This window comes from Nuphar pumila, chromosome 3 (genome assembly GCF_984573655.1).
Source record: "Nuphar pumila chromosome 3, dmNupPumi1.hap1.1, whole genome shotgun sequence".
NCBI lineage: Eukaryota > Viridiplantae > Streptophyta > Magnoliopsida > Nymphaeales > Nymphaeaceae > Nuphar > Nuphar pumila.
Window position 1 is genome coordinate 24,248,370 of NC_143251.1, and position 144,179 is coordinate 24,392,548.

A 144,179-nucleotide genomic window follows, 5' to 3' on the forward strand; every position below is an offset into this window, starting at 1 on the left:
ATTACATTGAGTCTAGTTTATGGTACATACGTCTGACCCTGGTAGAATAAAGCCGCACCTGAGAGTTGGAGATAGTCCAACCCTCCTTGGTTCGGTGCAGGTCTGACCACTTGATAGATCATATCAAGAGGTTAATACATTATTCTCTGCAATCTTACAAATAAGCTTGCTCAGAAACACACTAGCTGAGCAGGGTAATTAATTTAAGCATTAGGAAAACAAACAAGGATACCATTATAAAATTAATTTTGGCTATGATTGTAATAGAATGAATCAAAACGAAAAGAATTTTTTTTACCTTCAAGTATTAGTTTTCCTTGCTAGTAGCACACAACAGTGTGGTGATCAAACAATAAACTTAACCAGAGGACATGACTCAATTAATCTATCATGACTATCCTTCAATTCGTATTACTGAAGAACTTGATGGTCTTCTATGCAAAAAATAAATAAATTACGTGAAATATACAAAAATTTTCATGTACCAAGGAAATAGAAAAATTGATTTTTCAAATAACATTGGTATCTAATGATAATGACACTAAAAACCCACAACAAAAAGAAATTGGCAACCCATTGTTGGGGTCATCCGGGATCGCCTCCCCTTATATGCCGAGGACCCTGTACTGTGACAGAAAAACAAAGACACACGGCAAACACAAAGGTTGTTATGTAAACAACAAAAGCACAGGGGAGGTGTTGCGTACCTGAGGCAGCCATTGACGGGCTGTTGTTGTCGAGAATCAGAGGTCGCTGGAGCAGAGGAAGACGAATCAAATTTTGATGATAGATCAGGCTAAGGGGATTTGTCTGCTCAGCCGGGCTGCAACCACCACAAACGCAGGCTTCTGAATGCAACCGGTGAGTCGATCTCTTCCCACTTTAGTTTGCACACACACACTTTTCTGATAGCAGATGCATCATCAAAGGGTTGCTCTTGATACCCTTATATAGTGCATAGGGTGGGAACGATTTGCGTAATTGTTCCCCCTTGATCCTATGCTGGTTTATCGGAAGAGATCATCCTAGATGTGGTGATGAATCCACATCGTGGATAACCACCACGTAAATCATGGTGGTTAATCCAACATTCTCTCACTTGATCCGACGATAAACCCTTTAACCAGAAAACCTTATGGGAATAACTTGATGAATAGAATGACCTTTTTATTCTATTCTATAGGTCCTTAGTTGAATCTCTAATCCTTATGAGATTAACAACAAAAAATAATGAGAATCAAGAACTGAAAGTGATCACTTTATTTATATGCATATGTCAAAAAGAGTTTAACAAGCCCATCCTCATTACATGTTCGGAATATAATCCCGGTGCTAGCCCTTTAGTAAGAGGATCAACGATCATCTCTTTGGTACCAATATTAACAATATGCACTAAATGAGTCTTCGTCCTTTCTTTAACAACAAAATACTTCAATTCCATATGCTTACATGACGTAGTACTTTTGTTGTTGTTTGAAAAGGACACCGTAATTTTATTATCACAGTAGACCTTCAGTGGTTTTCCAATAGAATCAACCACCTTTAACTATGATATGAAGTTCTTTAACCATATAGCCTGCGAGGTAGTCTCGTATAATGCTATGAATTCTGCCTCCATGGTGTGGGCAGCAGTGGTCGTCTGCTTACCACTCCTCCAAGAGATCGCACCCCCAGCAAGTAAGAAGACGTACCCAGTAGTAAATTTTCTACTATCAAGGCATCCTCCTAAGTCCGCATCTGAGTAGTCAATGACCTCGAGGTGATCAACCTTATGATACATCAACATATAGTCTTTTGTCTCTTGCAAGTACCACAAGACTTTCTTGGCAGCCTTTCAATGGGTTAAACCTGAGTTAGACTAAAATCTGTCAATCACCCCTACTGCAAAAGAAATATCTGGTCGAGAACATGTTTGTGTGTACTGCAAACTGCCAACAACTGATGCATATGGATAAGCACTCATCTGTGCTTTGTCAATATCATCCTGTGGACAATTCTTTAGGCTCAGCTTGTCACCTTTTGATATGGGTGTTGAACTAGAAGAACAATTCTCCATCCCATATCGCTTTAACACCTTATCTATATAGGATCTCTGAGAGAGGCCTAGAAAACCTTTTGCTCTATCTCGATGGATCTCAATGCCAAGAACATAAGCAGCCTCACCCATATATTTCATATCAAAATGTGTTGCAAGAAACTGTTTTGTCTCTGAAAACAACTTTATATCATTGGTTGCAAGTAAAATGTCATCAATATACAACATCAATATAATGAACTTACTCTCACTTTCCTTAAGGTATATACATTAATCAATAATGTTTTCTGTAAACCCGAAAGTCACAATGACTTAAGAAAATTTAATATACCACTGTTGGGAGGCCTATTTAAGTTCATATATTGATTTGTTGAGTTTGCATACCAGACGATCATTTTCAGAGAAACCAAGAGGTTGATCCATATATACCTCTTCATTCAGATCCTCATTGAGAAACACTGCTTTCATATCCATCTGGTGTAACTCTAAGTCATAATGAGCTACAAGGGCCAAAATTATCTTCATTGACTCTTTAATTGAGACAAAAGAAAATGTTTCATTGTAGTCAATGCCCTCCATCTGGGTGAATCCTTTAGCAACCAATCTTTCTTTATGTCTCTCTATGTTACCTTTGGAGTCCTTTTTGGTCTTAAAGACCTATTTACACCCTACGAGCTTTACTTCCTTAGGTAATTGTAAACACCTTAAATTTTTCAAAATTTTATAAATATTCCTTTTTTGCCCCTGACCCCCATTTTCTGAATAATTGAGTCAGTTTTGATCAAAATTTTAGTTATTTATTGGATTCACTGGAATCAGAATCAATTTTCTATATCTGACTCAATTTCGGATCCGAATCTAATATCAAAATCCAAATATGAGTCTCGTTATCCAATTTTTAAACCAAATTTACAAAAATACCAAAAATAATTTTTGAAAGGCTTAAACCATTCATTCGGTATCCATTTTGGATCCACTGCTCTATATTTCTTGATTCGAGGTCCAAAACTCGAATATTCTCTCAAAACCCTGCATCTAAACCCGTTTTCGAAAAAAAATTCTAAAGAATAACCTGAATTCTCAGAAAACCCCTCTTTTGTAAATATTTTTAATTCTTTGCAAAATTAGTTTAAAATCCTTTAGTTTTCAGAGTTTTTATTTCAAAAACACAAAAAATATATATAGAAAAACATAAAGAAAAGATCAAAAATAACAAATAGAAAATAGAAAAAGAAATTCATAAAAAGATAGTTTGGAAACCTCTTTTTTTTAAAAAAAAATCTCTTTAGTTAAAACAACACTTTTAGAAAATCTTTTTGAAAAACCACCATTTTGCAAATTCTTTTAAAAAATGGGGATCCAATCTGTAAGACTCCCCAACGATCTCTTGTTATAAAAGAGACCGCGGGGAGTCGATGAAGATCATCCATTGCTCACCTCTCCACTGCGCCTCTCTCAATTGTGTTTCACCCACGCATCAACTTCCATTCTCCTCTCGAACACCTCCCTCTCCTGAAGGAATTCTTCAGAATCGCGTTTCACCCCTCCTAATCGCTTCTTCACCTCCCCATTTTCACGATCATTCTCTTCCTCCCCTTTTCTCTCCTTCTTCTCAATCTTATCTCTCTCCATTTATGATCTTTTTCCCCAACCAGCTGAAAGAGGCGGATCGTCCCTGCAACAAAAAGACATATCTGTTGAAAGTTTGTCTGGCAGAGATGAATTCATTCCAATTCCTTTTGCTACATGGTTTGTCAAGAAGGCAAAAGGAGGTGGACGTGCATTTGAGTTAGCACATCCATTGGCTCAGAATGAGGTACCTGCCCTCCTCACTGTTTATATCCATCACATTCCCTATCCACTGTAGCCATACTACAACATCATACCCTTTATCTTCACACTGCTAATATCATTTCAACCTTGCAAATCACACCTCCTTCACCTTGCACCACCTATTCCACTGCATCGTTTTTCTGTTTCACTGTATTTCTGCATCTCTTGTACTTAGTTACAAAAAGTATACGTTAGATCATTTCATCATTTACTGTTGTAAATTTCTGTAGCATCCTTTATTGCCACACATTCACAGCAACACTCTTCACTCATTATCAATATCTTCACTCCCATGGCACATTTCATTCATTTGTCATCATAGTATATCACTCCCTGCACACCCTCTCAGCACTTGTAGCCACCTACTACATATTAACTTCCACCACTCACCACATCTCTCAACACACACAACCACCTGTATTGACCCTGCTGCATACCTCCTTCTCCTGCACCTTCCTACACTCACACCTACTAGCCCCATTCATCATCTTCTCCATCACTCTGTCACTGCCCCTATTTCTTAAACACATAGCTGCACCCATCATACATTTTCTGCTAACGCACTGTTCACTCTGCTGCATCACTTGTTGAATATAAGTTGATTTGCCCATCTGAATATGAGCATCCACTCCTCATGGGAGACACCTCCCGCATATCATCTCATGGTCGGTGACTTGTCTTTACATCACCTATACAATACCTTCTGTATATGATGATCAATATGTACCTGTGATTGAAAATTTTAACATAAGATTGGCTGGCATTTCCAATGGATCTGTGATATTAAGGCTACCTTTTCTGCTAGCCTAAAAGATCTCTTCATCAGTGAAATCGTAGCAACAACGTCAGGGGGTCATCAATGGACATTTTGTTGAGGACATACATGCATACTCAACATAAATATACATGTGATGCTTAAAGCTCATTATTGAGAATTCATCATTAGGCCCTGCACAAAATATGTATTTATAACATATTGCTTATATATTTCTACATTTTGCCACATGGCTCATAGATGTGTATCTTTAATGTATCATATATATTATTAATTTGGTATAAATACCATCCTTAGATGCATCTATATGCTTCCTTTCATCAGCATATCCATTTTAGTTTTAGTTCCAATTTAACATTTTTTTTATGTTGGATAGTTTGCTTTATAGCTAACTCAATTCTTTTTGCAGGAAATACATGTAAAATGTTGATCTCCTTCTTAGATTAGGAATATTAACTTCGAATTTCAATTTCAAAGTTGTAATAGCGAGATATTAATGAAAATTTTTACATTTCTAGCTTAGAATAGAATGTATGAGCATAAATTCATCATAAATCACTTGTTTCACATCATTTTTACTTTTATTTTCAAAAATACACCATAGTGAAACACGAATGACACGTGCATCATTCTAATAAGAGGCAACTAATCCTAAGCAAATGATTCACATTGATGGCCATAGTCAAAATATGGACAATGCTTAGGATTTTTATCTTTTATGTAATAACATTGGATCCACACTAGATCTCTTTAAAAAATAATCATATTTTCTGATTTTTTCTTTCTTTATTAGAATTTAACTTGAAATTAACTCAAAATATATATCAATGGCCATAGTCAGGATATATTGAGAGTTAATTTCATTTCAAACTCTATAAAGGCACCAAAACGTGTTTTATTCTTCATCTAAAATTAAATATAGATTATCGTATAATACATTTTATGACCATAGTAAAGAATGTATTATATCTTCAATATTATTTCAATTCATTTAAAGAATGAAATGTGTTTTTCAAATCCAACCTTCAAATTATTTAATTCATTTTATCATTTAGGATAGAATTACATCATATTTTTCAAATTATTTCAAATTTCCTTCAAAAATCCAAGTGATTTCGAGATGATTCTTCAAATATCTTCTTCATTTCTCAAAATCAATCTTCAATTCCTAAATCCTAATTCATCTTTCTATTTCATCTTATTTCAAAACTTCAACATTCCAATTTCAAGGTTCTATTCAAACTCTGAAATTTCAAAGTCGATCTCTAAATTCAAAATTCAAATTCCAAATCAAATTTCAAAGTTCAATTCAACTTTAAAATTCCAAATTCATTTCCCAGCTCAAGATTCAATTCTAAATTCAAATTTCATTTTTGATTTCCATCTGGAGTTCTTAAATCCATTCCTATTTTCGAATTCTATTTGGATTTCTTAAAATCCAAAATCCATCTTCAAAACCTATCTGAATTTCTGAAATCCAACTCTGTTTTCAAGTTCTATTTGGATTTTTCAAATCCAATTCCATCTTAAATTCCAGATTTCAAATCCAATTTCATCTAGGATTCCATATTTCAAATCCAATTTCATCTTGAATTCTAGATTTTTCAAATTCAATCCCAGATTCAATTCTATTTCTAAACTCCATTTGGATTTCTCAAATCCAATTCCATCTTAGATTCTAGATTTTTAAATCCAATTCCATTTTCCAAATTGATTTTCAAATCCCAATTCAGATCCATTTTCAGATTCCATCTGGATCTCTCAAATTCAATTCTATTTTAAAATTCATTTGGATTTCTCAAATCCAAATTCCATTTTCAAATCTCACCATGATCTTCAATTCCTATTCAAATTTTGTCTCAATTTCAAAATTATAGATTCAAACTTAAAATCAAAGCTCATTTTGACTTTGAAAATTTCATTCATTCTTACTTCAAAACTTTATCTCAATTCGAAACCTCCGCCTGTCTTCATTTCTTCAAATCCAAGGTCTATCTTTGATTATTCCAAGACTCAGAAATTCAAGTCTCTTCTTCCGAATTTATTTCAAGTTCTAAGTTAGATTCAAAAACTTCAAACCTTTCAAAAATCGTTTCTTCATCATATTCTCAAATTTATTTCAGAATCACTTAGAAAGTCCCAAAACTTCTGAACTATCATTCTTAAAAGCATACATCTCTGCATTGCACAAACATGATTCTTTATGCATTTTTAGACTTAGAATAATTTCTTAGACAATATTTAGGCAAAGCAAAAGGCATAAGTTCGATCCTTGGTTCGATTATCTCTGGTAAAGGTGTCAGGAATAGTCGAACCTCGTACCGATGAGAGAATCCCGTCTTTCCATTTTTCTGTAATTTTTCAAAAATGGAGGCGAGTAATTTCAAAATATTTTCAAAATTAAGGTCAAGTGAGACATTTGCAAAAGAGTTCCTCCCTTTTCTTTCTTTTCTCTTTTCTCTTCTTTTTCTATCTTTTATTCTTCTTTAAAAAAAGGAATAGAGGCTAAAAAGAAAAAGAGAAGGAAAAGCAGAACACAAGAGGAAAAAATTTGCAATGATCACAGTAACTCGACAAGATTCTATACTTGATTTTTAGCCATAGAATTTAACTCTTCTTTCATGACTTCTATCTAGTGTATAGATTGTTTGTTTTCCACAACTTCCATAAAAGTCAATGGATCATCATCCATATCTAAGAAATCAGCAGGCTCCTGAAGGTACACCACATAATCAGGATGTATGACAGATCTCCTAATTCTTGTAGATTTCTAAACAAATCATTCTTCAGGTTCATATTGAACCTGATAATCCTGTTCGTCCTGTTCCGCATTGTCCACAATAAGTTCACTTTGGATTTGTGCATCAACAACCGAATGATCAACCACATCATCATTAAGAATAATAATGTAGTATCTTTCGGTGTTTTCCTTAACAGGTGATGAAATTGGATCTTGTACTTCCTCAAAACCAAGGTTTTGAAGTACACTTAATCCTACTGAACCATCTTGTAAGAATTTTGTCTTATCCGTTTCAACAATCAGTGGTGAGTGAGATGAGCAATAAAACTTGTACCATTTTGATCTTTCCGGATAACCAATGAAATATTCACTGGTTGTTCTTGGATCAAAGGCTTTAATGTGGGGGTTATACAACTTATCCTCTGCAGGACATCCCCATATGTGCATATAAGACAAAGATGGTTTCCTACCTGTCCACAACTCGTAAAAAGTTTTAGGCATAAATTTTATAGGTACCTTATTTAAAATATGCACAGTTGTCCTTAAGGCTTCATCCTACAACTTAATGGAAAGTGTTGAATAATTCAACATAGCTCTGACCATTTCTTTAAGCATTTGATTTCTCCTTTCAGCTACACCATTCTGACAGGCACTATCAGAGATGATATATTGATGCATAATGCCTTTCTCTTTGAGAAATCATGCTAATAGACCTTCTTTTTGCCCCATCTCAGTAAACCTACCATAATATTTGCCACCTTTATCAGACCTAACTATTTTAATAACTTTATTGGTTTATTTCTCTACTTCTTTCTCAATTTTTTTGAACATCTAAAAAACATCAAATTTTTCAAAGATCAAATAGAGATACATATACCGAGAATAGTCATCAATAAAGGTGATAAAATATTTTTCGCCTGTGTAACAGGGGAAAAAAGGTCCACATACATCTGTGTGAACAATTCCTAATATCTCACTACTGCGTTTGACACTCTCTTTATATGTGTTTGTATGCTTTAACCTTTATGCAATAAACACATGGGTCATTATCAATAAAATCTAGAGATTTCAAGATTCTTTCATTTACGAGTCTTTTTATTCTCTTTTCAGAGATATGACCCAACCTTCGATGCCAAATCATGTAAGATTTATCATTTATCAAGCTATGTTTATTTTCAACCAATGCGTATTTAGAAGTCAGAGACTTCTGAGTTTGGATCTTCACGTTCAATCTATACAAACTATCATTAACTGATGCAAAACTAATTTTATTTGAATTTATATAAATAAATAATTTAGAATTTTCAAACTTAAAACAATATCCAAATTTATCCAATTTCAAAGTTAAAATTAAGTTTCTACTATATCATAAAATATAAAAGACATCATGAAGATCCAAAACTATGCATGTATCTAGAGTAATCCTGCAGGTTCCAACACCCTTCACATGTGAACACATCTTGTTTCTCAAATAGATGCTCTTCTCATGCATTGTTGGTTTCCTTCTGCTCAGGAACAACTGTAGACATATGAAAATATGAACAGTAGTACCAGAATCAATCCACCAACTATTTTCAGGAATTTGTAATAAATTATATTCATGAGAAACAAATGACAAATTACCTCTCTTTTTCAACCACTTTTGTGTTTTATGCAATCTATCTTCTTGTGTCCATTCTTCTTGCAAAAGAAGCACTTTATGAGATCATAGTTGGATTGCTTGCTTTGGGATGTCTTATCTTCTGTTGGCTTCTTCTTAGCATTTCTCTTAAATGCATTCTTTCTTGGTTCTACCTTGGATACATGAGAAGCCATATGTGCACTCTGCACCTTCTCCCTTTTCAACATCTCTTTTTCTTCAACATACTTGAACATAAGTTCATTGAACATCCATTCATCATTATGTGTGTTGTAAGAGATTTTGAAAATTCCGTACTCCAAGGGTAAGGACGTTAGAACTAAATGCACTAGGAAAGAATCAGAGATGGTGAGCTTCATGTCATTTACCTGAGACGCTATGTTTCTCATTTCCAAAATATGCTGGCGAATGTTCTCCCCTCTAGTATATTTCATAAATGTGAGTTTAGATATCAGGGTACTGGTTCTGGCCTTGTTTGAACTTACAAACTGTGCTTCAATATCACTTAAAAACTCTCAAACTGTCCTGCATTGTGGTATGACACTATAAATATTCTTAGCCACATTTAATTGCAAAAGCAATAGGCTAAGTCTATTCGAGCGCTCTCACTTCTCAAAAGCAGTCTTTTGATCAATAGTGTTTTGATCAGTTAGAGCAGCATGTTCTTCTATCTTTAGGGCCAGATCCAGATCTATATACCCTAATATAAAAAGTACAGTCTCTTTCCAATCACTAAAATTTGATCCATCAAGAAAAGGTATACAACTAGAGCCATCTAAAATCACAGGACTAGAAACTGCACGACAAAAGACATATATCAAGAAGCATTTGTACGAGACTAAAACTTTAATGAAAAAAGCAAAAGAATAAAGACCCTTAATATGCTTATTTTCAGGCGAGTGAAGAGAGTCATCAGAGTCCTACTTTGGTAAGAGCTCCGACACGCGAAACCACTTTGCCTACCAACCATATTTGGTAAAACTAAGATTCTTGTCAAGTTAGACCATCGACACAATGTATCTTTGGAAACACATGTGTGATGTATCTCGACACATTTACCTTATTCCACTCTACTTAAATTCTACACACGATAAAACTACCTTTGGGTCAATTATCGTTTCACAAATCTAAGTACAATGTTAATATCAGCTTAATCTGTATGATAGTGTTGAAATTCTTTGATGACACACGTGTATTCAATCACTTTGGTGACGTGAATACACTAAGTCATATAACTATCCTTAATGCCATTATTAAACAATCATTTACGTATGCATAATTTCAAATAAATGCATGAACAATAACAAAAATATGCTTAAATGGGTAAAACTCTAGGTACTCAGCCAGGAACCGGTCTAAAAGTACTCTGAACCGGTCTGAAACATCCCTGAACCGGTTATCCAAGAGTTTGAACCGATTCTGAACCTTATGAATCAGTGTCAAGTATGAATAAAAGTTCATAAAAACCCTATAATCGTATGCAAAAATCCCTGTATTTTCTTATATTTATGAAAACAGGGTCTTAGCATCTCAGAACCGGTGAGAGACTAGAAGGAACCAGTCAAAAATAGCTCCAAACTAATCCCGAAAGGGGCCGAATTAGTCCATGATCTGGTTCAGGCCAAATAGTGCCTGGACCCTACTGGATCCGGGTCAGAACTAGTTTAAACTGAATTCGGGTCAGACCCAACTTTAACTAGATTCAGGTCGGACCTGGCTTGAACTGGATCCGGGTCGGTCCCGACTTGAACTAGATTCGGGTCAGACCTGACTTGAACTGGATTCGAGTCGGACCCAGATTGAATTGGATCCGGGTCAGACCCGATTTTAACTTGATTCGGTTTATAACTGGATCTGGGTCTGACCCAGTTTATAACCGGATCCGGGTCTGACCTAGTTTTAACTTGATCCGGGTCGAATCTAGTTCCATCCGATTAAAACCAAACCTATAAAATAAAAAACCTGAGGGTTTTTTGTTTTCTGCAAAAGGGGGTTAGGGTTAACCCAAATCGTCGTCGACGATCCATGTCGCCTGTCGGCGACCAATGTTGCCACACCTGCCGACGACCTTGACGGAGCCCGGACCGACGCTGCAATTCTCCTCGCCCGACGATAGAGGAAACAGGGAAAAAAGTTTTTTTTTTAAACTCTTGTGCGTTGTCGAACAAATGCCGACAATTAGATCGACGACAGTCCGCAGCTTTCACCGGCGATGGCTGATGCTCCTGCAGGTAAAAACCTGAAACCCTTTTTTTTTTGTCGCCCTACGGCGACAGTCGCTGGTGCCGACGACTAGGACACACCCTTGCGCAGCAGATGCGGGGTGTGGTTCTATAGCCCATTGTTGGGGTTGTCTGAAATCGCCTCCCTTGTATATGCCGGTGACCTTGTACTGTGATAGAAAAACAAAGACACACGGCAAATACAACGGTTGTTATGTAAACAGCAAAAGCACATGGGAAGTGTTGAGTACCTGAGGCAACCATTGATAGGCTGCTATTGTCGGAAATCAAAGGTCGCTGGAGCAGAGGAAGACGAATCAAATTTTGATGATCGATCAAGCCAAGGGGATTTGTTTGCTCAGCCGGGCTGCAGCCACCACAAGCGCATGCTTCTGAATGCAATCGATGAATCGACATCTTCCCGCTTTAGTTTGCACACACGCACTTTTCTGATAACAGATGCATCATCAAAGGGTTGCTCATAACACCCTTATATAGTGTATAGGGTAGAAACGGTTTGCGTAACCGTTCCTCCTTATCCTATACTGGTTTATCGAAAGAGATCATCCCAAATGTGAGGATAAATCCACATCATGGATAACCACCGCGTAAATCGTGGTGATTAATCCAACACCCACTACGTGACAATATTACTGAAGGAGATAAAAATAAACAGAAAATAAGTGTTTATGCAACACGCCACCCTCATGGGACAAACTAGCTGGCTGACCCTATGAGTAGCATGGGCCACACTGGAACGTCCAATAAATATTATAAAAATTAACTCTCTCTCTCTCTTACAGGTACAAGCCCGTATAGCGTGTATCGTAGATCAATTCATCATTCGATAATCGCGACACACAAAAGTCTAAAAACCTAGTGCTTCAGGACTTGGGTTCCATGCAAAAAGCATGGATCTCTCAAATTTGTAGGATCTGGACCATAGGCTTTCAATAATGGTCGGCTTGGAGTTTCCAAAAGTGTAGAATCTGTACCTTATAAATTTCGATAATGGTCTACATTGGCTACAAAAACTTTTCATATTGGTCAACATCATCTATTTTACCTTATTACCAGCACACACTCCCAAAAGCCTACCCAGTTTGCTTCAAACTTGGCTCGTGGTGAGCCAAGTTAGAGCTCATAATCAGCAAGAGTTAAATGAGCCGAGCTGGAACTGACTTTTCTATAGAAAAAGTACATGATTCTAGAACCCGAAGAAACAAGGTTAAAAAAAAAAAATTACATGTAAAGCCAATGGTTCATATTTAGCTTGCCGAGCTTATTTTACAAGTTCGAGTGAAGCCTTTACAAGCCCAACAAAACCCTAACCACGAGGAGCTCCGCTTGTTTATTTAGCACGTTTTAAGCACCCAACTTTTTGTGACAGTCACAAGGATAATTACTTTACACATCCACCACTGCCTAAACTTGTAGACTAGACGAAATAAAGATAGGGACAGAGGACTTGGGCGGCCAGCGGTCTACTTCAGTCCAGACGAGAAGGAACCCTCCTTTCATTTACATCCACTCAAGGAGCAAGGGTGGACGTGACTGCTTCTACAAGCTTGCACCGCACAGTCCTATCCCATCAGCGGCTGTAAAATCTCATCCGTCAAAAACATGGTTTTAAAACACATTCACTCGACTTCTTTTTTGAATGATTCCTGACTCCGTCGGTTCAACTTGATAACTCGGCCATGTTAACTTTATATTTTATATAAACATATGTATATATGATTTATATTTTATAATATTTTATTAATATTATATATATATATATATGACACACTCAGGGGCGTAGCTAGGATTCATGTGAGAGGGGGGGGGGGGGGCAGCAAAAAAAATTTATTTGTGCAATAGTCGGGGGTTTGGGGGCAGCGCCCCCCCAAATTTTTTTTTGAGATAAAATAAAAAATAACTACAATTATTAATAAAAATCTATTTCATATAAACAAATCAAACTATTTGATGCAGTCAAGGCTGGGCTAGGACTGGGCTGGGCTACAAAAATAGATAAAAAACTATTTCATATGGAATCAGGGCTGGGCTAGGACTGGGCTTTTAAAAAAAATATTTTTTTTTAACTGTTTCGGGAGGCAGCCCAGTCTTGCACCCCCCTTAGCTACGCCTTTGGACACACTCATAACTAGGCTAACTCACCCATGACTCATCAGTCAAAATGACTAGGGGTGCCAATGTGTTGTCTTTGGTTCAAACCCAGGTGAACCAAGATGTAGACCAAATTTTTGGGTATGGTATCAGGTCCAGACCTAAGTCGAGTCTACTATAAGAGAAATCATACCTAGACCCGATAAGAACTACATGAACTAGACCGAGACCATACCCAATAAAACAATATTTTGTATTATTTTTATATTAAAAATTTTTAGGTCTTAATCGACACTTGGGTCAGGCCGGAGTTTGATATAAAATTTCATAAACTATATTCAGGTCCATGTATTAATGAAAGATTCAGGTTCAAACCTGGGTTTCGGTCCTATTATTTATCACCATACCCAGACTCTATAGGGATTGGTTTGAACAGGGTAAGGGTAAACCCGATCCGTTAATTAACATCCCTACCCATGATTTGGCCGAGTTTTGTAAAATCCAAGTTCAGTTGGTTTTTTGACCTAGCGATTGAGCAATTCGAGCTGAGTCAATCGAGTCATTGGGTTGATCCGATGAGTTCTTAAACTATGGTAAAAAAACTCATGAAAAATAATTTTTATGATAAAAACTCGTGAAAACTATGGTATAAACCATGCATTTTTATGACAAAATCTCAACAATAAAAATGTTTTTTTATAAATAAAAACATAAAGAGAACTAAACATATTATGCCTTATTTTTCATTCTGCCCATAGTTTTGAAGTGTTTTATGATAGATCTGAACTGTTAGATGTGTTTAGCATGCTAGATTTAGTGAGAATCAACTCTTGAATCCTGTTTTTTGACGATGAAAATATGATTTTATGAGCCAAAAAAATTTGGAACTTTAATAACCATTGATTTTAGATTATCGAAAAAACATGTATATAGGTCAGATTTCAGTGATCCAAAAACCAGTTCCCACTAAACAAAACCTATAGATCATATCTATGATGTTAGATGCGAGAAAAAAACCTAAAACTGAGCAAAACCACAAGGGGGACAAGAAGAGCGCATTACTCAAACATAAATATCATATTTAAAATGCAATATTTATGTTTCTAATGAAAAAACTGCAAAAAATTTAAAAATATTATAAAAAATTACAGTTTTTAACTTTTGAATAATTTTGCATGAGATTTTTCATAAATCTCGCAATATTTGTCACTATGCCACCACTAATCCAAAAGTCACTTACTAGGCATGGTTGCATAGTCCAATCATCCGTGGTTCGAACTCCAATCCGTGAAATTCTTCAGTTAATTATTTATGTGCCACCAAAAGACTGAAAACTAGGGATGGCAGCGGACCGGGGGAAAGCGGGGCCCCGCCCCGCCTGGCCCCGTTTGGACCGGGGATGAAGGGTATGAAACGGGGATGGAGGCTGGGACGAAGGTTAAAATCCATCCTCGTCCGGGGGTGGAGGTGGGGATGAACGTGCACTTTTCCCCACCACGATCCCCGCCTCATCCCCGCCCCCACCACTTTTCCCCGCAATATCGCCGCCCTGCCCCGCCTCATCCCCGTTTGAACCGGGGATGGAGGACATGAAACGAGGATGAAGGCGGGGATGGAGGATAAAATCCATTCCCCGCCGGGGATGGAGGGGGGGTGGAGGATAAAATCTTGAGGCGGGGCGGGGGTGGAGACCTTGTCCTCCGCCCCGCCCCACTGCCATCCCTACTGGCAACCGGGTTCCAACTCGTCAGTCATGCGTCCTCAGCTAATAATGACATGACAGCGTTCTATGGGTCCTATCATATATATAGTTTTAAGTATAGGCGTTTTTTTTTGAAATATTATGATTTTATCATGATATTTTAAAAAGCTGACGTAATCACCAAAAATTGTGATATGTTGAAATGAAAACATCACCTAATTTAAGAATATTATTTTTTGTTTTTTTATAGTCCAAAGCAATGTTGTCAGTATAGGCCTGAATCTGCCTGTATCGGCCGTATCGAGATACTAACCTGAATCGGCTATTTTTCAATAAACTTTAAAATGCTTAAAATTAATTTTTTTAATATTATTTTATTAGTTTTAACACATGTCACGTTCTGTTTGACATCAAATATTGTTTAATTATTTTTTAGCTGATTAATAATGATTCACTTGAGAATCGGCATCAATCAATTCCCCTGAATTCGTTGGTCAAACGATTCAGGGCTGATACCGATACCAACAACATTAGTCCAAAGAAAGCCACCCCGCAATCAACTACCACACGTTGGCCCCAGCTGATAAAACCCTTGATGTCTTCTTTGCCCAACGGCAAATACACACAGCTTCAGCTTTTTTTTTTTTTGTATTCACGGTGGCTCTACCTGTTATTCTTACAATCATTGTACTAGCAGCCTAGCAGCGTAAAACTCTACAGGCTTACTCCTTGCTCCCAAGGAGTCACCATGCATGTTTCTCCTTGCGCACAGAGGGAAACCCATAAAATTTGAATCCAAATTTCACTTGAACTTGTGATATTACATCAAGTGACTAATAGAGGATGCACATACTCACTGCACCAAATATACACACAAACAAGGCCGATATAACGTGGTTCGGTAAACTCCTACATCCACGACAGTCACTCTATTCAAACTTGAATAGGGATTGTTTTGTTCTTATCTTTATATAGATTACAATGAGGAGTATATTTGAAAAAATCCTAAATAGCCATAGAATTAGTAATACAAATCTTATATGGAGATCTTTCCTTCCTATCCTTATCTTCAGGATTAGGAAAGCAAGGTTGATCTGTAGCAAGTGATGGTTTGGACTCTTTTATCATTATCGACTTCTCAAAAAAAATGATCTTAAGAATTATATGACTTTTCTTTCGTATGAACAATATCTTGAGAGTCTATTTGAGAAGGAGTCATGGTGATTGATCCTTCCAGATTCTTATTTCTAAGACGCTCCGACAAACACAACGGGCTCCTACAGATATTGAGTTTGAACCGCAACAATGAAAATTGCTAAAAAGATAAGGGTTTAGCGAAAACGTCAACAAGCTGATCATGAGTATGAAGGTATCAAACTTGTAATTTCTTATTCGTCACTTTGTCGCAGACAAAATGAACATCGATTTCAATGTGTTTGAAGCGAGAATGAAAAACAAGGTAAGAAGCAAGGTACGTGAATCCAATGTTGTCACATCAGATAATGAGAGGAGGACCAGAGATACCTAGTTCATGTAGAAGATAACTAACCCAAGTAACCACGACAGTATAATTGAAGAGAGCTCGATATTCGGCCTCAGTGCTTGATTAAGACACAATAGTTTGCTTCTTGGAGCTCTAAGATACCAAATTGGGACCAATGAACATTGCATAACCACTGATAGATTTTCAAGCATTTGGGCACCCAGCCTAGTTCGCATCGGTATACACTGACACGTCAAAATTAGCGGAATGAGTCATAGTCAAGTCATAAAAAATTATAGCTTTTAGATAGCATAAAATACACTTCAATGCTTGCCAATAATCAGTAATGGGTCGTTGCATGAATTGACATACTTTATTCACTGCAAATGAGACATCTGACTGAGTCAAAGTAATGTATTATATTGCACCCACAATACTGCGATATAATGTGGGATCATCAAAGGCAGAACCACAGAAGGTTGACAAGAAACGATTGGTAGCCATAGGAAAAGTAACGGGTTTGGCGCCAATCATGTTAGCCCGATTGAGAAGCTCCAAGATATATTTGCGCTGACATAGTAGCAACTCGATGGAAATAAAGATAACTTCAACTCCCAAGAAGAAATGAAGATGTCCCAAATCCTTGAGGGAAAATTCATGGCCCATATTAGCGACAAGAGAGTGAATTTAAGACGGAGATGACCCAGTCACAATGATATCATCCACATAAATTAACACAAAAATAAAAATAAAAGAGCTTTGATAAATAAACAGAGAGGTGTCTATCTGATAACTAAAAAAACCAAATTTCCAAGAGAAAGGTGCTAAGTCGGTGAACCCATGTGCGAGGTGCCTGTTTGAGACCATATAAAACACGTTGAAGCTTGCACACATAATGAGAAAATTAAGAACATTGAAAGCCAAGAGGTTGAGATATATACCTCTTCCTTTAAAACATCATGCAGAAAGGCATTTTGAACATCAAGTTGCTGGATCGGCCAGTGGCGAGAGCAAGAATTGATGTGAATGGTGGTTGGCTTGACAACCAGACTGAAAGTTTCAAAATAATTTATACCCTTTTGTTGGTTGAATCCCCTGGCGATGAGATGAGCTTTATATCGCTCGAGGCAACCATCAAATATTTTTTTAATTTTATAAATTTATTTGCACCCAATAACATGATGGTGAGTAGTAGGAAAAAGAACCCAAGTCTCATTCTTGATCAAGGCATTAAATTCTGAGTATACGGCTTGCCACCACCGAAAATCTTGATTGGTTATGGTAAATGAGGTAGGCTCAGAGTCTTGGGTCAGTTCTGAAAGAAGGGAGACAGGAACAAGATGCGTAGTGGAGAGAAAAAGTTTGGGTTTAAGGGTGTCATCCATGGCTCTAGTTATTATGTGATGGGTGCGAACCAATTTTGAAGAAGGAGAAGACACTGGTCCAACAAGTTCAACTAATAGAGCAGGATCGGCAGGAGAAGAGACTAGAGAAGGAGAGGGAGATAAAGTCTGGGTGGATTGATATGAACAGTGATGGGAAGTGAAAGCGATGGGGAGGAGGTAGGGAAAGGAGTCAGACATGTAGGAGCAGACGGGTACATGGTAGAAGGGTGGGGTATGACGATGGTAACAAGAGAGGATGGAGAAAAGGATTGAGAGGCTGAAAGATGGGAGTCAGATAATCGATCATTTTTTTAGAAAGAAAATTGGGTTTCATCAAACACGACATGTCAGAAAATAATAATTCTGAAATTGGTCTTGTTGAGACACATGTATACTATGTGTTTGGGACGTCTATAGCCCAAAAACATGCATAAGGTGGACTGAACATCTAGTTTATTATTGCAATAAGACCGTAGGCAAAGAAAACAAGTACAACCGAAGAGTTTCAAAATTTTGTAATCAGCAGTCTTTTTGAAAAGAAGTTCTAAAGGGGTTTTATGAGCAATAGTGGTTGAAGGGAGTCTATTGATTAAGTATACCGTAGTTTAAAAGGCATAACTCCAAAATTTCAAGAGAACTCCAACATGAGCCATGAGAGTGAGGCCAACATCCACTATTTGTCAATATTTATGTTAGGTGTTGCTGTTTTGTTCATGTGTGTGGGGGCGAAAAATCCGGTGGCCAATCCCACATGCTTGCAGATATACAAAAACATTATGATACTCATCACCTTAATCAGTATGAAGAAATTTAATTTTAGCATTGAAAACATTCTCAACATGTACCTTGAACTGCTTAAAGATATCAAACACTTGAGATTTATCTTGTACCATATAGAATCAACAATATCTAGAATATGCATCAATGAAACTGACATAATAGTATTCATTATTAACTGAAGACATAAAGAATGGCCCCAAACATCAGGAAATATTAAGTCCAAAGGTTTAGACACTTGATGAGAGAAAGAAACAAAAGGCAAGTTATCACTCTTGCCAATTTGACATGCCTCACATACATTATTTTCAAACCATTTTTTGAAAAGGTAAATGAAAATGATGAAGCATATGCTGAACAATTTTAGATGAGGGGTGACCATGGCATTGGTGCCAATGATCAAACATGGTGCGCTCACCCACTATTGCTTCTTTATTCCATCATGCTTGAAGGGAAATACGATAAATCCTCCATCACTCTTTTCGCTGGCTAAAAGTCTCTTTGAAGTCTTGTCCTTGATATAATAACAATCAAAATGAAATTCAACAAATAAGTTATTATCTCTAGTCAATTTATTGACTGACATCAAATTCTTTATGATATGAGGAACATACGTTCCATCTTTGAGAAGAACATGAGCTTTAGGAAAATGAATCATACCAACATTATGAATTTGCAAACCTCAGGTATTGTCGACTTTTAGAGTGTCATTGCCCTAATATTCAAAATGAAGAGACATGCTGCTTACATCATTGGTGATGTGGTGAGTCACGCAAGAGTCAAGGTGCCAAGAATAATCATCGTACATCATAGGGGGCAGCATGATAAGCTTACAGAGAATTTGATTGTTAGATTAAGGCATATTGAAAACACTTCATAGCAGTGTGATCGGGTTATTGTACGCTTGACAAACAAATTTATTTGATTGATTTCCATTAACTTCATAATTTTGTTTACTTTGAGGATTATTATAGTTTGGAGAATATCCTCTATTTCTTCCTCTATAACCACCATGATTGCTATTATTATTCTTGCCTCTATAGTCACCATGCCAGTTTGGATTTGGATTTGGATTTTGATTTTGACAGGTAATAAGATTAGCTGTGGGCATGGTCAAATCTGGAACCATTTCATTTTCACTTAGTTGCGCTTCATGGTTCAACAAAAGTTCATGAAGTCCATTCAGTGTGATAGGTTTAGTACGAGTTTCAATGGTTGTACGAAACAAATTAAATTCAGAAGGCCATGAAGAATGTGTGTCATCAAGTCATCTTTAGATACATGCTTGGATGCAATGGCCATTTGGTGCAAAATTCTTTTTGCATTATGTATATATTCCTCAACACTTTGAGAACCTTTCTTTAATTCAAATAGATGGTTTTTAACTGCATAATTTGGGCCTGAGACTGGGCAGTATAAGCAAGCTTCAACGAATTTCAGACCTCATAGGATATTGAGAGTCCCACGACATGGGTATGGACTGATTCAGATAACAATGAGAGAATCCAACTGAGTAATTAAAAGTTGGTCTTGACGATACCATAATATGAAATCTGGATTGATTTCATTTGAGTCCATTTTGAATTTTGATGGACATGGCTTTATTCCATCAACAAGGCCAATAAGGTCATATGATTTTAAGATGAAAATAAATTGTGGTTTCCATAACAAATAATTGTTGGCCGTTAATTTGGTGGTCAAAAAATAATGGAGCCCACATTAAAAATTCGGTTGCGGTAGAATCATATTGAGAGTACCTGAAGCTTCTTATTGACTTTTGGCTGTCGAATGTTGCTGGTACATGATGGTGAGCTTGTCATTGATGATGAAGGTGTTATGACTCTGATACCATAATAGAGGACACACACTTACTGCACCAAATACACACACAAACAAGGTCAATATAATGTGGTTCGGTAAACATCTACATCCACGACAGTCTCTCTATTCAAACTTGAATAGAGACTCTTCTCTTCTTATCTTTATATAGATTACGATGAGAGTCCGATTTAATATATTTGAAAAAATCCGAAATAGCCATAAAATTAGAAATACAAATCTTGGTTGGAGTCCTTCGTATCTTTTAGCTTTAGGATTAGGTAAGCAAAGCTGATCTTTAGCGGGTGATGGTTTGGAGTCTCTTATCATTATCGACTTTCTAAACAAATGATCTTCAACATTAGAGATGATCTTCAATATTAGGTGACTTTTTTTTTCACATAAACAATATCTTGAGAGTCCACTTGGGAAGGAGTCTTGGTGATTGATCCTTCCATATTCTTATGTCTGAGAGTGACATTTACAAGCGGCCCCCAATGCAAGAGCCTAGCCCTTGTAAGGGAGAATATCATTTGTTTTAGTGCATTGTTAGCGCCATCTTTATATTATTGATAACGTGATTTGAGACTATGAGGCCCATCTCTTAATTCAGAAATTGAGAGCGAGTGAGATAGAGTGGATCTAATGCGAATGACTAGAAAAAATCATGATATTTCCTTTGTCCCTAGCGGGCGGCATAGTTGGACCACGAAATAGTCGAAAAGAACGTCGTCGTCCTCTACACCAATCTCACATCACGTCCAACCCCTACAGCTGCATCCTGTACCACTCATCTCTCTCTCTCTCTCTCTCTCTCTCTCTCCAGAAGTCTTATAAATTCCATCTTCACCTTCGTTGGTTCCCACACATACCCATCATAACTTTCTCTTAGAAAACGTCAGATTAATTAGAAAAAATGGTGCATTCCTGCTATTCTCTTGCCATGTTTGCTCTGCTCTTTGTGAGCTTGTCCTTTGTTCACGTAACTGCTGACTTCTATAGGGACGTGCACCTCACTTGGGGAGGTCCCCGAGCTCAGATTCTAAACAACGGCGGCCTCCTCACGCTCTCCCTTGATAGGGCCTCAGGCTCAGGATTCCAATCCAACGATGAGTATCTGTTTGGGAAGATCGACATGCAGATCAAACTCGTTCCTGGAAACTCTGCAGGCACCGTCACCGCTTACTATGTAAGAGACCTCTTCTCATCATTTCCCTTCAGCGGGCCAGGGCTAAAGGGGTCGATCTCTTCGTCCCAGGTTCAATTCTCACAGGGTGGGAGGGTGCTTTTTAACTGATGAGCTCTCTGACAGTAGAAATATGGGTGGGCATTGTGACCCGTTTAGAGTTTGGTCCGCCAGGCTTTAAGTGTGGCGCGGCCCATAGATGGCCCAACCAAACCCAACCCATGGTGGTACCGGTTCGGCTTTTCTTCATGAAGGATGGGAAAACAGCGATTGGGATCAAAGACCTAATCGTGCTGGTTATCATTCCGTGCCTGATGATGTGATATAGTTATGATTCCACAAAAAAAAAAAACTAATTACGTCTCTATTTTTGTTCAATTGCAGCTTTCATCGCTAGGGCCAACCCATGATGAGATAGATTTCGAGTTCTTGGGCAACGTGAGTGGAGAGCCGTACATCTTGCACACCAATGTGTTCACACAGGGAAAGGGGAACAAGGAGCAACAGTTCTACCTGTGGTTCGATCCCAGGGCTGACTTCCACACCTACTCCATCCTTTGGAACCCTCAACAGATTGTGTGAGTCATTCTTCGTTTCAATAGGATTGGATCCAAATCTCAAATTTGATCCATAGCCAAGAAAGCGAGATCTTGAAACCTGACTACAAGGGGGACTGAATAACCAAATTAATGAATTGAGACCAACTATTGAACCATCATTTATAAGACCAATTAATACCAATTAGGGTTGCCAACTGGTCAGCATTGGCCCTGAGAGAGCCAACCAGATCCGATCCAATAGGATACAGTTGTGGGCTTATTGGGATGGTTACATCCCAACAGAATTTGAGCGCAATGGGCGAACTTGGCTCTTTGAAATTTATAAAGCAGACCCAAAGCCCTACCTGAGATATGATTTGATATGGAATTTAGCATTTAAAATATTTTTAAAAAATTAAGATTTATGATGTTCAATTCTCACCATCCAAGCCATGACCCAGATCATTCCCTGCCTAAGCTAATGCAGTCAGACAGACCAGGACCCGGTACCAGAACCTCAAAGTTAGATCAGGGTCCATTAATAACAACAGTAAAAATAAATATGTTCCTTTCTTTTTTTTTCCTCTCTGAGCTGACAATGGAGCCAAACTCATGCATCGGGATCCACAAAGGTTAGATCCAGACACTGCCAAAAAGAGGGGGCCATCAGGGTCAATGTCCCTGACCAAGACCTGAGCTAGTGGCAGCCACTGGACGGGCCCCAGTCTAGAGACATCTAAGCATAAGCCGGATCTGATTCAGAAGCGTTCATCTCTCTCTCTCTCTCTCTCTCTCTCTCTCTCTCTCTCTATATATATATATATATATATATATATATATATAGGTGGTAGCTGCCTGCCACCAACTGAATAGACGTCAGTAGACATGTTGGGGCGTCTCTCATTAAAAGAGCCTCGGACGCTTTAAAAGTGTCACTAAAGGTAAAAAGACATTTAACAGCGCTTTTTTGAAACGGCTTTTATATATATCAAAGACTTGTTCAGGTTATGTATATCTAAACAGCAAGGGAAAATCCTAACTATGTTTTTTTTTCAGTAGACACTGTACAACCTGACCATATTATTAGTCAATTTAGAACCACTGCAGTCAGACTCAGACTCACTAGTCGGATTAGGTCAGGATCCAACTCTTAACATTCAGACCAACTGACTGAATTGCCCGGCCACACTGCAGGTTTTTAGTTGATGGTACACCGATCCGGGTCTTCCACAATGCTGAGTCCAGGGGAGTACCATACCCAAAGAACCAACCCATGAGACTCTACTCGAGCCTTTGGAATGCCGATGACTGGGCGACTCGAGGTGGGCTTGTAAAGACCGATTGGTCTAAGGCACCCTTCACAGCCTCCTACCGGGGCTTTGCCGCTGATGCCTGTGTTTGGTCGGGTGGCAGATCGTCGTGCTCAAGTTTTCCGGCAAGAAGTTGGTGGACAGAGTCAATGGACACAGCCGGGAAGCTCAAACTTGAATGGGTTAAGAAGAACTACATTATCTACAATTACTGCACAGATTACAAACGTTTCCCACAGGGCTTCCCACCAGAGTGCTCTCTTTCAGTGTAGAGAGAGAAGAAGATGAACAAATTATGGGATATATATTGTAGACACAATAATTGATGCACTTGGAGTGTACACATAATGTATGTTTGCTTCATGGATGATGAACTTGTTGATAAAATTATTTCACTGTGATGTGAATGTATAATAGAGACAAATCATCTTTGGTACTATCCTTGGAGGATTGTTATGACTTGCCGGCCCATGTTGCCACCCTATGTCAAGCACAGATGCTGGTATGGACTCAGCAGAAACAGACACAAACTATCCAATGGTTGACACGGTAACGTTTAATTCTCAATGGCCTGTTCAATTTTGAGGTGAACTGGCTTGGAAACGACCCGGCTCACTTATTAACAGTGTGGGTATCAACCTGATTCTTGATGGATCTAGACAATTGAATGCAGATCATGACCCGGCTATTGGGCCAACGGGGTCATGCAAGTCAGGTCGAGTCTGAGTTTCAACAAAATTGTGGCTTGGGCCTGAGCTTAAATTTTCTAGTGAAGCCTGCTTGGTCCAGTTAATTATAAACTAATTATGACTGTTTTTTCATGAATCTAGCAACATCAGAGACAGGCCTCATGGGTTTTTGCTCTATCCTGTGTCACTCCCTATTGGTATGGGAGTATGCTGTTTCATCTTGAGGATATACAATTTTATGCAATTTGGCTTAGTGAAGAGTCTGATTATCTCAAGCCTTGATTTTTTACAGTTGACCAGCCATGTCGGCCCAGTAGCCTGTTGGCTGACCCAGACCCTGTTCATTTATTAGATGGGTTGGGTTTCGGCCCACTATCCAACAGATCAGCCCAAGGTAGGCCTCATTTGCTTGGCCTGCCTGGCCACCCAATGCAAGTCTTTTTTTTGAGACAGAGAGGATATTTCATTAAGAGAAGAAAACGGCAAAAGAACAGGGTGACGAGAGGTCTCCATTGTTCAATTACAAAAACTCAGAAAAAAACCAGACAGCAAATAAAAGAGAAACCGTAAAAACAGGAATACACAACAGAGTGCAGATCAGCTGGAGTTTTGAGAAGGCCGGCCAGGGGGTCCAATGTGATTTTCCCGAATCCAAAGATAATCTGAATCAGACCATTTGACTTGCACGCGCTCCAGCAGCATTCACTTAGGGCACGTTCGGAAGAGAGAAAAACTCTCATAGGAAAAAAAAACTGCCTATGAGAGTTTTTGATATGAGAAGTTTTTCAAAAAAATGTTTTTTGCTTGTTTGTGTAGCATGAGAAAAATAGAGAGAAAATATAAAAAAATGAGAGAGATAAGGATGAGGGTGGTGGTGAGATGGATGGTAGTGGTGATGGTGAGATGGGTGGTGGAGAGTGTAAAGATAAATCTTATCTGGGTAGGAAACATTCCTCCACCTCCTCCCATTGAGAAAAGTGTACCTTTTAGAAAAACTCTCTAAGTGAAAAACTCTATAGTTGGGAAGGGTGGGAAAATCATTTTCTATTTTGGATTACTTTTCCTACATCTTTCTTCCTTCCAAACGTGCCCTTAATAAGGGCCAACAGGGCAAAAAGGAAACATGCTTGGCCCTAAAAATTCTGTTGTTTCTCTCCAACCGCACACCTCCACATGATTAAAATCCAGCATTTCTACACAAACATCCATTTCGACCCCCAGCCCCTAATTTTCTGTGCCACCAGCAGGGATCCAAGTGACATATTGGATTCCAAATGCATATCCTTGTCATCCTATGCATTTCTAACAAGCCATTGAACAAAGGGACAACCCCAAAATAAATGAAAGACGTCTTCCTCATGCATCAAACATAATGAACAAGTCGGAAAATAAAAAATCCTCTTCAAATTTGCATTCGTTAGAATTCTATCAAGTATAAACAATCATCCCCTGAATGATGCTTTGATCGAAAGGCCACCACCCCCACAAAGCATGATTCGGGAGTCATTTCACCATTGAGTTTGAAATAAAATCATATGCAAGTGCCAAATAAAGATTGGGGCTCGTAGACGCTTTCCACCAAAGCTTATATGTGTCCCCATTCAACATCATGGGAGTGAGGAGCTCCATGAGCTGAATCTACTCTTGGGTCACTTGTAGAGAGTGTTGGCCTTTCCGGCATCAACATACACAGAAAGCGTACCTGAAAGTGTATCTGTTGATGCATTATAGTGTGCATGCGGGTGTTTGGCATTCTCTTCATCCGGTCAATGACCACGATGAGCCCAGGTCTTAGGTCGACGGTGAGCAGGACCCTATACCACATCATCTTTATGTGGAATTTGGGTAGACTTGCAGCAGAACTCTCTTCATCTTCGTAGCAGCCAACCCCCTTATATAATGGAGAAAGAGGCAATTACGTACGTAACTGCCACCCACTATCTCCCCATTATGTGGTCCACTAATGGTGTCAAACCGAGTCACTCAAAAGAGTTGGACTCAAATCCGTTATGTCCAACATTCTCTCACTTGACCCATTGACACCAAAAGTGCACTAAATCGAGGTTTATACCATTATCTCGATTTAATTCTTCATGTGGATTCGCATGCTACCCTTTATCACAAGGATGGATTAAATGAGTCATGGAGATGAATACTCTTTTATGAAATGTTATATTCTCATGTACTACACTATAATTCACATTCGGTGTTTTAGCATGTTGAAATTATCTTTATGAATAGGTTGGTCTCTTACCTATTCTCTTATTGGTCCTTTAATATTGTTATTCTGCTATTCTCTCTAACCCAGATTGAGATATCATTTATGCAAAATCAATAATTTACAAAGTCATAAAGAATCAAATACCCACGCACACATTGAAATGTTTGTATATTCAAGACAAGATAAACTTTATATCAAAAATACAAGTTCATGCTTCCACTTATATACATAAACTAATTTTGAAAAAATGTCATGAATTTAGTCATAATTCATGCTTAATGCTTAAAACCATCATGTGTAACTTAATCAACATGGAACACATAAATTAATATGCACAAGTCATGCTTTCCATACAATAAACACTTTATAAAGCATAAAAAATAACTAAAACAAGTTCATATGGGTAAAACCCAGAGTCCTCAAACAAGAACCGGTCTTATACGACCCCGAATTGGACTGAAAACACCATGAATCATCCTGAAAAGGCCTAAATCGGCCATCCAAGGGTTCAAACTGGTTCTGAACCTTATGAATCAATGTCAAGTATAAACAAAAGTTCATAAAACCCTATAGCCGTATGCTAAAATTTTTGTATTTTCGTATCTTTATGAAAATAGGGTCTTAGCATCTCGGAACTAGTCTAAAACTAGAAGGAACCAGTCTAAAATAACTATGAACCAGTTCTGAAAAGGGTCGTATCAGTCCCTGATCCGATTCAGGTGTAAACAGTATCTGGACCCTGGATCTAAATAGGATCTCGGTCTTCTGGATTAGATCCAGGCCTGAATACTTTATGGGTCCAGACCAAACCCCGATCAAAAATATTTTGGATCTTGACCTAATTCAATCGGATCAAACCAGACCCAAAACCAAATGGATCCAGCTCTGATCCAACCAAGTCAGATCCGATCACCGACTCGGACCCCAAATGGATCCGGGTCCCTCTAGGGGATCAGATCCTAAGCTCAATCCAAAATGTTGGTTCTGACCCATATCTGAACCCGGTACTGAATGGGTACGGGTCTACAGGAGCAGACCCAAACCCAATGCCTTATGGGTCTGAGTCCGATCCTGGGACAAAAACCGCAGACAGGATCCAAGGTAGATCCGAATCCTACATATGGATCCGATCCCAAAATATATCAGACCCCTAAATAGATCAGACCCAGACCCAGTCACCAAATGGGTCTGGGTCCGATCTTGGGATCAGTTAGCCAATGGATCCAAGCAGACCCGATCCACCCAAAATCCAGGTTTGGATCGAGTATGCCACCGGGTTAGAATACCTGGTCCGCACAAGACCCGATCTGGTATCCATTCCAAAAAAAAAACTCAAAAGGGCATTCGGTTTCTAAGAAAACCGAAAAACCCTTTCGGTTTTCACAGAAACCGAATCGCCCCTTTTCGTAGGTTTCACGACGACCCACGCGGCCGATCAACCCCACATCGCCCCACGATGACGTACGATGATGGACACCGGCGCCCAGCCAAAGATGGTCACATCCGGCGATGCCCCACGATGACGCATACCAGCGAGGGCTCGATGGCGACCCCCAACAAAGGTCACCCCCCTTTCTTACAAAAGGGTTCCTCTATCAGCCACCAGGTCCGGATGTCGGCCATTGCTACACCGGCGAATGTCGATGCTCCGGTGATCGATCATATCTGCCAGCGACGCCGGTGAGGCCGCCGACTGAAGGAGCAGGGGGGTTTTAAACTCCTGACGCCGGCCATCCGACGATCTCAACCCCATTCCAGCCCCGATGACGTCTGCGGTGACCTTGGCACAGGTCGACCACCCTGCAACCGGACGGTGCAGGGGATCTCAGGCGACGGCCCATGCAATCGAGGGACTTCTCCGGCGCGGCAACCCAATGGACGCCTCTTCCGGCATATCACCCCACGGCGATCAGCTCATTTCCCCCGGCGATGGCTGACTCCACTCCAACCCCACGGCTGAAGGAGCAGAGAAAGGGGTTTTTAATCCCCGGATTCCATGCGTTGCCAGACGAACTCTGACAATCTGCCCCCCCCCCCCCCCCCCCCCCCCGCGACGTCTGCGGCGACGCTCCATGTGACAACCCTGGCGACATCCTGAGGCAAAACCTGATGCCAGCAAAACCCCTGCAGCCCGACGGCCACAGGCAAAACCTGATTGCGCAGCGCTCCGCTTGATTAGGTCGGTCCGGTACGGCCCGATTAGGTCCTGATAAAGGCCCAACAGGCTCCGCCCATATTGTGGCCTGAGCCTGGTCGAAGTTGCTTATAATCGGGCTTGGGCTGAGCCCTTTAAACCAGACCAAGTTAACGGGCCACGCCTGTCCGACTCTATTATAATTCCATTAATTGAGAAACATAATATGTACATTTTTATCAATAAAATCTTGAAAAAACTATGTCGAATCCGAATCTAGCATCCTCGAGTCCACGAATCATTGTGACATAGGCTTTAGGAAATGAAACAACCCTATAGGTTTTGCCGGTCTAGTTGCCACTAGGCTGATCCAGGTTCAATCTTTCCACTATTATATTGATAAAAAAATGTTTTTTCTTTTGCTTAAAAGAAAATCCTCAATAAACTTCCAAGCACAGTCTTTTGTTAGGTCCTCTAAAGTTTTTTTTATTAATTTACAATTTTAAAATATTTTAAATTTGTATTCGGATCGATTTTCTTAACAAAATGAAAATTTGCAAATCTCCTAATAATTTCAAGGCCGGTAAATGTTGTTTGAAAAATTTTCACTGCGATTACAAGACACTAGTTTCAATCAACCGTGGCCTTGAGCTTATAAACCTGGTTTCTTGGGCAAAATAAAAGGATAATATTGGCTACCCAAGTGTGTAAGGAACCCCTTAACGAAAACTTTCATTTAATGTGATCTACTGGTTTGATTTTTTTAAATAGTTTTTTTTTTTTCAAAAGAAGAAGCTAGTGTTAGGGAGAACCCTTACCAGTTTATTATCAACTATTTACAAGGATATTTCTTGAAAATAGTTTATCTAGAAAATAAAGGAGCGGCCAGGGGCTCTTTCCCCTAGCTTATTCATGAAAAGAAACATCAAAAAATGCCTCTAAATTATTCTTATTTATGCACAAATATACATATAAAACACACCGTACATTTGAAGGAGAGAAGCCGATGTTTTTTATTTACCTTTCTCATATTTTTTATGTGAGATTGCTTACTTAGTGGTCAAGGTAAATATGTCCTAAAAGCACAAAGTATTTTTTTATAGGCAAGCTGGGGTTAGCCAGACCCCACCAGTTACACGAGTTTTCGCTGGTGCACGGCCTGATTTCACCAGAAAATCGGAATCTTCACTGGCGCACTTTTGAACTGCGCCAGAAAAAAATCTTTTTTACTCTTCAAACTTAATCCGCGAGTAATTAAATAATTTCACTAGCTCTTTAAAAAAAAAGCGCCAGTGAATAGGGATGGCAGTGGACCGGGGGAAAGCGGGGCCTCGCCCCGTTTGGACCGGGGATGAAGGGTATGAAACGGGGATGGAGGCGTGGGTGGAGGATAAAATCCATCCCCGCCGCGGAGGCGGGGCGGGGGTGGACGTGCACTTTTCCCCGCCCCGCCCCGCCCCGCCTCATCCCCGTTTGGACCGGGGATGAAGGGTATGAAACGGGGATGGACGCGGGGGTGGAGGATAAAATCCATCCCCGCCGCGGAGGCGGGGCGGGGGTGGAGGATAAAATTTTGAGGCGGGGCGGGGATGGAAACCTTGTCCCCCGCCCCGCCCCACTGCCATCCCTACCAGTGAATATGCTTTTACTGGCATGCGAAGAGTGCGCCCGTAAACCCCCTTTTTCCTGTAGTGTGATGCCAAGCTTATTTTATTCTGCTTGTTGCCAACCTCACAGTCAAAGCACCTAGGATGATGATTTGGTCAATTGTCAACCTTGAAAATTAGCAGCCCAAACTCGTGTAGATATATAATATTCACATTCATAGTAACAAACATCGCTGATATTTAATTTGAAAATCTTGTGTAGGGCTAAATCAATCTAACGCTTGAATGAAAAAAATGAAAGAGTCGAAAGTTGAGAAACGTCTCCCACACCATCTTATTAGGCTTCTAAACCAAAGTTCACTTGGCCAATCTCAGGGAACACTCAATTTTTTGTTACTCTAGCTAAAAACGTAACCAACACCTCCTAACTTTCTTCAGCTTTTCAAGGGTTTCGCACATTTGACTAAGTGAGTCTACATAAAACATTCAAGTTGAAGGATGTTACGAATTTGATACCCGGGGTGTGTTTCTCTTGCCTTATGCCCCCACCACCTGAATTGAAATTTCTCCTCGATAAATATCAAATGAGGAAAACATTCTGCAGTCTCCTCAACCTGCCATACCTACGGTCATGGTGCTGGCAGTGTAAAAACTCCAAGGCTAGGACCACTGCCCTCGAGGCCTATGCTACATGTTGGCTTACGTAGAGGGGCGATGCCCAAGAGAACCGAACCTTGACTGCCCATATAATAATAGCCAACACCCCACCACACTACGCCAACCTCCCTTGAAGTTTTGTTACCTTTCCTTAAATCCAGAATAGTAGTGCTCAATGAGAATTTCTTATTTTGAAATCCCTTGGTACTTACAGGGCAAGCTAACAAATGCTTAAATTGTGAAGCTGGTTATATGTCCCCCCCCCCCCCCGCATCTTATGCTCGGGGGTCCCAAAAAGCACCACGTATTTAAGCATGTGTGTCTCGTATCCCCATGTTTGTCAGCATTAATTAGCGTTGAAGTTTGATGCAATTGCAAAGACTTAAGTACCCTCTCCTCTATTGGTGCAAAAAAAAAATGACGATTCTAGAAAAGGAGTGGTTGTAAAGACTTAAGTGCCCCGAAGATGATTATTTAAGACCAAGTCTCTGCACTGCAGGATTATCCGAGAAAGAAATCTCTCCTGGAGGAGGCCATGAACATCAACCCTCTTACTCTCTTTCCCTTCTCTTTCTGCTTTTGTGCACATCCAACAAAAGATCCTACATTACTCCATCAAGCACTGACTGACCTGCACATTGGCTGTTGTGGAGCCTGATTCAGAGTTTTTACCCTTACATGAGGAGGGTTTGGGGGCTCCTCCCAGCGTGGGTAGCATCATTCAACTAAATGAGTAGTGAATCCTGATTCAGAGTTTTTACCCTTACAGAAGAGGGGTCTGGGGGCTCCTCTCAGCGTGGGTAGCATCATTCAACTTGAAGAGTTATGGAGTCTGATTCAGAGTTTTTACCCTTACAGAAGAGGGGTCTGGGGGCTACTCCCAGCGTGGGTAGCACCATTCAACTTGAAGAGTTATGGAGTCTGATTCAGAGTTTTTACCCTTACAAAAGGGGGGTCTGAGGGTTCCTCCCAGCGTGGGTAGCATCATTCAACTTGATGAGTTTTGGAGCCTGATTTAGAGTTTTTGCCCTTACAGGAAAGGGGTCCAAGGGGGGCGCCCGTGGCGGGGGGCTCGGGGGGCAGCGCCCCCAAGACCAAATTTTTTTGGGGCCTTGTATAATTTTTTTATTTTCTTTCCCTCTTTTAACTATCAAAAAAGAGCAATAAAGCATTTTGTTTAATCGTGGAGCTCATGTTTCCTTCGGTTGTTTCTTGCTCGAGGTTTTCATAACACCCCTTCCAACAAATTTTTTATTTTTATTTTTCTTTTTCTGTTTCTTTCCCATGATTTTTTTAATGACTCTGCTACAGCGATTTGTAGTATTTTCGGGTCTCCAACGAGCCCCACAACGATTTATAGTGTTATCCGGCCTTTCAACAACGATTTGTAGTATTGTCGGGCATTCCTACAACGATTTGTAGTGTTGTTCGGTCTTCAACAAGCCCCACAACGATTTATAGTGTTGTCCGGTCTTCCAACAACGATTTGTAGTATTGTCGAGCCTTTCTACAATAATTTGTAGTGTTTTCGGGTCTCCAATGAGCCTCACAACGATTTATACTGTTATTCAGCCTTTCAACAATAATTTGTAGTATTGTCGAGCCTTCATACAACGATTTGTAGTGTTTTCGGGTCTCCAACAAGCCTCACAACGATTTATAGTGTTATCCGGTCTTCCAACAATGATTTATAGTATTGTCGAGCCTTCCTAAAGTGATTTGTAGTGTTTTCGGGTCTCCAACAACCCCTACAATGATTTATAGTGTTATCCAGTCTTCCAACAACGATTTGTAGTATCTTCCACAAATCACTATAGCGATTTGTAGTATTTTGGGGTCTCCATCGAGCCCCACAGCGATTTATAGTGTTGTTGGATCTCACTATAGCGATTTGTAGTATCTTTCATAAATCATTATAACGATTTGTAGTGTTATTCAGTAAGCAAATCGCTACTCGAATTAGGACCAACTTGTTAGGGTCATATCTTCCTAACCGAAAGTCATATTTCAAATCCGTAAAATGTGGTGCCTTTGTTATTGAGTCTAGTTTATTTCTGTAACTTTTTAGTGATTTTTATTGTCATTTCATTTCCCATTTTAACTAAAAACCAGACCTCTATTATTCTATATTGTGCAACTCAAATAACACAGAATAATAGGGGTCTGATTTTTAGTTAAAATTGAGAATAAAATGACCATATAAATCGCTAAAATTTGACAAAAATAAACTAGACTCAATAACGAAGACACAATTTTTTACGAATTTGGAATATGATATCCGGTTAGGAAGATATGACCCTGATAAGTTGGTCCTAATTCAGGTAGTGATTTGCTTACTGAATAACACTACAAATCGCTATAGTGATTTGCTGAAGACACTACAAATCACTATAGTGAGATTCAACAACACTATAAATCGTTATAGAGCTCGATAGAGACCCAAAAATACTATAAATCGCTATAGTGATTTGCGAAAGACACTACAAATCGTTGTTGGAAGACCGAATAATACTATAAATCGTTGTGAGGCTCGTTGGAGACCCAAAAACACTACAAATCATTGTAAGAATGCCCAATAATACTACAAATCGATGTTAAAAAACTGGACAATACTATAAATTGTTGTGGGGCTCGTTGGAGACCCAAAAATATTACAAATCGCTATAATGATTTGCGGAAGACACTACAAATCATTGTTGAAAGGCCAAATAACATTATAAATCATTGTGGGGCTCGTTGGAGACCCGAAAACACTACAAATCGTTATAGAAAAGCCCAACAATACTACAAATCGCTGTTGAAAGGCCAGATAACACTATAAATCGTTGTGGGGCTCGTTGGAGACCCGAAAACACTACAAATCGCTGTAGGAAGGCCTGACAATACTACAAATCCCTGCGCGCCAGGAGAGAGCCCCCAAACCCCCTTCCTGTAAGAGCAAAAACTCTAAATGAGGCTCCACAACTCATCAAGTTGAATAATGCTACCCACGCTGAGAGGAGCCCCCAAACCCCCTCATGTAAGGGCAAAAACTATGAATCAGGCTCCACAACTCATCAAGTTGAACGATGCTACAATCAGTGTGCAGGTCAGTCGGTGTTTGATGGAGCAATGTAGGATCGTCTGCTGGATGTGCATAGAAGTAGAAAGAGAAGGGAGAGAGAGTGAGAGGGTTGATGTTCATGGCCTTCTCTAGGGGGAACTCTTTGCCTCCCTTGATTTCTTCTCTAGAGAGAGAGGGGGTTTTACAGTGTTTTGCGGAGAAGAAAGAAGAAGATGACGATGAAAAGTTCAAACAGACATTTTTTATGGCTCAGGTTTGTTTCGTCGGATAACCATCGGATCGTCGGCTCACCATCGTTTCGCCGGATCGTCGGCTAAGGTTCGTTTCGCTGTGTAGACTTTAAAGAGTCAACATCATCCTCGACTTTCTTGATGAATAACATGTTTGTCCTTTTTTTGAACCGTTTGTTTTCCTTTTTTGAATGAAAGATATTTTTGTCATTTTCTCAAACCATCGTTTTATGACAAGAATAGCAAGAAAGGGTACTTAAGTCTTTGCAACCGCACCAGACTCTAATGCTGAGTGATGTCAACATACACGGGAATACGAGCCCCATGTGCTTATATACATGGTGCTTTTTGGGACCCCCGAACACAGACGTGGGATTCAGTGAATCATCGGGAGCAAACATACACCACCCTCTCTCATGAGCAGCACCCAAGGTATCCTTCCTCCAAGTGAGCCATACGGTACCAAGTGGGGGACACCAAGAAGCAAAGACTGGCTAAAATAGACAGACCAATGGATTTCAAGAAAGGTAAATACAATTTTTTTCATGATGAGGAACCCTAGCCGATAATCAGGTTACTTAATGGGTCTGCCCCTACAATAAAACCCCCAGTGAGGTTACCTAGGAAACCCACCAATTAAAGGCACCAGCACACCCAATGAGAGTCGAACCAAAGACAAAGCAGTTAGCACCTTCTCCCCAGACCCACCACTGTCACTTGAGCGATAAAGGCAAAACTGAATACGCTGGGTTACGTGACGTTAGATTGCAGTGACGAATACATGCAGCTACTTGAAAAAAAACGATCACCTTTATCTTCAGTTGAACCAGCACACAAGAGAAAAAGATTCCAGGCCATCACCCAAACCCTAAAAATGACGTACTTTTTCCAATGTCAAAATCAGTCCCCTATTTTGAGCTTGTGCCATAGCTGAGATATTCACGAGAGAAAATCCTGAACAGATTTTTCAAAGGCCTACTTATTTGCAATATATAATAAAAAGTATTTTTTTATGATCTTAATTTTCACAAAAATATTGCGTGTTCTTATTAGTGTTCTATGCTATTAATGAATGGAGATTTGCTCAATAGTTTTTCCCAAAAAGATCAATTTATTGCAGGATTTTCAATCTCCAACAAGTTTTGTGACTATTTTAAGCTAGAGCCATTAGCTTAAACGTATATAGATAGGGTTGTCAGGTCGTGAGTCCTACCGGGGGTTTTTCCTCACTTTGCCGAGGGTTCCTCCTCATAAAACAAGTAATGACTTTGAACTCCTGTTTTTGTTAAGTAACACGTCTTAGACTGATGCATCTGTGACAATTATAAATGTTAATAGATAATATGATGATGAGACGGAATGGTGCTAAAAATTAGTGCCATTCGGTTATTATTATTATTATTATTATTATTATTATTATTATTATTCTATGTTTTTCTTCAATCTGATCATACAAATGTATTTTACGTGCTTCATTTTATAGGAATTCGCTCTTGCATCGTCCAATGCAGATAGGTTTTTATAAGGTTTTAAAATCAAAGGTGTAAAATCTTTATATATATCATAAATATCCAAAGCTTAAAAAAAATCATATTTTTGTTATAAAAAAAATACAATAAATCTTATTTTCTAACAAATCAATCATGTTGAACACATCTGCGGGGTCAGATTTGCGTAAAACAACATAAAAACCACATGTACACTAGTGGTAGTCTGGCAACTACCTCTACTGTGTGTGTATATATGTGTGTGTGTGAGCAGCTATTTTCTTGTACAGAGTCACCACCCTAGCGCTACTCCTTTTTTAACCTACTATTTCTTTTGTGCAAGCATTTTTTAAACCTATTATCGCATGTGAGATTAATCGCTGAACATTAAAGAAATCAGAAAGTAATATTTAGAACTTTCAAGATTGTCTCAATGCAACAATTTTTTATGAGGAAAAATGATCCCAAAAAATATCTGAAAAAAATATTACCACTTGATAAGAACTCCAACAAATCTTATTTAAAATAGTCGAAAAAACAACCCACCTGGTCTTTTTAATATTTTCAAGAAATAAAGAATATTTATTAGGTATGGATCTACCATTAGCAACCTTTTAGTTTATATGTAATTTCAAATTAACTAGTAACCAGGTGACATATAACATGAAATTTAATGGATTTTTTTTTTCTAAATGGCACCTAACTTATTGCTTCAATTAAAAAATACACCTAATGTCTGGCAAATGTCACAAGAGCATCAGAGTTTGTTTATGTAGATCATGAAACACTTATTTAAAATTTAAATATAGTTTCTACTAACCTATTTTTGGTTTGCATGAAGATATTACCTTTTTATCCTCCAACTATTATGATATTATTATTGGTCTTGTATGCCAATCTGGACTACGAGGTTTATATCTTTATATTATATCTTACTCCCCTAATTTCTTTATTAATTTGTCCTTAAAATGTATTGATATTAGTTCATCATCAGATTTGTTCGACACTTCAACCGACAGAAATGAGAATCCTAAGTTTGAGGACAAGAGTCAAAAAGTAATTAACAAAATTTTAAAGGTCATGTTTGAGATCGAGATTTTGCTTTTTGAGGGAAACAAATTTTTTAATTAATAGTAAATAGATAATACAGTCTTAGGTTAACTATCTATATTTGATTAACCATAACAACTGTGGGTTTATTAAAAGTGTTCACATTATGCAGTGCTGATGACAGCCACCCATCTTGGCATTTCTCGAGATGGGTGTGGTCTCCATCTCGAGAACTGTTGAGATGAGTGGCTGTTAGCGGCAGCAGTGCCGCTGCATCATGCAGCACCGACATAAAAATATGCTCTCTTTCTAAAATCTTCAAAACATATGTGAAATTTTCAATTATACTAAAAACTTTGTAGTCCTTTGGAAGTTTTGCCTGTGATTCTAGGCCTCCAAGCTAGCTTCAACAGCCAGGTGCATACAATATATGTGATGTGCATTCTTTTATATGGTGTACATTTTTTACCAGCGTGATGTATTAAGACACTTCATGCATGTTAATTGATGAACATGGCACGAACACCACGCCTTATGGAGTGGTGTGGTTGTTTGAATAAGAAAACTCAGCTTGTGATGCATGTTGCATGATAGCCAAATGTATGATCAATGCATGATGGATGTGACTTGAGTGTAGTGGTTAAGCACCATGATAATAATGTGATATACATGCATGTTAATTGGCAAAATGCAAAGAAATTGTGTGCCAATGCATTGTTCTTAAACATTTTGGGCATAAAATTGAAATTATGGCTCACATGATAGTGAGAAATGCCATATATACTCAGGACATATGAAATTGAATTGTATTGGTTGTGCCTCAAAGTAATGGCCAACAACTTTAAGATGATTAGAATGAAAATCATATGTACTTGTGTCATGTGGATGTCATTAAGGTTTGCAAAAGCATAAATAATGTTTGCATACATATGTCACGAGGATTAACTAATTAAGAAAGTGAATGTTAATTCTCATGTTGCTTACAATAAGAGAGTAAGCAGGTACGATTGGCTCTATGCAGTATTGTAAAGTACAGAGAGTTGCTTTTTCAGTCATGAAGATAAGGGATAGCTACCACTGGTGTCGCGAGGTAGTAGTGAATAAGGCTTCAACTAAATGAAATTCTGATATATCAGGTTGAGGGTGTTAAGATTTCTCTCTCGATAAGTTTTGTTCCTCACCATGAACCGGAAAGAAAGTGCAAAGGTAATAAGATATAAATTATTTAAATATACCCCTTAATTGTGTCTCTGATCTGAATATTGTTTGTGTCATACCCACAAAGATTGTTAACAAGAGAAACAAAAGTGTATTGCACATTTAGTGAAGCGTATCATGCATCATCTAAGAAATACCACATAAATGAAAGAATTATAGGTCACTCATGTCATAGATGAACGATCTTCTGCATTGGTAAGCCATGCATAATATACTTCATCATGCATAAGTATTGAATTTGGTTTTCCTATAGTTCAATGATTTATTAATGCCATGAGATTTGTTTATATGCGAGAAAAATGATGTTTCATGTATGCCTGCTGCTTTACACATTGTATTTCTACAGGGGTGTGGTTATTGACCCCCTACACAATTAAAGGCATTGAATGATCTACAGGGGCGGTGACGGGGAGCTAAGGCACAGTAAAAAAGCCAAATCATTTCCTTTCCTTTCCTAGAGACTGAATTTTTGAAACTCATGTCCTTTTTGTTTTTCTGAACATTAGTATTATTTATTTACCTGTTGAACAATACTGTATATGTGAAAATAAAAGTTTTATTTGAGTATGTTTATTTTTCATAAAAATCCAGTACTAGTGTGATTGACCGAACTGCAACTCGCCCAAGGTTTTAATCTAAGAAGTTGAAAAAATATTTTCGTTGATGAAAAAAATTCTCAAAATTTTTGAGTTAAAAATCTTGGGGTGTTACAAGAAGACCTAGGTCCATAAAATATTTGTTTGGGTCCGTTTTAGATTTTAAATTTTGTTTTGGATCTTTGTGCTTAGATATTGTATCAATATGTCTGTTCCATATTGTTAGAATAAGTTTTATCTTTTGGGAAAGTTATCTAAATATGTTAATTAATTTCATTGTAATTAAAAAACTCTCATCTATAAAAAGATAGACAGAGTTGATATGAGAATCCAAGTTTCATTCTTGTTAATTTTTTAGTTATTTCATTAATTAGATTCTCTAGTGTAAAAATAGCCTAGCATATATTTTATCGCTCTCGATTTACATCACTCCCTCAGCTACTTGGGCTTATCCCAGTAATAAAAAGACGATGAGGTGAAATGTAATTGCAAACTTTTGGTGTGCTGCGGTCACGTTGCACCTATTCTGCCGAGTTGATTAATGAAAATCGCAACTTGACGAGACGTCAGGAGTTTGAAACACACGGTGCACAACTTTGGCGGTGGAGCTGAAGGTGGGTGTACACTTTGATAGTTTTTGATAGGTAAAATGGGATCTGAGTTTTTTTTTTTTAAAGGCAAGCTGGGGGTTAGTCAGACCCCTACCAGTTATACACAACTGTACTATTGAGTTTTGAACCTGCAACGTCCCAACACACCAGACAAGCGGAGCCCCCCCACCCCACCCCACCCCACCCATTGGTGTGAGGGTGTTTTTTTTATGACCGAGAACCCTCACCAAAGTGAGAAAAAACTTGGCGGGGCACACCACAGTCATCCTGCCTTGCATGGCCTACCTCTAAAAGGTACTAATATACCCGTGCACCAGTAGGTTTTGGTCCGGCGCCTTCATCTCAGCACCCTCACAACCACCCTGCTAAGCCTGCGTGGCGACCCCTGTGGTGGTCAAACATCATTTGGGTGAAAAACATAATCCTTTTCTTATCTGAAAAAATGTAAAAAGATTTTGTGGGCTTGTCTCAGAACTCGTCTCGGGCGAGTTTCCTAACCGTTTCTATAAAAAAGAAAAAAAAAAACCGTTCCGGCCAGTGAATTCCCTTCAGTCCATTTTCCGAAAAAAAAAAATTACCTTTAGACAAGGAATCTGACCGGTCTATCGGTTTCTACTTGAGGTGTCGACAGTCAACACAATAAACAGCCAAAATGAGGGGAAAAAAACGAGGGTGATTATTGCAAACACTGTCCACATCCCCACCATTGGTCCTCACGAGCTGATTAAATGTCTCTTGCTGCTAACCGCTAGTGAAATACACAGCTTTCACAATCCGAGAGAGCAGAAGAGTCGGTGGTGCTCTTCGGATCTGGAGATGGCGGTGGATCCGAGGCAGGTTCTGGGTGGTATTCTCACTCTAATAATGTTTTTAATGCTTGCCAACATGATTAAGGAAGACCATTTTGATCCCGTTGAGGTGATACTTTCCCTCTTTTGTAGAATCCGTTTGCCTTTTTTGGTTATCATTGGTGGTTTCTGGTGAAATTGTGATGATGGGTATTGGTTGTTTATCAGTTTCATGATTAGAGAATTTGGATCTCGTTTTTGGGGTTCATTTATTGTCAGATCTAGTGAGAGATGGTTCTTTGTGGTGGAGGATACTTGTGGTATTTTGGGTTTTTTCCTGAATGCTTGGTATTGGTGAACTTTTGCTACATTTTTTTGTTGTTTATTTTATCATTTGGCAGTTTTAATTTAATTTTCTTTTGATTTAGTGTGATTCCTATGATGGTAGTTATATCTTCCCTGGATTTTGTAGTTATCTGTTATGAGCAGGGAATTCAGGTTAGCAATTAGTTTAAGTACTACGTCTTAATGGCTGCTATTTAATATTTTGGTCTGTTGCTGCGGCATTGCTTGCAATTTTTTGAGATTTCTTATTAATTTGGGAACTTTTATCCGAACTCCTACAGATTCGTTTCTTTTTCTTCATGTACGTGCAGAATTAGGGTATTTCTGCCAAAGTTAATGGAGTAATTCATTTCTATGACAAGTTTTTAGCTACTCGTCTGTTACTGCTCTTTTAACAATTTTTGGTGCATTTGTTTTTTTAATCCTTCTTGCGCTAATGTTGAATTGCTTTCTATCTTTCTGAAACGTTTATCATTTAAGATTATAGTTTTTTTGTTTGTTTATATTTATAACTAGTTTTTTATTTTTTGTTTGGTAAGTATCTTATAATTTGCAGTGCAGTGGAATTATCAGGGTGGTCCTCTGCTGATACTTGTTTTGACTAATTGTTTCTATATTTCTTCTAATATTTGAAGGTGAAGCATCCTGATGCTTCTGGCCAAAAAACTCAAGTTGATGGAATTGCAGAGAAGAATGTTGAGAATAAAATTGTGCAAATAAGCGGACCATGGATTAAAAATGAGACAGAATTGAAGACCTGCTGGAGCAAACTGGAACCCAGTATTTTTCTCATTCAAAACTTTATTTGATTTTAAAACATGACAAAAGTGCAACTTATCCATTTTATTTTGTTTTTTTTTTCTCTAAAGAGAAGCAGGCAAAAGGGTTTATCACATTTTCATTGACTAATGGTCCAGAGTACCACCTCTCTCAGGTATATTAAAGACGAGTGCCTCTTTTTTTTCTGGAAGCTTTCTACTGGTTCCTTAGAAATAAAAGCCTTGATTGTGGTGAGGAATTATCTGTTGGAATTAAACATTGTGACATCGTCTCTCTTGACCTGAGTCAGACTTCAGCAATGTTAAACCCATAGTTAGCAGAGCAAGAAGAAGGTGCATGAAGTGATGCGCAAACAATGAAGCAAGAAGCTACTGTTTAAAAAAATGCTTTGAGCATGTAGCGTTTAGGAGGCATAAGGGAAAGCGAGTAAGAAACAATTATAGTAATAAGTAGAAAATGAGATAAACATATAGTTAAGATGTGTTTTACTTAAAATGAATTTAAGAACTTTTGTCAATAGTGTTCATTTTATACTTTTAAAAACATAAGTTTTTAAATTCTTTTGTCATGCAAAAGACATTTAAAATAACAAGGCTCATTTTCATATTGAAAGAAGCTAACTTTTCATTTTACAGAATCGGGTCTCTCATACATTTTTGAAGCGTGTGATTTCACACTTATAAATCTAGCTTCCAAAGTTTTAAGAAGCTTCTGGGATTTGTGGCTAAACCAGTGACTCTGGAATTAGGGAAAGCTAATGGAGACAAGTTTACTGCAAGTTATTGCTTTGAGTTGTCAGATGCACCCAATAACTTTAACTAATTCACCAGAGTAAGATAATTCTGACTTAATTCGTGAAGTTTAATTTGGATTATTTGTTGATAACTGGTGGAATTTGGAGGAAGCCCATGCTTTTGCTTGCTTTTCTAGTAAACTCCAACATCTCAGTGGGTGTTTTATTTGGTTTGGCATGCTTCTCATGATTTCCTCTTTACTTGCCTTCTTGATTGTTTGTAATCAGATTGCAGATGCAGTAGTCGTTGCCAGGTATCTGGGGGCAACTTTGGTGATCCCTGATATCCAAGGAAGCAATCCAAGTGAAATGAGGTGATTTGTTGTTTAATTAAAGGAAATTCACCTTAACCTTATACAAGTTCTAGGATAACATAACACATATTCTTTTATTTTGCTTGAAGTCAATTATAGTACTAGTAGATGCATCTTAAGAGAGTAGGGATGCCTTTATTGTGGAAAATTGATGACTCTGGACTAGTATCAGACGAGAACAAACATCAGTTGGAAGATCTCCGTTGAGATTTATACAAGTGATCATCAGAATAAGTTCAACGCTCAATGTCTGAAATTTGTCTCACAATTTGCAGCAATAGCTTTTAGTTTCTGCACTACTGAATTATGGTTTTTTCCTTTGCCATGACTATTTTTTATAACTGAATCAGTCCAGGGATATCTTACTGTCATCCTTGCATACTCAAGAAAAATAGACACACAGCTACAGATCATTCCATTTTTGTATGTGGATATGTAATTAATGCAACTGATTCTGCTTTCACAGTGTGAACAAAAATTAAACTATTTTATGATGTGTTTCATAGTATTCTGTCAAAACTGTGATTTTGTTGGCTCCTTGTGATTGGGTTCATTCATCATGAAAGTTAAACAACACAGAGTCTGATCTAGAGTATCCAACTATCAACACATATGTCACCTCTAAATTTTCTGGAAAATGTGAGCTGGCATTAAGAAACATCTGCCACTTGCTTTGTAATGAAGTATGCGGAAAAAGGCAACACAAGCAAGTAAAGAATAAAATCTTTATTAAAGAGAGCTTGAGAACACATCAAAAATACAAGGGGAGAGGTTCTCTATTTATACACAAAAAAGAGAGTGAGAAACCATTGGGGGCTCCCACATAGTCGTTGGGAGCCCCCAACGGTCATATTTATGACTGTTGGGGGTCCCAACAACTCTATGGTGGGACCCCCAATGAGTTAAAAAAAAAGAAAAAGAAATTAAAAAAATAAAAATTACATTTAAGAAAAATCTAACTTAATAAAATAGTTGTTTCTAGAAACAACTATGTGAAAAGACTAAAATACCCTTATCGGGTATTTTAGACAAGACATATATATATATATATATATATACACGTAGATAATCGAAAGTTTGTTAAGGCGAAAAATAAAACGAGGAGCACGAAGAGCTTTGATGAAGAAATCCGCCAACTGGTACTCTGATGTGATATGGCAAAGTAATAGCTCTTCTCAGATATTCGTCATGTACTTAGTGACAGTCCATCTCAATATGCTTAGTCCGCTCATGAAAGGTGCGGTTACTTGCGATGTAAATTGCACTTGTATTGTCACAACACATTTTCGAAGGTGTGGAGATGACTATGCTCATACTACTGAGAAGACTTCTAAGCCACACAAGCTCTATAGTCGTAGTGGCCATTGCACGATATTCGACTTCAGTTGAAGATAGTGATACTTTGTGTTGCTTCTTACATCTCCATGAGATCATAGAGTCACCTAAAAACACACAGAAACCTATAGTTAAGACTCTATCATTGGGATTTCACCCCAATCAACATCAGTATAGGCATATAAATCAAGTGAAAAGGATGAGGAAAGAAAACTCCTTTGGTTGTAGTATTCTTGTTATATTTGATAATTCTTAAGACAACACTCATGCGCATGGTAGTAGGAGCATATTGAAACTGACTGATTGAATGAACTGCGTGAGCTATGTTTGGCTGAGTGATGAAAAAGTATGTGAGTGATCCAACATGTTGGAGGTAAGGGGTAGGATCTTCGAGTAGAGTCCCATCTTTCAACCTCAATTTTGTGTTAATAACTTCACGGGTTTCAATCTTCTTATCATCTGAAATACCAAACTTAGTACAAATGTCAGCAACAAGTTTCATTTGAGAAAGAATGTACCCTCGGGGAGAGTACACAACTTCAATACCTAAGAAGTATCTTAAGAATCCTAAATTACACTTCAAAATTTTCTTTTAAAATGTTTTTAATGTCATTGATTCCTTGCTTATCACTTCCAGTGATAATCATATAATCTATATAAAGTAGAAGAATAACCACCATAGAACCTATACTTTTCACAAAAAGAGCAGTGTCAATATAACACGAATGAAAACCTAAGTGAGTCATCACATTACTAAATTTGTCATGCCAAGCTTTTTGAGTTTGTTTTAGACCATATAAGTCTTTTTTAAGTCTAAGAATTTTTTCTTTACCAATGCAAACCCCCGGTGGAGGATCCATGTATACTTCTTCACTTAATTCACCATTTAAAAAGGCATTTTTCACATCTAGTTGATAAATGGGCCATTGTTTAATAGATACAACGGCTATGACGGTCCTAACACTAGTCATTCTGGCAACAGGGGCAAATGTTTCTTCGTAGTCAATACTATACTCTTGAGAGTATCCCTTATCTACTAGTCTAGCTTTGTAACGTTCTAAAGACCCACCACCCTTGGTCTTAACTTTGAAAACTCATTTGCATCCTATAGATTTATTTCCTATGGGTAATGAAGTTATCTCTCAAGTTTTAGCTTTTTCAAAAGCACTAAGTTCTAAATTCATAGTTTCAACCCAATGCAGGAGATTTTTTATTTCATTATAATGAGATGGTTCATGAAATGAATGTAATCCAATTAAACACGACCTATACTTTGGTGTTAATGTGTCATAGGATACAAATATATTTGATGGATTGGAAATACGATTGGATCTCCTAAGAGACGTTTCCTCTAAGTTTGAATTTTGAGAATATTTTTCTAAAGCATTTAGAGGATTTCTTTAATCATGTCGGGTATAAGTTTGCATAGGTCTATCAACAATATCATCATTTATATGTATTTTTTCTTTCATATTTTCATTAACATCTAGGGGGTATCTCCTTCGTTACAAGAGTTCAACTCTTCTTGTGGTAAAAGATCAAATAAAAAAATATATTCAACTTTATTGTTGTCTTTGGTGTTCTCAAAACCATTTTCATTTTTTAAAAATGTTACATCTTTAGAAATATATAGTTTGTTGTTTTGGGGATCAAAATATTTATATCTTTTTTAGTTTTCTTCATAACCTAAGAATACACATTCAATAACTTTTGGGGACAATTTATCTCTTTTATGATAAAGCACAAAGCACTTACAACAAAAAAGTCTTAATCTATTGAAGTTGGGTGTTCTTTCAAATAATTTTTCATAGGGAGATATGTTTTGGAAAGACGATGAGATCATTCTATTTATTGAATAAGTTGACGTTAGAGCGTCTTCGGCCCAAAAACCTTTTAGAATTTCTTTAGAAATAAGTAGTGTCTTAGTAGTTTCCAAGATGTGTCTATGTTTCCTTTCGACTAATCTATTTTGTTGGGGAGTTCTAGGACATGATTTTTTATGACAAATTCCATTTGTTTCTAAATAATTTTGAAATTCATTTGACAAATATTCACCACCTGAATCGTATCTAAGGATAGAGATGTTGCTTGAAAATTGATTTTTGACAATCATATGATTTTTTTTAAAAATGAGAAGACATCGGATTTGAAATTAAGAAAGTATATCTGTACATATATAGTAAAATCATCAATAAACGTCACATAATATGAGTATCCTTTTGATATGACGGGAGACAGTCCCCAAACATCCGAATGCACTAATTCAAAAGGTCTCTTAGAAATGAAAGTTCTATTTGGAAAGAGAGTGGATTTCATTTTTTCAAAAATACAATCCTTACGGGCAAAATTTTTCTCATTACAAATTTTTTTTCCAAAGGGAAAAAGGTACATCTTAAAGAAACTTGGATGTCCATTTTTTTATGTCAATTTTCAATATTTTTATCTTGGACATAATTATAAAAAGAGTTGGTAGGAAGATTTAAATAGTTCATGTAATAGAAATCTCTTTTCCTATGGCATTTCTCAATCAACTTTCTGGACTGGAGATCCTGCACAGAGCAACCCTTAGAAGAGATGGATATTCCACATCCATGATCGAAAAATTGAGAAACGGAAAGAAGATTTAGATTTAGTTGTGAAACAACTCTAACATTTGGCAAAAAAAAAGTTTTAGAAGAATTTAAAATTTCAATACTTTTAATTTATAGAGATGTTTCGTCGGCAGCTGAAACATAAGAGGTTTTTGAATTAGTGCATAATTCGGATAAACCACTCTCAAGTGGTGTCATATAAAAAGAAACCCTCGAGTCAAGGATTAATGAAGACATACCTAGAGGTGAGGAAGAGGCAATGGCGGCACTCTATGTAAATGGAGATTTGAGTAGAATTTGAAGTATCTCCGATAATTGAGCTAGTGAAAATGAATCATTTTCTTTAGTTGGTTCTTCCTTCCTTGGTGTAGATTCTTCGACGGGCGCAACTTTGTTCTTTGGAGTTTCATATAACTTGAGACAATTAGGCCTTATATGTCTTGGTTCATGAGAATTGTGGAAAATGACTTTCCTATGGTTTTCATTATATTCATTTTGCCTCCCAAAGCGTGGAGGCTTATAAGTTTTAACATGATTGCCAGGTTTAGACACGGCTAACATTTCATCTCCTTCTCTTATCATGCCAAGATGAGTTTCTTCTTGACATATTTCGGCAACAGCATTCTCTAAGGGAAGAGGCTTAGATCTATGAGGAAGGAAAGATCTAACTTGTTCATATTTGGGCCTAAGCTATTGTAAAAATTGAAAAAAATATTTTTTTTCATTTGCTTTCTTCTAAGTTCAACATCTTCACTAGCAACCCATTTGGGTTCAAGAAGAGATAATCCATCCCACAAGGGACTAAGTGTGCTAAAATAATCACAAACACTCAGGTCCCCTTGCTTAATGGTACAAATTTTTTCTTGAAGAAAAAATTATCACGCAAGGTCTTTTTTTAATATACATGCATTTCATAAAAAACCATGCCTCGCTTTGCGGAATTTGGCTATGTTGGCACATATTTTGAGCTTCACGTTGTTCATAAACTATGCAAGAATTTTTGCATGTTTACTTTTCCAATCCTCTATCTTGGATTGGTGATCTTCAATGGCCTTGGTGCGAGTGTTTCCTTCTAGAGCTTTTTCTTGTCTTCCTTCCATTTTGATAAGTTCAAGTTGTAGTTCTGGAATGGACCCCATTACGTATCTCCAAAGATTTTTGCCCTTGAAGTTGTTCCCCGTGGCGGATGCCCACATCATATAGTTGGTGTCATTTAACTTGAAGGAAAGATCGGTCTCATTCTCCATAGAGACTTAGAGAGAGGATGAGCAAAAAGTATGAAAGAAATTCTCGAATCACAAACTATCAATAGATAGCTTTAACAAAATCAAGAGCACAATCATGCTCTAATACCATGTAATGAAGTATGCAGAAATATAACCCAAGAATGCAAAAACATTAACAAAATCCAATAATAGACAAGCACGACAAGAGAAATATAAGTAAGAAGTCTACAATGAGACAATACAAAAGCCTTAAAAAGACAACACAAGCAAGTAAAGAATAAAATCTTTATTAAAGAGAGCTTGAGAACACATCATGAATACAAGGGAAGAGGTCCCCTATTTATATTTGGGGGCTCCCAACGACTCTACGGTGGGACCCCCAATGACTTTCAAAAAAAAGAAAAAGAAATAAAAAATAAAAAATACTTTTAAGAAAAATCTAACCTAATAAAATAGCCGTTTCTAGAAACAACTATGTGAAAAGACTAAAATACCTATATCGGGTATTTTAGACAAGACATATATATATATATACATATATTTTAACATGCTTATCCTTTTTCAAATTTATTTTATTTTGCTTTAGAGAAGGGCATCATGTCTACTGTTCTAACAACATTTTCACCTCCCACAGATATCTGCTCTGATTGATAAATTATTTTTGGTAGGAAATTTGAAGAAATTTATGACATTGAGAAATTCATCGAGAATCTCGATGGTGTTGTCAAGATAGCAAGGGATCCCGCTGATGTAATTGCAGATAAACCTGCCATTGTAAGAGTCCCCAGTAGACCAAGACCAGATTTTATTTTTGAGCAAATTGAACCAATATTCAGATCGACGAGGACTGTTAGACTTGTTAGCTATTTTCCTTCACTAAACATGAAAATAAGGGGACTGCAAAAGGATGAATTGGATTCATCGTTCTGTCTTGGTATGTTTGGTGTTCTTGAGCTGCAATCAGAGATTCATGATGTGGCAGATCAGATGCTTGAGAAACTTAGAGCCTTAAGTCACAAGTCTGATGGACACTTCATTGCAATAGATCTCAGGCTTGATATGTTGCAGCTAAAGGGATGTGAAGGTGCTGATGGAAGAAAAAAATGCTATAGCCCTCTGGAAGTTGGTAATTTTTTGCAGAAAATCGGTTTTACTAGTGACTGTGTTATCTATCTTACACAGTCCAAATGGCGTGGAGATCTTGAGGACCTGAAAGCTATCTTCCCTAGAACCTATACAAAGGTATGAATTATCAAATGATTGAGTTTTCTTCAGATTGTTTTACTTATATTATCTGATCTCCTTGTTTTACATGAGAGCCTGCATTACCCTGAGTTAGTGAGTGATCATTGTGCTGAAAAATGAACAAGTCGAGCTTAACAATTTTTCCATGTGTCTGAAGGACTGGAATTTGGATTTTGGTATCAAACTGTATTTCTATGCAAAATATGCAAGGCTACTATAATTGTTATTGCAGGAAATTTCTGTAGTTAGTGAAGAATAGATACATTTTAGGTCTGTCTTGAAATTTGAAATTTTTGTTTTGCATTAGGTAACCCATGGGATTGTATTTCACCTAATGGCTTTCTTGGTTCTCTAAAAAATGTTGCTTTTCATCTAGTACATAAATCTCTACAAGAAGAAAATCTTTGAACTGAGCTAGAAGTCAGGGTCAATGCGTACCTGGCAATTGACACAACCTATCAACTTCTCAAACATGAGGCCAGCTTGCCAAGGTCAAACATGTCTCTTGATTCAGAATCAACATCTAATTGCTGATTTCTGAGATTGTGGTCTCTGCAAGTTCAAAGATATAGCTGTCATGAAAATATAATTTATTTATTGCATCTTGTCAGGGATATGTATCAGTTTACAGTTCTGTTGCTTTTGCATTTTAAAAATGATGGGTTGTCGTTGGCTTTGGCAAAGGAAATTCAATTAGTATGCATGACTGAATTGACGGGATTTTTCCTAAGCTGATATTTGGAAATTTGGTATTATAAACTATAAAAGTGTTGAGGTTTAACAAAAATTCAAGGAGCATTTTTTTTTTTTGAAAAACAAATGATCTATCGAGGAAACTTGGCTTAATTGTAGACCCGAGATCCATTGATGCCATTCATCTCATTGTTATTTGCATTCAGACTATATGAACTATGATGCCTGACTATGAACGGAGATAGGAATGGATCTCCTGCATAAGTTCACCTTTTAGGAAATAAACATACTTCAATTGTCGACTGATCTCATTGTGCAACTTACAGGAATCCATTATTCCTGATGAGAAGAAGGATGCATTCCTTGACTGGAGAAGTCCCGAAATCGAGAAGGCCATTGACTTCTACATCTGCACCCATAGTGATGTCTTTGTGCCTGCAATTCCAGGTTTATTTTATGCAAATGTTGTTGGACAAAGAATAGCTGCTGGTAGGACACAGATACTGGTTCCATCAAGAAACCCCACTTCTGCTGCCTCTGATTTTGTTTCGCACTATGTTTCTGACAAGAGCCACTTGGCTTATTCATGTTTGTGTTAAATTATCCAAGGAAGAAAGAACATAGTTGCATCTGCATATATTAGATGTGGACTTCGCAAATAGCTATTTGGTTTGTTGATTTTCCTATTCCTTTGTTCCCTTCCCAAACTTTTGCTGGCATCTGGTTGAATCACCTTTGCTATTGAGATAAATGTGAGCATCTCTGACCATCTATCACACATTTGGTTACTGTGGGAGACTGCCATAATTAAATGCATGTTTTCATCTGTTACGTTATGTGGTTAATTTTTCTTATTCAGAATTTGAAATCTGAATCCTATTAAAATTGTCTTCCCAACATGAGGGAACTGCAGTAATGACACTTTCTTAAAAGCAACAGTTGTTGCACGAGGGGGGGGCGGGGTTGCAATAAGGTTGGATATGATCTCTCTTATGGGATACAACTTAACTTGCACATCAAGGTGCAATACCAGTCACTCCTAGCATTGAGAAGGCTGGCCACCATGACATTATCATACTAAACAGCTTCAAGAAAATGACAGGGAAAAGAGAGTGGGAGAGAGACCACAAAGAACATTTGTTGATAGGATGACCTAAGGTAGCTAGTGTTTATATAGATCCTAACAAAACGGGCCAGAGGATCACTTGCATGAGTCGATAAATGGCAAATGGGTGGCATGACCTCATTCGGTACAAACTGGTAGCATGCACCCATTTATGGCCCAAATGGCCACCCACAATAGGTTGCATGCGCCAACTCGTCATCCCAATGTGCCAAAGACGTTGAGGCTAGTCATTAAGGTTGTGTAGCTCTCCACATAAGTCAAAAATGAACTTTGACTGCCCTAGCCAATTTTAAAAGATTTTATAAGGTATAAAATTGTTCAAAATAAGTGATCAAAAGATTGGTCAAAGTCAAATCAAAGACCAAGATTGGACCGAGCTTAATTCAAATCCAAGTTCAAAGTCAAAATCAAATCCAAATTTAAATGTAAGTCCAAAATTCAAAGTTCAATCGATAATCCCCTCAGGGCATTGCTCTCTAAGTCAACTCTACACATTTTAAACTTTATGTGTTTCTCACAAATGTTCAAAGTGTGACTAAACATATTTTATAAACTTTCCCTTCAAAATCTATTTTCTTAAAAATTAGCCAAAAAGAGCGTTATTTAGTCATAGAGCTTGATTCAAAAAGGCTATAATTTAGAGACAAACAATAACAATTATTTTATGCAAATGCTGTTGGACAAAGAATAGCTGCTGGACACAGATATTGGTTCCATCAAGAAACCCCACTTCTGCTGCTTCTGATTTTGTTTCGCACTATGTTTCTGACAAGAGCCACTTGGCTTATTCGTGTTTGTGTTAAATTATCCAAGGAAGAAAGAACATGGTTGCATTTGCATATATTAGATGTGAACTTCGCAAATAGCTATTTGGTTTGTTGATTTTTCTATTCCTTTATTCCTTTCCCAAACTTTTGTTGGCATCTGGTTGAATCACCTTTGCTATAGAGATAAATGTGAGCATCTCTGACCATCTATCACACATTTGGTTATTGGAGGAGACTGCCATATTAATTAAAAGTATGTTGTTTGCATCTGTTACGTTATGTGGTTAATTTTTCTTATTCGGAATTTGATATCTGAATCCTATTAAAATTGTCTTCCCAACATAAGGGAACTAAAAGCTAGGAGGTGTGCAGTAATGACACTTTCTCAAAAGCGACAGGGAAAAGTAAGGTTGGATATGACCTCGCTTATGGGATACAACTTAACTTGCACCTCAACGTGCGATACCAGCCACTCCTAGCATTGAGAAGGCTGGCCACCATGACATTATCATACTAAACAGCTTAAAAAAAAATGACAGGGAAAAGAGTGAGAGAGAGATATCACGAAGAACTTTTGTTGATAGAATGACCTAAGGTAGCCAGTGTTTATATAGACCCCAACAAAACGGTCAAAGGATCACTTGCATGAGTCTATAAATGTCAAATGGGTGGCATGCACTCATTTGGTCCAAATGGGTAGCATGCATCCATTTATGGCCCAAATGGCCACCCACAATGGGTTGCATGCGCCAACTCGTCATCCCAATGTACCAAAGACGTTGAGGCTAGTCATTAAGGTTGTGTAGCTCTCCCTATAAGTCAAAAATGAACTTTTACTGCCCTGGCCAACCACTCCGCTGTTTAGAAAAAATATAAGTTTTTTAAAAGATTTTATAAGGCATAAAATTGTTCAAAATAAGTAATAAAAAGATTAGTCAAAGTCAAATCAAAGACCATGATTGGAGTGAGCCTAATTTAAATCCAAGTCCAAGTTCAAAGTTAAAATAAAAACCAAATCCAAATTTAAATCTAAGTCCAAAATCAAAAGTTCAAAGTTCAATTGACAATCCCCTCATGGCCTTGCTCTCTAGGTCAACTCTACTCATTTTAAACTTCTTGTGTTTTACAAATGTTCAATGTGTGACTAAACATATTTTATAAAGTAGACTTTCCCTCCAAAATCTATTTTCTTAAAAACTAGGCAAAAAGAGGGTTATTTAGTCATAGAGCTTTATTCAAAAATATTAATTTTGAGCCAAACAATAACAATTCCCCACATGAGTTAAAATTATAAAAGGTAAAACATGAAGTTGTTCGTAGTCATATGCATAATGAAGGTACCTTTTGGGTTTTGAACCTTCACTTAGTGTGTTCAAGATTCAGACAATATAAAAAACTAATTAGTTAAGCTTTGAACTTAGTCTCTATTAGAGACTTCCAAGTCTCATTCACACACGCATTCCTTTCAAGTAGTCATATGTATCGTCAATATATAGAGACTCCATATATAGGGATCGTAAGCAATATCCCAAAGACAACCTCAATCTCATAGAGGGTGACCCTCACTTTCACACTTATGTTGAGTGTCAAAAGTAAAAAACATGTTTAAACTACTTTAACTAATTTATCATAAGGGAAGATATGACCTGATATTCATGCTGGAGCTTGCTTGATAAGATGTCTCATTCTACACTACCATACGCACTCAATGTCCTATACTTTACAAATAAAAAACTCATACACATTGAAGCACATCAAATCATAATATATGATGATTCTGTCTTGATCCTATCTAAAACAAACCAAAATTAGAAAAATCATCTTGTCTACCATGAGTTGCCACTCATGCAACGCTAAGTTTTAAGTCTTCAGCCAGACTCAGAAACTGCTAGCCCTCGCAATCAATAAGATCGATGGACTCATTGTCTTGTCCCTCTCAAGGTCTGAGATATAAGGCTTCAGCCTTTGTCTATTCACTTTGAAAAGCCTGTCCATTTTAGGGTTTATTAAAGTAACTGCACCTTGAGGAAATACCGTATGGACCACAAACAAGCCATCCCATCTAAACCTAAGCTTCCCCAGGAATAGTTGCAATCGTGAACAACCAAACTTTTTGCCCAGGCATGAACTCCTTCCTAAGGATATGCTTGTCATGGAAGGCCTTAGTTCATGCTTTGTAAATTTTGGCATTGTCATATGCCTTGGTGTGAAGCTCTTCAAGCTCACTTAATTGTAATTTGCGCTCTTTGTTTGCCTAGGCTAAATCAAAATTGAATGGCTTGATTGCCCAATAGGCCCTATGCTCTAGCTCAACAGGGAGAATGCATGCCTTTTTAAAAATCAGGCGATATGGGGACATGCCATTCGGAGTCTCATAGGCAGTCCTATATTCCCATAAGCATCATCAAGGCATTGAGACCAGTCCTTAAGGTCTGGCCTGACCGTCTTCTTTATGATCCTCTTGATCTCCCCGTTGGAGACCTCAACTTGACTACTAGTTTGTGGGTGGTAGGGGTAGCTATCTTGTGTTGTACAGAGTACTTCTTCAGAAGAGAAACAACCTATACATTCTTGAAGTGCTTTCCTCCATCACTAATTATGGCACGTGGCATACCAAACCGACTAAAGATGTTGCGCTTAATGAAATTAAGCACTACCTTGTGATCATTGGTTTGGTCTGGGTAGCCACTGCCTTCACCCACTTAGAGACATAATCCACCACAACAAGAATGTAAACAAAACCATATGATGGTAAAAACGGACTCATAAAATTGATCCCCCAAACATTAAAGATCTCAACAATCAAAATGGGGATTAGGGGCATCATGTCCTTCTTGGACATGTTCCTTGTCTGCTGACAATGCAAACATCTGCGGCAAAACTCGTGTGAGTCTTTGTGTAGTGTAGGCCACCAAAATCTAGACTGCAAGACCTTAGCTACGGTCTTTATGTTGGAAAAATGACCTCCATAAGCCAGAGAATGGAAAAATGTCAGAATGGAATGGACCTCCTCTCCAGGCACACACCTCTGAATCACCTGATCTACACCCAATCTAAAAGATTCTAGATCCTCCCAGAAAGAATGCTTTACCTGTGGCATAAACCGATCTCTCACAGTCTTGCTCCAATGCGCAGGAAACTTTCTGGTCGCCAAATAATTGACAATATCTGCAAACCAAGGAAGACACTGAACACTCAAGATCTACTTATCCAAAAAGGAGTCATTGATTGGCCCTAGCTGACGGGATGACTCCACTGTTAGTCTTGACAGGTGATCTGCTACTACGTTTTCACTACCACTCTTATCTCGAACATCAAGATCGAACTCCTGTAGTATCACAATCCATTGGATGAGTTGTGGCTTGGTGTCTTTCTTACTCATCAAATATTGCAAAGCGGCATGATCTGAGTAGACGACCACCTTGGAGCCCAACAAGTATGACAAAACTTCTCTAGTGCAAATACTGCTGCCAGCAATTCCTTCTCTTTAGTGGTATAATTTAGTTGTGCATCAGAGAGGGTCCTACTGGCGTAATAGATCACATATGTTTTCCGGTTAATCCTTTGGCTAAGAATGGATCCTATCGCGTAATCGGATGTGTTACACATTATCTCTAAAGGTAATGCCCAATTTGGAGATCGCAAAATTGGGGTTGAAATAAAGGCTTGCTTAAGCGCAAGGAAAGCCTGCATGCAATCTGAATCAAAATGAAATGGCATCTCCTTTGAAAGTAAAGCACATGAAAGCCGAGAGATTTTGCTGAAATCCTTAATGAATCTTCTATAAAATCCAGCATGCCCTAAGAATGAACGAACTTGGCGCACTGAGGTAGGTGGAGTAAGTTTGGCAATGGCCTTAAACTTGGCCTTATCTACCTCAATGCCCCTCTAGGACACGATATGGCCCAACACTATCCTCTGTTTCACCATAAAACACTCTTCTTCCAACTAAGCACCTAGAAGTCATCTATAAAAAAATTCTAGGATGTCATCCACCATGTCCGAGAAGATGGCCATCATGCACCTTTGAAAAATAGTCAGAGCGCCCAAATGGCAAACGTCTAAATGTGAAGGTGCCATAGGAACAGGTGAAAGTGGTCTTCTTCTGATCCTCAGGGTGGACAACCACTTGATTGTATCCTAAATATCCATCCAGAAAGCAAAAATAACTCTGGCCTGCGAGTCACTCAAGAATCTAGTCTATAAATGGCAATGGAAAGTGGTGATTTCTCATCGCATTGTTCAACCTCCTATAGTCTATGCAGACTTGCCACCCTTTGGTGGTTCTCATGGGAATGCTCTCTCCTTTCTCATTCATCATCATGATAAGCCTTGATTTTTTGGGTAAACCTGCGTAGAGTTCACCCACTGACTGTCAAAGATGGGATAAATAATTCTTGCATCCTCCTACTTCACCACCTCCTTCACATTTGGGTTTAGCCTCCTTTACATCTCTCTGGAGGATTTAGCACCCTCATCCACTATAATCTTGTGCATGCAAAAGGAGGGGTCTATCCCCTTCAAATCAACAATGGACCACCCTATAGCCTTCTTATGCTCATGCATGACCTGAATCAATTGATGTTCTTGATCAATCATCAGATCTGATGCAATGATGCCTGTGAGTGTCTGCTGGTCACCTAAAAAGGCATACTTCAATGAAGTCGGTAAGGGCTTCAGCTCAAGGACTAGCGGTCACTCCACTAAGGGTTTGGCAGGTAACTCTGTCAGGTCCGAGAGGGGCTCAAAAGTCCAGGCCAATTGTCTCTCTCCTGGTGAGACCACCATCACATCATTTAGCTCAAACGTATCCTCTCAGAGTAACACATCATCCTCATCATGAGGGTGGTCACTTGACATCCACAACGGCTCTGCTTCAACTAGGTCTTGGACAATGTCTACTTGAAAACAAGCATCCTTGCTTGCAGGCCCATGGCAGCATTGAAGATGTTCAGTCTCATCTTCTTGTTGCCAAAGGACACGTCCATAGCTCCAATATGATAGTTTATGCAAGCATTCGTTGTCGCCAAGAAATGTCAATCCCAAAATAATGGGCGTCTACCGGACGTGATCCACGCCTTTCATATCCAGAATAATGAAGTCTACAGGGAAGTAGAAATCCTCCACCTTGACCAAGATGTCCTCAAGGATTCCTCGTCGGACCTTGATGGATCTATCCGCTAGCTGCAGGGTCATCGATGTAGGCTTCATATCCTTAAGCCTGAATGCATCATAAAAGAAACCCAACAAGATATTGACATTTGCCCTAAGTTCGAGCAAAGCATGCTCAAGGATGATGTTTCCTATGACACATGAAATAATCGGTGCCCTAGGGTCCTTAAGCTTGGGTGGAGTCTGATGCAAAAGCACCGAACTCACCTGCTCAGCCAAATACACTCGCTTGGGGACACTGGACATTGACTTCCGCTTCTAAGTGCAAAGCTTCTTAAGAAACTTTGCATAGGTGAGAACCCTCTACATGGCATCTAGTAATGGAAGGTTTATATGGACCTTCTTGAATAACTCAAGCATCTCGTTCATTTTCACTCCCTGCGTGCCAAACGACTTGCTCTTTTCTAAGGCTTAAGGAAAGGGGGGTCTAGGTATATAAGAAGTAGATGGCTCAAGCTGTGTGCCCTGGCCGCTTTCCTTGGGCCTGATAGGAGAACTCGACTAGTCTATAGTCCTATCCTTGGATTCCTCAGTCATCTCCTTAACCGAGTAAAATTTCTTTCCACTCTGAAGGGTCGTAACAGACTTGGCATGCTCTTAACGTGACTCTGTCATGTGCAAGCCAGAATGCATGGGATCCTTACCCCTCGGGTTGACAATAGGTTGACTAGAAAGACTCCCCTTGGTGTGCATGCTCAACGCCTTGGCCAACTTTCCCATATGAGTCTCTAGCTTTGCTATTGACTATGTGTGAGAGCTGAGGTCGGCCTTGATATCTGAAAAGTCCTCGAGTAGTTTTTTCTGAAAAGACTGGCTCAATATAGGTTCCTAGGGAGAAGGCTGGCTAAACTGGGGTATAGCCTATGAGAATGTGGGCCTTGGGTAACCTTGTTGGTAGTTACCCAGTCTAGCTTGTGTTTGGGCCAGAACAGATGGTGAAAATTATGGATTTCTCTACAAAAAATTAGGATGGTTTCGCCATCCTGGTTTATAGATTTATGATAAGGGATTATTAGCAGGCCTAGCGAAACCTTGCTCTGCCTGAACATATTTCTGGACAAATTCAGGGTACTGTGGTACCGCGAGATAGTCCATGATTTGGTGTGCTGAGCTAGCACACAAGGCACATAATGCACACACCTGCTGAGTTGAGGAAGAGCTAGAAATAAGCTAATCTAATTTGATGTTCAACATATCAACCTTATGATGCGGCTCTAGGGGGGGCCCTACCTTGTATATCCCCCATTTCTTGGGTCCCCCAGTTGCAGATGTTACCCAATCTGCTCTCGAGACCGCGGCATGGTGCATTGAATTTTCACTTAATGTCTTAAACAGAGCCCATGCTTCACCCTCTCTCTTGAGCATGAATGTGCCCCCACATGAGGAATCAACCATCTAGCTTTCTTTCTCAGTCAAGCCATCATAGAAATACTGCACTAGTTGCCATTTGGGCACCTGGGGGTGGGGACACTTCTTGAGTAGATCTCTAAACCTATCCCAAGTCTCATGGAATTGTTCTCACTCGATCTAACAGAAACTGGTAATGGTCTTTCAATATTGGTTTGTCTTGACAATGGAAAAGTACTTTTTAAAAAAAAATGTAATTGATCTCATGTGGCAATCCTTAACGTATCTAAGGACTTTAGTCAGTGCTTGGCTTTGTCCTTAAGAAAGAACAGGAAGATGGTCAATCTAAGTGTGTCATCTTCAAAGTTATTGATCTGCACAGTGGAGCAGATCTCCAAGAATTCGTCGAGATGACAATAGGGGTCCTCGTTGCTAAGGCCGTAAAATGAAGGTAGCATCTAGAAAACACTGGCCTTAATCTCATACTGGTTCGCTCCTACATCAGGTCTCGTGATGCAAGAGGTGGGAGTATAATCAATAGGGATGAAATACTTTCTAATAGGATGGGTAATCTGCTTATCTTCAACTATGTGGTCGGATCTACAGACTCGCCTAAGGATGGACTCTGGGTCCTCTAAAGGTTCGAGAAGCTCGGGGTCTTGCAAGTGTTGCACCATGTGTAGAGAGTGGTGTAGCAACCGTTCTAAGGGATGATTTGCCTATCTATCCTAACGTACAAGCGTGTAAATCACACCACGCAAGTAAGTGAAAGCAAATGAATAAACAAACAAGCACAACTTGTACCCAAACAGTTATCTTGCAGAATTCAAACTAGATGTACGGTCACCTAGGAAATGAGTACCCAATTAGGTGGGTCGGGCAAGAAAAGTAAGATAGCTCTAAGGATGTCAAACAATGCGGACCAAACAATCCTAAATAACTTACAAAAGCAACAAATAATCCTAGATATTAGTAGAAAAATAAACTAAGCAATCCTAATAAAATGCAAAAAATTAAACTAGTGATCATGTATACATATTACATGTTTATTTATCTTAATCTATGCATGATCCAGTGGAAAATCGAATTAAAAACCTAGTTTAATCGTTAGTTTCGATAAACCGCATTGAATTGAATTTCATCAAAAAATCTTATTTTTCAAAGCTTTCCCTGCAATTTTAGTTTTTAGTTTTAGTTTTTGTTAGAGATAGTTTAGTTTAGTTTAGGGTAAAATTAATAATTGCAATTTAGCTAGTTTTGAAGTCTTTTGAAACACATTTTTCATAAAAAGTTGTTTTGGAAATTATCAAAAGTTTTTGGACTTTTTATAAAAAATGAGGTTTTAACCTAATATTTTAATATAAATAGTTATGTTCAAGGGCTGAAACATGTTTTTTCCCTCTTGAAAAACGCGCCCCCTTCCTTGCTTCTTCTCTCCATCTACTCTTCTCCCTTTTTTCTCTCATCCATAGCCGACTTATTTTCTTTCTCTATTTCTCCTCCGTCTTCATCTTCTTATTCTTTATTTCATCCATCTTATAAACCCTTTCTTCATCGGATTTTCTTATCTAGGACGTCGGGGAGGTGCTTGATTTCAGCCGGGAAGAACCACATTCATCTCGTCGGAGCGAGCCACACGGTTTGCTCTTTTCTCCTTTTCTTTTCATTGTAGGGTAGGTTGCATTGCATTCCATGCATCATAACTATTTATTCTTTTTGTAACTTGCCTATTGCATCTAGATATGCATACTAGATTAGTTTATCATCAGAAAACACGAAAAAAATAAAGAAAAGAAAAAAAAAAAAAAAACGTTGTGTCGTTTTCTAAGTAGTAGTCTTTTTTTTAAGTTATTTAAACATCCAGTTCATAGCTTATATATTTTCCTTTTTTTATCGTTGATTGCGTGACCTCTTTGCAAGCTGAACAATCATTAACAGAATATATATACCTCAGCACATCTTTGACGTGATCTGAGCACGTCGCACACACCAGATCAGAGCTTTCGTGAAATCGTGAAACGCATCCTATAAAAGCACTCGATCTAAGTGGTTTCAAGAATTGAACGTGTTCTGATCAGCAACACATAGCTAGTGTTTGAATGGTATTAGATTAGGTTATATTGTTCCTGAATTTTGTTTTTGTTATATAGATTAATTTACAATAGACTAGATCATGTTTAATCAGCAATTTGTTTAGAATATTTAGTCAACGTTTTTAGCAGTAGGGTAGTTGTGTGTGTCCTTGTTTTTATAATGGTTTTTTATCGGTCCATGTGTTTTTTATTCAGCAGTAGGTAACTCGTGTTGATTTATATTTTATTTGATTAGGTTTAGTAGATTTTAGATTCACGTTGGTAATTTTTTTAGCTATTCTTTCTTTTCTTTTTGTAGCCATTGTAATACATTAGACTAGCTTTCCTAATTTTTTATTGAGTTTGTTTCCTTTCTTAGGTGTTTCCAGATTTAATTGTTTAGAGCTCACATTAAAATATTTCATAAATAGTTAAGTTTTGGTTAATGGTTGACTTTAATTAATTTTGAACTTACGGTTTCTTGACTTTTCAAGTTAGAAGTTATGTCAGTTATTTCATAGGTAATTAGCTTTCATTAAGATTAATTCAGTTAGTCTAAATTTATGTTTTGCTTGACTTAATTGTTAATCTTTCTAAGTCTATGTTATCATTAGTCAGATCATAGTTGTTCACTTTAGATTCACGATTTGTGTTTGGTGAACAATTAGTTTCTTCTTCTTTTATTTTAGTTTAGTTTGTTTCTAATTTGTTAAACATAGTGTTATTTAGTTTTACTATTCTGTCTTTTAGTGTCTTAGTTAGTTGTTTAGTTCTTGTTTAAATCTTGTTTCACTGAATTTTTATTTCACTAACTTTTGGTTTTTGTCTAGATTTGTCTTGTTTTTTGTGTCATTTTCATGTTTTTGTTTTGTAGGGAAGCAATCGGATGTGCAGTAGAGCTCTTTTTGTGCCCCTGAAAAGCCTTCTGAGGTCCCTAAAAAATCCCCTCAAGGGATCCTCAGAAATGCCCCTCAAAGTGCCCCTCAGGAGAACCACAAAGTGATATGCAAATAAGAATAGCAAAGCCTCAAAAGGGATAAGAAGACTCAAGCACTGAAGAATTTTCCTTTTCTTTTAGTTTAAGATTTTATTTATTTTATTCATTTATTTTAATTGGGTTGTATAAGGCCTCTGCAATTATTTTGTTTAAGCCCTCTGCGTAGGGCAGTACTCTTTTAGTATTCTTTTATTTAATTAATTCTTTTTCTTTTTGGCAATAAAGAATAGTTAGATTGTGTGTTGAATATGAAGTATTTCCCGTTACCTGAGCTTGACCCGGACTCCACCACTCGTGCGAGCCAGTTTTTATTATTTGGTGTCTAGCTTTCACACTTGTTTTCATTAAAAATATTCTTTTAAAAATCATTTCCAAAACTCACACCAACTAGCAATTCTAACAACACGTGAACAAACACTAGGCAATAAAGTGAATATTTATTTCTTGAGCGATGTTCCCCGGCAACGACGTCAAAATTTTTGTGTAAGTTTATAAAAAATATTTTTAAAAGGATATTTTTAATAAAATATTTTTGAAAACCGAATACCAAATAATAAAAAACCGGTTCACACTAATGGTGAGATCTGGTTCGAACTTAGGGAACAAGAACGAAAATCTAAGTATTCCATATAAGAGCACACCTTTATTGCCTTAAAAGAATTTAAAAATTAAAATGTAACAAGCAAGCGCAAAAACCTATTACAAGATGTTCGAGCAGGAAGGAAATTAATACAACCCAATTAAAAGTGGCCTAAGGCTCTACTTAACTAAAGAAAGAAAAAAAATGTAAAGAAAAATGCCTCTGCTCGCAAACCACGATCCTTATATGTGGGTGTCGAGAATCTTGGTGTGTCAACCTCAACACCAACCACCTAACCTTGCTTTTTGCTCATGGCAGCCACTTACACAAACAAAATAATGAACTACACACAAACTATGTTAATGGAAAACGCAGAGATGAGAGCATTAACATAAAGTGAAAGAACAAACAAAATCTAGACATAGATCCCTACGTGACCTGCTTGGGTTCTAACCTAAAAGTGAGTGTCCTCTATTTTAGGACACGACACCAACCGAACAATCACCAAAAGATACGAGGAAACTACAAAAATATGATTTTTCCCTACGCGATTAGAGAATCGTGTGTCTCAACAAATTCTCATAACATAAAAAAAAAGACAAATAAACTGAATCGGATGCGAATGAAATTTTTCAAAAATATTTATGACACGCTCAGGAATCCAACGCAATTTACAAAATTGAAAAACTCCATAAAAAGTTCTATAAAATGATTACTACAACCAAAAAAACACAAAATTGAGAAACAGGAAATTTTTAGACAGAATTTGGGAAAACAGTGCGACAGTCTGTCAAATGGTTTCAAAATCTGACAAATTTTTTTAGAAATATTCTAGACTCATCCAGAGATCTAACCCAATTTATGGATTTGAAAAATATCTCTGGAATCTCCAGATCTACATAAAACAATATCAGGAAAAAAAACATCAGAAATTCAAAACTAACGATCTAGCACAAACTCGACACATGCTCTCATTGATTATTTTCTAACATATTAATTAAATTCTAACTAATAAAATGAACAGCAAGAAAATAAATTAATATGCTGAGTAATCAGAAAAAATAAAAATAAAATAAATAAAATATGGAAAATAGAAAAAAATAAACAATCTACCACGATCTATCTAGTTGGCGGTTTGAGTTTCGACGAGGCCGTACTTAAACGGTCGGTCTCCTTTTTTATTATTTACAGTAAAAAAATGAAAGAAAACTCAGACTATATGCTGAACGAATAAATTTAATTAACTAATCTATCTATAAACAAAAATCAGAAAGAAAAAAAATAACAAAATTTAAAACCTAGATCTATGATAGAGAGGAGGGAGAAGGAGGTATCGATCTGGCGTGTCCCAACGGATTGGATTGAGAAGAGAGCAAGTTGTGGCCTCTTGAAATGTGCAGATGCCTCCTAGAGTTGTTCTCACATTGAACCTGCTGAAAATGAAAAGAGAGGAAGAAGAAAAGAAGAAGAAAAAGAACGTTGAGAAGGAGAAGAGGAGAAGAGAGGAGGGTTTCACGTGAGTAGGAAAGAGGGGAAAAGAAAGAGGGGGTGTGTTGTAGAGAGCGTCAAAACTGATCTCACGCCCCTTTCTAACTACTATTTATATTAGTTTTTAGGTTAAAAAAAATTACAAAAAACTGACTTAAGTTAAAAGTATTTCAAACTACTACCAATCTCTATCCTAAATTACAAAAACAAGGGTGGCACCTATAATGAGGGTATTTTAGAAATTTTCACAATGGATTTTGGTTGAATGGACTACTGAACATGTGTCGATCAGATCCAAGATCCATAACATGATGTTTTGGGCTGGATCTGAAACCAATTCTCGTTGAAATTTGTTCTAAAACCATAAAATGGCTATAACTTTGTCATTTTAAGTTCGATTTGGATGAATTTTGAACCATGATTCCTTGATACCTGAAACACCATAAACATGGGCATCAAAACAATAATAGACACATAAGTGCTTGAATTTAATAGTAAGTATGAATGCATTGTTATGCATTATCAATGTTGCAAATATGCAAATGCAAAACACTTGTTTTGTTTTTCGAGACATCGAAGAACACAAGCTTAAAATCTTACATGAAAAATCTATCAAAAATCTAGTTTCAACAAGGATTCCCAAATCTGCATCTTTAAATACATACTAGCATGATTTAAAGCAGACAGTAGTATGCAAAACTTGTGTACTTTATAAAATTATATGTATGTATATATATATATATATATATATATATATTAAAGCATAAACTTGTATACATTACAGTGTGACAACAAGGTAAATGGCATAAAGCAGGGCTCAATGTGTGAAACTACACATTGAGCTAAATAAATTGTGTAAGCGAGGCCTGGGGTACGAAATCGTACATCGGGCTAAGTGAATTGCATAAAGCAAGAGCATGTGCACGTTACAGCGCGGTGGCAAAGTAAATGACATAAATCAAGGCCCGAAGTGTAAAAACACATATTGAGCTAAATAAATTACAGAAAACTGAAGCTTTGAATATTACAGTGTGATGGCAAAGTAAATGATATAATTTAAAATGGACAAAAATATGCAAAATTGCATCCTTGAGTTAAAAGTATATGTATGTATGTATGTATGTATGTATGTATGTATGTATGTATGTATGTATGTATGTATGTATGTATGTATGTATGTATGTATGTATGTATGTATGTATGTATTAGAAGTGTTCTGACATTGATCATGCATGCAACTTTCTCCTACCTCAGAGATGGTCTAGATCTCTGGCAATTCTGAGTATAGGTTATAAATATTGTTTGTGCCTCAGTAACCGTGCTAAAAATATAAAGTCTCGTCCATTGTACTGAATGGTGCACTGAAAATGGTTTTTATTGTGTTGTGAATAGAATGATGTAACAAACTTAATTTAACAGAATAAGCGATGTTTTAGAAGCAACAAAAAAGGATGAAGGGGTTGTTATCATAATCATGTCTCCAATCCCTTAAGTATCTAAGAACGGGGAGGTGGAGGGGGACTCAATGAAGAAGTCCATGTTTGACCTTTGTACACACTTTAAGGTTGTTGCTAACCTTAATAATAGGACAGATGAAGCTTGAGATGTAGCCATAGAGAATGTGAATGATAGAAGGGTAGAGAAGGCATCTCATCAAGGGGAGCAGGCAGCTCAGCAAGGGGTCGTTGTCAAGAAGAAAGTGCAAGCTCTGATGAAGATATCGAAACGGGAAAGAAGGTTTGATGCTCCTGGACAGGTACTTTGTTCATTTTTCATTTTGTATATACATGTGTGTAAGATGTTTGCAATCATTTTATATTTGACATTCAATCATTTATTAAATTATCATATATATAATGTAATAGCCGCAAGTTGAGGATAGCCACATGCACGGATTCTATTAGTTTCAAGCACACTAGTGGTTCCTATCTCTACCAGAGGATGCAGAAGAGATTCTTGACCGTATGCATTTTCAAATTTTCTTGGAGATCACACTATGGAACATCAGCCACTCCCTTTTAGAGTTTGTTGTGTAGTTCTCGAATATGGCAACCAACACATTCTAATTCAGAGATATTGAGATGTGGCAACCAACACATTCTAGTTCAGATATATTAAGATGACCATCACCTTGGAGGGTGTGGCACGAATCACCAGATTTATGTCATGGGGAGCCAGAGAGTAGATATTGGTGGAAAGATTTCAAGCACCAGTGTGATCTTTTTTGGGGAGTAAAAGAAGATGTCTTATACGGAGAAAGGTTGTAGTTATCATAGCTGAGGAATCACCATGACCCCACCAAAGCGAGGAGATTGAAGGAAAGGTTTCCATGTATTAGAGGGAAGGCAGGTAGTACTTAGGAAAAGGATCTGAGAGCATTCTTGCTCTATTTCTTGGGTACATGTGTATTCATCGACAGTTGTGGGAAGTATAGTTTGTATATTGAACTGGTGAGCAACCGCACTTGCACACCTCTATATCAGTTTTAATAGCGTGTAGACTAGAAGAGTAAACATCATTGGCATGTTGGTGTTGTTGGAGACAATTATTCCTTCATGTGTACCTAAATTATTGATTTAATTTAAAATATTATTTAGTTGTTTTTTTATGTAATATATTGTGTATGAATATATGTTAATCCTTCTATGAATCCCTATAGGTTTGGATATATGAGCATATATTTATTGGAAAGCCCATGAGAGGTTATATTGTCCTTGAATTTTTATGTGTTGCAATGTGGAGTCGGTATAACAACGAAGAGGGGACTGATCAAAGAGTGTCTTGTCATTACATGGATAGTGACCATTACTTAAAAAAATTATGAAAGCTGACTAGGGCATATGTAAGTATTTTTGTTAACATGACATACATGTTTATAAGTAATACAATATATGATGAACTATGAATGAAACTTTGTTATGTAGGTAAAGTGGTGCTCCTACGAAAACGGGGATGAGGAGGAGCAGAACCAGGATGTGGTTATGCAAGCAATGACGATGACAAGGAAAGACATTTGGTTGAACAACATGAATGAAGTTGAGCACCAAATGGCCAACCGAGTGGTCCAGCAATTTGGTTATGTTCAACAACTAACCGGCCACCCTCACATAATATCAAAATTGTCTCACTGGCAATAAAGGATTACCCCACCATATTCTTCTTTGATCTTGAAAAATGATACAATGGCGGCAAAGACATTGACTTGTCCTCCATGGTATTTGCATGCGATGACAATGATGTAGTTAGTCAATCCCATCATTTTGCAGGCAGTCCTTCCAAAAAGATGGTCATTGAGGAGGAGGAAGAGGAATGTGAGCCAAAGAGACAAAAGCATAGAAGGACTGCAAGTGGAGCAGCAGATGTAAATTTGGCTCTTACGCAAGCCAAAAACTGAATGTTAAAGGATATACTTGTTGCAAAGGAGACAATTATACAAAATCAAGTTGCCATTGTACAACATCAAGTTATACTACTTGAAAACTATGCTAAGATCAACGAGGAGCTACGAGCGTGCATGAGAAATCTAGGTCAGTGATATATGTTTTGTAATCAGGGACCATTGTAAACATAATTTTGTAAATGTATGTAAATGCAATAGTAATTGTAAATGCAAGTTTTGTAGGTAAATGCAACTTTAAATGCCTATAACAGGAAAAGATGTATGCCAAGAATCACTCTTTGAATATTACTTGAATATTACAAGTTAATTGTATATGGTTTTAAAAATATAATGTAAATTCCTACTAAATTATGTGTGATGTATGTTTAAATATTATAGGTTAATTAAAATATAGTTTGAAATTCTTTAAATTTCAATGTTATAATAGGAAATTCATAAATAAGCATTGCAGTTTTAAGGAACTACACAAATTGGAGATGTGAACAAGTAGAAAGAGTTGTGCTTTTAGGGAACTCTACAAATAATAGTTGTGAACAGTTAGAAAGAGTTGTGATTTTGGGTAACTACACAAAAAATGTTTGCGAACACAAAAATTGGGCTGCCGCTACACATAATATGCAATTTTATGAAACTTCACAAATAATGTGTGTTTATTGTTGAATATATGTGATTTTAACCTAGATGTATCACAACAAACAGTTGTGAGGATGGGGAATTAAGCAAAAAGTTTTTTGCCTACATAATCATGTCTCCAATCCCTTAAGTATCTAAGGACGAAGGGGTTGTTATCATAATCACGCATATAGAGATGATGCAAACTTCTTGTTAATCATAACATCGCAAATAACTCACGAAAATCACATATACTATAAGAAAATCGCATATCCTTTTAAGTGTGTGCTCTGTTGAACGCAAACACTCACTTAAATTAATATTTGCACCTTCATTTATGCGGTCCTCACCAAGCACGCAAATATTATTTATATGAATCTCCTCTTAATCATAACAGCATAAATACATAAGTAAATTCACATATTTTATATAAAAGTCGCAGGAAACCATGCGAACATCCTTTCTCATTTGTAACACTTAAATTGATATTCACACCTTTTTTCAGCGGTCCTCACCAAGTGGGCAAATATTAGTTATGTGAACCTCCTCTCAAGCATAACATCGCAAATACGAAAGTAAAATCACCTTTGTTTCATTTAATATTTTCAATGTGATTTACCGTTTAGGTTATATATATATATATATATATATATATATTTGTGTTATAAATGATTAATGTGTGTTTGTTTGTCTTTTATTATTTAATTTTTAGTGTCTTTTGTGTAATGGAGCTTAGGTTGACTATGCAAAGGTGTTAACATGGGTAATTGGTTTAGAGTGGTTGTTGTATGTATTTTATTTTTATTAGATGGAAGAAGTTGGATCGAAATAAAGTAAAAAGCATTGGATATTAGTGATCCATGTCCGAGTACTTGATGTTTGAATACCGTGGGTTGCTTCGTAAGCAAATAACGTTGAAAGTCAAAGGAAAATCATATGTGGTTCACTTGCTAATGAGCCACATGCAAACCAGTGCTTATGGGAATTAAGATGCCATTATGCAGGTCATTCATACCATGCTAAAAAAATGAGATGCTCATGCATTAAAGAGGAGGGTGGAAGCAGAACCTCCAATTGTAATTCCCAAGACTGCATAACTTTGGTCCTTGATACCTCCGTTTGCCACATTTAGGAAGAGTTTCTTAAATATTTGATGCCTCTATTAGTGGCTTTCAAGATAAGTTTCGTGCCAGTGTATGATGCTAGTCCGACAGGTATGCATGGAGTACCAAAAGAAACTATGGTCCATACTCCATACCCTTTTCTTGGTCCCTTTGTTGGTTTGCCATGTTATAATTTCTATGAGAAATTCTCGCTTAGGTTTCTTGCTTCAACAAAAGTTGGCGTAGATGAGGCCACCGTAGCAAATAATTCAGTGTTTTTCAAAACCGTTCAGTGTTTTTCAAAAGGGAATCAGTTCATCCATCTTCAAATTCCAGTTCTAGTCGAGTTTTATTTCTACACCCAACAAGTGGGATTCTGTGGAGAAACTTATTCCTCCAAAATGGCTTCAATTGGAATGCTAAATAAAAAAATCATTAAATTGAAGGATTAGATTAAAGAATATGTTAGGTTTATATAATAATTTCCTCGATCAAGACATTTGGGCTCTGTATCGGAGCCACAAATGGGAGGGGAGATGGTATTTAGTGGTTTAACTAATACCACCAACCTACGCAGGTATTTGGGAACCCTGTTTTGGGAAACAAGAATGATGTTGAGAATGGAGAACTTCACAAGGATGTAGTTGACAACTCCAGCCACCTCCCATTTTCTTTTCCTCTCCCATCACCCCTCACATCTACTCTCCAACACCGGCTCCCAAACAGAGCCATATGCCCCCATTTTAGCCTTTTTGCACCTTCACTGAACAAGAAGCTTACATACACGGTCTTTATCAGACAGAACAAGATGGGATAAACCAAGCAATACACATTACACAGAACCTTAGAATGGGGGAGAAATGTGGTCAATCAATTGTAAAGACATCATCAAGGGAAACCTAAGAACCTACACAAACCAGAACAATGAAGATCTAAAACGTAAACAATACACAGTTTCATGAGATGCCTATAACAAAGTTGTATGTTTAACAGTTTGTCAAAAGACTAGATGAAACCCGGAAAACAGAAATTCCATGTGAAAGTTTTTCTTTATTGCTTTTTTAACCTGCATGATTTCATCGTGTGGTGACGTCTTGCCCTTCGATGCCTTCCGGATCTTCACCACCCTTGCGACCTGAAAAGTGGGGCATAAAAAGATACTTGCAACATCACACCTGACTGTAAACATAACTCACAATGACAAAAAGAAAATCCGTATGAAAGAATATATGAAAAACCTCGCCCACAACAGCACATCCGTTTGAAATACTCAGCTAATGGGGTTTCTGGAACAGGTATAAATTTAGAAAGAAATGCCAGCGGCCAGCTGCACAAAGGCAAAAAGAAAAACAATTAGCTCTTAAGACTGATATATGACGAAGTAGCAACCGTCGCTGTTACAGTTGCCAATCTCTGCACATGATCTTAAAATGCTTAGGTAGAAGACATGCAGACAATGAAGAAATGGAAAATTGTATCTGGGAAGACAGTACATACAACAAAATAAGCAAGTAAATCTGTCCAGTCGCAACAATTTTTTGTTTTATCCAGGGCAATGTTGTCAGTAGCGGTGCATATCGGCCAATATGTATCATATTGGCAGAAAACCGCTTCACCCCTGAATCGTCTACTTTTTAATAAATGTACAAAAATACTTAAATTATTTTTTAATCTCATTTTCATGGCTTTAACATGTGTCACGTTTTGATTGATACAATATTTTTTTATTATTTTTTGGCCGATTCAGAACAATTCACTTGAGTATCGGTATCGTCCGATTCAGGTGAATAGTTGGCCAAACGATACAGGGCCAATACCGATACTGACAACATTCCAGGGGAAACTACAAGAAAATGCGTGTAGGATAAGAACATTAGTTGTTTATTTTATGTGGGTTATTCCCTTTGGTGCCGAAATTAAACTCCTTAAAAGCTAAAAAAACAAACTTAAAAGTGATTTGGCTATTGACATCATGAGAATTATGAGTTCTCAAAAACATAATTCAAAGCAACGCCACAAACTCCCAATCAAAGAAAATATCTTAGTATGATTTTGGATCTTTGTGTTTTTTTTCAGTTCTATTATTCTTTCCTCACAATGTAGCTAAACAAGTTGAACGAACCAAACAATGGGCGTTGTGGCTCGGCTCATTACGTGCACACCACGTTTGGACTCAGCTCATCTGGATTTCAATAGCAGGCTCAGTTCATATGCTTTGGGCAAGCTGAGCTGAGCTCGAGTTCATCTGAGCCCAAGCCAGATGAGCTGTGCCCGAGCTGGCTCATTAAAATAAAACATATTACTTATTAGCATGTTCAGCATATGGGGAGAATGGAACTCATGACCTGAGGATTGGAAACACTGTCAAACCAATTGAACCACCATGCTATCTTTGATACATGTGCTACGTAAGCCTCATATGAATCCAAAAGAGCCTATATGAGCAGAGACCAGCTGAGCACCCACTTTTCATGATCGGTTCATGTATGCTACACGAGCTGCTCATGGCTTGGCTTCACAAGCTCATTTGTTGAGACCGAACAAGCTTCATGCAAGCTGAACAGAAATGAGCCGAACCACAAGCAGCTCAGTTCATTTACCACCACTACGCATAGCACTAGGACATAGCACAAGAACCCACTGCACATGAACAAACAGGATGTCTGGCATGGTATTCATGAATTTCATCATACATTGAGTACAGGTTGACATCTTGTCCTCCGAACAGCGATTTGGAGACAAACCATAAACTTGGACATAAAATACAAAGGAAATTACTTGATAACTATCGTGTACAATAAAAATAGAGAAATAGCTTGATAACTGAATCATCCATTGCATATAAAAGTCAACATTAATCACCAACCTTATGAAACCAAGAGCAATGGAGGCAACCCATAACTGCCAACTCAACTTAACAGTGGAGGCAAACTTCCCAAGGAATTCAACGATCAAAGCCTACAAGAGGTTCTCCCAGTGTAAGAAACATAGGAAACCCAAACCAGGAAACACAAGACAAAAAAACAGAAATTCGTACCTGAAAAATAACAGTAATTCCAATAATCCCAATAAAAAGGCGGTTTTTTGTGACTCCAGAAAAAATATTCAGCTTGTCAGGTTTCCGAGAATTGAACTCGTTGAAAACCTGCAATAAGCAAAGATGGTTGAAACAAATTTATAAAGACAACTATTTGTCAGTGTGCTCAGTGACCTTGAGAATTCATGAGTTCTCCAGATAATCAAAGGCACAGAAATTTCAAAGCTTCATGATTCACATCAAAGAGAAAAAAAAGAAAGAGAACAGATTGTGCCAAATGAATGTAGCTTGATATGCTTATTGGTGTTTTACCCACAGGATAGTATACTGTTGAATTTTCCTTTCCACCTTCAAGATATTCATTAGAGTATGAAAAATGTCATATTCAATTTCTCATTCATTGAATGGACTCAAAGTGCATTATCACTTTGGTTGAGCAAGAAATGAAATGGGGCCAAAGCTTGGGCCTCAGCATTGTCTCCTGTATGAGACATCAAGGGGGATGAATGATGCATCATCACGTTTTTCTAACCTACATGTACTCATGTAAACATAGACAAACAAGCACAAAGGTGCTCTCATTCATATAGTTCAGTAAAATTTGTTCTTTTCCAGGAAATCAAAAAACAATGTTTTGGAGGTTTTTTTGTCATGCATGCAATATCCAACAAAGCTTTTGCAGACAAAAATTGAGCGTGTGTGATGGTCCTTCCTAACACCTTATAGTGTGGACAAGGAACGGACAGTGTTAGTCTTCAATAGTGATTGTTCGATTGTTTTTGTTACTGGATATGGGTCACACTGCATTGAATTGAAAATGTTTCCATGGAATATTCTATACATGATGAGGGTCAGGTGTCAAAGCAGTCAAGGTATGTCTAGTTAGAACAATTGGTAGATACTGGCATAGATGTTCTTTCCTCATAAATGTTTGAGATCAAGAAGTATGTAAAACTCCAATAGGATTGGTATTCATTATGTGATGGTACAACTTCAATAAGGAGAACCATGCAGTTTTTTTCAAAAACATTAAGGGGTAGTTTGTTTCATTCCGACCAATAAGAAAAGACTCCATGGGAAAGGCACCCCATGATGGGAAGGCCATCCCATGTGTGAAACAATGCATATGTAAATCCATTCACAAGATGGTGGTGTATATGGATTTACGTAGTAAATGCATGGTCAATGTGAAAAGAAACCCATGATGACTGGGCCCCACAAGAAAAAGAGTTGGCATGGTTGTTTCACCTGGATACGAAATAGAGGGTTTCATATGTAAAACCCCGATGTCAAGTGTAAACTGAGTGAAACAAATGAACCTTAACAGTTTCTTAATTTCTTTCCCAACTGCTATTAACAAATGCAAATTATGTGGCAGCACAACTAAACAACTATTACACACTATGTGGCAGTATAAATGCAATAACCAATACACTAGTGAATCTCATTAAGCAGATTTATATTTCAGCATGTGACAGTCAACTTACTTGGCACATAACAAATGCATTAAAGATAAAGGTATTTTTCACGTCCTCAGCATCAGCCCTTGGCTTATTGGTAAGGCGCAAGATGTGTATACCATCAAAGTTGAGTACGAGGAGAACTGTCACTTGATAGAGTGCCTAAAATTCAAAGGTATCAAATAACCAGTTAACATAAAAAAAAAAGTGAATAATATTCTTCAAGCTTCTGGGCCTCCATAAGTACAAATTAGCTTACTTGTATGATGATGTTTCTCCACATAGTATTGGTAATAAGAGGTTCCCTGAGGAAAAGATCAACAGAATGAAGCAGAAGCTGGTTACAGATGTCTTTGGTAGACTAAAACGCAAAAAAGGGACACCAATATGACCTGTGATATGGGCACTTCCAGAAGGGTGTCATGCCCATGTCAACCTGTGTCTACATGGGTACCGGTAGTGATACTTCATGGGTACAGATCAGACCAGTTTGGGGCATGTCCCAATCCAAACCCGACTCGTTCCTGTTATGTAGAACGGCAGAATCATTTTTTCCCATGAAGGATGGGGAAACCACCCTCTGGATAAGAAGCCTAGTTGTGCTGGCTCAGCCTGTCGTACTTATGGTTGCTTTCTCGACGGTATAAACCTGTGGCGCACCCCTTTCCTGCAGGGAGTCACCCAGCGTCGGCTGACCAAGGGCTCAGAATCATTTACATCCATCTTTAAGGTGAATAAAAGGTTGTTTGCATCAATTCTTGCATGGTGTTTGATGCACACAATGTGCATACATGCTCACACACACATGCATATATACATATATATATATATATATATATATATATATATATATATATATATATATATATATATATATATATATATAGCCGTAACTCATACCCATAATCTTAAAAATTCCCACATCATACCATATGCACCCACACCTGTACACAAACTATGACTATTCCTAAAAACAACTCAGGAAGTGAAAGCCATGACTTTAAACAATTCTAACCATTTAACCCATATCCATAAATGACAAATAAGTTAAAAAATAAAGAACTAATCAATCAAGAAAGCTTCATCACCTTCGACCAACTGGGCGTCTGTGCATGAGATCATCTGTAGGTGGTTCAGTAGCCAATGCAAGTGCCCCAAGAGTATCCATTATGAGATTAACCCAGAGAAGCTGTATGATATAATGTCAGTAAGAAGGTATAAAATATACAACCAACATAAACAAGTCTTAAAATCATAAAAACCTGCACAGCTTTTAAAGGCACATCCCCAGCAGAAATTGAAGCAATCACATTTATTACAAGAGCTGCAACATTGACAGTGAGTTGAAATTGTATGAATTTCTGAATATTTGCATATACAGAACGTCCCCAACGGACAACCTGAAGCACAAAGGAAACACATTAGGAATCCATGTTCAACATAACCAGAAGATTAATCAGGAAAGTATGATGATATTACACCACCTTTACAACTGATGAAAAATTGTCATCTAATATAATGATATCTGAGCTTTCCTTGGCAACTTCAGTTCCCTGAATGCCCATTGCAAGACCTATATCTGCCTACATGCCACAAGTGAAAAAAACAAAAAACCCACAAGCATGAGACCATATCCAATAAAGTTGAAAAAAGCCACAAGCATGAGACCATATCCAATAAAGTTGAATACTGCCACACAAAAAACCTTCAGACAATCCATCATTATATTAAATCATCCAACCTCATGCAATGCAGGAGCATCATTTGTACCATCTCCCGTAACAGCGACAACATTTCCTTGCCTCCTCAGTGCTTGTACAAGTAGAAGTTTGTCAGTAGGGGAAGATCTTGCCATCACCTGGCATCAAACATAAGCCCAATGTCTAAGTATTGTGGTTAGACAACAAACAGTGTGCTGTGAACCTGAAGAAACAAATTGGGTCATACAGATAATTCACGTGCAACACGCTGCCTTTCTGATTCTGAAAGAATGCGGAAGTCTTTTCCTTCAATAATTGCCCCTGGTTGAAATGCCCCTGCAGCAAGAATACCACACTCCAAAGCAATAGCAGTTGCTGTCTGAATATTGTCTCCAGTAACCATACGTACCTACAAGGACTCACATCATGTCATGCTAAGAATGACAACCCATCATATTCCAAAATATTGTCAAGCACAAAATCTCATACCACAAAATCTCATACCATAGTTGCCAGAATCGTATATACAAACTAGGAATAGCAATTCCTTGGAAGCGGGAACCAGAATCAGTCCGGAACCACAATTCCTGGTAATGAGATTTGTGATTCCCATAAAATGGGATTGAAGATTGCCCAGCATGGAACTCACAATTCCACGATATGGGATTCGTGATTCCATTGGGGTTTCTCCTTCCCTAACCAACAAATAAGATCATAAGGCCCTGTTTGTCCATTCTTTATGTTGTATTATGTTTTCAACTCATTTTTTATGGGCTTTATTTTGTGCTGTTAACATGCCCCTCAAATGATTATTGAGAGCTGCTATTGTTATCTTATTGTAGCAAGGGCTTACTGTTGATACAACTCACTGTTTCCTTTTGAACTTGCGTTAAGGAAAAAAATACATTATCTAGTTGGATACCAGTTAGAGTCTCTTGAATGTCAAGAATCAAATCTGAGATGCCATACTATTTTATTGTTCAAAATTATCATATAGTAATTGACTTATGTTGTTGCTTAAGTGCTCTGTCACCTGGGTACGGGTGCGGGTACGAAGGGTACGACACGGAAATTCCAAAAAATGTGGATACGGGGCATATATATCACATAAATACAAAATAACTGAATATAATCTAAATATATATGATATATCTAAAATATATATTATATACTGAAAATATAATTGTAAATTGTAAATTATAAATTAAATACAAACTTTTATGTACAGAGGGTAAAATGGTGTGTTCGGGTACGCGTGTCGACACGGGGATACCGTGTCGATACCAGTATGGAGGGCAAAATGGAGTGTTCGGGTACCATAGCTTTACTGAAGTTTCCAAGATTTATAATATGTATGATAAAGTAGGAATAAATTCTTTTATTATGTCTTTTGTGTCTTCAACGCCAAAGCAAGCCTAAGAAGTTTTGCTTTTGAATGTTTTGTACTTTTACTGAATGTATATTAGTGTGTTATAATGTAAATTTTTTCAAGAGACCTAAATATTTTTTCAAATTCTCCAATAGAATGATATATTTATTGACTGTGATCCTTATTTCTTATCATTTTTCTTTTACATTCATCAATTTATCAAATATTTCATACAGTTCCTAATCGATTCTGCACTCCGCTTCCCAAATCCTTCAAAATTTTGAAGTACTTCCTCTTTCTGATTCCTGTACTGCTTCCCATTTTTTATTTCCGGACATTACAGGAACAGAAAGCAGGCCCATGCACACTAGCATCCCCCCCCCCAACACACACACATGCATACCTGCCCACACGCAAGCAGACACACCATAGTCAACAATATCACCAATATTTTGAAAATTTCATGATAATATCGGTAATTTAGGGTAACATGGAATTATCGGCAATATATCACGATATTTTCAAAATATCACCAGAACTCAAAATCTTGTGATAATATCATGATATTTTTGGAAAAATACTTATTTCTATATTTTAAGCTTACTCTTTTTTATGTTTTAAAAACTTTTTAAAATTTGTTTCTTTATATTTTTGCAGGAAAATAATGCAGGACTTATTATTTCCTTATCAAACTTTTTAAATTGTCGACATTTTCCCAAGAAAAATCAGTTTTGAAACAAACTCCAAGAAAAACCATCATCAGAGAAATTGCCTTGAATAATATAGTTCACAAACACACACACACACACACAGACACTACCAATGTGGAAGACTGAGAAAGATTAAATAATTTCAGAAAAAATAACTCAATAATGGTAGAATGATGTAAAAAAACACCTATAATCACTATCAAATGATGCACACTAAATCCTAACAGTTGAATGGCAACAAATACTGCTTATCAACATAAAGAAAGCATCTAATCCGATGATAAATGATGACAAAAATATAAGCATGGATTTCACCTTTACTCCAGCATTTTTACAAAGGTTAACTGCTTCTTTCACACCTGGACGGCAAGGATCCTGCAAGATAAGATAGAAACCAAGTGCATTCTGTCACGCATTAAAACTTAAGGACTTTAACAGAAGCAGAAATGAGAATGAACTTTGTCAACTGCAGATGGTCGCAGATAAAATGTTATTCATAGTTCATACAGAAAACTAAGTAAATGGCAAAGAACAAATGTGAAAATACAGATTCATCATAAGTATTCTTTGCACTCTTTTTTTCTGATAGGGAAGCTGTGCAATACTCCTGTAGGCTTCAAATCCAAGACCCCTTGGTGATGATAGGGCAATATAACCATCCAACCTCAATTCATCATCAGTATTAATTTAACTTAAGATTGAAAATGACAATACAACTTAAAACTTCTTATAGTCCACGAGTGGAGTAGGAAAAATGTAACCACTAATTTCATTTGTAACAACAATGCTCAACATTTGCAAACAGATCATAGATAATTGAAACCCAACTTCCAACATCACATATAATCCATTCAGTGACAAATATTTGTATCAATCCACTCGGTTCACGACCATGGGTCATGGCAGCAGCAACCCATGTGATCATGAGTACATGTCCATTCAACCAATACTGCCAGTTGCATAATTAAAGATGAAATAAAACCTATCAATATAAAGGGCTCTTTAAGTAGGGATCAAAATAAAAAGGTAAAATAGAAACAGTCCACTATATACAATTATCGAATTTAAATTTCCTTTTTATATCTATAATAGATGCACCATGAGTTATTGTGCTTTGATACTACAATAGGTTATCCAGAATATGTCAGTGTGTGCATGTTACATGCACATGTTAGCAACCCTTTCACTTGGATCATGATAGTTCAATGTGCTTGCCCAACAAATTTGAACATACAGCAAGGCTTGATATGAAGCCTATTGGGTCTGCCTTAGATAATCATAGTAAAAAGATGGCTTCCAGTTTGCCTAAGAGTCACTTTCAACAGCAACATAACATATCTTTCATGGAAGGCGAGCATAAAAAGCATTCGACTTCATAAAGAACATTTCTGTATTCAATCATACTGGATCCGGTATCTGGGGTATGGAAACAAGCATTCCAAAGTTTCAGATAAAACTTATTCTATATCAAAGATCAATATTTTCACCTTAATTTTTGAACTAGCATGTTACAACTATGCAAGCATTGCTTTAGGAAGTGCTACTTGAGGAAGCAACAGTTTGCCAACCGCATAACTTAACAAAATCTATCTAACATTGACCATGTTTTAAATTGATTTTTCAGTATAAGATTAGTGTTAAAAGAGAAATACTCAAGACAATAATATAACAGTCACAACTGGATTCTCAAAGATTGATACTTTTTTGTTGTATGAACTATGAATATAGTGTAAACCAAATGAGGGAAATAAATTACATTTTTTTATAGGCTAAATGAAATTACTTCACATATCATAAGAGCACCATTTTTGAAAAAGATTTGGCTTTACTTACCTTTATTCCAACAATTGCCAACAAAACTAGATCATTATCTGGTATTACCCACTGTTCCCGCTGCTCTACACTAATTGGAATCTTTTTAACATCAAATTGTCTGAAGGAGAAGGCAACACAACGTAGGCTTTCTCCTGCCATCTTTTCAATGGCATGTTTGAATTCATTCACCTGCAATGACAAAACAATTAATCTGTTTAATATTAGCCCAGATAAAAAACAATTCAACGAAAACAAGGGTTTTTCGACCTTGTTAGGATTAATCGGATGAATTGAACCATCTTGATCAAGATATTGAGTGCAGGAATCAAGCACCAGCTCAGCAGCACCTTTCCAGTGTATATGCACATCTGAGTCCGACTGCAGTTAAAAATCTGTGTCATGTAGAGGAACATAGAGAAACCCTAACTGGAAAACAGGGCAAGCAATAAACAACCCAGGTAGATTTCCAGTAAAGAAATGAACAGAAAAGATACATTGGAACCAGAACATGTTAACAAACAGTTAGTTTACACTTTACACCATAGAATTGAAAGGCAAGAAAGCACATAACATACAACACTGATGAGGAACAAGCATGAATATTAATTTAGTAAAGATCAAGATTGCGAGACACATGGACCAGGAAGATGTGCATGTCATGCCCAATTACTTTACATGATCATCCAAAAGCAAACCTACAAGAATTGAGTAAATCAAAGTAATGGCAAACAAGTTGAAAGTTCAAGAAAAAGAAATCATACTGTCGCATGGGTATGTGTATGGGGAAAGTAGCAGGAACGGATGTATATATTTTATAGGGTATTGTACTATTGTTGGTTTGGATTGGATCAAGAACCAAAACCAATAAGTTTAATACAAAATAATTAAAAGAATATTTTATTTTTTTATGACTTTTTATTAAAGGAAATGGAGAGAAAGAACCTCCCAGATCCACTCTCTCACTCCCCATAAATGAAAAAAGTGAGTAACCAAACCCCCTTTCCACTCTCTCTCCCTCATTGAGAAGAAGAAAAGAGGAGAGGAGGCTAGGAAACCACCATCTCTCTCTCTCTCTCTCTCTCTCTCTCTCTCTCTCTCTCTCTCTCTCTCTCTCTCTCTCTCTCTCTCTCTCTCTCTGTTGTTGGCCCACCACTAGGGGTGATTGAGGATCCAAAGGCGTGTCGAGTATTGCAGGACCAAAAGGCATGCCTCTTTGAACCTGGCCAAAGAGAAAAAAGATTATACAGGTTAGGTTGTTGGACCTGACCCCTACTTACGCCGTATCCAGAACCCGCACCCCTATCAGGCATGTCAACATGGGTATGGTAGCTCCTCCTACGTACCAATATTACATAGAGAAATCATCTTCAAAAACAAAATAGTTTAGCTGACTCAAATATGAAGAATTCCCTTCTTTGTGAAGAAAAAATTATTTCATCACTATACTAATTTAAAAATACCATCATAAGCAAGACAATTTGTCATGGTTATACCAAAAAGACCAACATGGAAGCATGCCCCTTTGCAAAAACCATACTTCTGCAACCTAACCCTGTACACACTTATGAATTAGGCACTAAGAAGTTTTGTTAAGTTAACAAACACGCTTTATTTAACCAGAATGCAAATGTCTCCTCAAGCTCTACAACTAGTGAAAAGCCAGACAAGAATAGCTCAAATCTTAACCCTCTCTGCAAGTCGACCAACCTCTGATTTTCTTCTTCAGAGGGAGGGAAACAACTACTTCTAGGGTGGAAGTTTATGATGATTGGGAAGTGGATGACAGGGTCGTATGAAGGCTTCCACCACATATCTATTTAGAGAGGAAGAAAAGATGTCTAATATGTACAACTCTATGGTAGTTAATGTCACACCCCAAAACCAAAACCATAGTTGGTCCCAGTCTTGGGGTGTGACTTTAGGCCGTTCATTTCTATCATTGGATTTCAATTAAACCCGGCAAAGCTTTACAAAGGCAAGAACATCACCATTTACAAAGCATTCAAACAACTCCATCTAATAATTCATCTTTCATTAAAATCTCTAAACAAAATACAACTATGAGATGATTATTATGTCTTCTAAAAGATCAAACCAATAACTCCACCTCCACCGAGGTTTAGATGCTCGACTTCCTTGTCTCTATCCTCGTTGAAATATCATGTGAGCGTCTCTTTAAATTTTTGCTACTTCTATCAAAATTCTCATACTAAAAAACAATAATAACATTTAAGGAGCTACACGTTCAGCAAGTAACTAAATACAGTCCTAACAATTAGGTTTTTGAGGTTTTCAAAAGGAGACATTTGAAAAGGACATTTTCGAAAAGGCAACATAATATATCTTTAAATCACTTTACAGAACTTCATTTGAACAATAAAACCAACTTTTCAAAATGCAAAACACATATATAAAAGATAATAAAACTGAATTTAAAACACTTTGTAAACCACTTTGCAAACTCATGAAACTTTCTTTTCAAAAGCTGACATTTCTTATTTCATAGGAGCAGCTAGTGCACATCAGCTTGTGTTGGGACATTGCAAGTTTGAATCCCAATGGTATTGTTATATAGAGGGTAGGGGTCTGCCTAACCCCAGCTTGCCTATAAAAAAAACTGGCATTTCTTATTTCATAAAACTTTTGGAAAATGCTTTCTTTTAAAAGATCTGTTTCACAATCCCATCAAAGGTCTAAAGGGCCACTAAATCCCAATTTTAGTTGGGCCAAGAAAATCTAGCTGTACTTCAAATAGGGTAGATAACACTAGTGGTGGTGGGCTCCACCACCCATTGGATTTCCAATTGGGACAAAGATCTTGAAACCCTTTCGAAAACTTCAATGAGCCACTCTGTGTGAGACTCCATCTTTCCCATTCACTAGGCCAAGGACCCACCTGTTTTCTTAGGACTAAGTGAATTGGGACGATAAATCCCAATGGCAAACCAACTGAACTGATTACCCTTTTCAAAAGGGGCCCATAAACCCCGATAAGAACAATATATTTAAATCCAACACCTAAAATCAATAAGAACAATATGCTTTGGAAAATTGGAATAAAGGACTTTGAAAACATTTGAAGTGAACTTTCATATGATTTTCTAGAAGACTATGACACGCCAAATAGCTGGGTATCAACTTTCATATGCTTTGGAATAAATGACATGTCAAATAGAAGATTTACCCAAAGGGAAAAAGTCTATAGGTTGTAGGTGGATTTAATAAGGTTAAAACCAAGAGTGATGGTTTCTTAAAACGATATAAGGCTAGATTAGTAGCCAAGGGCTATTCTCAAGAATATGGTATAGACTACGATGAAACCTTTACGCCAGTAGCTAAGATGACCTTTGTTAGAACCAGAGTTACCGGAAGCTTCTTAGGTAGGTGGGAAGCTCGCTTCTCGGAAACTCGCTTCGGAAGCGCGATACTCCTCGCTTCCGAAACTTCATGGGAATCTCGATTCCCCCACGCTTCTTCTATGCTTCCCACACGCATGGTCTATGCTTCCTATATGCTTTTCTCATATTTTTTTTCATGTTTTCAATGTATTTTCTCACTTCCCATGTACTTTCTCTAAATTGGTAACCATCATTGTTAGATTTTAACAAAAACGTAACTCTTTTAGTGAAAAATCATGAAATATAAGAATGATCAATTTTATTTTAGTTTTTATTTGTTTCTTGTTCGATTCCTATTCAGTTATCATATTGCTTTATTTTTTATTCATATTTCGCTTTCAAATTGATACTTCGCTTCCTATAAATTTTAAAATGCCTCGCTTCTCGCTTCTTGCTTCCCGCTTCCGCTTCCTAGTTTGTCAACCTTGGTTAGAACCCTCATAACTATAGTTGTCATTAGGAATTGGCGCATTTATCGGATGAATGTCAAAAATGCATTTTTAAATGATGAATTAAAGGAAGAAGTATACATAGATCCTCCACCAAGATATAAAATTCCAACAAGAAAGGTTCTTCAATTACGTAAAGCCTTGTATGACTTAAAACAGGCTCCTAAAGCCTAGTATGATATATTCATTTTCGTTATTATTGCACTTGGTTTTAAATCTTGTTATACTGACACTGCTATGTAAGTATTGTTATTCTTCTTTTCTATGTTGACGACATGAGCATCACTAGAGACAAACATGGAGTTAGTTATATTAAAAATGTTTTAAATCAAAGTTCTAAAAATATTGATCTAGGTTTCCTTAGATATTTTTTAGGAATTAAGGTTGCATTATTTGCTCATGGTTGTTTACTAACTTAATCCAAGTTTGTTACTGACATCATTAACAAGTCTGGCATTACAGATGAAAAAAGAGTGTATGTCCCTAAAGTAATTAACGCAAAAATAAAGATAAATGATGGCACACTCTTTGATGACCCTGCTCCTTACAGTCAAATCATCGGGGCTCTTATTTAATCATTACCAGACCTAATATTTCTCATGCAGTGCATACAATTAGTTAATTCTAGCATTCTCCTACAGTTGTGCACACGAGTGTTGTTACGCTCATTATTAGATATTTACAAAATTTTGTTTCTAAAAGAATTTTATTATCTTCTTTCTTCTCACTTGACTTAATTGCTTATTCTTACTGGAGAGGAGATCCCAATGATAGACGTTCAACTAAAGGTTTTTGTTTGTTTATAGGTGACTCGTTGGTGTCCTGAAAATATAAGCGGCAAAAAGTATCTTTTTCATCAACTGAAGTTGAGTATCACGCCATGGCCACCACGGCATCCGAAATTGTGTGGTTGAAAAGATTATTAGAGGACATGGGGTTGTCTTTGCAGTCACCCTCAAGGTTATGCTATGATAATAAAAGCACCAGCTATGATAATAAAAGCACCAGCTATATTGCTGGCAATCACGCATTTCATAAATGAACCAAAAATATTGAGATAGGTTGCCATTATGTTCATGAAGAGCATCTCAAGAAGACTATTATCCTGCCATATGTAGCATCAAAATTTTAGTTAGCTGACTTTTTCATAAAGGTGCTTCTTTCTCTTCAGTTTCATTTCTTGAGAAATTTTTGGTGATTACACTATAAGTTTGAGGGAGAGTGTTAAATTGTACATATATGTATATATACCTATATAATATGATTGTATGTATGTATATATATATGTATATATATATATATATGTGTGTGTGTGTGTCTCATTCATGTAATAGGTAATACCCATTAGGGGTATTTTAGTCTTTTCACATTATGTAATAGGTAGTGCCCATTAGGAGAACTTTTGACTCTTTCCTTTTATTTTATTCTTTTATTTTTTTCTTTTTGGATAAGGGCATTAAAGTCTTTATAATGCCCTAGCCTTCGAGCCGTTGGGAGGTGCTCCCAAGAGCCTCTTGTGCTCTCTCTTGCCTATATAAAAGGGTTGAACCCTTCAAATTTTATGCTTTCTCAAGCATTTGTTATCTATAAAAAATTTATAACTTTACTTTGTGTATTGACCCATAGGTGGTCTTTGTTCTTGTGCTCTTGTAAGCCCATAAGAGGCATTCTATCGTATCTTTTTTCTCTTTTTCATTACAGTGGAGAGGTAGCAGATCCAGGTTGGAGTTGGATGGATATGAACTGTTAGGATCTGAAAGTAATCTCTTGTGGCACATGACTCCACTACTGCAGTATCTGACCATGGGAAGGTAGGTCCTGAGAAAGGTTGAACAAATTGCTTGAGAATCAAACCCTAATTCTCTATCACATGTCACTACCATAGTAGACCACTATCCTACCATCGAAAGCTGATAGGACAGACATTTGAATGATGCCTCACACGAAGGCCATGCAATCCATATAAGTTATCATGAATCACCAAAATATCAAGCATAGCCTACATTGGCCTTTTATCTAATAAATGCAGCCCTTCCAAAAGTCAGGCATTGGTGCATGAATTAGCTCTAGCTCTAGTATGGTTATTGGTGTAGTAAGTACCATCAAACAAATTATAACTGATTTAAGGAACCATTCGTAGTTGATGAGTCGGCAGTATCTGGGTGATGTGATAAGTCGGCATCAAGGTGTCAAACGATAAAATGAAGAAGGACAAGAAGAAGACAAAGAGGAAGAAGGAGAAAAATCAGATTGGCAGCAACAATAACAAGGAAAACCACATTAAAACAGTTGTAAGAGTGCATGAATTTCAAATACACAAAACAATAGGGTCTTCCAAGTTGAGATGGTAAAGAAGTGAACTAGGAGGCCATTTGACAAGAATTCGTTGGGAAAAGAGATCATGGAAAGGAAAAAGAAAAGCAGAACTTAAAAATTAAAGTACACCAGTATAGGTAGACCGGATCAAGGTAGGCCTTCAAGAAGCCAAGCAAGTCGAACACATGAACCCTAGGGAAAAACCCGAGCAAACAAAAAAAAGTTGATAGCCATCATTACCGAGTTACCTGTTTTCACACCCAAGCAGAATGTGCCACCATGCAGTGTCTAATTTGGAAAATATTTATTCACCAAGCATCAGAGATTCAGATTAGAAGGGTTACATCATGACATTAATCTTGTCAATAGATCACATGTTAGCCAAGGTTTTCAGATCGACCATATTATACCACACATTTTTGCTGATATGATGATGACAATGTGGTTGTAGCATGCATGATGTTTAACAGCTGTTAGTAAAACGTGGTATAAAGTGAACATGAAAATAACAAGTTAAAGAAACTATGGCAATTTATTTATACCATGACAATGAGAAAAATGACTATCAGTACTGGAGAACTATGTCACATAGGTGCGGGTGTGGATGTGGCCATGCGGCACTTTAAAAAAACTTGGGTGCGGGGGTGCAGGGAGGATATATATATATATATATATATATATATATAATTTTTAACAGTTTTAAGTTAACACTACGTGTATTTGTGTGCATTTATGTATTTATATATATAATATAGATAAAATGGATTTGATTAGGGTTAACTGAATCTACTTTTGGATATAAATGGATCGCAGTGTGGTTGATTTCACCTAACACAAAAGAAGTTGTGTCCAAGTGTCGCACCCGCCTGGGTACGGGTGCAGTGCCTGTTAGAAGAGTCCGTGTGACATAGCTGGAGAACAAACTATTTCCAAAACAAAATGCAATAGAAGAAGCATATAAAATTCAACAAGAAACCAATACCACGCGAGGATAAATTGTCAATGATGTAAAAGAATAATGATAAGTCCAAACCAAACACTTTTGAAAAGGTATCATGATTGGAGATGCAAATAACACAGACACACACAAAAAGAGTCCTTAACAAAAATAGCATTTACCAGTTGCACAGCAACCCCACCACGCTTCTTCTCTGAATTGAAAGGGAAAACTTTTATAACTGTCGACTGTGAGCGTAATTCCTCAAACTTCATACCAAGCTTAAAAATATGCCAAATTGCCAGAAATCAGCACCAAAACTGCAAAGGCAAGGAAGCTAAAACAGACAAAGAAGCATTCAGACCTTGAGTCCCCAATAAAGAATAGCCTTTTCAGTAGGTGACCCAGTTACTTCAACAACACCATCCTGTTAAAAGATTATGTAAGTTCAATGGTGTTAGATCTCCTATTTCATAGGTCCAATTTTTCCATCATTTGGGCTCTCAACGGGCTGGAGAAAAGTTAAATTGTATCTGGCTGGATACATGATGCATCCAAAGGTGGCAGCTGAAAAGCAACTCAGCCAGATAAATTATACACGTAACACCTATGGTAAAAGGGAAAAAGTCATCAAGCCGCTAATGCACTAAGATACAAGTATTTCATTCTAATAATTCTTCAATTGATGATTCATGTAAGAACTCTCAATCTTCAAGATGGCTGTAGTTTCTATAAAATAAGCAATAGTAACCATAAAAATGTATCTTTCAGTATAGAATCCAAAAAGAAAGTCTGAAATGAAAAACACAAATAATTGTCCACAGGTGCCTACAAGTGTAGGAAACGTATGTGGAGTATCACAAAATGTTAAGAACTCTCAATCTTTAAGATGGTTGCAGTTTTTCATAAAAGGCAATAGTAAATTAGTAACCATAAAATGTATGTTTCAGTATTGAACAAAAAAAGAAAGCCTCAAATAAACATAATAAATAATTGTCCACTAGTGCCCACAAGTGTAGGCAACATATGGAGTATCACAAATGTCCAGGGAGTTTCAATGCTGGTATCTGTGTCAACATGTATCCGCTGGCAAGTTGCAGTATCAAACTACCATAGGCAAGAGGAATATCATCATATCATGAACAGGAAATGGGAAAAATAAAGTAATTATTAGACAACAAAGTTGACCCATTTCCTCACTCCGAATATACAACCAAGGATGTCAGCTAGACAATTTAAGCTTGGAAATCAGAGTATCATCAGCGGAGGATAATTAAATTATTTGGTTGTAAAGAACCTAATATCAGGCTAATCACTTTCAGATCTTAATTACACAAACTGATCATATATGAACATTACCTCTGAAATGAATACACTGCCAGTAGTATTTTGTGCAATTCCTTCAATTAAGAGAGAAGATGCCTTGGCTGAAAGCAATTCTATTCTATCAGGTGCTTCTAAGATCTTCCCACCAACAAATGCTTTAACAACAGTCATCTGAGATTAAAAAAAAAGAATATAAAACTGGAGATATATTATTTTCAATAAAAGAAAAGAAAAAAACACTAGTAATGGACATTACAGGATGGTCAATAGGAAAAAGTTCAAAATGACTTGACTTCTGTATTTTTGTCGGTCCACTAACCAAGAACCAACTAAAATGAAAGTGAAAAGAAAAATGAGGACCTGATTTAAGGTAAGTGTTCCAGTCTTATCACTGCAAATTGTTGTGGCAGATCCCATGGTTTCACAAGCTGAAAGCCTGCGCACCTGCATTTTCCCCAGTCACAAATCCAGAAACTTGCATCCATCATATAAGATGTTGAAAGTTGAAAATAAGTATACGTGCCAGGGCTTTATCGATCATCATTTTCCTCATTGAATACGCCAGACTTGAATCATTTAGAACAAAGGCCACCGCCAAAAGACAGTTGGTCAGCACAAGAGCATTAGAAGAAGAAAAAATCAATATTTGTATGAACCAATTCATAACATCACTTACGTTAAGGTCACAGCCAATGGAAGACCCTCAGGAACAGCAACCACCACAATAGTCACCTAATTAATTGCAGCCAGCCCTTAGCATTATGGTGTAAAAAACAAATAAAAACAAACAATGAACTGATCCACATAAGTGTCACAAACCGCTATAGTTATGATCTTAACAATCCCATTTAGTGCCGTACCAACTCGAGTCTTTCCAAATTTAAATTGAACTGAGCCATCAGGGTTTGTCGTGTGACCAGTTAGGTATCTGAAACATTTATTAAGGGATAAGAATCATTTAAGAAATAAGAAAAGCCTCTCTTGCAGACACGATCAGTTCAACATACCTAACCAAAAGGACCAGAAGAACAACGAGAGCCACAGAAAGCCCCACAATGCCTATAAAAGTGGCCACACCATTTAAACGTACCTGTTATGTTCCCACATAAAGTTTAAAAAGTTGGAAAAATTAACCATAACATGCAGAAGTTACACAAGAAGAGAACATCCTTGACCACACAAACCTGCAAAGGTGTTTCTTCACCATTATCCTCTGATATACTGGCCATCAATAACCCCCACTCAGTGTTCAATCCAACACCAGTTACCTGTGAAAAGTTTTAAATGAAACAGCAACACAGCTGGAAAAGTCAAAACTCCTACATGTAAGCTGTCAATGACAGACAGGTCAAGTAAACAAGGCATCCCAAAAAGAAAATAGTAACTCCACATTCTTTCATGCACATAATTCTGCCTCCAATTCTGACCATTTCCTGTCATGTAATGAATCACTATCTTCAAAGTTTTTGATACTTTCAGGATTTTATCACTATTCTCAACTCTCAAGAGAAGGCATTATGGAGCACAACAATCATTGTACTCAATGTAGTCAAAAATGCCGACTAGGCACTGATTAGTCGGCCAAGATGACAGTAAAACACCTAGGTTTGCAATTCCTAGGTGGGCACCTTAAAAGGTACCAATTTTGCCGACTAGGCATCAACTAGGGCACCTAGTCAGCAACTAAGCTGCTCTTGCCTAGGCACAGGGACAGTTTAGTGATCTTTATTATTATTATTATTATTATTATTATTATTATTATTATTATTATTATTATTTTTAGAATTGTACGAAGAGAGGGAGTTAATTCTAAATGATTATGTTTTATATATGTGTGTGTTAGTTTGTTTATAATGATTTTTCTGGTTAAAGGCTGAAAGTGATATATATATATATATATATATATGTGATTTTTGTGTGTATATGTGTGTGATTTTTTGTAAATTTTTCTATAAAAGCTTGAAGCATGTTTTTGGTATTATTGAAAGACAGAAAGTATGATTTGTGTGTGTGTGTGTATATATATATATATATTCTTATTATGATATGAATAAGATATGTATATGTGTTATGAATAATTGACAAATATTATATTTATGTTGTGGAAGCATGTGTATTGTGTACTCGTCTTATGAAAATATTATGAAAAGAATTAAATATATTTTTATGTATTATATATTCTTTTATTTTTTAATTGGAGTTCCGACTAGTCCCGCCTAGTCCTCGGCTAGACTTTTTAGGGGTCTACCGACTAGGCACCGCCTAGCGCTTCTGGCTATATAAATTGTACTGAAAAATCAAAGAAAGACATCAAGGAATACTTACTAGCATGTTACCATACCCATCAGCAACTTTGCAGCCAGACATCAAAAAAGGATCCTTATGATCCTTGTGAATCTGCAGTCAGTGATACGTCTAAGTTGCTAGTTTCACACCAGCAAAACTGAACATGATTAACTAAAGAATCAGCCTTACAATTTTGCTCTCTCCTGTCATACTGGACTCATCAATTGCAAGAGAATGCCCAACAATAAGCACACCATCTGCTGGAACCTAATCAAAGAGGAGTTTCAAAAAATGACTTAAAATATGTGTGCTGCAACACGGTGACCAAACAGACCAAGCATTAAAGGTTAACTGCTAGGCAACTAAACATTTAAAATGAGAAATTAGTGTCTGAAAGGCATTACAGACAGGAAATGCAACAGAAAAAAAACCTTAAAAATAAGCTTATCTCAAATATTACACCAAAATCTTAAAATTTTGTGTCCGAGTTTTGATGATTAATGCATTACCAGTACTCTCGAATGAAAAGCTATGCTCAATAAACTAATATAAGTGTAGGTAGAACATTCTCTTACCTGGTCACCGATTTTCAAGGGAACAACATCGCCAACCACAATGTCAAATATTGACACTTCAAACCTTCGACCACCACGGATAACCTAGATATCCCACAATGGTTCAATTTGTATACAAGCATATATATGAAGGCAGCCAATTTGTTCACAGGTGAAATAGCACAAACCTCAAGCTTTATGTTTCTCTTCTCCTCATTTAAGCTTTGGAATTGAAGAGATTGCTTGTAATCACTAGTAGCTGAAAATAACAAAAGAACCCATATCAGTAGCCATATTAATTAAAAGAAATTGATATCATGTTATAGCTGCTCGAACAGAGAAGCCTCATCAATGTTCTTGAAAAAACATAGACCTATAATAAAAATGTAAGTGAACAATTATCAGTAAAAGCTAATATTACCAATAATTTCCATCATGATTTTAGCAAATAACATGTAGACTAAACATAACAAAGGCCTTTAATATATATTTGTCACAAGAACACAAGGCAAGACTAGGAACGGAGTATGAGATGATAATAGCCCCAAAGAAACATGGGAAGAACCACGGAAGGGATACCTTGAGGAGGCAAGGACACAAGCTAATCATGCATAACTTCTCCAACAGAGAGCACTGGAAGTGCAGCATTAGATAACAGAAGGGGAACACCCTTAAGATTATACTCAGCTAAACACTGAGGACTAAAAATAACAATATAGCAAAATTCAGTTTAAAATGTTTTTCAAAACAAAACATTGAAAAATAAAAATGAATGGAATTCATTTTCACAAATGCCAGAAAAAAATGCATTTGTTTTGAGAAAGCATTAAAAGATCACGTCTAAATAATTTAAAGTTTTCAAAAAAAAAACTCTAATATGGTCTATTTCTACCAGACCTCAGGTTTGGATCCCACTGGTCCTAGGATTTAAATTTAATGTGCATATTGCCCAATATGGCTATCAAGAGAAAGTTAAAATCTAAGGCCATGTTTTGGATGTATTCATGTTCATTGCTTACAAGTGCACAGTTGGTTATATAGTTTGAAATATGGCTATTTGCCACTGGAACGGTAGTTGAAAACAAGATTTTAGAAACAGATATTGTTTGATTTGGAGCCAGTTTTCTTGTGTTTCTGTCCTGTTTTCTGGAAATAGGGCCAGTCTTGGAGAAACACAGTTTTAGATCTATGTTTGGGGTTTGAGTGCCTTGAATCACTTTGGTTTGGGCCATTCTTGATATATAATTACAATATAAGAGTTGGATGAGCAATTTCACCTGTGGTGTTGAGGTTTTGAGAAGTTTTAAAGAGGTATCAAGGGAGGCAGCTTGTTCTAAGAACCTAGGACTGGTTCTAAGGTGTTAAAAATCAATGTTTTGGCTGTGTTAGAGGTGTATGCAGGGTTGCACGTGTGCAACAGCTTAGAGGTGTCTGAGTGCCTTGAACCACTTGTGTTCTTCAGCCTTGAGTTTCGAGACTTGAAGAATGCATAATACATTTTTGTGCAAATGCAAACAGATTAAAAATGAGTATTAGTGGATTTTAGAAGAGTGTTTTGGAGGTTGCATTTTCTATTGAAGGTGAAGATGTTATGTCGCACTCACTGAGATGCATGAGGTTGGCTGATATATGTATATTTTAGTATTCAATCATATGTTTGGGAGACTATAATTTTAGGAAGGACTATTGCAAGAAGCCAGGCCACGTGAAGTTTGTGTCTTAAACTGTGCCACATGGACTCACCAAAGAGACCAGGGAATCCGCATCGACGCTGGTGCAGCAGGACTCAGGTCCCACTGCACCAGGTGTAGTCAACCTGCACCCAAGGTGGGTCGGGCCAGCTCGTGGCATATAGTGTGTGTGTGTGTGTGTGTGTGTGTGTGTGTGTGTGTGTGTGTGTGTGTGCATAATATACATTCAGAGAAACTAAACAAGCTTATCAAGCTCTTAAAGAGCCCAAGCTTTAGGGTCAAGCTCAGATCAATTATTAAGCGAGCAAGCCCTAGCTTGGCATGAGAACTTCAGCTCATAAATAGAATGTGCTTTATGAGCTTGTTGCATTTTCAGCTCACAACAAAGAAGGCTTTCTATCAATTAGAGGCATAGAGCTTACTAAAGACCTTACATATCCAGAATTAATTTGTTTATCAATTGTTAGGGAAGACATCCCAGCTCAAGCACAACCTTTTATTTGCTCCAATTTTGAGTTCATGGAATGGAAGATATGGACACTTGGGAATGAAATGCCTGGTGGATCATGATTGTTTTGGAGGATCAAAGATTCAACATTTAGGAATCATTTTGTTTAAGTTATGCGAGAAAAGGGAATTTATGAATCGGAAACATAAACCACTGGATTGGCTTCCAAAATGGGAAGATTATCTGCAATTAAATACGTTTCTTGATGAATGGAATAGAAAAAGGCCTAATCCCCCATTGGTTTTTCATTAAAAAAAAAGCTCTTTATGTCAACAAACAATGAGGGAAGAGATGTACCTGCAGACATCAAACTCTACCTACGATGTAACATTAATTCTATTGTAAATCTGATCCCAAATCAAGCGCTTGAGAGAGAGAAGAGAGAAGGATAGAGAAGGTGCCCTTGATTCTGCTGCTAGGTGACGGGTGGCACCTCAGAATTTTCTTAATGTAATATTAACCTAGTAGGGTAGAATACAATCAGGACTTTACAACTGATATGATTACAAAATGATACCATACATGGGACGCCCCACATAAACAGAAATATTAATGCAATAGGAAATTTAACCACACTAGAACACCTAAATACAAACATAACAGGAAACGTATCCAGAAAATTAGGGTAAATTATAAAAAACCCATGGAATTTATTGGCCATTTGTAAGGAACCAACTTTTTCTTAACAGATTCCAAATACTAACCTAAATTATAGAATTATATTGTTGTTCTTTACTGATAAACTAATTTGTTGTCTTGTATACTTCTGTTAACAAATAACTACTGAAGGCATCTTATGGCAATAGCATCATTTTTGTGCTCAAACATTCTGCAAAGAAAAGAAAATGAAGGACAAGTGATTATAATAATAACCAAAAAACCACAGTGGTCCTTTGTGAATAGCTGATTAGTTTGGCTGTTTTTGTTACTTCACTCACAACTTAAGAGGAATATCTTTAATTATGTTCTTAAATTATCATAAATAATACCTTAGATACGTTTAAAAAACCCATAACAATATTGTGTATTCTGAAATAATATAGATGTATTATGAGTATTGCGATAATAATCATAGTGGCCAGTGGGGAAAAAACATAGAAAACAAAATCCAGTCCATAAGCACATCCTTTAGAGCTCGTGAAGTGATCGACGAAATGGTGGACAAACAAAAAGGTTCCTAAATGTGCAAAAAGATGATGATGATGAAGATGATGATGATAATAATAATAATAACAGTAAGCCTCATATGCAAAGAAACAATTAATTCTGGAAACACTTTTTTCTATTACTGTAATATCAAAAAAATGATATAAACAGTTAATGAGAGACAAACAGAGAAAACATTTAATTGGAATATTTAAGATACATACCTGTGACAAAAATTACAAGAAGAACAGCAAAAGCAATGCTCCCGCCATCATACCAGCCTTCCTTGATGCCCTACAAAAGATAAAAGAATAATTGAAGTATAACAGCTGAAATTGTAGAGGCAGAAAGAAAAAGAAAAAGAATTACCTCCATGGGTTTGTAAGCATGTCATAAACAGTTTCCATAAATGCAAAATCAAGTTTGTCCGAAAGTAAATCATTCACCATCACAGAAATGACTACATGTAAACTAAGCCCAGGAAATCAGCCAATAAGATTAAGAACATAAGTAGGCATAAGACAACGCATATGTGCACCAGTAGCAGAAAACATACAGGCAAGTAACAATATGCCATTCAAGCAGCGCAGTATGCCTAAACAATTAATCCACAAATGTGTCAACAAAGGAATCAACACGAGTACGCTGTCTAACACAAGTAGAACATGAAAGCCTTCCTACCAACAGCAAAAGCATCAACAACAGCTTGTTACATGTACTATTTTGAAAACCAAAATTCAAAAAGAAAATACAAGTTTGAGTTGAAAGTGTCCATACATTCATTAAGACATAATAGAAAGTATTAGCTTCTGTAAGAATCTCAAGCGATGAGGATCCAATTCATCAAGAAATAATCAACTTATACGAGTCAGCATATAATTTCAAGGTTAAGAACATCTGAGGTGACATTTAAGTACAGTAGCAGTCATAAAACCCCATGAATTAGACAAAAATAAACAATAGTTATTCAATAAATGACAAGTAGCACTGGAAGACACATCTTAAGGAAAACACCAGAAATTAGTTGACTCAATCATCAAATATAATTGCAATGCAAGCATTTCATATAAGACATTTGGCATCACATTGAGCAGCCAATAATAAGAGATTCTTGAATTCATGTGGCACTAAATCAATATTAGAATTTCTTTAACTGTTTCACCAGGTGGCAAGGAAGTGTGAGTGGATCTTTTTGGTACAGAGGCCATACCACCGTAAAAGCCCAATCTCCTCACTGTTGAGGTTCAACTATATGTTTTCACATTGGTGCATCATATCATAAGACAAAGTGCCTCATACCCTCTAAATAAATATGGATCTAGCAACTTAACCAGAGCAAATATTTTGTGTGAGAAACAAAATCCAAGAATTCCACAAAGGGTAAGGAATATAATTATGAAAAGACAAAACCAAGCAAAAGCTTCCACTAATGCATAAGAAAACCAAATACTTTATTGAGCAATTTAAAAAGAAAGCAAATGGAACGTACAACCAAAGAGAGAAACTCAGAGACTTTACCTCAGTCTTAATGCCTAATGCCAGTGAAAGTGCAGCAGCTATCATCAGGATAATAAGGGTTGTATCTTGACAAGCTTCCCAAAGAAAAAGCTGAAAGAACAAAAGAAAAAAACTTAAGTAATGAAAAAAATTAAAAAAAACCTTACAAACCGAAGAAATAGACAAAAGAAATCAGAAAGGAAGCAGCAGAAAAGTAAAACTAAGAAACGTACAAAGAAACTTCTCCCCTTTTTTCGAGGATATGTATTTGCACCAAATGCCTCTTTTCGAACCAAAACTTCACTTTCATCTCCGGGAATCCCTTTATCCAGGTTAGTTTTTAGCAAATTAGCTAGCCCTTCAACCTAAACACACTCTGTATAAGCAGCAGCTACAGAAAGAATAATATATGAGAATATCTAATACAAGATCTTTTAGGCTTCCAGAACTTGCCCTGCCATATTCTTGTAAGGATGAACTATCATGGTTGCGAGTCAAAACAGCAAGCTTCTCACATCCAATTCCAAACCCATGAGCAGTGGGGGAGAGTTCCTGGGGAGCACCTGGTACTGAACAAACCAAAAGCAGATGTAAGAGAAAAATTATGCTCATCTACTTTCCAACTTCTTCTCTATTTAATATGTAAATAACAATTTTGCAAAAATAGACAGGAAAAAAGAACTGACAAGGATTTCCAATTTTATAATGTATTGATTTCATCATGATCATGTGCTTCAAAATGGATTTCACCAGCTATCTCTTTACAATGCTAATATTAGCTCAACTAGAGTTCCACAGCTCCAAAAGAGGAACCTAAGATCTGCTCAAGCCCAGACAGGCCTCCTACAGTCTATTCATTACGGCTGTCCTGCTAGTTCCTACATAGAAAATAATTTTAGTTCTTTTTCCAAATGAAGTGGGTTTCCCTTTGCCTTCAAGTAACTTCAAGAAAAAGAGATTTCATAATGTGTTGAACCTGTCAAAGGTTTGGAGGCCAACAGCCCATCTATACTGACTAGAGATTCGGACAGTTCAAGAGAAAGTATGGCCACAAATGAAAAAAGGACATGCAATCCCACAATATAATTTCCGGGATCCTGTTCTAGCCTTCTAGGTGACAAAGACCAGACTTGCCATTGGGTTCTCTACTTCGAGTCACAATCCCCAACCAGAATCTGCAACTCCACCTGGGTCCCCATTGTTAATATTCACTTGATTCTATGCAATATGAAATAGATCCTAGGCCATCAGAGATCAAGGATTGGCAGCAGAAAATGTATGGCAAATATATTAAGAAAACATAATTTCAAGAGCCCAGATATTAGGATCTGCAAAATGCAAGCATGCCATATTAAGGGCATTATTACAGGTAGCTTGTCCTTTATCAGAAATAAACTGTCTTTGCAATTTCAACGTGACTTTTTTGCCAAAAGTTAAATAAACAAAAAGATGTACAAAATCACCTTATCAACCTCTCAGTTTATCATAACTGTGGCATCACACAGTTAATTTGCATCAAAAATGTGAAAGGGGTGGACAGTCTACTCTTAAATGGGTGTTGATGATGGGCAAGGTTCGTGACTATATTTGACTCTTTGACACCTTTAGGTATAAAATAAGAAAAAATAGGGTTAAAGCAGACATGAATGTCCAACATCGAATGTTTCATATTCAAGACACCCCAAAAATGTAGGACACGCAACATCGAGTGTCCATGTTTCTTGAACACTTCTACATTTTAAAAATGAAGTGTCTAAGAGTGTCAGTGTTGGTGTCTGTGTCAATGACCAAAAGTATCGGATGCAAACACCTTGCCCCTTCAGAATTGACAAGGTAATATAGCCAAAAAACACATTCACATGCTGACTATCTTTGCCCTGCATTGTAATTGTTTATCATTCTTTAGTTTATATCCTTCTCAGAAATGTTACTCATATTATCATGATACATTACAATTTTATCTCAACTTTTGACACAATTATCGGGTTTATTTTAGCACATTTTAATTTTCTTCACTATAATTTTCTTTGCTTTTGATACATCTATAATTTCTTAATTAACAACCAAGAAAATCAAAGAATAATGAAATTTTCTAAATTATGTCGAGATGTTCCTTGCAAAGCATATGTTTTATTTTTATAATCTTAATTCATATTTTTTCAGATACGCTTTAGGTTGTGCTCTAAAATCTTTACTCTTTTCAGACATATTGCAAGTTGTAAGTGGTGCTCTTGGATTATCAATGACAAGGAGATGAGGCTTGACACTTCGACCTTTTCTTATGAAGCTCAGATTTACTTTCCAATATGGCACTTTTCTTCTCCCTCTTCCACTTACTGCTTTAGTGTCAACCCTCGAATTTGCTACATTTTCCAAAATATCATTTCAAAATTTCTAAACAATTCTCTTCAGAAGTTAAGGGTTCCTTGCTGCTGGAGATTCTTCAGACTTCATGAACTTATATACCTTTTTATAAGTTTTGATACTGCAGATCAGATACCTGACTTGGGACGTTCCTTTTTTACTCATCTTTAACACCAATCAAATGCTGTACTTTATTATCTGAAAACAGTGAATAAAATTATGTTTACCTCTTTGAACCATACATTAAGATATATGGAGGAAGCTTTTATGTTTCTTTTTATTTGTTCAATGTTTTACTTGCTTAGACTTTTTGAGTGTTGTATCACTAATTTGTTTATTTGGCTATTATTATGAAATTATGAATGCTTATAATTATGATTATTTGTGATGGCTATCTATTTTTGAAACCATGGTGTTTCGGAGATTGTTAAAATTGATATTATTATTCTTCTTGGTAACAATAGTTTGTTTTCATTACAAATTTTCTTACCTCGTATGTTCTCCTCCTATTATGCCTCTTATATAAGTGTCATTATATGCAGACAAGAGTTGTTTATTAAAAATTTTGTGTGTTTGTTTAGCCTATTAGTGGCATTGTAATTATGTTCTTGTTCTAGTCATTGATACACTTGTTTTGAGTGTCAATATATGTAGACAAGAGATGTTTATTCACACTTTTATATATTTGTTTGGCCCATTAGTGGCATTGTGATTATGCTCTTGTTGTAGTCGTTAATACACTTATTTTGAGTGTCATTATATATAGACAATAGAAGTTTATTCACACTTTTTTTTGTTTGTTTAGCCTATTAGTGGCATTGTGATTATGCTCTTGTTCTAGTCACTGATACACTTGTTTTGAGTGTCATTATATGTAGACGAGATATTTATTTACACTTTTGTGTGTTTTTTAACCCTTTAGTGGCATTGTGGTTATATTCTTATTCTAGTAGTTGATACACTTGAATTTTTAGGTTTGGGAGGTCGAGTAAGATGATTGCTTGTGGTGGACAAATTATTGTTGAGATTTACAAATATCATTCATTGTGTTATATGGGATTTTTAAATCGCTCTATAAAAAATTTATATTTTTACTACTCATTTGTCATTGTATGGAAAATGGTTATTGATATACTTTGATGATTTTGCACACTTGATTTATGGAATGGAATGTATATTTTTTATATTGTGTTCATTCTTGTGAGTGTCCCCTTCGTGGGATTTGTGAGTGTGTTCCTTAGATAACACTTTTGTCATTATCCACTCTAGTTAGTGGACTTTTGGTTCAAGATTAAAGACTTTTTGCATCTTCATATGATTACTTGTGATTATCCAAATATGCTTTAATTGCATGATTAAAGGTATTTTTTCATGTTGGTTGTCTTGTGTGTTTTAGCATAATTAATGCTTCTAGCTAAGCACATTATCAATAAATTATATTATTTTAATATTTTTATTGCAAACCCTTGTTGGTTTTTTTATGTTGTCCCTAGTGGACTTGTGATTATGTATGTTGAATTGTGCCTTTGTATGACCTTAGTTGGCTCATATTTGTCTTTTATGACTCATTATTATATACATTAGTTGTATGATTAACATTGCTTCTAAAAATGAAATAATATATTAATTCACGTTTGTCATACTTGTCTTGATCTTTATTGAATGATTTGATTCATTATATCTTCCGTTGTGTAAAATGTTTTGTTATCAAAAGAAAATCTATGTGAAAATTTACTCTCCTTTATAGGATTTTATGACTTAAACTCCTTTGCGAGTTATTGATGCTTGTTTGAAAAATCCATATTTCATGCCTTTTATGCATTAATATGTTTTTAATGATAAATATATGTGAGTATTGATTTTTAAATATTTTTTTATAAATTTTATTTTTGGCGTGCTTGGCCATCCTCTCTCCATAATATATAACTAACATAGTTATCTTTTGAAATCTTTTTATGATATATATATAGATAGATAGTTGGGATATTTTGTTAGCTCTATTACAGGTTTTCAAGAATTGATGATAGTGAAGATCCTAAAGATCCTATGTATAATGAAGTATATGATTGAAGAACAAGAGCACCCCTTAAAGAAGCATTAAATGGAAGAACTTGATGAAGTCAATGAAGGCATTTTATGTAATGGGTTTCTTCTTTTTGTAATTGCAAACTTACATAAGCTTGAGGGGAGTGTAAAGATAGATGTACTTTTTTATGTATATATATATATATATATATTAGTCAACCTAGGTTGACTAAGGTTAGCCGTTGAAGGCGATTCCAATGGCTAGAATCTAGCAGTTGCATCGCCTCCTCCCTTTTTTCTCTATTCTTTCCTCTCTTCTTTCTATAAATTATAGTGGGTGGGTGTGAGGATTGAAAGAGTGATAGGTAGCTTATAGTTTTTTGTGTGTGTTTTGTGTGTTTGTAGTGAGGTCCTTATGTATTTATTTTTTTATGTATTTTATTATTCATTATGAATGAAATCATTTATTCATACAAAAGTTTGTATATTGTGATTATTCAAATAAATTTTGATTGGCATTTGGACTACAATTTGGAATGTCTTGGGTTTCGTGCTATCTCGTGACAGGTCATGACCCCCAAAAACATCTACCAAGAAAAGAAGGCATACTTGTTTCCTACATAAACTTATAGAAAGATGCCGCAAAGAACTCACAGCCATGTTGCAGCACCAAACCTCCCATCCAGATGTCCATTTGTAGGGTGTATACCACTTGGAATAATGATGAGTTCTAACCAAGTAACGAGCTCCTCATCATTGAAATTCCACCTTAAATCACCATCCAACCATCCTGACGTGTTAAATGGCTCTAACTGTGACATTGGGATTCTTTGCAATCTAAACTTGTTTGGGTATCTATCATAGTCATCAATATCGGTGATATTTTGAAAATATCACAAGAAATTACATTAAGGTTGCCAATAATATCAAGAAAATCTCACAATATTTTGAAAATATCACTAAATTGAATATACCGCAATATTATCATGATATTTTTGCAAAAAAAATAAAAAATCTTATTTTTTAAGTTCATCTTTTCTGTTCTTTTGTTTCTTTTGTATTTTAAAACTTTTAAAACTTGTTTCTTTATTTTTTTGTAAGAAAAGTAATATAAAACCTATTATTTCTTAGTATTATTTATATTTTTCAAGTTTTAAGCTTCCAAAATTTTCACCTTTTGAAAATATCTCCAAGAAAAACCCTTGTTGAGTAGTTACCTTAAACGATATAGGTGACTATGGTATATATTAACTAACAGCCCATCTTCACACCATGTGACCTTTTAGAATAGCAGTGATACATCATCACCTCAGTTTAGGTCTGATGCAACTGGCAAAATCCTACTAAAATGAACAGTATGCACTATGCAGTCTCTATCTCCACGGACCAATGCAAGGACACTATTCCACCATCAAAAGTCTAATCTATTGCATGTGCTCTAAGTATAGACACCATTACCATTTAGCCAATAGAGATTTATTCATTATCTTCATTCTTCAAATCCCTGCTCAATCTCTATCGATAGGCATGGTGACCAGTTGTAGTTCACCAGGAAAAGTTTATCATCCAAGCCCGCCCCACCCAAAGGAAAGAATGCAGACACTCATTACTTCTCCTTTCAACTTTATCTGGGATCAAGTGGAAGGACTGGTGCAATCCAGACCCAAGGAGATTCTTTCATCTCAAAGAGAAGGAAATCATTAGACTCTCTCTCTCTCTCTCTCTCTCTCTCTCTCTCTCTCTCTCTCTCTCTCTCTCTCTCTCTCTCTCTCTCTGAAGGAGGATGTGCTACTAACCTACTACTCATCAAGCCTAGGTCACGCTTGGCCTGCCCTAGCCACCGACCAACCCTCCCTTGTTGATCTTAATCGGCCAACTAAGGCCCATCTAGCCGCTCAGCTGTTGGTCTGATCTGATCAAGTTTGGCAATTGGCATGCAGCTTGTGAAAGGCATATTCAGAAGTGCACAATGTGCATCTACAGCTGCGAATAGGAGTGTCAACAAGTTGAGTATGAACCCATCCTAAACCATAGCAAATTTGACAGGAGCGGAAAGAGGTCTGATTAGCAATCTAGGCAGAACCACATAGTCCGATTAGTATATGGAGCTGGGTATGGTTTATGATTTTTCATCCCAAACTCGGATCCAACCTGAGTTCAATTCAAATCTGCATTTTTTTATAAGAAAGCATAAAAATACATTTTGTTGGGTATATTCTAAGTTTGGCTTATGTTATCCTCATAGGATTTGGGTTTGGTTTTTCCTATGGTATTGCCAGAACCGGTACCAACACCTCAAAGTCAGCCCGGGGTTTGGACCCACCCGAGTTCAGAGAATGCCCGGTTTGTTGACACCCCTAGCAGCAGACTGAACAGCTTCTTGGCCAATCACCTTGGGCTGCAAGTCATGAAGCCAGTTTTTCTTAGGTGCTACTAGCTAGGAATCTTGGTGCCTAGATTTGTTAGATACTTGTATTAATTTGCAGCAAAGGAATGATCCTTGGCCAAACAAGATGACCTCAAGGAGCCTGAAGAGGAAATCTCTGTGATGAAGAAACAGCAACGCAAGATGAAAGTACACCAAGATGTGATGCAAGCCAGCCTTTGTAGTACAAAAGAAACAATGTGATCCCTGTCAGACTAGTTCTATATCATGGTCATGTCGGCAAGAAATCAAGGGCATTACCCACCTGAGATTAATCGAGATGGTGAAGGGAGGCCCACAGTAGGCAGCATTATCCATGCAAGGACTACACGCCTACATTTCCTCACTTTTCTAAAAAATATTCATTGAGTTGAACATTCAGAGACAATCAATTTGATTTTGGTTGGAGATTCCCAGAGTGTAGGAGGGCCCTCAAAGAGAATGAGGTCCTTAGAGGGGCGTCCCTTAGGGTAAGTCTCTCCCAATCTCTCTATCTTCTTTCCCTAACAAGTAACAAAACCCAATCCCCTCTTCTCTCTTACGCCACGGAGTTGGACCAAGTTGCTTCAGTGTGAAGCCAGCTGCAACAACTTAGAGGCCAACTTTTCCTAGCCGGTCTGCTTCTTGGGGAAGCCAAGATCGAGATGAGATAATCTGGCTCAGAACAGCTTTTAAAAGAAAACCATATACTTATGGAACATATAGAAAAGAAAACATTAAGTTATACAAGAGGCAACAAAATGTCACACACTTCAAATAGCATGAAAAGAGATAAAGATCATAATAAGTAATTAGAATAACATCTCTATTAAGGTAATATGTCGCAAATATGCAAAATCAGCATACAGCATACCATACCAGGGGAGTGATCTTTACCAGCATCCTTGAAACGAAGTGCTGCCTGATATGTCAAGAATAGCAAGGTTCAGAAAGCATAAGCAAGATGCTCATAATGAAGATTTTGGACACTTAAAGACCAGCACTAACTCTTATCGCTTGAGCATGGGCCCTTATTTTTCTTTTTGCTTGTTCATTTTCTTCTTCCTTTTTCAAGTCCAATGTGTAACGGAACCGACGGGATGCATTCAGCACAAGTGCAGCATGCTGTTGAAAAACAAAATCAAAGAAAAGAAGTTTTTATCAAAAGTATGTAAACGCAAAAGCCTCGAAGATAAAGCCAGCAGTGAAGAACATCTATGCCAATTTTCAAGTGGAAATGCATGTATTGGAGATCAAATAGACATTCCAATGGATGAAGAACAAGATTTTTTCCATTAAAAACTAATGCAAAAAAAATATGCAAAGTAGCAATATAACATTTCAACACATTTATGGCATTTTACATATTTTTAAACTGTTACCAGACAGCCATGTGCTTAAGATGTGTGATATTCATATCTAAGAAGCAGAAAAGAATTCACAAAAGGAACAAGATGATTGGTGTATAGGTCACAAATCATGTAGACAATTGCCAGAGATAGTGTTTTACCAAGCTATTACAATAAGAGAACACAAAGCAAAAGACCTACGTAAATGACATTTCACGAATCATGAAGTTCTGACATTCAGAAAACATCAAGAAATTGAAAATATGATGAGAGATGATAAGCAAAGACCAATTATCGTTATAGGTGTAATCCTGCACCTAAGGCACAGCTTAAACATTAGAAACATGGCTGGAAGGACTAAACTATGATGAGCTCATTCCAATGACCTGTCAAAACTTTGCATACTAGATTTTTTTACTTATAACTAATAGCCTTGGGCAAAAAATTACTTGTCCCATGAACAGGCCTATGAATTTAGGCATGGCCTGTTTCATAAGTGGCCTACAATTACCATACTTTCCTAGCCATTTGACAGGAATTCAGACCCAAAGCAAGCCTTGAACAGATCCAGGGATGTTGGGCTGTAGCAGAAAGACACACACAGTACACCCTTACATAGAACTTCAAGAATGATAAACCTATACCCTCCAAACTTTGCTGATCCTGACAACGATGAAATGGGGTTATGTCAGTTGCAAGTCAGTAATACACTTCTAAGTGCAGCAAAACACTGAGTGAGCCAACAAACACAATTATAAATAACTAACATTCTTAGCAATCAGCCGATCAGAAAGATCACAGTTCATGAACATAAACTATAAAACATTTTATTGAAATCTAACGCTAGGACTATAGTACTACTTCAAACTTGGAATGCAAATCTCCAATAATTCTTTAGAGAATCCACAATATCCCCTTGTGAGGTGAGTAATGATAATCCTTCATCATTCATTTCATCCTTGGAATCCAGAATGACCTCTAGAAATGGCTGGGCAGCCCCCCGCATCTAGACATGGTGGTGCAGCCTGAGCATTTCTCCCATCTACATCTAAACCAACAGTTATTTCAGCACGAATACTGTCTATAAGATAAAGAGGGAAAACATGGCATATGACCTCCATGTGTCCTGAGATATGGCATTTGAAATTCCTCAGCTCACTGAGCCCAGTGGGAATCTTGTGCGGACAAAAATGTCACTCCAAAAATCTTACAATGATCAACTTAGTCATGATGACTCAAAGAACCATTCATGTCTCCAAAGTTTAATCTTCTCTCCATTGACAACTCTAGATCAAAATGACAAATCCCATTGTTATGCCAAATCATTCAAGGTTATCTCACTTCAAAGATTGAGAACAGAAGGAAAAGCGGAGAGTTTTTATCTCAAATGCTCCAAGAAATAAAAAATTTTAAAAAAAAGTGAAAGTTGTTTCCTTCGTTTCAATTTGGAAATGAAGCCCCTTCTTGAACAAAATCAAACCCACATGCATAACACCAAAATCCCCTACTTTCAAAACCTTCAAAACCCTCACCTAATCCCTCTTAAATATACAGACATGTGTAAAGGGGTCAAAAATGACCCCTAAGCATTTATGGGATCTGGCCAAAAAGGGTCAGACCCCTTAATATTTACAAAAAAAAATTAAATCACACCATTAGAAAAAGAAACAAGGCAACAACATGTGTACACCTGGTATAAAGGTGAGTCATACAATACAGTCATGTATTGTGTGATGCGTACAATACAGGGCTGATGGTATTAGAAATATATCATGTCAGACCTATGCCGTTAAAGCCTTGTATCGCAACATATCATACGATAAATTATATCATTTATAACAATGGTTTTCCTAACATCTCTCTCTCTTAACAAGTTCACATGTTTTATGGTTGAACCAAGTGATTCAATCAGTTTACACTCACAAGTTTGAATGTTGAACTTTTTTAACAAAAAATGGTATATATCGTACACCAGAGCAATTCCATGGCTAATTCAATCGACCTGATTCTTATACCCTGAGGTAGGCAGCATGCACTACTTTGCATTTAGGATATGCCTCCTAACTGGAACAGTAGTTCTTCACAAGTATGGTGGTAATCTTTTAGGACACTTTGATATGTCTGGTTCTAACTAGTCAAGGATCCATTCATTAGAAAATTTAGATTACTGGTAGGATTCATAAAATTATAGCTGGAAGGCCGCTTGTCTACTATCCTTATGATGGTGATTTGGCATGAGGCTAATATGTATAGATTTCAAAGCATCAGTAATGCTATACTGCCAAATGTTAATCTGATTTAGGTTTTGGCTTTTTGATATGGATTATGGAGTCTTCATGATGTGATTTTTTTAGGCTAGGTATAATGTGGAGGCATGTCAAGGCATAAAACCCAGAATGAGGCTTACATCATGCCATTTTATCATCAAATCTCATATCTTATAATATTTTAGTTTGATTTTATTAGACATCAATTTCGATATAAACATGATTAGGTTGGGATTGTTGCCTATATAGAAGGCAAAAAAGTACATTATTACACTCTAGTGATCTCATAAATGAGATTCACGGTTCTTTCCCCCATCATCTTATTATTTTGCTAATTTATGCAGCAAAATAAAACATCAAAATAGATTCTCTCATTGCCTTACTAAACAAGGTCAGATGATGGCCAGAATTGCTTCTATCAGTCATTTTACAGGAACCCGATGATAACCATGTGGATGCTACCCAATAAGCTGATCCGCCTATGGCAATGACAACTCCACAAATTCTCCTCTAGCTAGGAATTTAAAATGAGGCTAGAAAATATCGAACTCGGTTATGCTATGAATGACTTATGGCGGGCGAAAGAATGCGAACCAGATGAACTTCGACGGTTTTGGTACTCCATCCGATGAAAATACATGCGAACAAAATGCTGGAGCCAAGTGCTCCATCAGTTCAAAGATGGTTCTCTTTTCTTGAACATGGTTCGAGAATACTAAATTGGGATTAGGGCAGAGCAACGAGCCAAGTCACTCACGCTTGCGAAATAGGCCGGGAGACCGAGTACAAGCTACATATGCCCATACATCCATCTAACGATCACGGCATTCACAGAATCAGAAGTCACGCAAACGAACTGCGACAAGTGAGAAAGAATGGGATGAGGAAGACAGTTACCCGCCAGCGCTTGAGCCGCTCGATCGGTGCCTTCTTCGGCTGAGGGATATCGAAGGTGCCGGAGAGGTCGTCCGGGTGCTCACCCCAGTCATTGGGACGGCCGGGTTCTTCGTCCCGCTGCCGCCAGTATCTCCGTGGCGACATCGAGACTGGAGGCCAATCCGGAATCCTCGGCAAGCTCATTTTCTGTACGCAGGAGAGATGATACCGGCGGTTAAGTCTGAAACCCTCGAACACAATGCAGGCCTCGGAAAACCCACAAAACCTTCGGGTCTCCGATCAGAATGAGGGTTTCGTGAGAAGGAAGACGCGAGATATTAGGGGAAAATAAACCATTAAAAAGGAAAAGAAAAAAGGCTTCGGTGAGGGACGTCAAAAAGAAAAGAACCACAGGCCCTGAGAGTCCGAACGTTTCCCCGGTATTTATACCAGAAACGTTCTCTCAGGCGAAAGATGAACGGAGTTCGGGAAGTAGACGCAGAACTCCCTCTCTCTCTCTCTCTCTCTCTCTCTCTCTCTTGGAAACCACCACGAAGCTCTCTTCTAAGAAAATGGGCGCCAACTCCGGACCTTTTTACTTTCTAAATTTATTTATTTTTTATTTCTAAAACGGGAAATGCCAGACATTTTCACAGCAGTTAATCGCCTGGTGGAATCGGAATCGCGTGCCACACAGCGCGTGGGCCCCATCGACTCTCGTTCAACAGGATGTGGATGGATCCGCTAAGTTTTCTGGGTCGGGGCCCATAACAAAAACCTTCGGTTCGGGTTCAAGTTTGGAGACATTACCCTCCTGAGTCCCACAGTGAAAGCAACATTCCACTTATGATCGGGATTCAGGTTCGATTAAGGGGTTTTACGTCCAAGTATGAATCCGACAGATATCTGGATCTAATTATTTATAATATTAGTCATCTAAATTAGTTATGCAGCTTCGTTCATCTGGTAGGCGACTTGTGATCAGCCAAGTTATACGGGATGTCACAAGTTCAAAACCCAATGGAGAGTGTCCCTTGCATCAAAGTGAAAGATGGATGTATCACGATGAGCCAGCCTAATCAACCTTGTCTGCTCCAAGCCTGAGCTTGTTGTGAATGATTTTTTAGGTGGAGTCATGATAGCTGCTCTTCTACGACTACAATAATGTACATGTTGCCCCAGAGGGTACGGAGATAGCGACTGATGGAGATCAATCCTTGTAAACGCTCACGTTTGACGTTCATAATTGCCTCATGCATGCATGCATGCATGCATGCAAGCTGCGACAGTTGGACGTAAAACCGATGCCTCGATTCTTGCTTTTATTTTTTGGCTAAAGCTCAGCTAGGCCAAATCTCATGACATTTTTTGAATAATTCTTCATATTTTTTTTATATTAACACCAAAAAAAAAACTGTTCTCAAAATGTGAGATATAGTCGTATGGCTCTGATTGTTGTACTTATAGTCGTCTTGAGTCTTGACCAATGTTGTGAGTACTGAGGCAGAAAATCGATACGCATCAGTCATCACCCCTGAATCGTTTATTTTTTAATAAATGTAAAAATATATACTTGGTTTTCAAAATAGGAAAACATCTCTTACAATATCATGGTTTACAAACGTAACAAGAACACAATATTTTTCAAATATTGACGATGTTGTTTACATGGCATACAAGTAGAGTACCGTTATTGTTAGGGGTGGCCATCGTCTGGACACATGAATTATACTTGGACTTAATTAGATCGAGCCTGGGTCCAGGCCTTTATGCCCTGAGCTGATTACCAGGCTGGGCTTGTCAGCCTCGTGTAAATTACACAACGGCTTGATCTGATTCAAGTCCGATTATTTAATTAGACCGAGTTTGGCCCGATGATTGCGGGGCCAAGTACCCCACAACCCGTGGCACCCAACCTGATGGCCACCCCTAGCTATTGTTATATTGCAAAGGAGAAATTGTTACAAGTGAGCTACACGTCGCCCAAGAGGATGTTGGTATGGAAGACCCAACACCATATATACATATATATAACACCAGTTTCTCTAATCCATTGCGCCACGATAAGCCATATCGGCTGCAATATGATTGTACAAAATTTGTGCATTAACCACCCGATAGCCCTTCATCATATCTTTGCCCTACGCCTGACAGGTCTTGTCCTCAAGATAAAGGTGTTGGACATTTAGGATCGGGTCCAACTTTGAATGACTAGGATTCAAACAAGGCACCCTTAATGAAGGGTATTAATGGGGAGGGCGGTTACGTGAATGTAAAGGGTTCACATACATAAATGTCATACATGCAACTTTCTACTCTCCTCCGACTATGAATTGAGGTAAAGTTGCTTGATGAGTGCAACCAAGGTGTTCTCTTTCTCTCATTTGGGTTGAGGGTCCTACTCACCATCGACTTGATAGTCTTGGCTCATCGTGGATGTTGATAGGCTAAGAAAAATGTTGTGCACCTTAATCAATGCTTCCTTCGGTCATTTTCACCATGACGACTACCGGTATTTGTTTTAGTTTTTGCATTCGCTTAACGCCAACATTAGGTTATGAGCCCACACCACGCATCCGTTGGTGTGGGTGTGCCGGCGTCCATGCGACACTTGCCAAAATTTTTTGTTGGTGTTGTTCTCCCTTATCGGACTCCCATTTGGCTTTGGGATGTCGAACGATGATGGAGAAACCATTGACAAGCGACCCACCGCCTGCCATAGTCGTTTCAGTAAGTCATTCGGTTAGTTGCCCGTCGATGACTGTTCAGGAGGTCGTTATCATACATCCTTAAATTTTGAACATATCTGACAGAAGATCGACGATCCGCTAGTGGATCTGAGTTCATTGACATGTGAGGATCTTGTCTAAGTGATTTTAGCATCATCGAAGTTCTGTCAAGGGATCTTAACGTGTTTTTTGGCAGCTATATAGAATTCTAGAAGGAATCTATTCATGAAAAGTCTTGTGCCTTGATTTGTATTTTATGGTGAATTGGCGTAGAATTCCTCAATGGTGTCAAAACAAATTTTGTTTGTAATTAAATTCTAAGCAACTTTCATTCAGACCTCGTCGCCATTTGAGATCTCCAACAAGCTGTATTTTGGGAAGAGCATTGTCGAACTGATTGGGGGTTTCAAGTGTTTCGAGTCTAAGCCTGACTTGATCGGACCCGGTCCGGAACCCGTACTCGTTGGGGTTTCGGGTGAACTGGGTCTGATTTCAATCTTGTCGAACCTGTTCTGGTACCTGGACCCGTTGGGGTTTCAGGTGGACCAGGTTTGCTCCTAACTCGTTGAAACTTGGTCCAAGAGCCACTAATGTTCCTGTGTGGATTGGGTCACTAACCATGGGTCGTATCTGGTCCATAATTGGTTCATTTGACCCATTAAAGACATAGCCGATTCAGAAACTGATACGATCCTTTTGTGATCGATTCAAGGCTTTTTGTAACTGGTTTAGGGTCTTTTAAGGACCCATTTTGGTCATTTTACAACCTTAATCCAAAATATGACTCATAATTGTATGTCTTTGCCATTGATCTCATGTTTTTTTTTTAACTTTAACATGATATAAGGAGCATTTTATACTATTTTTTTAGTTATCCATAATTATTTCAGTATAAAATTATGAATGTATGCACTTTATTTATGTTATGACATGATTTACATGAACATATGATGAAGGATTTTAATCAACTCACTCTAGTTATCACCAAAGTGATTCAAATTTTGTTGATCGAGCTAGGGTTTCTTGGATCGTGTTGAGATTGAAATTTGGTATTGAGATTGTGTATAACTTTATGAAACAATTATTTTACCCAAAGATAGGTCATTGTGTTTCAAAATCACATATGGTGTAGTAGTAGATATGAACATCAGCCCATGAAGTATGCTCGTACCCAAAGGTACAATACTAAATTATTTCTGATTATATGATCTATTAGTTTCACCATTTAAAGTCAATTCCTTGAGAATTGAGGAGGTGAAGCAATTCTGAGTGTTATTATTTTTATCAAAGTGAAACGATAATGACTTTATTGTGCTTGCCTTAGAAAATATAAATAATAAAGGGTCTCACATTTACCTTTTTGATATCGATCTCATATAAAATAATTAATCTCTTACTCATACAAAGAATAACGCAGATGAATAAAAGGTTGTTTATGAGAAGTGACATCGCTTAAAAATATATCTATGCGAAGTGAGAGTACTCAAATAATCTTTGATGTTATTTTTGCAATCACGAGTAACTAAGAATATTTGATGTGTCATCTTTCACTACAGAATAGTGAAGAAATTTCTGAAAACTATTGAGCAAAAAATATTGATTTAAACAAGGTTGCATCTCAAGTCATATAGATTAAAAGCTTCATTATGGGTCTTGGTATAATAGACTCTATTGAGAGGCCACTAAAGATCTTATATGATAATGAAGTTATTGTGTCCTTTTCGAATAGGAACAAGAACTCTACCTCATGTCGACATACGGAGTTAAAATACTTTATTCTTAAATAAAAGACCGATAATTATTTAATGTGTATTGATACGATCAGTACAAAGAAAATGACTGTGGATCTCCTTACTTAAGGACTAGCGTCGAGATTATATTCTTAACATGTAATGGAGATGAGTCTGTTTGATTCATTCAGATGTATGACAATACATTATGGTTATATGTGATCATATTTGTGAAGCTAAATTGATTCTCTATGATTTTGTGTGTTGTTAATTATGGGTAAATGATCTCTTATTTGGGTAGAGAGAATAGCAGATTAACAATATTAAATAACAAATAGTAAGAGTTAGAGATCAACCTATTCATAAAGGTAATCTTAACATGCTAAAACATTGAAAATGAATTATATTATAGTACATAAAAATATGACATTTTATACAGATGTGTTCATCTCCATGACTCATATGATTCATTCTTGTGATACTGAATGGCATGTGAACTCATGTGAAAATTGAATCAAGATAACAACAAAGAACCTCGATTATGTGTACTTCTATGTCAATGGGTCAAGTGAAAGAATATTGGATATTTCGGATCGGGTCCAATCTTGAGTGACCCTTAATGACACAAGGCACCCTTATGTGAATCCCTAATGTGAATGTGAAGGGTTCACATTCAATATAGTATGTGAAAGATTCACGTACATGAGTTTCATGCATGTATCCTCCACTCTCCTCCCATTATAAATTGAGGCATGGTTGCTTGATTAGTGCAACAAAGGTATTTTATTTCTCTCATTTGGGTTTCGGATCATGCTCATCATCGACTTGACGACCTGAGCTCATTGTGGGGGTTGATATGTTGAGGAGAACGTTGAGCATTTGCATCAACGCTTTCCTCAATCATTTCCATCATGATGACTACCGATATATGTTTTTGTTTTTACATTTGGGTTATGCCAATAGGAGGGCGATCTGGTGCTTAATGCACAAATATTTGTTCAATCACATTGCACTTGATCATTTCACATTCATGCCCCCTGCAAAGAAAGGAAAAGTTTAAAATGGAAAAGAGCCAAACAAGAGGTGTGGCACCTCTCATGTTTGGCTGCATGGCATGTCTGCACTAAAGCCAGCACTATTGGTCAGATTAACTCACAATAGGCGTGTCACCTCTCATGTTAGGGTGCAATATGATTCCAAAAAAAATGTGCATTAAGCACCCGATCGCTCTCCAATAGGTCTTGAGCCCCACACCTACAGGCCCTGTCCCCAAGATGGAGGCTAATCAGGTGCTTAATGCACAAATATTTGTATAATCATACTGCACCAGCTATTTTCACCAGTATGCCTGCCCTTGTTGCATGGAGGATGGCCTTACATATTATCATAGGGCTGTCACTAGATACCTAGAAGTTACACTCAAAAGTATCGTTGATATTTTGAAATATTACAACATAAAACTTTTCAACGATGTTGTCAGTATCGGTTCCACCATGAATCGTTGGGCCACCGATTAAGGTGTATCAATCGATACAAACACTCAGCTGAATCATTCTGTATCGGCCAGAAAAAAAATATTATGTGTCAACCATAACGTGGCATGTGTTAAAACCATTAAAATAATAATTAAAATTCAATTTTAGTATTTTTGGCATCTATTTTAAAAATAGTTGATTCAGGGTGAAGTGTATCAAAATTATGCCGATACAATGATACTGATAACATTGCTCTTCAAAACATCACCTATTTTACAAATGTCTTATTATATCACCAAGAACGCATTTTGCTGTTTTTTTGGTATTAATCATATTTGTATTTACAATTTTGTATGTATTTTATATATTTGTATATTTATATATATTCAATATTTTCCCAAGGAAAACTAGATTTTTCAAAATATCAGGACATTTTTCTTTGCCAATATTTTCTCAAAAATTGGACAAGATTGTGGTAAAACCAGTGCATAAATAAATAAATATATATATATATATATATATATATATATATTTGTTTAAATTTTTAATATTTGTTCATGTCAGCCTAGCCATCCGAACGAGCTAAAAATCATAAGGGTTGTGTCATGTCAACCCAATTAAACCTTATAGATGAATTAAACATGGTCCAAATGCTAAAAAATGGTTTTTGTGCTTTTTGACGAAAAAACACGATTTGGTGAGCCAAGAAAATAGCATACATTGTTGGCCATTAATTTTTGAAGGCTCTAAAATTGTGTCTACATGTCATAATGAGACAATCCAATTCCCAATAACCAAGCCATATAAATCATATATGTATGGTTAGTTTTATGAAAAAAAAAAGCTCATTAAGACATCATGGCAACCTGATCATATATATATATATATAAGCAACAACGAAGCACAAGTATCAGGTTCACAAGAGTTCATTGAGATTCATTTTTATATTTGGATTTTGTTTAGTTTGTATTTGGATATTGAGCCCAAACGATGAATCTCTCTTGGACTTTATGAAGATTGAAGGTTGGGTTTATGAAGAATAAAAATTTTCATCTATAAATAGAAGAAGAATCTCAAAACTTGGTGGACGGTTGAGTTAGAATCAAATATTTATTAACTTTTAATTTATTTTGTTTCATTTTGGTTTGATTTTCCTTGTAAATGGGTCAACCATTTACATGGGAGAGAGAAAGAATATGTTGGGTGGGGTGGGGTGGGGTGGGTGGCTGATTAGTCCAACGATTGTAGCAAATTTGGATCCCGATCAGAGCTGTGCTATGCGCTATTTGCAAATGGCCATGTTGAATGGCATACCCACAAATGTCTTTTCGTTTTTCTCCTAAATTATGGTTTACTGTATTTTACGTGACAAATACTATTACATTATGGCAACCGGCAGATCATGTGCAATCACATTACTATCAAAAGTGCCCTTGCACCTACTACACTCATTTCTGGTACAACCTATCAATTGTGGGCCCAACATTCAGATAAAGAGAGAAAAAACCAGGTGCAATCACTTTAACAAAAATGTATGCATTAAGCACCTGATCACCTTCCATCTTGGCTCCGGGCCTGTCAGGTGGAGTCTGGATCGGGTGCAAGCATATGGCATAAAATTTGTCCATTAGACACCTGATTGCCCTCCATCAGGCCTTCCTTGTCTCAGAGAGATCAGATGCTTAATGCACAAAAATTGTGCCATGTGATTGCATCCAATCTGGACTTGATGGAAGAGGGCCAAGTGCAGTGGCACACTTTTGTTGTTTGGTGTATAATGTGATTGCACCTAGTTCGTGCACTCGTTCAGCCCTAAACACTGGATCAACTTAAATTGTACACAGAATCATGAAGCCTACTTTGGGGGTCCATGCATCCTCAACTTGAGCCAGACCCGCCTTCAAGAGAAAGTAGGAAGAGCTACATTGACATCTTCCAACCTTGACTTGTTTAAAACTGAGACAAAGTTAATTTTCACGTTTTTTAGGTCAAGGAACCTCTTAACGAAAATGTGTCGGTAACACTTTCTTTCATATCTAAACATGGAATAAGATACCAATAGCTAGCTAGATCACTTGATGAATTATGAAATATAAGAGCAGCTAAGTGCACGTCACCTTGTGTTAATTGCCCTTAAAAAAAAAAGAAATTTTATGAAATATCATGAATTTGAGTATGAGCGCACTTCTCATATAAAAGTAATTTTTTAATATTTCGGACATGACTACTGTCTGGAGTTAAACTAAAAAAAATGGCTATGTAGTTGAGTTAAACTTTCTGTGGAATGGTAGTTGTTGTGCTTCCTTTAATTGCTAGATTATAGCGTGATTTACTAAAAATCTCGCAATAATATCACCAAAAATTGCCTGAAAGTTTAAAACTGCAATTTCTCGTGAGATTTATGAAGAAACATAAATACCACAAGTTTTTTAAAAGGCTATTTATCATGAGAAAACCGTGTATTTTTATTTTTAAATAAAATGTATTAATATTTTCTAACAAAAAATACTTTTTATATTTATTTATTTTATTGCCAATATTTTGCCCAAAAAAATGCGAGATTTATGATTTTTTTTCAATTTTTCATGAGTTTTTGAAAAATGAGATTTTGCCAAAAAAAAAAAAAAACGTTTGTCACTATGCTGCGAGGTAAACGTCGGATCAGGTCAGGTCACTGACACCCAAGCTTTTATGGAACCCACCAGTTAAAGGAATCTGCACACATCCGATGAGGGTAGAACCTGCCACCAAGAGGTTAGAATCTTCTCTCTGGCATGTTGCCACTCGACTGACGCAAGTTGGTGTAACTGATCAGCAACCTTCTTCCCAATTTAATCACTCTTTGGAACATATGCCCTATTGTCAACGATACTGTAGAAGCATCATGGATGATCCTCATCATGTCAAGACTTGCCTTATCAACCACGTAAACCCTTCCCTGATAACAATTGGCATGAGATGATAAATAAAATATATATATATAATTGAAATATGTAAATCAATTAATGTAAACTGATACAAGATTTTTATAATAATTTTTTTCTAAAATTTCATTGTACGAATGCTATTTTTACATAAACATACTTTTAGATCATCTGCAATCTTTTAAGGCTTAAAAATCAATGGCTCAAAATTTTTATAAATATTCTAGCATACAAAATCACACTTCTTGATCCGATTACGATGATCCAATAGTGGTTAATTTCCAAGCAAATGGGACAGGCCGAATGCATCTGCAAGGTTAGATTTGTAAAAAACTTATAAAAATATTGGTTGATACTAGTTTACATATTTTAGTTTTTCATATATATATATATATATGCATTGTTGTATGTGTCAGAATTTTTATGTATATAAAAATACAAAAAATTATATATATTTTATAATATATATATTCAACCCGACCCAACTGATTAAGTCCACAGGCGAACAGTAGGCTGGGAGTTTCCCAATGGGCCAGCCTGAACGGGACTTTTGGCCAGTTGCCCACCCTTACTTTTCTCTTTTTGTCTCTCTCTTGGGGTAAGGGGCCCGCTCCAAGGGCAAAGGCGTTGGCGTGGTTAGTGGCTCTGGATCGTGTTCAAACCCAGATTAATGTCAGAAAACGGGGGCTTCAGTTTCCAAGCATGTGTGTTCTTTGTGAGAAGGCGGTAGAGGACACGACTCACCTATTTTGGTTTTGCCTGGTAGTTTTAGACCTATTCTTTCAAACTTGGGGTGCACCGCCGGTTCAAACACGTTCGAGTTCTGTTATTCGGGACCTCTTGTTTGGTCCCATGAGTTTACGAAACAAAAAAAAAAGGGAGATTATTGTGGCGGGTATGGTTGTTTTCAGCATGGTGGGTGATATGGACCGAAAGAAACAATATCTTTTTCAGGGGCATCAAATTCAATTTTGAAAGGCTACGTCAGCGGGTTATGTTTGATGTGTATCTGACTCTTAAATTACATAGTAGGATCTACTTGTAATCTGAACTGTGCACAGTCACCATCTAGATGGTGGCTGTCTTACCCTTATGTTCCTCTCTCATCTCATATTCGGTTGGATGTATTTTGGTAATGTTGAATGATAAATGTTCTCTCTCTTTCTCTCTCTCTCTCTCTCTCTCTCTCTCTATATATATATATATATATATATAAATAGATTAGGTTATTAGTCTCACTTGTGCATGTGGAGTGCTCATCCAGTGCAGTAACATGAATGAATTGAAAAGCAATAGATGCTACAGTGGCTCACACCTCACATATTTAGCTTTTGGGTTCGTGGGGTGATTCGCATGAACTCTTCTATATCCTGTTCCTTAGTATAATATTAAAAGAAGCTTCTAGCTTTCGTGTGAGAGGCATGGTGCTGTGTCAGGGACTTGGGGGCGAACACTTTTAATTAATAGGAGGAAGTACACTGGAGCCTTCCTTTTATAATAAGGGGGCGCTCCCTTTATTTTATGAGGCAGTCTCTCCGTGGCTCCTCCTAGTTGGGCAGTATGTGTTCTGTCATGAGCTCTAGATCTGCTTTCACCATGTGACCTTAGTAATCCTTTTTATAAGTCAGGTGGATTCGCTCTTCTACATATATACACTAGGAAGGTAATAAAAAATAAAAAAGATGTTTTTTTTTTCTTTTATCACTTAGGAGCCGTGTGACGTGAAAATCTCATGCATGGTTTTGAATGAGAAAGAAAGAGGAATCCTCTTTTCACTCCCTCATTCTAGTCGTTGCTTTCTTTTCTGTAGCTGCTTCACCCATTCAAATTTTTGGTATTCCTTTCTATTTCTGATCGAACAAATGACATCTTATTCTGAAAATCCTATTTATTCTTATAATGATATTGGACAATCTTATTGCTATTACTCAAACAAACATGAAATATATGCGTGCATATTTGTATAACTGGTAGGGACTGCAGCCTAACCCCAGCTTGCCTTTAAGAAAAGAAGGAAAAGCCTAAAATAGCCTGATCTACAAGAATGAGGATACAAAGGATCTATTAAGACTTAGCCTGTGTCACATAGCCAGACACTTAACAGTCCCTAAATCTTTCTCAGATCGATATGGCTACCCTATGTTTACTCTTTTTGCATAAGACAGACAGCCTAACGTATTTTTTTTTTACTACTTGAAGAAAACACATCCGCAATCAGATACCTAACCACCCTTACCTATGGTCGCTGTACTCCTGACAGTTTAAAAGGTGATTTTTTATTGATTCCATGAAGTGGTCACGTAGTAATGCACCACCACCCCCGGAAAAGAATCCACTGCCCATGTCCCCAACGAATGAGATAAGAATGGATCATTGCCATAGCAAGATGCTGATTTCCTAATTGCTTTTAAGATTATACGTCCACGTACTCCTTATAAAGACTATTTTGGCTATTTGATTGTCATATGAAAATGCATAGCATGATTTCATCTTTATGCAATGACCTCGAGTTTTGTTTTGTTTTTTTGAAAGAAATTCTACATTATCGGTATTTCATACACAAAAGGTAATTTACGTGTAGGCACCTAACACATGACAAACTTAATTACGTTTACTCGCCTCGGGTTTCAAATATTTAAGCTAGCCTACTAACATTTTAAGAAATTATTCCGATGAGTGCTTAAGTAAGTTGAGTTGCGGGCTGAGACTGCTTATTTACTAATAAAGTATTGCCAAAAAAGGTACGTTCAATAATTTAAATTAAGAAATAAAAGTTACGATTGTCATTGTCAAGAGTTAGATATGGTTAAGCGAATAAAAAAAGTCAGGTGGCCATTTACGTAGTTTCTTAAACATCTAGTTGACTAACATTTGAAACTTCTAAACATGAAATTTCCATGCATGAGGCACATGTATGTAAATTACCCTCATGCAAAATATGATTGTTACTGGCAGTCCATTTTACAAAATGACCCATATATGAAGTTTAGAAGGGGGATGGTCCTCTTCACTTTCAAAAATCATCTGTATATGTATTTTTAAGCAAATCTAACAATAAAAGTGTGATTTTCGTGATCTAAAACCTGCAAACAGTCTCTTGGATCAAATTTTTTTAATGAGTTTGCAAAATAGAAAATTTCAGAACCATTGATATTTAGATTCTTACAAAATCCTATGTATGCATAAAAAAAACTTGACCCAAGAGTTGGTTCATATATAGGTTTTCAACAATCGAAATCACGTTCGTATGGTTAAATTTACTGAAAAACATGTCTACTTACGATTAGGCGCCCGAGTGGGAAGTGTGGAATACCCATTGCCAAAGTCATTTGGGATGGGTGCAAGAAAATGATTGAACTAGGGTGGTATTTGACACCTCCAATTCCACGTTTCACTTCCCACCTACATGAGGTGGTAGTTGCCAAATGCTACACCAGTGCCTACTCCGACTACCTTCTCAATGCTCTTTCAGATTTTTTTCTGAAAGGCCCAACGCTCTTTCAGTTGTAATTTCAACTTTTCAGCTGCATTCCAAACAGCTGAAAGTGGAAAATCCAAATCTACTTATCCCAATAAATCATATGGATTTGCTAAAACCACAAATTTTGGGATTCCGCAACTGCATCCTTAGCTACCAGCGCCTGAAGATTCCAAACAGGACCTTTTTGAAAGCCAGGACAGGTGGGTGGACCATTTAGTGGAAGGACCATCTCCTTTGATCAAGTAATTAGGAAGATCGTCACTGTCAAAATTTTGTATGATTGTATTTCAAATATCGACTGGTCAACAGCCAAAGACTTTCAGTATCGTGCAACATGTGCTGTATAATAACTTATGTTCCTTTCGCTAAAAAAAAAAAGAACAATTTATGTTCCCAAAATTCAATTGTTGTCCTTCTATGGTGACGTAAAATTTCTCATTTCCTGGTCCTCTTATGCTCGTTTTTCAGTAATGCTCGTCATGAAAAAAAATCATTGCCTGAAACTAGGGGTGGCAAAACCTGACACGACCGGCCAACCCGCCTCTTAGGCGGGTTCGGGTTTGGAAAAAATGAACCCGTTTAATAAATGGGTCGACCCGCCTAACCCATTTATTAAACGGGTTGGGTTCGTGTTAGGGGTATGCCAACCCGCCAGACACGACCCGCCAACCCGCCTCTTAGGCGGGTTCGGGTTTGGAAAAAATGAACCCGTTTAATAAACAGGTCGACCCGCCTAACCCATTTATTAAACGGGTTGGGTTCGTGTTAGGGGTATGCCAACCCGCCTGACCCGTTTAATAAACAGGTTAGGCGGGTGGGTCGACCCGCCAACCTGCCTACCTGCCAACCCGATCCGTCAACCCGCCAACCCGACCCGCGAACCTGAAAACCCGTTTACCCGACCCATTTATTAAATGGGTTGGCGGGTCGTGTCGGGTTACCTGTTTATTAAACGGGTCGGGTTCGTGTTTGCCACAGCCGACCCGTTTAATAAACGGGTCGGGTTCGGGTTGAGGTATGCTGACATGCCAACCCGATTGCCACCCCTACCTGAAACGGCGAAATAGCGGCATGAGATGCACACCAATCGCATAGAATGATTTTTGCTGTTCTCGTGCAGTGATTTTGTGTTTTCTGTTGGTCGAGTACTTTGTTCCGGCTATTGATCTTTATGTAGGGATGCAAACTATTGGGTTTTGGATTGGATGCGACCAATACCATATTTGACTAATTGGATGTTGGCTAAACCGATTCAAATTCTGATTCATCAGACTCGATGGTGAAAAGCTAGTACCAAACCCGCTTTTTACGGATTCAAATATTCGTCAAATTTGAATATTTGTCGAATTGGGTAGCAAAAAACCAAACCATATCCACATACCTAGGGTGCATCACCCAATGGGTATTTTGATGCCGATACCTTGGGTGACAACGAGTCAGATTCTTGGCAGAAATGGGTGGGTCCAGACGCAGATTCAACTAAGAGGTAGGTGTTGATACTAAGTCCAAACCGGGGTCCGATTGAGTTTGCTATAGAAAAACCATTCCCGGGTAATCCCCTAATTGTCTTCATGGCAGTGCGCATTAGTGAACCACCGTTTCTTGTCGACCTCAATTTTTTGGTGATAACAGTTATCACCTAATCAGAGCAGGATCCGGTGTCCCGTAGCTTATGTCGTGGGGGGCAATTGCGAGTCCCATCTCCATTGAGGACGGATCAGGTGCAATCACATTGCCACTGCACCTGACTGCCCTCCATCTGTGGAATACAGCCTGCCAGCTGTGGGGCTCAACAGAAGATGGACCACACCCTTAGGGGTGTCAACGGGCCTGGTTTACCAGGACCAACCTGAACCAAACCCTATAGGGTCCGGGTATGGTGATGAATAAGAAGACCCGATTAAGAGCTGAGTCCTGACCCAAAGGTCCAATTAATACATGGACCCGGGTATAGTTTGTGAAATTTTATACCAGACCCTGGCCTAACCCGAGTTCCGACTAAGACCTGCAAATTTTCAATATAAAAATGATAAAATATATGATTTTACTGGGTATGGTACAGGTTTGGTTCATGTAGTTCTTAATTATCGGGTTCGGGTATGGTTTTTCTTATAGTGAACCTAATTAGACCCAGGTCTGAACCCGATATCATACCCCAAAATCTGATCCAAGTCTAGTTCCATCTGGGTCAGAACCAAACCTGACCAGTTGACACTCCTACTCATGTCTATTGAAAATTAATGACCTGCACGTCCCTTCTTTATGATGCCAGAGGAATTGAAGTTTGGTCAAGTATGAATGACCAAACAAAAGTAAGGAAACTGAGGTTCTGTTTGGGAACTTTGATTCAAAGGTGTGTTGCAGTTTCATCAGTGCTCTCATCCTCTCTGCTGTTTGGGAGTAGTGGTGTTGCCAAAACACTGCATTAGGAATACGTACAGTTGGTGGCTCTAACACTACTTTAATTCAACATCATTCACAAGAGGGTGTTCTTGAGAATTCCATCCTCAACGCCATATTTTGTCAACGCACGGAAATGGTGTTTCCCTTTCAATGCAAGGCTCCCAAACAGCTCATTGGGGTTATTCTGTAGCCATATTCACATACAGCAAGGCAGACATGGATGCGTTTCAGCTGTAGGTAGTCAACCGATAGTGGGGTTCATATGTTACTGGATCACCCATATCCAACTCATTTATACTTTGTACCATTTATTTAATGTCTTTTTTAAAACAGGCTAAAAGTGAGCTGGATTTGGCTGAATCTGGAGCTGGTTGGATTAATTTTCAAGCTATTTATGATTCATATCATATTCACTTGCATTTCGCATTGCTCATCCAGTTTTTATGAGAATTGTCAAGTACGGTTGTCGATGGGATACCTCAAGCTTGCATCTTTAGCCAAACTCAACCCAAACCTGAATATTCAGGTTTGAGTCGGGGTCTCACATCAATGTTTTGGGCATGACCCGATCCCGACTTATACTGGGTCCTAGAGAATCCAGGTTTGGTATGAAAGGAGGAGGTCTGATTAAGAAATCGGGTCAGACACCTGTATAGGGTCTGTTTAATATACAGACCAGGTATGATTTATAAAGTTTCATTACCAGACCCAGCACTACAACAGAGCAGTAGATTAGCGACGACCACCTTTCGTCGCTAATCCGTCGCTAACCATGTTAGCGACGGATTAGCGACAACGCGGCGACAGTATGCTTACGTCGCGAATATTTCGACGCTAACTGGCGACGGAATTATTCCGTCGCCAAGTCCGTCGCTAATTGCGACGGAATAACGAGCGCTATATTCCGTCGCCAATCCGCCGGTACTAAACGGCGACCACGGCGTGGCGACGGATTTAATTCCGTCGCTAAGCCGTCGCTAGATTAATATGAATAGCGACGGAATCATCCGTCGCTAATCCGTCGCAAAAACGAAAAAAAATCAAAAAAAATTTATTTAAAAATTAATTACGGAGAACTGTACAATTTATATTTCCTGTACAATTTATATTTTTTGTAAATAAAAAACAAACCACACAAAAAAATTCATATAACAAGTATCTATAATAATTAATCGTTCCACCTTAAAACTAAGAAGTTTAATTATTTACAATTCAACAATTACAATTAGGAAAAATAAAAAAAATAGAACTTCTTCAACACAGTCCTCTAATCATCGCCAAGATTTTGTGCGTCTTCTTGTTCATTGTCTTTATCTGTCCCTTCAGCTCCACTACCCTGATTATCGCTAGCAGCCTACACAAGAAAAGAACAGTCAGTATTGATAAACAAAATATAATGAAATAAATTACACACTATATGTGATTCTATCATGTGCTCATGTGTGATCTAAGGCAATAAAAAAACTCTATATGTGATTCTATCATGCTCATATGTGTGCTAAGGCAGTCAAAAAATTGAATATGTGATTATAGCATGTTCATATGTGTTCTAAGGCATATAAAAAAACTCTATATGTGATTCTACCATGCTCAGATGTGCTTTAAGGCAAGCAAAAAACTATATATGTGATTCGATCATGCTCGTATGTGTGCTAAGGCAGTAAAAAAATTGAATATGTGAATATAGCATGCTCATATGTGCTCTAAGGCAGGCAAAGCCAAAAATTTTATATGTGATTCTATCATAAATGATATATAACATGTTCATATGTGTTCTAAGGCAGTTAAAAAACTCTATATGTTATTATAGCATGTTCATATGTGTGCTAAGGCAGTCAAAAAACATAATATGTGATTATAATATGCTCATATGTGTTCTTAGGCAGTAAAAAAACTGAATATGTGATTATAGCATGCTTATGTGTTCTAATGCAATCAAAAAAACTTTATATGTGATTCTATCATGCTCATATGTGCTCTAAGACAGACAAAAAGTTAAATATATATATATGTGATTCTATCATGCTCATATGTGTGCTAAGGCAGTAAAAAAATTGAATATGTGATTATAGCATGTTCATATGTGTTCTAAGGCATCTAGAAAAACTCTATATGTGATTCTACCATGCTCAGATGTGCTTTAAGATAGTCAAAAAAACTATATATGTGATTATACCTGAGAGGGACCTGGAATCGAAGATCCCCTATCCTGAACAGCGGCCTTGATCTCATTTCGGAGAAAGGGGGCGACGGTGTATTGAAAGTAGTTATTCAGTGATTCATTAATGATCTCGCGTACATCATCACCGGAAAGAATAGTCGGCTGCTTGGAGCTTATGTCGGCGCAAGAAGTTGGTGAGCCGTAACTGGAAGAACCAATAACTGGTGAAGTGTTCATATTACTCCCAAACCCGAACACGCGACCTTTTTTGGGTTCACCTGCTGCAGTCACCCATGCTGTAGGATCAAATGATGGATGCTGAGTAGCGTCTTCACCATATCGCTCTACCATTTGTTGCTCATATGCCTCCTACAAAATAATGTTTAAAGTATTCATTAATAATTAATGATAACATTATGATGACTTGCATATATATTGCAATGATTATTAATAGAATTAATACATACCGTTGTCGTTCTCGCCTTCTCTGATACGAAGACTCCCGTGGTCTTCCGTTTATGTGTTTCTACAAACACATCCTTATATGGTACACTGCCTCCTTTTTCTGCTTCCTGCGAAGTTAAATGACAAAAGATTTAGTACACAAATTTGCAACTATACTTATAAAATTAATATTATATATTGATGAGTTACCATTTTCTTTAGGTGGCTCCCAAATGTCTTAGATCCACCTGTGTGTAGATGGGCTTCGGGCATCTTCGATCGATTTTGTGAAGCCTTCGCAGAGCGATTTTTAAATGCATCTTCCGCCCACATATCGCACATTTCATCCCAGTAATCTCTCCTGATAGTAATAGGACCATGGCCCTTCCACAGTAATGGATCATCTACTACGCCAGATGCTTTTTTTGCTGCAGTCTTCATAGTGTGCAGCATGTCTGCAAATCGATTGGCAGCCACCTTCTGCCACACCTTCCTTGCATCATTTTCTTCCACCGTAGTTGCAAAGCGATTCGAAGCCTACAAATATTTTCAGAAAGTTAGTAGACATTGCTTAAATAAATTAAATATGAAACACATTAACTATGAGGAACAACTGTATACCATGAATGAGGACCACAATCTGTCTAATACCTCCTTTGGGTACTCTTTCCATTGAGCAACTGGTCCTGGTAGATGTTGAAGAAGTGAATTCCTAATCTCCCGTACTACTTCTTGTGGCTCAAACCTCGTGCTGCACATGAATTGTTACACAGTAAATATCAATATAAAATATTTAAAAGATATGCAATAATTGAAAACAAAATACTTACGGTCGATTATCGATATACACTATTCGAATGAGTCTTCTTGTGCCAGCCTGTGAAGACCCTGTTTCCTGTGTTGGCTGTTGACTTGTGCGATCAACTGGTGTAGGTGGGTCGTATACAGGCGCAACATCATCTGTAAAAAAATACACACCAAGTTCTCAGAATGTGCATTTGAACTAATCAAGCATCTAATTAGTTATATGATATACCTATCACAGGAGCCCGTGAAGATGAAGGTTGAGCCTGGCTACTACTGGATGAGCGACCACTATAACCTCCACGAACCATATTCTAACAAATAACATATGTCATACAATACATTCAAATAATTCACATAAAGTATTACAATGCATTCAAGTCATTCACATCAAGCATTGCAATGCATTCAAATAATTCAAATCATTGACATCAAGTATTGCACTAATTCAAATCATTCGTTAATTGCATAAATTATAATACATTCAGATAAATTACAATGCATTCGAATCATTCGTATCAAGTATTACAATACATTGAAATAAAATTTTTAATCATTCACACCAAGTATTGCAATACAACTCACATCAAGTATTACAATGCATTTAAATAGAGGTTTGTAGTATAAGATTTTTTTCACTAGCTTGAGAATTCTTCCTCGTCACTAGTTTGACTTTCTTCTTCTTCTTCTTCTTCTTCTTCTTCTTCATTGTTTGCCCATCCACTTGGTACATCATTTGGATCACATTCCTCTATGAATGTTTCATCAGCCAATGGAGATATGACATGCATATCATGCGCAACATCGTGACCATAAGCGAAGTCACAGACATCATCTGATTGATAGTAATCACTGTCTTCAGCTAACTCATCTTCTTGTAACTGATCATACTCGGGGTATAGTTTGGATTTCACCTTGCAAACTGCCCACCATTCATTTCTATCTGACTTTTTTATACTCGGATATGAAGTATAATAAACTTGTTGAGCTTGCGAGGCTAATATGAATGGTTCATATGTTCCAAACCTGGATTTATGATTCACCTCCACAATGCCTGAAGCTTTGTCGAGTCTTGTTGCAGTTGGATCAAACCAATGACACTTGAATACCGTAACCCTGTTATTCATGCCTAAGTAAGTCAACTCCATTATTTCCTCTATAACACCGTAGTAATCATGTTCATTTTCACCGTAGCTGCTACCCTTGACACACACGCCACTATTTATCGTTGATTTGTTTATACCGTAGTCTTTTGTATGGAATCGATAACCATTTACGATATACCCGTTGTAGCATTGCACAACTTTGGTCGGACCATTTTCTAAATCACATATTCCTTGATCTTTAACATCACCATGGCGAACCTACGCACAGACATAAACAATTATTGTGATCACGATCAATTAAGTAACTTAGTGTTGTTTATAAGTACAAAATTTATGTTAGCTTCTTTACCAACTGTTTCAACCACTCCACAAACTTAGTTTCACGTTCTTTTTGTACTTCTGCATTAGTGAGATGTGAAACTTTGCTTTGCAACTCCAGATCAAATCGTCTGCAAACCACAAATACTTATATTACCGAGCCATGTATCCACATATAGAACATAAAAGGATTTATAATTGAGTTGCATATACATATACTTACTCGATGTATGGGTCGATCGCTGAACAATTAAAAAGAATATAGATGTATGCTGCATCTTGCTCTCGATCTGTCAATAGCCTTGATCGGCAACTACCAAATGCATGCCCAAGTCGTTGAAATATCGACAGCTTGTCAGCTACAGTTACTTGTTCTCCATCATCGTTACGGGGCGGGCATGTGTAACGTGTTGAAATATGAGGTTCGAAGTACATAGATGAGAAATTTGAAATCTCTTCTAAAGTGTACGCCTCACAAATAGAGCCTTCTACTCTTGCTTTATTACGAACCTTTTTTTTTAGGTCGAACATGCATCTGACAAGAATATACATTTCAAATTTTAAATATCTGTCATTAAAGAGACAAATATAAAAAAACATATACCTTTCAAATGGGTACATCCATCGATATTGCACAGGGCCACCAACCCTTAGTTCATATGGCAGATGTATGATCAAATGTTCCATAACATCGAAAAATGCTGGCGTAAATATCTTTTCTAACAGACAAACAGTGGTGATGACAGAGTCCTCGAGATTCTTTACATCTGATACAATGACCTCCGATGCGCACAATGTTCTGAAAAATCCGCTCAACTCAGACAATACCCCCCATATAGGTTTGTCTAACATATCATGGAATGCTAGGGGTATCAATCGTTGCATAAAGATATGACAATCATGGCTCTTCAACCCATATAACTGTCCATCATCAATCTTCACAGCCCGAGCAATGTTAGAGACATATCCATCTGGAAATCTCAGTTGTCTCAACCATTGACATACATGTTTTATTTGATCAGGTCCGAGCACGTACTTCGCCTTTGGTTTCAGTACTTTGCCATTATACTCTTTGAGTTCCAATTCTGGTCTTTTACATATTAATTTTAAATCCATACGGGCCTTCGGATTATCCTTCGTTTTTCCTTTAATATTCATTACTGTATTGAACACATTATCAAACACATTTTTCTCTACATGCATCACATCCAAATTATGTCGTATCAATAGGGTCGGCCAATACGGTAGTTCCCAAAAAATAGATTTTTTCGTCCAATTGTGTTCCTTCCCAAATCCACGGAAGGGTGTAGGACTGCGGGCATCTGTTAATACATTTGGAAAGTATCGCAATCTTCTTAAAATCTCTATGCCAGACAATCTTGAGGATGGACCTTCCATTTCAGTTGTGCCTGCTGTAAATGCATTCTTTTGACGTCGGAACGGATGATCGCTGGGTAGAAATCGACGATGGCAATCAAACCAGCAAGGCTTCCTTCCATGCCTCAATCTAAAAGCTTTGGAATCCTCCATGCAGTACGGACAAGCCAACCTCCCATGTGTGCTCCAACCAGATAACATACCATATGCAGGGAAGTCACTGATTGTCCATAGAACAGCGGCCTTCATGTTGAAATTTTGTTTTTTGTGGGCATCATACGTGGTAACACCGTCATCCCACAGTACTTTTAATTCATCAATCAATGGCCTTAGATATACATCAAGATTTTGGCCAGGTGAGGTCGGACCAGGGATCAACAGAGACAAGAAAAGATTTGGACGTTTCATACACAAGCTTGGTGGAAGGTTGTATGGAGTTACAAATACTGGCCAGCATGAGTATGGAGTTGATCTACCCCCAAATGGATTAAATCCATCTGTACATAGACCGAGTCTAACATTTCGCACTTCCATTGCGAAGTTCTGATGAGTACGATCAAAGTGCTTCCAAGCTTCAGCGTCAACAGGATGCGTGATCTTGTTTTCATCGTGTCGAACTTTATTTGCATGCCATCTCATGTGTTTAGCTGTCTTTGAAGACATATACAATCGCTGCAATCTAGGAGTGATAGGAAAGTAGCGGAGCGACTTGTATGAAACTTCCTTTGATCTCGTGCTACCATTGCCTCTTGTCTTTGGCTTGAACCGAGGATGCCCACATGACGGGCATGATATGTCGTTTTCCTGCTCCTTGAAATACAACATGCAGTGATTTGGACAAGCATCAATCTTTTTGTAACCCATACCTAGAGCGTTGACCATAACTTTCGCACGATAGAAATTTTGTGGCAATTTCTCATCTTTAGGCAACATACTCTTCACAATCATGCACAAACGGTCAAAACATGATTGACTCAAATTATACTCGGACTTCAAATTCATTAGTTGAAGAACTGCAGACAAGATAGTGTGACTCTCACAACCGTTCCAAAGTGGCTCATCAGCATCTTTAAGTAAATCATAAAATCTACTAGCTGCATCGTTTGGTGATTCTTCATCTACGACAGTTCTTACATCACTAGAACTCATAGCAGAACCCAGTTCTGTTCCTGCAGCATCAAATATCAAATTCGTATATGGATTATCGTGCACCACATTCACCCGTGCATCAAAATCGTTTCTAAATTCTTCTCCATGAAACGCCCAGTTCTGATAATCACTCACAAAACCCTTCCTGTATAGGTGATGTCTAACGCCATGAGGTTCTACAAATCGATTATTCTTACAAATCTTGCAGGGACACCTAATCCGACCTGTGGGATCTACCGTACTGACACTCGCCGTTGCAAATTCAATAAAACTATCGACACCATCCATATATTCATGCGATAACTCATTGTCCACTATCCTACGGTACATCCATTCACGGTTTGCAGTCATTCTGTCGTATGATGTTACGAATAGTATCCTAACGAATTAAGAAAAAAACAATCAGAATGCGACGATGAAGAAAATATCAAATTTATCATGCAATATACTATGTCAAACAATAACAAGAATTTTGATGCATGCATTGATAACTTAATATTTTCATGTGCAAACTATTAATGACATGATACAATCATTTGAAGCATGCTTTTATTATAAAATTTAACATGGAAGTCAAAATCAAATTGAAAGTAACTACATGCAAGCATGGATACAATTACATCAAATATTGCAATACATCATAATCATTCATATCAAATAAATGGCAAACATGTACCTGCAGCAAACACACTTCAATATCTCACTAACTACTACCATGCTTAGCATGGACTCCGTACTCCAAAAATAAGAACACTTCCATATTTCTACATTAAAATCATGCTCAGCATGATCTCCGAACTCCAACAAAGCAGTCCTAGATATCAACAACTAAGTGAGTGTGTGAACAATAAAGTGCTGCATTCAATAAATTAAATAACATGTGATACGTTTGCATCACTTACTCACCACGGGTATTTACCCGATTTGCATTGTTTTTGTCATTTACTTACCACAGGTGGCCGAGCACGAGTTGGTTCCGTTGAGAAATCTGCACAAAAAAACAATTTTTTAAAATGAAGTCACCACGGAAAAAAAACTGTTCTGACAAGGGGTCGACTCCCCTGCTGTTCCGACAGGGGGTCGACCCCCTGCCCGGGTCGACCCCCTACCGGAAAGGCAAGGGGCAAGGGTCCTCTGCCGAAAAATGCAGGGGGTTAACCCCCTTCCGGAAAACGCGGGGGTTAACCCTCTGCCGAAAAACGCGGGGGTTAACCCCCTCCGTTTTCCGGAAGGGGGTTAACCCCCTGCCGGAAACGGGAGGGGGTTAACCCCCTGTGAACCGGGAGGGGGTTAACCCCCTGCCGGAAATGGCAGGGGGTTAACCCCCTGCGTGAAAATGGGGGTTAACCCCCTGCGTGAACCGGAAGGGGGTTAACCCCCTGCCGAAAACGGCAGGGGGTTAACCCCTTACGTCAAAACGGGGGTTAACCCCCTGCCGGAAACGACAGGGGGTTAACCCCCTGTGTGAACCGGGAGGAGGTTAACCCCCTGCCAGAAACGGCAGGGGGTTAACCCTCTGCATGAAAATGGGGGTTAACCCCCTGCCGGAAACGGCAGGGGGTTAACCCCCTATGTGAACCGGGAGGGGGTTAACCCCCTGCCAGAAACGGTAGGGGGTTAACCCCCTGTGTGAAAACGGGGGTTAACCCCCTGCCGGAAACGGCAGGGGGTTAACCCCCTGTGTGAACCGGGAGGGGGTTAACCCCCTGTGTGAACCGGGAGGGGGTTAACCCCCTGCGGGAAACGGCACGCAGGGGGTTAACCCCCTGCCGTTTCCGGCAGGGGGTTAACCCCCTGCGTTTTCCGGCAGGGGGTTAACCCCTTGCCGGAAACGGGAGGGGGAGGGCGTTACCTTTCTCCGGGCGGCGAACGGTGGGACCAGCGGACGGTGGGACCGGCGGACGGTGGGACCGGCGAACGGCGGGAGCGGGACCGGCGCAGGAGCAGCGAAAGAAGAAAAGGAAAACCTGGTTGGGATTAGGGTTATTCGAAAGTTAGCGACGGCTTAGCGACGGATTAATTCCGTCTCTAAGCCAACGTAAAATCAAATTCACGAAAATAGCGACGGATTATATTCTGTCGCCACATCCGTCGCTAGTTAGCGACGGACTAGTTTCCGTCGCTAACGTCGTCGGTAAATGGTGCGATCGTACCGACAAAACAATCTGTCGCAACATCCGTCGCTAATTAGCGACGGACTAGGCGACGGACTATCTTCCGTCGCTACTTTCTTAAGATTCAGTGATAATAGCGACGAATATTTGTCGCTCGCCAATCCGTCGCTAACTAGCGACGGAATCTTTCCGTCGCTAACGTCCGTCGCTAACAACCTATTTTCTTGTAGTGCAGGCGTGATCTGAGTTCCCATCAAGATTGGTATTTTTTCAACGTAAAAATATAAAAGTATTATTTTACTGGATATAGGTGCGGGTCTGGTTCATCTAATCCTAATCAGACCAAAAGGTTGAACGGCTCTCAGAGAATACACACCCATTTTAAATGTTCAAAATATCATGATTTTTCATTTGTACACTGCATTTTATTATATTTCTTACTTTTATATTTTTGCTTCTCGATTTTTTTTCTATAAAAACACAATAAAATAAAACTTTTTGAAAATTAACCTCACGAGAATCGCTGGCTGAATAACTACCATTTCAACACTTTTGTTACTATGAAGTGTGCTTTTCCCTCCACACAATCATCTCATACGAATGAAATATCCCTTTAGCATGGATGAAAGAATCTTTCTATAAAGTCTTATTGTTTAGAAAATCTCATAGGAGCTAATTATGCTCCCACACCAAGGAAGGAATAAACCTTACAAAAGGACTTTTCTTAACCTGAACGCAAAGATGTGCCCTTAAGTCCTTAACCTTTTGGAATAAACCGCCCTACGCAGCAGGAAAAGGAGAGTTTTGACTTATAGAACTAACCAATCGTAAGACGCAATTTACTTTTTTAGGAAGCTTTAAGCATGGTACTTACTTGTCTTTTGCCTAAGTAATTTACTTTGTTAAGTAAAGGGAAAAGCAAATCTGCTGCTGACCCATTGCATTCCCTTGTTCATGAAGCCAAGTATATTGCAACCAGCAAGAAAGCTTAGGAGGTTGCTTTGAACTTCACTTTCAAAGCCTAGGAGATTGGTTTGTTCGCTTTAAGCTAATGGTGCATATTCTCGATTTCAAAAGTGTGTTTGATATCATTGTGATTTTTCTATTGCATGACCAAGTTCTTGATCCCCCAATCTTTGTAGTTCATGAGTTTGGCCATGTTTCTTGCGACTCCAAACAATAGAGAAAAGGAGTGAAGAAATGATATTTTAGGTACCGAGTATTTATTGAGGGAGAAAAAATTTAGCGACCAAGTAATTATTCAGTGTGTTTTTATTATAAAATCTCAGCAAATTAATTTTGTAGATTAGATACTATAAAAAACAATAAGATTTTAAAAAATAAAATAAAATTAAGATTTGAGAAAATTTTGGTAAAAAGATTAGATATTATATTTTATAGTGACAATTTTTTAATAATAAACTTATAATATTTTCAATATATCGCATTCATAACTTTATTCTTTAGCTTTTTGGCTGAAAATATTGCAATTTGTGCTATTTTAAAAATATCACGACATTAATTTGTCAGTATGCTATTAACCATGCATGTCGTATTGATAATAAAACAGTGACAGTTGTAGCAAAAATGGTCAGAAGTTCATCATAAAGTGCTCTTGTAAGTGGAATTTTGAGTCGCAGAGTAAAAAACAACTTTGACTTTGTAGGTTGTTTGAAACTGACATTCCCCAGTGAGTGGCTTTCGACCATGAGAAGCCCACCTGAACCATCCTCTTCCCTTTCTTTCTCTCTGTCTCTCTATTTTTTTCTTAGAAAGCAGCGCCCTCTTCTTCCTTTACAGATATGGTCTTAATTCTCATGCATTAACAAGGAATATCCTTTAACAGAAAAAAAGAATAAATGCAAATAGACAATCATGGACCAAATACGCGGTTCTACGCAAAAAAGCCAAAAAAGAATGGGAAAAAAGAGCAAAAGACAACAGCATGAAGATGAGAATAATCGTTCTCTTTTTCCTTTTTAGTTATATTATTTCGAAGGAATGTAATTTTGGATACGTGCGTGAAGAATATATCATATACGCATATAATGTAAAAATGCAGACTTTTTTGTCTAGAAATCGACGACGATTGCTTAGCATGGTCATAAATTCATGATGCTAAGGATATTTTGATGTAAGTTGTCAACTAGGCGCGTGGCAGAAGCAAATATGCTTGTTTTATATTTAATCCTTAAGCCCTTGTATGCGTCCTCATGAGTCATGAACGCATGGTGATGTCAAGATGCATGCGCATTAATTAATTTGCAAACTCACTTGGAGGGACAGACGTAGACATGCACAATGAATGCGCGCATGCACGTACATGGGGCAATAAAACTATATATTCATAAAACAACTGCACCAAATAAACACTATCTGATGCATAGATAGGGCTGCAGAATGGGAAAAATCAGGCTTGTCCTACTACACCCCAAATAAACACTACCTGAATTCGTTATTGAAATCCTGCATGGCCCTCGGCAGTTGGTGCAGTAGGTTCATTTCCACTCCTTGTTTGGTGCACTGACCATGCGAAGCAGGTGTACGTCGTGGGGTTTCTTGATGAGAGCTCACCAAATCAAAAGTTGAAAAAATGAGAGGGTTGTAACTCTAGGAGTGGATCTGAGATGTGGTTAGGTGATCGGGGACTGATACAGCGATTTTCTGTGTTTTGTGCGGCCTGAGCATTTTTGTGAAGTACTCGGGTCCAATCACTAGATTTGCTCTGATATTAGCTTCATCGGATGCAGCTCCGACCTTTGTTATTTCTTTTTTACTTTCATTAAAATAATAAGAATATATAAAGTAGTTATCTATAGAAATGTAACGCTATGTTTTCTTTGAAGCCATAAAAAAATCAGGTCGATATATATAATGAAAATATGCAATATTTTGAAAAACATCATAGTTTTATCAGGATTTTACAGTTTTTAAAATCTAGATTTCCAAAGTAGCACCAATATTCTCTCGAAAAAAGTGAACACCAATATTTGTGATAGGGGTCCTTAGTCTGTCTCACCTACCAACTTTGCGAGGAGTTGCTTGCGATTTAAAGAATTTCTATATAATGCCAAAAAGCAGGACCACCATTGATTATTCTTGATGCAGGGAAGCATGTAGGTCATTGTTTCTCTTTTAGTTAGAAATTAAGTACTATGCATGGAGTTTTTATTTAGTCTATGATCACGATGTGATAAAAATAGATCTCGAGTAGTGTAGGTTTGTGTGTTAGTGAAGAGTAGGTTTCTCTGCCTGGCTAAAATTTGTTCTGGTTGCACCTGAGACCTAACACCAAGAGGCATGTTTCCTGTGGAATCAAACATTCATGAGGTGTATGTGGAAAATTTATTGCCAACTTGACTTGCGCCTTCTGTCGCATTGGATTCCATGCAAATAGAAGGTGCCATGAACTATTTTAAATTATAAAAGACAAGTAGATGATTGATACAACCAATGTATTAGATTCAAAATGGTGAAGTCCAATATAGGTCAGTATCGTTCGGGGGAGGGAGGAACTCCAATCCACTTGACTGGATTAAATAATGCATGCTTGCTAATAATTTTCCTTCATCCTCTCCCGTTCTCTGACTTTTGGTGTCCTGCGAGGAGGGCGGATTAGGTGCAATGTGTGATTGCTACTGCACCTGATAACCCTCCATCTTTGAGATAAGCCTGTCAGCCATGGGGATCAAGTAATGATGGACGGCGGTCAGGTGCAGTAGCACTCTAAAAGTGTAGAGTTACATGGCACCTTATCCTACCTCTCATCTGAGCATAGAAAAGACATGAGATTATTAAAACACGTGGACAGTGAAGAGAAGATGACAATTAACAATTAGCTAGCTACCTAGTGTCAATGACAGTGTGACTAATTATCCCGTTTGTTTACCTTTATTTTTCATTTTGTCTTTTAGGAAATTCTTAATTTGTTTAATAGAAAATGATGGCTGAAGAGCAAGTCTTGGAGGGGGGCACACCCACACCATTTGGAACACAAAAAAAAAGCTAAAAAAAATTGCTTACTAGCTTATTTGTCATACTATAAAGTACAAAGTAGGCTTGACGTGTGGATAGAGAGGGATCCTGCTTCATAGCCAAAAGTTTAGGTGTTCAACATATTCTACAAAAAATGAAGACTCGATAAGCTAAAACCTAGAAATTTATGCTCAACTAAGCAATATCTAACATCATCAGTGTGACCCAAATCTAATGCTAAATTTGTAAAAAAGGTTGAGGAGTTTATGACCCAAATCATGTCTCACATCTCGAAAGCATCTAAAGACGGGGAGGGGGACTCATGTGTGCAGTTAGTGGTAAAGAATTTTGAGCCATTAACAAAGTCTGAGGTTGTTGCTAACCTCAATGCCCGACTACAAGAAGCTAGAGACACGGTGACCTACAGTGGCAATGGTGAGATGAAAAGAGTGTGAAGAATAGAGGGGGAAATATCCTCTAAAAGGGCAAAAGATGTACATCAACAAGGAGAGGATATGAAGCTTGAGTTTGAGGTAATTGTGCAAAATAGAAAAGTTGAAGATGTTGAGATAGAGATTGATGTCAAGGGTCCTTAGGAAGTGGAGAAGAGTGAATGTTATTTTGTAGAAGAGGATGCTCAACAAAAGGTTTAGGCTGGGGTGAAGAGTGCATATGAGGATCTTTAAGAGGATCACTTGGAGAGATCAGAGAAGGATCCTTAGGAGTATGAGGTAGAGGTCCTAGATAAGGAGGTCGTAAGTCAGCCCTTGGAGGAGCAAGTGCATGCTCTAAGGAAGTGGTCGCATCGACAAACAGGGCCCGATGCTCATGGACATGTACTTTCTTCATTTGTTATTTTGTGCAATATGTTTGTAAGATGTTTATAATTATTGTCAATTTCACATCATTGATTAAATTGTCATATATATATGTGTATGTGTATAAATATGTTTTTAGGATAATTAGTTTGATTCTTGCAATTCAATTTTTAAAATGTTATATATATATAGGTCTGGATCCAGCCTGACAGACTTAGATCTGGGTGAGTAGTGGATCTGGACCTAGATAATTGGTCTTGGATCCAGATCGTAGATGAATCTGGATCATGAAATTCTAAAACGAACCAAATCTAAAATGACCTAAATATCCTTTGGGATACCCGAGATCCATTTTGGTAAAATGGGTATATCTTTGCACCACGAACTCGGAATCGAGTGAGGTTTGGTGTGTTGGACTCGTATCATAGAAAAGTATCTACTAGTTTATGAAATTTAGTCAAATCTATGACACAAAAACTAAGGGTTCATGAATAAATTTTGGAAAGGGTATTTTGGTAATTTAGTAATAATATGTAAAGCTTTTAGCATTAATATGAGCATATTGTGTAGCCAGATGTTACTGTTAGAGCAGCTTGAGACTCGATTGCAGTAAAAACACAGTGTTCACACTTGAAATAAGGGATATTATAAGTAATTTTAGAAGTGAATAAACTTTTTATGTTGCATGTTATTGTGATTTTGTGTATTAATATGAGTAGCATAATAATTTTCGAGTGATACCATAACGTGCATAAAAATTATCATGCTTGACATTATGAGTTGATTTTATACACGTGGTTGTGATATCCATGTTAGTTGTGTCAAGTCCTGCACGACTGAAAGAGATTATATTTATGATTGCATGTCTAAATGTTCATTAATATCATGCATTATGATGAGATTATGTTAGATTGAAGTCCCATATAGTCTATTCATGTTGTATGAATAGATGTGTTGAGATCAACATGCATAACCCCTTAAATCTTGGAAGTGACGACCTGTGACAAGGGCTACCTGGTTCGTGTCTAGAGTGGAGCTAACACGGAGAGTGAGCCGCCGATGATTTAACGATGTAAAGACCCCACATCTTTGCGTGCTTAGTGGGAGATGTGTGAGTCCTAAAGTCATCATGAGATTTAAGAATGAGATTCATTGTAAACAGTTCACAACATCACTCGTGAGAAAATGAGTGTATGACGAGTTTGAGAATATGGTTCAATGGGTTAAACTTAGTTATGACTTAGGGTTTCACTCACACCGGGTTGGGACTCTAGAGGACCAGGGATGGTTGACAACCATCGTGGTTAGGATGTAGCATAAATTATACCGAGATTGAGAGATTTACCTTTTGGCTAGCTACCGGTGGGGTGCCCGTGGTGGTTCACTGCAGTGCTTGGAGGTCCGAAGATCATTGAGAGTGTATGGTTCATTGTCTGGCCAACATACAGAATTTGAGTGTTCTACAGAGTTGCTACGCCCATAGACAACTATGACCGGTATAGTCGACCTAGTGATAGTTCTTTTGAGAGAGTGTTGAGAAAGTTAATGTTCGTAATTAAAATATATCAACTTGTGTGGTGCGTCGAAAACTAAACTAATACTAGGGGCTTAGAGCCCACTACAGTTGTAAGTTTAAATATTTACTAGCTTATAATTATTTCTTACTAGGTTGTAGACTCACCCCTAATGTTTAATTACAACTTTAGGTTCCAGACATATTAACACAAACAAAACGTGAGCAGCTTCTTCGCCATCAGCAAAGCACTTGATAGACTTCATTTTCTTGTCATTGAATAAAGATATAATTGCTTTTCTTTGTTATGAATGATGAACATTATAAAGAAGAAGTTGATTATGAGAATAAAAAGAATTTTTTTTATCCACGTTTTCTCTATGTGAACTTTGAACTATTTTCCCTTGGGAAGTAATACTAGCCGAACTCAGACTTTCGAGGTCCCAGATCAGAGTGTTATAGAATAGTATCAAAGCCAGGTTCACACAAAGAAGTTTATCATTCATATCAAGTTCAATGATATAGAATATGATTTAAGTCTCTGCTCGATAAGAACATGTTAGTAATTAGATTTTTGTTATTAGAAAATAGCTAGCGAGTGCAACAATCATGAAGACCCTAAAACACAAGATCATTCAGAGCCACCTATCGTAGGAAGAGAAGAGTTTGTCACTGCAATGACGATGGTGATTGGAGTCATGACAAGCATAGCTAACATTGTTAGAGATCTTACACCACGACCCCCGCCGATTTGCATCATAGCTAAGAAAAGAGATACATACCGACACAACTATATCGACACTAGTTACGAACAATAGTCATAGGCCTAGAAATGAGGGATTTACCAGTCCCACCGTCAGAGAGCTCGATTAGTACGTGACTAGATGACGAAAGATTGGATGACGACTCGAGGATGAGTCACAAGGAGAACATTTTCTATCATAAATTTTGTGTCTCGGAGAGGGACTCATATGATTAGTGCAAAGGGACAACATATGTCCCGAGTCATCTAGGCGATTGTCATGAGTGCATTCAGTCGGGGAGTTTTAAATTTGACTGAGGAGTTTCTTGCTGAAGAAACTAGGAGAGAAATAATTTAGGCCGTAGACACAATATGACTTGCTGTATAAGCGAATAGAAGCAACCCAAGACTAATTCAGGCATGAGCAACATCAAAAAATTCATGAGAGGAAGGCAAAGATGAAGATCCCACTGTTGATCCCGCCTCACCTACCTACCCTCTCACTTCATTTTTATATAATATGGGTATCCACCCTATGCCTGAGGATCCCATGATTGATCCTACTTTTTTTCTATACAACTCGAATGCTCCTCCTATGACCCACCCTTAACAGACATGAATTAGTTTAAGGAGAGAACCAAGTTGTGGATTCATCAAAGAGTAACATGATGATGTATTTAGGAATACTTAGCTTTATTTAGTTTAGTTTGATTATTCCTTGTTTTGCTTTGTTTTCTTCTTGTTTGCTTAGTAATATTTCATTTATGTGTACTCGAGTGATTAATAAAATAAAATAAGATATTTTGAGTAAATGAGTATCGTAATCGCTAACATGTGATAGAATTTTATACAAGTATAAATGAATCAAATAATGATAAGCCTATTACATGATAATTTTTAATGTAGCACATAGGTTGTTTGACTCTATAACTACACATAGTTTCACTATCTCAACTTTTGGAAAACAATTGCCTGTTGCACCTTCACGATTGAGTATTTCTTACTTGATAGAAACACCTGTAGGCGAGTTCACTGTGGTGGACATGGTATATAATGATTGTATAATGAAAATAGAAAATTGTGAGTTGCCTGTGAACTTACTGCAACTCGATTTTAAGGACATAGACATTTTTCTTGGCATAGATTGGTTGTCAGACCATCCTGCCACCATTGATTGTAGAAAAAAGATTATCAATTTTCAAAATCCCCAAACTTCGACTTTCTCATATCAGGGTGTTAGAAAACTACCGAGACCAACGATCATATCTTGTCTAAAGGCCAATAAATATATTCAAAAGGGATGCATAAGATTCCTGGCCTATATGAAGACTAAAGAGATATAAGACCTCACTATATCTGATGTGGACATAGTTCGGGAATATGCTGAAGTTTTTCCAAAAGACCTTCCAGGTCTCCCTTCCGATCGAGAGATTAAGTTCCAAATTGATCTATTTCTGGGAACAACACCCATTTCGAAGGCACCCTATCAGATGAGACCCACATAACTTAAGGAGCAACTGCAAGAGTTACTAGAGAAAGGTTTTATTTGACCATCAGTATTTCTTTGAGGTGCTCTAATTCTGTTTGTTAAGAAGAATGATGAATCACTGCGGATGTGCATAGATTATCGATAGCTGAACGTAGTGACCATCAAGAATAAATATACATTGCCACAAATTGATGATTTGTTCAATCAACTTCAAGGAGTTGCATGTTTTTCGAAGTTGGATCTAAGATCGGGTTATCATCAGCTGAAAATTAAGAAAGATGATATGACCAAGACAACTTTCAGATCAATATATGACCATTATGAATTCTTGGTCATGCTTTTTGGTCTAACTAATGCACCAACAACCTTCATGGATATGATGAATAGAGTTTTCATATTATATTTGGATAAGTTTGTGGTAGTATTTGTTGATGATATCCTCATATATTCTACCATGAGAGAGCAACACGAAGAACACCTGGGGATAGTCTTATAGACACTTAGAGAAAACCAACTCTATGCCAAATTATCTAAGTGTGCCTTTTGGTTCGAACAAGTGTTCTTCCTTGGACATATTGTTTCTAAAGATGAAATTATGATAGACTCACAAAGATTGAGACAGTCACCAATTGGTCTAGACTCAAGAATCCTACCGAGATTCGTAGTTTCTTGGGATTAGCGGGCTACTATCATCGATTCGAGGAAGGATTTTTCGTATTATCAGCTCCAATGACAAAGCTCACTAAGAAAGACGTAAAGTTCGAGTAGGATGACAAGTATGAGCAGAGTTTTCAGGCGATTAAGAAGCGTTTGACCACTACTTCAGTGTTGGTCTTACCTTATGGATCCGAATGTTTCACTATTTATAGCGATGCCTCTCACAAAGGATTGGGTTGCGTTCAGATGCAACATGGTAAAGTGATAACTTATGCATCTCACCAACTCAAAACACATGAGGTCAACTATCCGACACATGACTTGAAGCTTGCAGCGGTCATTTTCGCCCTCAAGATATGAAGACACTATTTATATGGTGAGCAATTTAAAGTTTTTACCGACCATCAAAGCCTTAAATATTTATTTTCGCAAAAAGACTTGAATTTGAGACAGAAGAGATGGTTGAAAATTTTAAAAGATTATGATTTTGAGCTGAAGTATCATCCGTGTAAAGCGAATGTAGTCGCTGATGCTCTTAGCAGAAAGTCTGGAGCATTAGCCAAACTTGCAGATTGAGAATTATTTTTCTCGGTTGCACATCAGAAAGCAAAAGCTCAGTGCTTACCAGGATGGTTATTATTCTTGCAAACCACATTGAGTTCAAAATTATGAGACCAAAATATGAAAAAAACAAACCTTAGATCCTGAATTAGCCCATGTGAGGCAAAAGATTTCTGAAAGTGAGGAGTCAGACTTCAAAGTTGATGATTAAGGACTTCTCAAATTTCACCATAGGGTGTGCATTCCAAAGGATAATTAGCTTAGACACCAGTTATTGGACGAGGTACACCACTCTAGATATGCCATCTACCCTGGCAACACCAAAATGTATCGTGACTTGAAAGATTCATTTTGGTAGAGCGGTATGAAAAGAGATATTGTTGAATTTATAAGCAAGTGTCTGGTGTGCCAGCAAGTGAAGATTGAGCACCAACGACCCAATGGATTACTGCAACCACTCGCTATACCTGAATGAAAATGGGTAGATATCACGATGAACTTTGTCTTAGGACTTCCAAAAACCAATAATGGGATGGATTCTATATGGGTGATTGTAGACAGGCTAACTAAGTCAGCTCACTTTTTGACCTATAAGACAACTCATTCTTGTGACCAGTTGACTTAGTTACTCATCAAAGATATCGTTAGACTTCATGGAGTATCAGATTCAATTATTTTGGATAGAGACTTGAAGTTCACATCACGATTCTGACAAAGTTTTTAGGAATCTATGAGAACGCAATTAAAAATGAGTACGACCTTTCACCTCAGTCTGACGGATAATCAGAATAAACCATTCAAACCCTGGAAGATATGCTACAGGCATGTACCTTAGAGTATAGTGACTCATAAAACAATATTTTACCTTTGATGAAATTTGCCTGCAATAATAGCTTTCAAGCAAGTATATGCATGACTCTATTTAAGGCATTGTATGGTCGACAATGTCAAACACCATTATGTTGGGATGAGGTTGGAGAAAGAAGATTGTTGGGGCCAGATTTGGTGTAGCAGATGATAGACTAAGTGAAATTTATTCGAGAACATCTTCTAGCAGCGCAAAGTCGTCAGAAAAGTTATGCGAATCAAATACGCCGTGAGTTAGAATTTGATCAACGTGATCATGTATTTCTGAAGATATCTCCTTTTAAGTGAGTGATGCATTTTGGTCGAAGAGAAAAATTGAATCAAAGATATATTGGACCCTTCGAGATACTCGCGAGAGTTGTTCAGACAACATACAGTCTGACCTTGCCACCTTTCTTGTCTCGAATCCACATGTTTCACGTATCAATATTGCGGAAGTATGTGGTTGATCCTTCCCATATACTGGATGTCGTTGAGTCAGTACTGGAGATAAAAGATGACTTAAGCTTGAGTGAGAAGCCTATAGAGATTCTGGATTCGAAAGTTCAAAAACTAAGAAACAAAGAGCTATCTCTGGTATTGGTTAGATGGAGTCATCACAACAGCAATGAGGCTACATGGGAGCATGAATCTGACATTCCTGAACAATTTCTACAACTGTTTTCAGGTAAGATTCGGGACAAATCTGCTAAGGGGAGTAAAATTATAACCCTCTCCGGCGAGATCGCTGGAGGAGATAAATGTTAAATAACAAAAAAAAGAAAACAATGGTTTCCCCAAAAGAGAAACCGCGTTCCAGAGGGGGTGAGGATAAACCTCACCCCCCAAAATCCATAGAGGGTGAGGCTTATCCTCACCCTGCGTGAGGGCTATAAAAGCCCTCACGCAACCCCATCCATCGAGAGAGAGAGCGACATATAGTGTGAGAGAGAGGGCTTACCGGTGAAGGCAATGGCGACATCGGTGGCAAGGTAACCCTCCTCCGTCTTCTTCATCTTCTTCTTTATTTTTCTTTTATATTCTAAGCAAAGGGGGACCAACAACCATGGCTGCCGGCGAAGCGTCAAAAAAACATAAAGATGAGAGAGAGAGAGAGAGAGAGAGAGAGAGAGAGAGAGAGAGAGAGAGAGAGAGAGAGAGAGAGAGAGAGAGAGAGTTGGGTCGGTCGATCGGCCAACGTCGGTGACCGATCCCCCTGTAACAAGGAGGGTCGACCGACGTTGGTGGCTAGCCTAGACCCGGTGGGTACAGAGCGGGGGCCGGCTTGTGGCCACTTCCCCTCTCTATGAACGAAAAGGGCTTTGCCCCTTTAGACCCATTTTAAGAGGTTGGGATCGGTCTGGGTGTGACCCAGACCGAAGCGGGTCGGTTTGGGTCATGTCCAGACCGAGGAAGGTTAAAATAAAAAAAAGGACTGGGTTTGATCTGGGTCTGACCTAGACCAGACCGAGTCGTTTTAGGTTTGACGCAGACCAGACCGAGTCAGTTTGGGTCTGACTCAGACCAGAATCCGAGTCTGGGTCATGAAAAAAATAAAATAGGAACCGATTCTGGTCAAACCGGTTTATGGAGGTCGGTTCAGACCGAACCAGTTTGAACCAAACCGTATCTGACTGAATTGATTCGGTCTAAGTGGATCAGGGTTCTTGGTTCAGATTCAACTTGATCTGAACCTGACCCATTCTGGATCCGATTGGATCAGTCTCGGGTCTAGATTCAGTCAGACTATTCTGGATCTAGTCAAACAGGTCTGGATCCAGTCAGACTGTCCTGAATCCAATCAGACTATCCTGAATCCAGTCAGACAGGTCTGGATCCAGTCAGACTGTTATGGATCCAATCAGGCAAGTTCGGATCCAGTCAGGCAAGTTTGGATCCAGTCAGACATGTCCAGATCTAGTCAGACAGGTCTGGATCCAGCCTGACATACTTGGATCCGAGTGAGTAGCGGATCTGGACCTAGATGATCAGTCCTGGATCCAAATCATAGATGAATCTTGATCAGGAAATTCTAGAATGGACCAAAACTGAAATGACCTAAATATCTATTGGGATACCTGAGATCCATTTTGGTAAATTGGGTATATCTTTGCACCACGAACTCAAAATCGAGTGAGGTTTGGTGCGTTAGACTCGTATCGTAGAAAGGAATTTACTAGTACATGAAATTCAATCAAATCTATGACACAAAAATTGAGGGATCATGAATAAATTTGGGAAAGGGTATTTTGGTACTTTAGTAATAATATATGAAGTTTTGTGCATTAATATGAGCATATTGTGTAATCAGATCTTACTGTTAGAGCAACTTGAGACTCGATTGTGGTGAAAGCACAGTGTTCACACTTGAGATAAGGGTTATTAAAATTAATTTTAGAAGTGAATAAACATTTTACGTTGCATGTTGTTGTGATTTTGTGTATTAATATGAGTAACATGATAACTTTCGAGTGATACCATGACATGCATAAAAATTATCATGCTTGACATTATAAGTTGATTTTATACATGTGGTTATTATATCCATGTTAGTTGTGACATGTCCTGCATGACTAAAAGAGATTGTATTTGTAATTACATGTTTAAATGTTCATTAATAACATGCATTGTGATGAGATTATGCTAAATTAGAGTCCCATATAGTCTATTCATGTTATATGAATGGATGTATTGAGATCAAATGCATAACCCTTTAAATTTCGGAAGTGGCGACCTGTGACAAGGGCTACCTGGTTTGTGGCTAGAGTGCAACCACCACAGAGAGTGGGCCATTGGTGATTTAATGATGTAGAGACCCTACATCATTGCGTGCTTAGTGGGAGATGCGTGAGTCCTAAAGTCATCATGAGATTTAAGAATGAGATTCATTATGAATAGTTGACAACATCACTCGTGAGAGAACGAGTGTATGACGAGTTTGAGAATATGGTTCAATGGGTTGAAATTAGTTATGACTTGGGGTTTCACTCACACTAAGTTGGGACTCTGGAGGACCAGGGATGGTTGACAACCATTATGGTTAGAATGTAGTATGAATCATATCGAGATTGACCTTTTGGCTAGCTACCGGTGGGGTGCCCGTAGTGGTTCACTGCAGTGCTTGGTGGTCCGGGGACCACTGAGAGTGTATGGTTCATTGTCAGGCCAACATGTAGAATTGGGGTGTTCTACGAGGTTGTTACGCCCATAAACGGTTATGACTGGTATCACCAACCTAGTAATGGTTCTTTTGAGAGAGTGTTAAGAAAATTAATGGGGGTAATTAAAATATACCAACTTGTGTGGTCTGTCGAAAACTAAACTAAGACTAGGGGCTTAATACCCATTATAGTTGTAAGTTTAAATGTTTTAGATTCACCCCCAATGTTTAATTACGACTGTAGGTTTCAGGCATATTAACACAAGCAGAACGTGAGCAACTTCTTCTTCATCACCAGAGCACTTGGTAGATTTCATTTCCTTGTCGTTGAATAAAGATGTAATTGCTTTTCTTTGTTATGTATGATGAACATTGTAAAGAAGATGTTGATTATGGGAATAAAAAGATTTTCTTTTAGCCACGTTTTCTCTATGTGAACTTTGAACTGTTTTCCATTGGGAAGTAATACCAACTGAACTCGGACTCCCGAGGTCCCAGATCGGGGTGTTACACTTATTTTCTTAACTTGAGCAAAAACCAGCATAGTGGCTGTATATTTCATAATCTTGCAAGTGGATCTTGAGTATCCTTTAGTGAAAATTCCAGGCTTCTTGAGTCTATTTCTAAAGAAGACGTTTGCAATTCCATTTTACAAATGACTATAGACAAAGCTCCAGACCTGATGGTTCCCCAACTTGTTTCTATCACACTTACTAGGATAGCATTGGCCAAGATATCATTAAAGTGATCCAAGATTTTTTCCAAGAAAGGGAAAATTTTGCAAAAAATTAATTCCACATCTTGTTTTGATTCCTAAAATTCTTA

General features: G+C 37.6%; 4 protein-coding genes across 4 annotated transcripts; 2 read left to right on the plus strand and 2 right to left on the minus strand.

Annotated features, from left to right (window-relative positions):
• The first annotated feature begins 21,382 nt into the window (after positions 1-21,382).
• Positions 21,383-23,995, plus strand: LOC149842309 (xyloglucan endotransglucosylase protein 7-like). The gene is made up of 3 exons (XM_089999055.1): positions 21,383-21,710; positions 22,092-22,285; positions 23,441-23,995. Exons 1-3 carry the CDS (start codon positions 21,438-21,440, stop codon positions 23,826-23,828), a joined length of 855 nt encoding a protein of 284 aa, XP_089855181.1. The 5' UTR covers positions 21,383-21,437; the 3' UTR covers positions 23,829-23,995.
• Positions 23,996-39,879: 15,884 nt separating this feature from the next.
• LOC149842310 (protein MANNAN SYNTHESIS-RELATED 2-like) lies at positions 39,880-49,889 on the plus strand. The gene is made up of 6 exons (XM_089999056.1): positions 39,880-40,038; positions 40,889-41,033; positions 41,123-41,187; positions 42,055-42,140; positions 47,961-48,534; positions 49,557-49,889. Exons 1-6 carry the CDS (start codon positions 39,937-39,939, stop codon positions 49,827-49,829), a joined length of 1,245 nt encoding a protein of 414 aa, XP_089855182.1. The 5' UTR covers positions 39,880-39,936; the 3' UTR covers positions 49,830-49,889.
• Positions 49,890-68,744: 18,855 nt separating this feature from the next.
• Positions 68,745-105,909, minus strand: LOC149842311 (calcium-transporting ATPase 5, plasma membrane-type-like). The gene is made up of 34 exons (XM_089999057.1): positions 105,400-105,909; positions 101,895-102,011; positions 101,766-101,808; positions 94,547-94,662; positions 94,327-94,458; positions 94,115-94,204; positions 92,821-92,890; positions 89,440-89,510; positions 89,273-89,356; positions 88,887-88,964; positions 88,737-88,808; positions 87,596-87,679; positions 87,419-87,501; positions 87,231-87,339; positions 87,088-87,143; positions 86,935-86,977; positions 86,772-86,855; positions 86,445-86,582; positions 85,450-85,512; positions 85,268-85,366; positions 78,253-78,363; positions 78,004-78,174; positions 76,486-76,545; positions 74,339-74,500; positions 74,133-74,249; positions 73,876-73,974; positions 73,654-73,791; positions 73,480-73,580; positions 72,651-72,696; positions 72,419-72,553; positions 70,932-71,039; positions 70,761-70,852; positions 69,133-69,221; positions 68,745-69,029 (listed from the first exon to the last, which is right to left on the minus strand). Exons 1-34 carry the CDS (start codon positions 105,580-105,582, stop codon positions 68,971-68,973), a joined length of 3,303 nt encoding a protein of 1,100 aa, XP_089855183.1. The 5' UTR covers positions 105,583-105,909; the 3' UTR covers positions 68,745-68,970.
• Positions 105,910-121,282: 15,373 nt separating this feature from the next.
• Positions 121,283-122,526, minus strand: LOC149842312 (uncharacterized). Its single transcript, XM_090001382.1, has 2 exons — positions 122,297-122,526; positions 121,283-121,474 (listed from the first exon to the last, which is right to left on the minus strand). Exons 1-2 carry the CDS (start codon positions 122,516-122,518, stop codon positions 121,388-121,390), a joined length of 309 nt encoding a protein of 102 aa, XP_089857508.1. The 5' UTR covers positions 122,519-122,526; the 3' UTR covers positions 121,283-121,387.
• Between the last annotated feature and the right edge of the window lie 21,653 nt (positions 122,527-144,179).

Coding starts and splice junctions, on each gene's coding strand:
- LOC149842310 (XM_089999056.1), top strand. CDS start 39,937: ATGGCGGTGGATCCGAGGCAGGTTCTGGGTGGTATTCTCACTCTAATA. Junction 41,034..41,122: donor CTGGAGCAAACTGGAACCCA/GTATTTTTCTCA, acceptor TTTTCTCTAAAG/AGAAGCAGGCAAAAGGGTTT. Junction 48,535..49,556: donor TCCCTAGAACCTATACAAAG/GTATGAATTATC, acceptor TGCAACTTACAG/GAATCCATTATTCCTGATGA.
- LOC149842312 (XM_090001382.1), bottom strand. CDS start 122,518: ATGAACACTTCACCAGTTATTGGTTCTTCCAGTTACGGCTCACCAACT. Junction 121,475..122,296: donor CGATTCCAGGTCCCTCTCAG/GTATAATCACAT, acceptor TTTCTTGTGTAG/GCTGCTAGCGATAATCAGGG.
- LOC149842309 (XM_089999055.1), top strand. CDS start 21,438: ATGGTGCATTCCTGCTATTCTCTTGCCATGTTTGCTCTGCTCTTTGTG. Junction 21,711..22,091: donor GCACCGTCACCGCTTACTAT/GTAAGAGACCTC, acceptor GTTCAATTGCAG/CTTTCATCGCTAGGGCCAAC. Junction 22,286..23,440: donor TGGAACCCTCAACAGATTGT/GTGAGTCATTCT, acceptor GCCACACTGCAG/GTTTTTAGTTGATGGTACAC.
- LOC149842311 (XM_089999057.1), bottom strand. CDS start 105,582: ATGAGCTTGCCGAGGATTCCGGATTGGCCTCCAGTCTCGATGTCGCCA. Junction 85,513..86,444: donor GCAGTGTATTCATTTCAGAG/GTAATGTTCATA, acceptor ATCTTTTAACAG/GATGGTGTTGTTGAAGTAAC. Junction 85,367..85,449: donor TTCTTTATTGGGGACTCAAG/GTCTGAATGCTT, acceptor CATATTTTTAAG/CTTGGTATGAAGTTTGAGGA.